The 113139-nt window shown below is 53.9% G+C and overlaps 5 protein-coding genes and 1 long non-coding RNA gene across 19 annotated transcripts; all 6 read right to left on the reverse strand.

Moving 5' to 3' along the window:
- Nucleotides 1-209: 209 nt before the first annotated feature.
- ST6GALNAC6 (ST6 N-acetylgalactosaminide alpha-2,6-sialyltransferase 6) lies at nt 210-11012 on the reverse strand. Of its 11 annotated transcripts, XM_090274778.1 has the most exons (10): nt 10896-11012; nt 10566-10788; nt 9608-9805; nt 8949-9015; nt 8603-8665; nt 7981-8068; nt 6044-6223; nt 4751-5157; nt 2293-2400; nt 210-1608 (listed from the first exon to the last, which is right to left on the reverse strand). In XM_090274778.1, the coding sequence occupies exons 6-10, from the start codon at nt 7993-7995 to the stop codon at nt 1233-1235; spliced, it is 1086 nt and encodes a 361-aa protein (XP_090130904.1). In that variant the 5' UTR covers nt 7996-8068; nt 8603-8665; nt 8949-9015; nt 9608-9805; nt 10566-10788; nt 10896-11012; the 3' UTR covers nt 210-1232. The 11 variants fall into 11 exon arrangements, with proteins under 11 accessions (XP_090130904.1, XP_090130903.1, XP_090130898.1 ...); XM_090274777.1 differs by lacking the exon at nt 8603-8665; XM_090274772.1 differs by lacking the exons at nt 8603-8665; nt 8949-9015.
- Nucleotides 11013-16562: 5550 nt separating this feature from the next.
- On the reverse strand, nt 16563-24991 carry ST6GALNAC4 (ST6 N-acetylgalactosaminide alpha-2,6-sialyltransferase 4). The gene is made up of 5 exons (XM_090275276.1): nt 24944-24991; nt 23490-23687; nt 20192-20604; nt 18406-18513; nt 16563-17256 (listed from the first exon to the last, which is right to left on the reverse strand). The coding sequence occupies exons 1-5, from the start codon at nt 24989-24991 to the stop codon at nt 17070-17072; spliced, it is 954 nt and encodes a 317-aa protein (XP_090131402.1). The 3' UTR covers nt 16563-17069.
- A 5001-nt stretch (nt 24992-29992) lies between these two features.
- Nucleotides 29993-36414, reverse strand: PIP5KL1 (phosphatidylinositol-4-phosphate 5-kinase like 1). 4 transcript variants are annotated; one of them, XM_090276025.1, is made up of 12 exons: nt 36333-36414; nt 35285-35488; nt 34089-34139; nt 33742-33896; nt 33363-33487; nt 32826-32860; nt 32680-32735; nt 31848-31960; nt 31417-31567; nt 31050-31292; nt 30533-30770; nt 29993-30188 (listed from the first exon to the last, which is right to left on the reverse strand). In XM_090276025.1, the coding sequence occupies exons 1-11, from the start codon at nt 36360-36362 to the stop codon at nt 30764-30766; spliced, it is 1170 nt and encodes a 389-aa protein (XP_090132151.1). In that variant the 5' UTR covers nt 36363-36414; the 3' UTR covers nt 29993-30188; nt 30533-30763. The 4 variants fall into 4 exon arrangements, with proteins under 4 accessions (XP_090132151.1, XP_090132150.1, XP_090132149.1 ...); XM_090276024.1 differs by having other exon boundaries at nt 30533-31292; XM_090276023.1 differs by lacking the exon at nt 36333-36414 and having other exon boundaries at nt 30988-31292; nt 35285-35521.
- A 2887-nt stretch (nt 36415-39301) lies between these two features.
- DPM2 (dolichyl-phosphate mannosyltransferase subunit 2, regulatory) lies at nt 39302-42278 on the reverse strand. The gene is made up of 5 exons (XM_090275277.1): nt 42226-42278; nt 42086-42089; nt 41917-42006; nt 41016-41118; nt 39302-39995 (listed from the first exon to the last, which is right to left on the reverse strand). Exons 1-5 carry the CDS (start codon nt 42261-42263, stop codon nt 39937-39939), a joined length of 294 nt encoding a protein of 97 aa, XP_090131403.1. The 5' UTR covers nt 42264-42278; the 3' UTR covers nt 39302-39936.
- A 4336-nt stretch (nt 42279-46614) lies between these two features.
- On the reverse strand, nt 46615-77708 carry EEIG1 (estrogen-induced osteoclastogenesis regulator 1). Its single transcript, XM_090274784.1, has 11 exons — nt 76670-77708; nt 55892-56012; nt 55624-55653; nt 53500-53616; nt 51722-51768; nt 51461-51615; nt 48964-49068; nt 48685-48880; nt 48128-48249; nt 47962-48031; nt 46615-46989 (listed from the first exon to the last, which is right to left on the reverse strand). The coding sequence occupies exons 1-11, from the start codon at nt 77107-77109 to the stop codon at nt 46944-46946; spliced, it is 1449 nt and encodes a 482-aa protein (XP_090130910.1). The 5' UTR covers nt 77110-77708; the 3' UTR covers nt 46615-46943.
- A 10421-nt stretch (nt 77709-88129) lies between these two features.
- On the reverse strand, nt 88130-89852 carry LOC150013763 (uncharacterized). Its single transcript, XR_016510827.1, has 3 exons — nt 89825-89852; nt 88842-89063; nt 88130-88395 (listed from the first exon to the last, which is right to left on the reverse strand). It is a non-coding gene; the product is annotated as an uncharacterized LOC150013763 (long non-coding RNA).
- Nucleotides 89853-113139: the final 23287 nt, after the last annotated feature.

Raw genomic sequence — 113139 nt, forward strand, 5'->3', positions numbered from 1 at the left:
AGCTGCTAAGCATGACTCACTGGTCAGCTGAAAAAGCGGGCCGTCCTGCTTGTGTGTGGGCTCCCAACCTGGAGGGTGTGGGCACTGTCCCGTGGAGGCCCAAAGCCCTGGGCTAGAGAGGGCCCAGCTTGATCGGGAGACAAAGAACCTGGAGCTGGAACTTAGGTACGTTTATTCCTGTACAAATCATTACAAAACCAAGTCTGGGGGAGTCACCAGACCCCACCCCCCAACCCCAATGTGCAATGGCTTGCTGCTGGCCTCTTCCTCCTCTACCTGGCCTCTCCCATTCTGGCCTCCTCCGGGAAGCCCTCTAGTCTTCTCTTCCAGGCTCCAGAAGAGCAGGGGGCAAGCCCACCCCACTGAGGCCCAGCCGTAAAGTGCCTAATGTAGAGTGTGGAGGGACAGGACCCATGCAACACAGCTGCTGGGCCCCCAGAGCTTTTCCAAGCCCAGCTGGAGGGAGACTCTTGGATGATTCCAGCAGCTGCAGGCACAGGGACTGCTTAGAACCTCAGTTTGGCTGGGGTCCCCCCTTTCTCCGCCCCAAAGGCTCCTCCAACAGGTAGAGAGCTTCATTGCTAGATGGCAGAAAAGGGGGCCTGGCTCTTTAAGAGCCAAGCTAATGGCAGCTGGGCCATTCTTATCAGAGTCCCCCAAACCTGGGGGAGTTTGCGCAAAAATACCCTCATCTCCAGAAGGAAGTGGGGAAGGGAACCCCAGACCCCTAAAGAGCTGAGACCCTCAGCAAGGGGTAGTGGCTGGAGGGGTCTAGTACTATGGAGTATAGACCCAAGGCAGTCAGTGGGGAGGGTGGGAGAGGGTCGAAGACTCCACCTTAGACCCTGACATGGACAGAAGGGTGCCAGAGAAGGGGACAAGGAATTTGTCCAAGGCCACTCAGGGCAGAGCCAAGACCCAGACGCTGCCCCACCCCTACCTTTGGGAATCCCCCAAGCACACAAATGCCCCAGCCTGGCCTCCAGAGAGCTCCCACCCCCTATGCAACCTCTCTGTCTGGCTCTGGTAAGTGAGGGGCAACACAGGGTTCCCAGGTCCTTGGAACAGAACTCCATGGTCCCAGACAATAGGAAATGATTTGGGAACCATCCTGGGGCTCTGAACCAAGGCCTCATGAGAAAGCACATGTCCTTGGCCTCTAATTACTCAGAAATACCCTGATTGACTATGCTCAGACCCTGACTGGACAAGAAATCCCCTGACACCCCTGATTAGCCACATAGAAGTCCAAATCCCTGATTGGCCAAGAGATATACCCAAGCCCTGAGTGGCTGGCGGATATACCTCTTCAAGGCCCTGATGGGCCAGAAGACACCCTGGCCAGCCTTGATTGGCCAGGAGCTGGCCGGCCAAGAGCCACTTTTCCTGTGTCCCTTGTGAGGGTCCCACAGGCAGGATGGCCTAGGTCCAGGAGGGATGGGAGAAGGTGATCCCGTACAGCTGGGCCCAGGACGAGAAGACCCTCTTCTCCGTGATGAAGCGGTGGTGGTTGCCCTTGCGGCTGTGTTCATTCTGGATGTAGGTAACGCACTCGTCCGGCCCCTTAGGCTCATAGTAGTGGTAGGGCATGCGCGGCAGGTGGGACCGCTGGCTGGGGCAGAGCAGATGGGGGCCGTAAGGGCAGGGTGGGCACCGGCGGGGCCCTGGCCTTTCCGGCCCCTGACCACCTGCTGTAGGACCTTAGTGGGAGAAATTCCTGCCCCTCCCTGGGGCTCAGTTTACCCACCTGTAAAATGGGTATAGGGTGGACTAGATTTGTGACCATTAAACTTTTTTTTCAATGCAGTAGATCTTTTCCTGTCCCCAAGGGGGTGGCAGAGTAGGGCAGAGGTAAGGACTGGGTCTCTGGAGCCTGGCCCCCACCCCTTACTGTTTGTGGGACCTTTGGCTACTCACAGAACAACTTCCTCAGCTTCTCTCATCTATGAAATGGGGAAAATAACATCCCTATCCCTTAGGATCACTGTGAGGAGTGAATGAGATAATCAATATAGTCATCCTTGGGACATGGTGAGCACTCAATAAAGAAAAAGTGTGCCTCTTGGGCTTTTCGTATAGTAATAATAATAATATATACTATTAATACACAGTCTCTGGACTCTGGCTGAGGGTGGGGTGGAGGCCCCTGAGGCAGCTCCAAGGAGTCTAGATCTCTGCAGAGCAGTCTGAATACCATCAAATAGAGACCCTAAAAGGCCACCCAGCCAAGGTTTCCAGGCCCCCAGCTCCATCCGAAGGCCAGGGACTGGGCATTGTCCTGGAGGGGCTCACCTGCAGTAGTCAGGGGGCACCATGCCATAGACGTGCACGTGGTCACACAACTCCACCGCAATCACCATGGTGAACCAGCCTGTGCTCAGCCACGAATGGGACTTTTCCCTGGGGGCAGAGAGGGAGCATGATGAGGGGGCATGCTGGCAGGGGTGGGGCAGGCAGGGAGGAACAGTCGACCCCAGTTTCACAGAATTCCCCCCACTTCCGTCACCACCATCCAGCCCACTGGGGGAACATGGGTTTGCTCGCAGAGGGCTCATCTGGACAGAGGTGTGGGGTGTGGAGAGAGCTCCTTTGAGAGAAAGAGTAGGAACAGAGCATGCTGGGAGTAAACTCCTGAGGACACGGGTCACACTTAGGCAGGTGGGGAGTGACCATGACCACAGAGCACGCTAGACAGCTGTGCCCATGTGAGGAGCAAACTCCTACAGGGAGACTAGTCAGACAGCCATGCTGGGAGTGACAAGTTCAGAGAAAGTCATGGAAAAAGCAGCTGCGAGCCTAGAGCTGCGCTGTCCACTACAGTGCCCACATGTAGCACATGTAGCACATGTGGGCACATGTGAGCACTCGACACAGGTTGAGATGTGCTGTCAGTGTAAAATACACACTGGACTTCTTAGAGAGTGTGAAAAAAAGAATGTAGAATATGTCACAGATGGCTTTTTTATATTGATTACATGTTGAACCAAAAATAGTTGGGATATGTTTGGATGAAGGTGGTTATTTGAAAAGTTTAAAAGAAAATAAATTCTCCCAAGACTGACAGAAAAAGAAAAAAGATACTACTTACCAATATCAAGAATAAAGAGAGTATTATCAAAGACCCTGTAAACATTAAAAGAATAAGAAAACCACACACAAAAACCTACATACATGAAATGACAACTTAGATGAAATGGACCAGTTTCTCGAAAACCACCAACTACCAAAACTCACCCAAGATGAAACAGATAACCTGAATATCCTGTAACTATTAAGGAAATTGAACTTATAGTTTAAAACTTTCTGAAAAACAACTCTCTAAGCCCAGAGAGTTTCAGGACCAAAGTCTATCAAACATTTAAAGAAGAAATAACACCAATTCTATACAATATCTTCTGGAAAAGAGAAGAGAAAACATTGCCCATTTGTGAGGCCAGCGTTACCCTGATACCAAAACCAGGCAAAGACAGTACAAAATAAACTACAGACCAATATCTCTTGTGAACACAGATACAAAAATCTCGAAGTATTAGCAAATCCTATCCAGCAATATATAAAAATAATAGACCACAGCCAACTGGAGTTTATTCCAGAAATACAAGGCTCACTCAACATTTAAAAATCAATCAAAATAATCCACCCTATTAATAGTCTTTAAAAAACCACATGGTATTAATTGACGTAGAAAAACATTTCATAAAGTTCAATATCCAGTACTGATGAAAACTCTTAGCAAACTACTAAGCAAAGGGAATTTCCTCAACCGGCCACAGGGCAGCTACAAAAACCTATAGCTACCCTCATATTCAGTGATGAAAGACTGAATGCCTTCCTCCTGAGACTGGGACCAAGGCAAGGGTGTCTTCTCTTGCCACTTCCCGTACAATTCAACATCGAATTGAAAGTTCCCAGCTGGCGCAATAAGGCAAGAAACAGAAATGAGGCATGCAAATATGAAAGGAAGAAATAAAACTGTCCTTATTTGCATGTCCTTACATCATCTGCACAGAAAATCCCAAAGAATCTACAAAAATCTCCTAGAACCAATAAGTAAATTTAGCAGGATTACAGGATATAAAGTCACCACACAAAAATCCTATTTCTAAGTACTAGCAATGAATAATTGGGAAGCAAAAAAAAAAAAAAAAAAATGTTAATGACATTTACAACAGCTCCAAAACTTTAAATATTTAAGTATATAGAAAACAAAATATGTATAGGATCTATATGTTGGACATATTGAGTTAATATATTAAAAGTAATTTCATCTGTTTCTTTCATTTTTTGAATGTGGCTACTACAAAAATGTAAAGTATGTCCGTGGTTTGCACTGTATTTCCACGGGACGGCACTGGCCTAGCTCTTCTAGAGCAGGGCTGGGAGCGACAGCGCGCTTAGGGAAGCGACAGCAGGGACGCTGGACGGGACGCTCCTAGAAAGATGCTGGGAGTGACGGCGTCACCTCAGAGCAGAGCATGCTGGGAGCCCGCCTTCCATCAGAGCAATGCATGCTGGGAGGAAGCCCTCCTGGGAAGATGAGGCCACGCAGAGCATGCTGGGATGACTCCTGCTAAAAGCTGGATGTGGAGAGAACCGCCCCCCCCCCCCCCCCCCGCCCCAGGAGACCTGACCTGAGGTGGGCAAGTGGCCACCCCCTCAGATGAGTGCACGTTGGGGGCGACAGGCCCACTGCGCAGAGCATGCTGAAGAGCAGAGGGCGGGCCAGAGGGGGCAGGCGGGAGGCTGGTACCTGTCCTTGCCTGTCTCACCCCGGAAGAGGTCGTCAAACTGGCGCATGCGGCCGGGAGAGACGGCGTAGGCCTCCATGTTGGGGAACACCAGGCCTGCCCTCTGGATGACACGCACAAGGCTGCCCTGGGGCTTCTGCATCTTGTTGGGGGGGCCCCAGAAGATGAAGACGGTTTCCGGGGTGCGGTTGACGAACTCCTGGGGCCTGCGCAGCACACGGAAGACGCTGGAATGGGCCACCACGCGGAAAGTGGTCTTGTTGCCCACGTCTGCCGAGTAGCCCGTGGTGGGCGCGTCATTCATGCGGATTGTGCACTCGGCCCGTTCGATCTCGGGACCCAGCTTGGTGCCCAGCAGGTGGCTGGAGCTGGTGACGACCACACACTGGTGGCACCGGGAGGGCAGCGTCTGGCGGGGAGTGGGGGACAAGGAAAGGCAACACTGTCACAGCTACTCCGCGCCAGGATTTGTGCTCTGTACATTCAGGCCTCCAGGAGGCCAAAATAATTATGCCCGTTTTCTTTCTTTCTTTTTAGAGAGAAGGGAAGGCAGGGAGAGAGGGTGAGAAACGTTGATCGGCTGCCTCTCCCACTCTCCCCAGGCGGAGACTGGTAGCAGTCAGACATGTGCCCTGACCAGGAATCAAACCGACCAGCTCTTGCTTTGCAGGGTGACACTCAACCAACTGAGCCACGCGAGTCGGGGCTCAGCGTGCCCATTTTAAAGCTAGAGAATCTGAATCCCATTCATTCAACGTTCAACAAATATTTGCAGCAAGTGGGCTCATGGGCAAGTACTCAGGACACAGCAGTGAGCAAAAGAGACCACACTCCTGCCTTCAAGGACTTGTGGTCTGGGAGACAGTGAACAAGTAAAATATGAAATAATGCCGCGTGGTAAGTCAAATGTACTAGGAAGAAAATCAAACAGGGGCTATTTTTGTGTTGTCAAGTACCCCCATGTCTTCCCAAATCCTGGGTGGTCTCCCCAGCAGAGACAGAGATCAGTCGAAACCAGAGATACCTTTCCAAAGGGTTTCTCACTGAGAAGATAGTAAGATTTTAATGCTAAGGGTGGAACCTTGGAAAGAACTGAGGCCCAGAGAAGGGTAGAGCACTTGTCCAAGGTCACACAGCAAAAAGGGGGCTGAAGGCACTGAGAGCCAGGGCCTACACTCCCGAGATCCACCCTTTCCTTTAGGAAGGATGGAGAGAGTGGAGAGGAAAGGAGGGGCAGTGGTGGAGGGCAATGGGGGGGATCAGCCCCAGGCAGCTCCCCAGAGTGGCTGCCCTACCTTGTTGCCAAGAATGGGGATGTAGCCATCAGTGATGCTCCACTTCTTGAGGTTGATAGGCCGGCGACTGCGACCCCGCAGGGAGCCGTAATGGAAGACCTCGTTGGCACTGTTGGAGCTGTAGAGGATGAGGATGGTGATGAGAGCAAAGAGGATCACGAACACTGCTGACCGCTGCTCCTGGAGAGGGGAGAGACGGGTGAGGCTCCAGCGACCATGTGGGCGTGGCGCCCTGCGTCGTTGCCGCCTACCACACCTGGCTGACTCCTGCTCCTCATTCCAAACAAGTTCAGATACTACCTCCTCCAGGAAGGCCTCCTCCAGCCTCGCTCCCCACCACTATCCCAGCTCTCAGGGTGGGGACTGGAGCACAAAAGGTTGTCAGAAGGAGTCCTGCTGGATTGGATTGTACGTGGGTGTCATAAGATCCCTCCTGCAGCTGGAAGGATGCTTGGAAACAGGTGGGATAATAAAATGAGAGGACCCGGGTTGGCCCCAGACAGCAACTCTCCATAAATGTTCATCATTTATTTAGATCTGGGGGGATGGATCTGTCCAGGAACTGGGCTGCATGGGAAGTCTTTGCACCGCCGTGTAACTGACAGGGCAGGAGAGTGATATTCAAATTGCCCACTGAGATGTAGCTGCGCAGGGTCTGCAAGGCTTCGAGACCTGGGGGTCCTGGCTCCTTGTGCTGAGCCCGCTGTACTGGTTATCCATGTATTGTTTCTCAGCTCCCAGATCACCCTTTTTGCCAGCTTTGGGAAAATGGATCTGGATCCTTTACTTGTTTTTCCTTGCCAGCTAACTGCATATTAAGCTTTGTCAGTAGAGAGCGCTGGAGAGACTGCAAAAGGAAAGGCCTTCGCTTCCTGATTCGGGTGGGCTTCGCACGTGGTTCTGGGGTACTTGCTCCCACAGCGCACATGGCTTCTTCAGCGCATGCTCAACTCCAGTACCCAATGGCCAACGGCCAGCTGCGCTCAGCAGATTCCTCCAGCACCCGCCCTTAGGCGGTTCTGGAGCACAGTGCCTCAGGCTCCTGCTGTGATCACAACTTCTGAGCTGAGCTCAACCAGGACACTCTACCACCTGCAACATCCAGAGACCATCAGCTTCCCTCCCTGGAGCAGTTTTGTGTGGAGGTTGGGTGCCTTCTGGGAGTGATCTGCTGTAAACAGCCTTCCCCGTAGCCTAGAGGGTGGGTTTCTGCCAGCTCCCACCAGTACAGCAACACGCTGAGTTCTCTGCCGTCCAGTGGATCATAGCTGCCCCCTCTCCAGAAAGGCCTGGATCTCTGTCCTGGGGCTGCCGGCTGCTCCTTAGACCTGCTATTCCTGCATTCCGTAGAGTACAATCCCTCCTTACTCCAGTGCCCGATTAGAGTTAACAGCTCTTTACATTAAACTTATCCTGTTCAAATTACTGTGTGGTTTCTCTCTGCCAACTGGACCCAGACTGGCACAACCACATCACCCTGCTCCCAACCCTCAGGCTCTGCCAAGGCTGTACTGCAGTGGATTCTAGGAAGGGGGTGTGCAGGATCAGGTATACAGTAGGTGCTCAGGAAAGCATGGATGGATGGATGATAGGGAATCCTCACACCCTCAGAGTGATGCTCACAACATCTGTCACCTTGCACTGACTTCTGCCCCCTCCTCCAGACTCCCACTCACCTCTACCTCCCCACCCCACCCTCCCTGGACAGCACTCCAAGCCACCTTTTTGGACCTGGACCCAGAGGAGCAGGAGCTTGCCCAGTGCCACACAGATCAGTGGCACAGCAGAGCTCCAACCAGGGCCTCCCAGGCATCAGCCACTTCTTGGCAAGGAAGCAAGACCTGAGGTGGTTTGGGTCTGAGGCAGGTCCATAAAAGGTCATCTCACTGATGGAAGTAAGAGGCTGAGATGGGGACCACAGATGAAGGAGAACTTACTTTGTTGCTACTCATCTCTTTCTAGCGTTTGAGGGGCAGCGGCCAGCGTCCTGCAGGTGGCCCAGAGGGCAGGGATATGGGCTCACACCTGCAAGTCACAGAAAGGGTTATAGCCTGGGTGCCCTCGCATAGAGCCAGCTTGTCAAAGGCTACACCCTCCCCACCCCTGCCAGCTCTCCTACCCACCCATGACTTCAAAGCTCAGGGGTATATCCATTTTGCAGATGGACACTGAGGCCCAGAAAGGGCAGAAAACTGCTTAAGGTCACAGGGCCAAGTGGTGGCAGAACCCTGCCTCTCTCCCTGCCCCTTGCTCTCTTCCATTCTGCTCCCTCAGCAGGGGCTGCCCCATAGCCTGGCTCTTGTAGGCAGCTGGTTCCCATGCTGAGGGGCCTGCCCCGAACCCAGCAGGAACCCCATTCACACCCCTACTCTAAACCCTGCTTTAGGTCCCTTTGGCCTTGGAATAAAGAAATATTCTTTGTAGGTCCCAAACTTGTCTGCAGCTGCACCCTTCCAGGTCTTGCATAAAATGTGTGCAACAGTCTGCCCTCCTGCACCCTGCTCACACCCACTCATCCTCCAAGCCTGCGGTGGGCCAGGGACTTCCGCAAAGTGTCACCTCCGCACAAGGCTGAGAGCTCTCACAGGTCCTCACCACATTCTCTGCTGTGCCTCTAGACCCCTGGAGATGCGTACAGGAAGGTGGGTGAATGATTTCATTAATTAACGAGTAAGATCTTAGGGGTTGAGGGCACAGACTCATCTATCAAACGGCTATAATCACAGCCTCACCCTCAGAGGGTGTGAGGGGTCCTTGGGGGAGATGGGGCTTAGACAGCCCTTCCCTCCTGCCCCAGCCCCTGTGGCCTCACAGTGAGCGGAAAGAGCTCAGATCCGTTCCTCTCTCCGCTACTCACGCCCCTCCTCCCGGGACCCAGCTCCTTTCTAGATCTCAGTTTGCCCACCTGTCAAAAGGAAACAAGCCCTCGTGTCCGGCCGCCTCCAGCAGATTCACGCCCAGAGGGCACTAGGCTGGGAGAATGCAAAGGGAGAAGCTGGGGCCCCGGGCCGCCCAGCTGGCCTCCCTTCCCGCGGCCTCCCAGCTCCCGCCACCATCTCCGCCCCTGACCTAGCTGCCGTTCACTCCTACACCCCCACGGGGAACAACCAGGCAATCTCAGGCCAAAGGAGGCTTCCCCCCCGGACGCCACTCTTGATTGGCTAGGCCCTGGCCCCGCCCACTGCCCGCACGGACCGCTCTCTGCCCCAGCCCCGCCCCCGGCCGGGTTTCGGATTCCTCGCTGGCCCGCAGGCACCGTGGCGAAGGGGGGCGGGGGTGGGGGCGGGGGGGCCGGGACTAGCACCGGGTGCAGATCAGGAAACGGAGGCTCATCAGGAATCAGGAGGGAAGAGTGGCCCGTCAGAGCCCATGACAGGCGTCCGGAATTCCAGGGTCGCCCCCGTCAGTGCCGACGCCTCTGGCATTCCAGGCCCCGACCTCTCCCGCCGGGCCAGGAGCCTCTCTGAGCCAAGCCTCCTCCCTCCCTCACAACTCTTTTCTTCAGGTGCCCCTCGCTCCACTCTAGAGTTCTCCAATTCCCAAGCCCACACCCCACTTCCCCACCTTTGCCTGAGCTGTGCTCTCAGCCGGGAGCAGGGTCCCCCTGGCCGGTCCCCCTGATCGGTCCCGTCACAATCCTGCTCTTGAGAAGGCCATGGTCAGTGCAGCATCTCAGGTTCAAGGGCGAATCCTGGTTCCACCACTTACTAGCTGAGGGGCCTTGGGCAAGCAGTGTACGTCTCTGAGCCTCAGTTTCCTCATCTGTGAAATGGGAGTAATAAGAGTAGGTCACTTAAGGGGATGTTGGAAGGATGCGAGCCCATGTGGCAAGGAAAGCACAGGGTTTGCAGGCTCCAGGTCAGTGCCAGAGCTGTTAGCCCTGCGGTTGTTCGCTCACTGTCCCAGGTCCGCCTCTCCGAGGTTGCCAGCGACACATTCCCTCCTCCTCTGACCCCCGGCCCAGCACCCTCACTCATATCAGAAAAGCGTGCGGGAGACAACGGAGCATCACCCACTCTCCCAGTCTTCCCGGCAACACGGCATAACAGGGGCTCTTACTCCCCACTTCACAGATGGGGAGACTGAGGTTCGGAGAGGCAAAGTGCCTGCGGGGGGCATTGTATCTAGGGAGCGGTCCATAGCTGAAGTTAATTGGATTTCCCTCAAGGATACCCCCAAGGGTGTGCCCACCCCCCTGGCCTGGAACACGGGAGGCAGGCCTGCTGAGGAGCGACTTGCTCAGGCTGGGGACACCACAGCCCAGAGCCCTGGGCCGGGAGTGTGGACTCGAACCCAAAGCGGGCCCTGCAGTTGGGCTGAGTCCAAGGGATCGGGATGGGGGCCACACCCTGACCTCTGTTTGGGGGCTTTGCCTCTCCCAGCCCGGGGAGTTCTCCCGCAGGGTCCCGACGCTCCTATGAGCCGCGCGGGAGAAGGCCTCCAGGGAGAAGGGGGAGGGGTACCTAAGTCCCAGATGGGGGGCGCCGAGCCTGTGGGTCCACTTGGAGTGAGAACGACTCACCCTCTGCACCCCCTTTGCGCTGACCCCAACTCCTCCCGCACTCCGGGGGTCTGGTGTTCTAGCCCCAGCTGCGAAGAGAAGGGAGGCAGGACAGCGGCCGAGTCCCCGAGCTCCAATGGTGTAGACAGAGGCAGGAGGCTCCCACGAACCCCGCGACAGCCCTTGGGCACGAGGACCTGGATCTCCAGTCGCGGTTGCCTAGGGAGTGGGTCTAGGGCAGCCCCTGGGGCACCCGCATCATCACTCCCCATCCCCAGAGGCTCCCGAGCTCCCCCCGGGGCTCAGGCAGCGCCCCCTCCAGCTGCCAGCCCCCGCGCGGCGCCCGCTCACCTCCCTAGGGGAGCGCCCGGCCCCCCGCGGCCCCCAAGCCCCCTCACATGGCGCCGGGAGCCGAGAGCCGGGTCCGTGATGCTCCGGCCGCCCAGGCCCCGCCGCAGCTCCGGCCCGCTGGGTCCTAGCGCCGGCTCGCCACTCCCACCCAGGCTTGGGAGGCGGAGCCTCGAGGGGCCGCGGCTGGCTCCGCCCCCGGGCTGTGGCAGGAAGGGGCAGGGGGTGAGGGGCCAGTGACCCTCCCTGGCCACGTGAGGGACTCACTTAATCCTCTGGGCCCTGTAGTAGCAACAAAAATTAACAGCCTTCCAGAGCCCTTTAGTGTGGATCATGCCCGCTTCTATCTCCTTTTATTGTCACCACAAACAGAATGGGGAAACTGAGACACAGAGCACACTGCGCTTGGAATCGGTTGAGTGTTTCCCTGGGCTCCCCTTCCCAGGGCCTCCAGAGCCCTGCACCCAGTCAGTAGTCAGTCACCAGGAGTCAACTCAGGGTCCACCTCAGATTCAGGTCCATCTCTGCCTTCTCTAGCTGCCTGTCTCTGGTATTAAAAATGTTGTCGACGTCTTAGGATTTTGGGGATATTCATTACATCATTTGATGTGATGGTGAAAAATAACCAGTAGCCATGATAGGGGCCTGGTGAAATAAAAAAAAAGTATAGCACTGCTAAAATGAATGATGCAGATCAATATGTATTGCCACAAGAGTTGGCCAGGATATTTACAGCATGTTTAAGTGAAAGAGGCAAGTTGAAGAACTACATCTCCATAATCCCTTTGGAAAACAAAGATATAAAAGTGTGCATTACCCTCATGGGTATATACCCTGGGGAAGTCTTTGAACATGTACACAACAAAGTTCAAAGCAGCACTGCTTGAAATAATACTTACTTGGAAGCAGCACATTTGTCAACAGGGGAGTGGAATTTTTTTACATGATACTTTGTTTACAGTGTGGAATATTAAATAGCAGGGGAAAATGAATGAATTACAATTACAAGAATGAAGCTTAAAGACATAGGGAGTGAACAAGACAAATCTGAGAAGACAAATGAACAACATAATATATATTGTCTGTGCATATAGCAGGCAGTAGGCCACCTCTCATAGCTGGGGACAAAAGATAGCTTTTGCCTATCAGAGGGATTAAAGTTTTAAAAGCAGAAGTCAAGAACACAGCTGTCTCTGTCGGGAGGCACGAATGTGGGAGAGGGGAGATAACACAGGGGTGTGACTTTCTAGTAGAGTCTGATCATTTGTGCTTACCACAATATTTAAAGACAGAAAAAAAAGGAACGATAAATGAAAATAAGAAAATACCTTTTGCCTATCATAATGATTAAAGTGTAAATAGTGGTTATTTCTGGAATAATAAGATTATGGATTGATTTTTTGTTCTCTTTTGGCTTAAATGTATTTTCCAAAAAGTTTTAACATAATGGTTTCATAATGTTTTTACATTAAAAAATTTATTTTTAGCTTATTAAAAAAAAAAAAACCTGCAGCCCTGGCAGGTGTGGCCTAGTGGATTGAGTGCTAATCTGCAAACCAAAGGGTCTCTGGTTCGATTCCCAGTCAGGGCACATGCCTGGGTTGCAGGCCAGGTCCCTAGTTGGGGGCGTGTGAGAGGCAACCACACATTGACTTTTCTTTTCCTCTCTTTCTCCCTCCCTTCCCCTCTCTCTAAAAATAAATAAATAAAATATTTTAAAAATATATCTATATAAAATAAAATAAACTGCATATATAGCATGATTCCTTTTTTAAAAAATACAACTACCGATGCATATATGTTTGTAAATGCACACAGAGGGTGTCTGGAAGAATCTACAGGGACTAGTGGCAGTAGTTTCCCCTGGGGAGTGGATGCGGGGTGGGATGGGTGGGCGTTACCTTCACTTTTCACTTTATAAACTTCTAGGTTGTTTGTATTGAACTAATTTAATAAATTGACACCAATTTGTTTTTAATTAAAACAAAAGGAGGAGGGGCAGTGTTCAGCTTCCAGGCAGTAGAGAAAAGGCCCGTTAGGTAGTGGGGGATAGTGGGGAGGGGCCAAGGGTCACTTCAAGGCTTCCTGCGCCTCTGGTGTCCACTTTCATCTGCTTCCCGGGCCCCAACCTCAGCCCCAGCCCCAAGCCCACCCTGGCCCTCCTTGGCTGCCTGCCAGCATGTTAAACCTCTGAGCAGGGGCTGTCAGGCAGGAAGCCTGAAGAACTTGACTGCTGGGGCCCAGAAAAGGGGAGGTCACTGGGCAAGTTGGAGGCTGCACGAGGGTGGGGCATCCTGTCCCCAGCCCTTCTCCCTGACCCAGGTCAATGCGCTCTGGAAATAAGGGTACAGCAGCCCAGTCCTGCACCAAATCCGGACTTGCAGCTCCCCACTCAGCCTGCAATGTCTCTGGGGCCCAGGCTTACTCCAGAAGGTTCCGCTATGGGGGCTGGCTTACTTTTCCTGGGCCCTGAGGAATCCAGTGAGAAATTAAATGGAGCCACTCCAGTCAAGCCCCTAAATTACTAAAATTGAGCAGGTTGAGGTATGAGGAAATGATTGTATTCTGGTTTTACTGGGAATTTAAACTTTCAAACCTTCCAGCATTGCATTAATGCATATATACAGATCAAACCTCCAGATAACCCCCCGATTACACCCTAAGGACTAAGGGAAGGCTGTCCACGGATCCAGGTCACATGACAACATGACACCCTGTATCCTGAGCACCACGATCTGGAGGCTAAGAATGCAGAAGTGATTCTTCTCAAGAATGTACTTTTTACTATAAGCACCCTTAGCTTTTCTTTCTTCTTTGCAACACCGTGGGTACAGCCTGTCTTTCCAGTTTGCGAGCTCTAAGACTCCTGAGTAAATGTTTAGCATTTATTTCCAGCCAAACCCTCCAAATTATTTTTGAGTTCACCCGGCAACCCCAAGGACAACAGCAAATACTGCAACAGCTCCACCCTGGCCGGTGTGGCTCGGTTGGTCGGAGCGGCGACCTGTAAACAGAAAGGTGAACATACCTAGTGTGGGTTTGGTCCCCATTGGGCATGTAGGAGAGGCAACCAATCAATGCTTCTCTCTCACATCGATATTTCTCTCCCTCTCGTTCTCCCTCCCTTCCCCTTTCTCTAAAATCAATTCTTTTTTTTAATTTTTAAAGAAAAACAACAGCTCCCATGTGTCGTGTGCTTCCTCCTTTGACAAGCACTTTATAAACACAGCTCACTGAAGCCTTAAAATAACCTGAGATGGGTACTGCTGTTACCCCCGTTCTCTAGAGGGAGAAGTGAGGCTCAGAGTGTACCCAGATGTCTGAGCTGAACACAAGCCGTTCTGCTCTGGAGTCCCAGGTCTGCCCACACCCAGCATGCCAGGACCTTCATGGATGGGCGGCTGTGGCCAGTCCTGGTGCTCCCCCCACCCCTGAGCTGCTCCCCTACGGTCTGGGGGATATGGCCTCTGCTGCAGCCCCTCCTGCCTCAGGGTGGGGATCCTGGGTATGACCTTCTTCTGGCCCCTTAGCAATCTTTGCAATGTTAGGACTTTCCCCTTCCACAGGGTCCTGGGAAGAGTCCTCAGAACCTCACCTGTCACCCCAGCTTCCAATTTATAGAGACTGAAACCAGGGCCAGGAGAGGGGACAGGATTTGCCCAAAACTCCCCATGGGTTCCAGGCAGAGCCAGGGTGAGAGCCAGGCCTGTGGACTCCGGCCTCTCTCCCTCTGGGCCGAGAAAGGAGCTGGAGGGACGGGCATCTTAAGAGAGGGCGATGGGAGCCGCAGGCAGGTGACAGCCTGCACGCAGTAGCTGCTCTTGAGCCCTTGTTCCCAAGACCTGGGCAGTGGGCCTGGAACCACAGGTGGGAGTGGTCAGACTGGCCGAGGTGTCCTGGACATGGGTGCTGGCCAGCAGCTACAAAAACCGTTCCTTTCCTCACCCAGCTAGAGGAGTGGTATGAGTCCCTGGCCTGGCCCCAAGTTCCTTCTCAGGGTAGAGGCCCCTTAAGGCACCTCCAGGCAGAGGCTCACCTGGCTTCCCCTCTGGCCTCAGGAGGAAGCAGGAACTGGGCTGTGGAGGGGACAAAGGAGCCAGGATGTGGACAAGAGGCCCCAAGAGGGGCTGCACACCAAGGTGCCCCCGATAAATAGGAGGATCCTGCCCCAACTCACCGTTTCCCTGTAGAAGCTGAAGGAACTACAGTGGCAGAGGGAGGCGTCCCCAGTGAGTCTTCAACAGGCCGGAACCACTCACTGGCCTGGCCCAGAGCCTTCTGGAGAAAGTCTTCCTGGAGGAAGTAACTGATGGATGGCTCGTCAGGTCACAAAGCCCGGAAACACACATCTGGGCACACCCAGCAGTAAACACCCTACCCGGGGCGGGGCGGTAGGGCAGAGCCAGGACAGATGTGCCTCTCACTGGGCCCCAGGTCAAAGCCAGCATATTCTTGGGGGATGGAGAGGAGGAGGGCGGGGCAGGCAGCCACCTGGGAGGGGCTGAGTTTGAGTCCCATCAGACTCAGTGGACCCTGGGCCCAGGAGTCCAAGGAGGAGGCTGTAAGCAGGGAGAGCTGATGGGGACGGGAAGTCTTTTGGCCCATTTGTCACCACCACCGACGATGGCTGGGTGAGCAAAGGGGACCCCACATATCAAGTGCCAGCCCTGGGGACAGGCACTTTACAGGTGCCATCTCCAAATGTGTATGATCCCGTGAGGTAGGGATGACTGTTTCAGATAAGGAAACCGAGGCCCAGAAAGAGGCGCTCATCTGCCAGGGTCCCACGGCAGGAAGTAGGGCCACAACGAGGCCAGGCCTGACTCCTGAGGCCCCCTTGGCCCCCAGTTCCCCCGCCAGCCCTCTGCCTGCCTGGTGACATCCCACGCTTCCTTCTGCCCAACACCCGCTCAGACACCACCACTGCCAGGCCAGCTGGCGGTTCAGCTGCCAGCCTGCTCCCTCCCACCACAGTGCTCCCTCTCCTCCGGCCCAAGGGCTCTCCTCCCTCCTCCCACGCTTGCAGAACCTTCTGGGCCTGCCCAGCACTGGGTAGGGGGAGGCAGGGCACAAAAGGCGGCGCTGTGGGCCACATGCCAAGTCTCTAGCCTCTCTTGAGAAGGTCACCGAGACTCCCTAGCACAGCCAGCTACATAATTTGTGCGGTCCAGTGCAAAGTGAAAATGTACAGCTCCTCGTTAAAACAAACAAACAAAACAAAACAAAAGACCTCCACGGACTGCGCTGGCTCAGTGGACTGAGTGCCGGCCTGTGAACGCAAAAGTCACCGGTTCGATTCCTAGTCAGGGCACATACCTAGGTTTCAGGTTTGGTCCCTGGTCAGGGGGAATAGAGGAGGCCAATGATCAATGTTTCCGCCTCTTTTCCTCTCTCTCTAAAATCAATACATGTATCCTCAGGCATAGGAAATTTAACTGGCAAGGAATTTGACCCTGGACAAAAGACAGGGGGCGGAGAAATTTCCTTCCTTCCAGGGCTAGACTCTCTGATCCGGTGGGGAAGGGAGCAGGCTCGTGGGGAAGAAACACACAGATTAAATGGGTGAAGGGAGGGGCCCCACGACTTGGCCTGCCTTCAAGTCAACAAGCCATGGGATTGTGGCAGAGAGCGCAGCCCCCGTTCTCACCCGACACATAACCACACTGGAGACAGGGTTCCAGGAAAATTTACCCGTACACTCAAGGTGGCCCTGAGAGTCACAGTTCAAAGGCTCCTCTGCCCAATGAAACTCAATCTCTGGGATGCCCCAACCAGGGCAACCAGCCAAGATGTGTGGCACCAAAAGCGAGTGGAGGAGTGTAGAGAGGAAGGGCCAGGGCTGGTGCCAGGTTGAAGGTTACGAGGCTGGTGAGTGGGGGGCCATCAGCCCTGGGGGCAAAGGCCACTAGACAGACCCCAAGTTGGGATGAACCCCAAAATTAAGATTCAGAGTACTCAGGGAGTGGTGATGGGAGGAGCGTCACCATAGCCCCCCTCTTCTCTCCTTTAAAGTCTGGGGACCCAAGATGGTTCCACGGGTGTCCAGGGTAGTGCAGGAAGGAACCCTAGGTCCACCCGGCATGTGGCAGAGGCAGGATCCATAAATTAAATGTTTCTGGTGGAGTGGGAATGGAACGGCGTCCTGATGAAGGCATTGTGGACAGCTGGGCAGTGGGGCTACAGGCCCCAAGATGGGTGGGCGAACACGATGGGCCTCTTCTTGGCCCAGCGGGAGAACACAGTCTTCTCAGTGATGAAGCGGTGGGCGCTGCGGGGCGCCCGCTCATGTGCCAGGTACATCTGACACTCATCCAGCCGACCCTTCTCGAAGTAGTGGTAAGGCACTGAGGGGTGGTTCTTCTCCCTATGGGGTACGGAACAGGGACAGGTGTGGGGCACCAGAACTCTCCCACCTCCTGCCAGATCCTGCACCTACCTCGGCCACCCTCACCAGGTACTACAGGCCCACAGAGTCCCATGCCTGATCCCAGGGGAGGCCAGGACAAACAGGGAAGGGTAGGGCAGCTTGTAGATCCCAAAGGCCAGTGTTCGAGTCCTAGCTCCGTCTTTTGCAAGCTGGTTGACTATATAGGCCAGAGACATACCCCGTAAACCTGAATAATCCATATGTAAAATAGGAATGGTGATATCCACCTTCCAAGCTGAGTTCAAAGGTCAAAAAGATGAAGACTGCCCTGGCCAGGTAATTCAGTTGGTAAGATCGTTGTCCTGTTATGCCAACATTTCAAGTTAAATTCCTGATCAAGGCACATGCAAGAAATCAACCAGTGACTGCATATGTAAGTAGAACAAATCGTCGTTTCTCTGTCTCCCTGCCTCTGCCCCCTCTGCCCCCTCCCCGTCTAAAATAATTTTTTTAAAAAAGGGCAAGATCACAAAGTGCTTTGCTGGTGCAGGGCTTGTGGTGAGGGACCCCTGATGCCCTGTGGCACCATGCACGCATGCACGCAGGTGGTCTGGCCAGGTGCCTCCGCAAAGGGCACCCAGGCTCCTGCCATCTCACCCATGTGCTCAACAAACGCGTTCCACAGAGAAGAGAGGGTGAAAACATGGGACCCTTTGTGAACTTGATAGTTACTATAGTATTGAAATATAATATCAAAAATAAAAACATCAGCATGATCTATCACTGACATATAATTGGCCCCAACGTTGCGGTAAGTGCTTCCCATAGATTATTCTCTCTGTAAATACTTCCACAACCTTCTGAATAAGGTGATTGTTTTCTCTTTCACAATAAGGAAAGGAAGGTTCTGGGAGGTGGCGTACCTGGCCCAAGGCTACGCTGGCAGAGTGGAGACTGGCATCGAGCCTGTCCCAGAGGCTGAGCCCCTTCCCCCTGGGCACCAGCTCGAGGGATGTCTGGGCTTCCGCCACCCACCAGGAAGCCAACACGCCCTATGCCTCACAGCTCCCAGGTCCTTGGGCATGAGGTCCACGGCCCTGCCAGCCTCCCCAGCTCCCCTCCCGCCCAGGGCCGGGCTGGCCTGACCTGCAGTAGCTGTCGCTGACCATTCCGTAGACCACGATCTCCTCGCATAGCTCCAGGGCAAGGATCATGGTGAACCACCCAGTGCTGAGAAAGGAGCCCGACTGCCTCCTAGCAGGGAGGGGAAACGCAGTCAGCCCGGCTGCCCACCGCCCCCACTCAGAGCAAGGGGCCTGTGGAGGCTCCAGCGTCAGCTCTCAAGGCACAGCACTGGTTACCCCCCGCCCCCGAGAGCCACTCACCTTGATCCCTACAGAGAGGGTCCTGGAGGAGGCTGGGGAGGGGACAGAGACAGCCCAAGGCCAGCTGCAGCCCAGAGGTGGGGCAGGACACAAAGCCAGGTCTGTTTGACCCCTCACCATCCATACAGGGCTTGAGCAAACCTGCGGACGATGGTAAAAGGGCCCCAGCCACATCCTCTCTGGATCTAAGGGGCCAAATTTGGGGAGGCAGGGGGAGGCTGCGGAGCAGTGGTTGAAACTGGGAAAGGGGGTTTCCTGGAGTCAAACGGTCTTCGATTCGATGCCTGCACCTGCTCAGGGGTGTCAGATTGCTCATGAACCTCTGAGCCTCAGTGACCCATCTGTGGCGTGGGGATAATTATAGGCGGTTATGGGGAGGGAACACTTGCAGCCCAGCAGCCCCCCATGCCTCTACGCCTAACTCGGAACAAGGGGCAGTGTGGCAACCCCATGCCTCCACTCTCTTCACGATACCAGCACTGGTTACTCTCCCAGCTGAGAGCCACACTCACCTCCACCTCTACAGAGGCATCATGAGGTGGTTCATTCACTCAAGTTGGGCACCTCCCAGGCCCTGTGCTGGCCAGGAACCTGCCACACCCAACACTAGCATTCTCAAAGGAGGAGGCAGCTGGGAGAGAACCACTGAGAAGACACGGAAACAAAGGAATAGAGTGTCAGCTGGGAGGAGATCATCGGATGGGGTGGTCAGGGAGGGCTTCACTGAGGAGGTGACATTCCACCCAGGCCTAAATGGCAAGAAGGGGTCAGTCATGGGGAGTTTTAGGGGTAGAACACTGTACGTAAAGGCATGCAGGTGAGAACCAGTGTGGATATGTGAGGAAGCCCAGACAGCCAGTAAGGCAGGGGCCAAATCATACAAGGCATGTAGGCCAGGGGAGAGGAGGAGGTGGGAGCCTGGACCTTATTCTCCATGTGAGTTGCCGTAGGGCTGAGGGCAGGTGACTGCTGGGGCGAATTCACTGGGGTGACTGGAGCTCAGCCTGCAGGGGCAGCAGGGACAGCAGTGAGGGGGTTGCTGCAAGGGCAGGGGAGGATGGTGGCACCTGTCAGAGATTCAAGCCCCACTGTATGTGGCAGGCGATGCAGCGAGGGGAGTTGGGTGGAAAACTGGAGGCTGGCAGCTGTTTCCTGAGCCGCGGGGCAGGGTAGGAGCCCACACGTGCAGGAGGGAGGCCAGACTACGATGAGACGTTGAACGTGTGGTGCTTAACCCAGTGCCTGGTGCATGAAGAGGGCCGCTAGCGCTGCAGCTGCTCCTTTTATTTTCTGGAAGGGACTTCAGAGACCGCTTCAGATCTCAGAGTAGCCCCTCCAGAGGGAAGAGCTCCCTGACACTGTCCCCACACTGGCCAGTGCTCACAAGGCTGAATACCCCTCACCACCACGTGGGATGCTTGATCTCTGTGACAATGTGATGAGTGACAGTCTCTGATTCCTGCTCCCTTTGAGAGGGCAGGACCGCTCTGCCTCCACCACTGCTGAGCCCCGGCCACCAGGGAGACCCCAGCAGGAGGCCAGCTCACCGGTTCTTGCCCGTCTCGTCCTGGAAGACCTGGTCGCAGTAGGCCATCATGCGCTCGGTGAAGGTGTACACCTGCAGGCCCGGGTACATCTTGGTGAGCTGCAGCAGCGTGCGGTAGGTGCGGCCACCCAGCGCGCGGTCCATGTTCTTCCCCTGGCCCCACACCACATAGAGCGTGTCGCGGGCCTGCTGGAAGTAGTGCGAGTAGTTGCGCAGCAGCAGCGGCACGGTCGTGTGCGAGATCACGCGCAGGGTGCTGCGCTGGCCCACGTCCGCCTCAAAGCCCACGGTGGGCGCCTGGTTCATGCGCAGCACGCACTCGGCCCCGTCGATCTGGGCGCCCAGGCCCGAGCCCAGCATCTGGCCAGAGCTGGACACCACGGCGCAGCTGCGGCACGGCCCTCGGACCAGCGGCTGCCGGGAGAGGGAGAGGGAGAGAGACAGAAAGGCGTGGGCACCTAGCTTCTGCCGCTGCTCCTCCCCGCAGGTACCCCTGCTGACCTCACTTGACCCCTGCATCGACGCGAAGTATTTTACCAACCCATTTCACAGACGAGAAAACGGAGTCCAGGCAGGTGGAGCTGGTAGCAGAGCTGAGATTCTACATTAGCCATATTCACAGCCCCTACCCCTTCTGCTGAGGCCCTAACGAGCCCTTTATCATGAAGTCTTTATTACGGTTACATGAGCAAATATTTACAAAGCACTTGGAGCGGCGCCTGGCACAGGCTGGGTGTCATATACGCATTTGTTAAGTAAACACAAACTTCAGCTCTTCAAATTCACTCTTAGGTTGTGCCTTCCTCTGTCTGAGCCTCGCTCACGTGTCCAGTTTAATACGTAAAAGCAGAGAGAGTCTTTAGTGCCCACGACAATGTTGGGAACCTCTGGTTCTGAGCCTGAATCTTGGCCCTGCCCCTTTCTAGCTTTGGTGAGTCACTCTGCCTCCTGAGTTTCACATCCCTTATATGTAAAATGGTAATAAAAATAGTATCTACTTGCTCAGGTTGTGAGGATTCAATTAAAAATGCCTGGCCCCGGCTGGTGTGGCTCAGTGCGTTGAGTGCCAGTCTATGAACCGAAGGGTTGCCAGTTCGATTCCCAGTCAGGGCACGTGCCTGGGTTGCAGGCCAGGTCCCCGGTCAGGGTGTGCGAGAGGCAACTGATTGACGCATCTCTTGCATATCAATGTTTCCCTCCCTCTCTTCCTCTATCCTTTCCCGTCTCTCTAAACATAAATAAATAAAAATATATTTTTTAAAAAATGCCTGGAGAGTTATGGCACAGAGCTAGGGCACAGTGAGGACCCAACCCTCATCTCATTATCCCTCAAGAGGCAGAACCTGAGCCAACCAGCCTGCAAATACTCACCCAGGGTCAGGGGTCAAGTCTTCCAGAAAACGACTTGTTCCCTGCCCCAGGCTTCTGTGCCCACCTGGGGGAAGGCAGGTTTACAAAGCCCTGTAAAGGCTACGGAACATTAATTCCAGTTAATAAAGACACACTGTCATCTCCCACTCAGGGACACTCCATATCTACCATGCTGACTGAAGAACTCATGGGAGCACTTTCCAAACCCCAGCAATAAAGAACAAGACCTCCTTCTGCCCTCAGTTTGAGCCTGTCCTGACGACTAGAGTCTGTTCAGATCCAAGGTCACCACCAGCCACAGGAGGCATTCTGCTTGTCCTACACACAGTCTTTAAAATACTTAATTAACCCCTAATTTATAAAAACCAGCCCTCTTGACATTCAAGACTTGGATTTCCTGCTTCTCTTAACAAACCCAGAGGCTCTGGCTACCGTGAGCCCACCTGCCCATAAGCTTTGAGTGTCTGAAATGAACAATGGCCGCCACCATGAAAGATGGAACAGGGTCCACCCAGCCCACGCGTGCTTTTGTCCCACCTGGACAAACCTGTGGGGCACTCAAGTTCATGTGCCCCCTCACTGCTGTTCCTGTATATCGATCAAATAGTGATATGGCACCTGTCCTGAACACTGTCCGGGAATCACACAGTGGAACCTTCACAGCAGCCCTCCAGAGAGAGGAGCTACAACGACCATCCTTTACAGATGAGGAGGCAACTGAGACTCAGAGGAATGAAGACCCAAAGCACATCTCCTCCAAGCCAGGGTCCCCGAGCACACCTCCCTCTGCCCAACACTCAGAGGGCCACCCCGCTCAGAACTCGAAGCTTCCTGCGCTGGATGTCAATGCCGGATGCCTTTGAGAAACCTACCGTGTAGGGCCACTGACATCAGGGAGGGCGTGTCAAGTGCTCTGCACCTCACCCAGCAGAGCTGGCATGGGGAGGCAGGTGCCGTGGGGCAGGGGCACAGCTACCTCATCACCCTGGGCTCCAGCATCCCCGTCTCCCATGAGAGGGAGAGCTCTGGGTGGACAACTTATCCGTGTCATGTCTATCCCCAGCAGCAACCAGCACAAGGCAAGACACATTCGAGGCACCAAATACACAGTGGAATGCATGGATTGGGAGTCAACACTTCAATCTAAAGATGCACACGATGTACCTATCACCGGGATGTCACGTCTGGCTCCCCCGCTGCAATGGGAGCTCCAGAGGGCCAGCCACCCCCAGCACTCAGCTGACAGCAGCCAGGCAGTATTTGTTGAATTAAAAAATCCATTTCCACCCTGACTGGTGTAGCTCAGTGGGCTGAGCATTGTCCCACAGACTGAAAGGTCACTGGTTCAATTCCAGAGAGGGCACATGCCTGAGTTGTGGGCCAGGTCCCTGATGGGGGGGCGCGGGAGAAGCAACTGATCAATGTTTCTCTCACACATCAACGTTCCTCTCCCCTTCTTTCTCCCTCCATTCTCCTTTCTCTAAAAATAAATAAACAGCCCTGGCTGGTGTGGTTCAGTGGATTGAGTGCCAGTCTGTGAACCCATGGGTCACCGGTTCGGTTCCTAGTCAGGGCATGTACCTGGGTTGTGGGCCGGGTCCCCATTAGGGGTGCACAAGAGGCAATGACTCATTAAGGTTTCTCTCCCTTTCTTTCTCCCTCCCTTCTCCTCTCTCTAAAACTAAATTTTAAAAAAATCTTTAAAAAAATAAAATAAAATCTTTTTTAAAAAACCCATTTCCTCTTAGAACGTGGGGCTTAGAGAGGTGAAGTGACTAGCCAACATCACACAGCTGGTAAGCAGAGGAGCCCAGCCTGGGTCCATCCAGGCTGACCTGGCATGAGCCCAGTTCTCACTACCTCCCAGAGAGTTGGGGGGGCACCCCAGCATCCTTGGCCTGCCCCCACATGCTGCCTGGCAGACTCACCTTCCCATCTGGCACTCTGCTGTATCCACTGAAGTGCAGGGACCCTGGCACAGTGGGTCTGGAGTTGGTGGAGAGGTAGGGGCCCAGGCAGGAGGCCAGGCAGGAGGCCAGGCAGAAGGGCAGGCAGGCCCAGCAGCAGAGCAGGACATAAGCAGCGAAGAAGCCCAGGGAGCACAGGATGATGAGCAGGAACCGACTCTGGGGAGAGAGCAGTTGTGAGGTGGGAGTGAGGGTCGCTGGGGCTCCTAGAAGCTTCTACAGGGCGCTGCACCCCTGCCTCATGGGTCCAAACTCCAGCTCAGTAGCTTGTAGAAAGAACATCAGCAGAATCTAAAGTCTCCTTTCTCTGGGCTGCCAGGCTCAGATTACAAGAGGCTCTGGAGGTGAGCCCTATCTTCTAGAGAAAACCAATTTGGGGTGAAGTGTGTAACTCGAAGCCATACGGCAGGAAAACGCAGAGTGAGACCTCAGATCCAGGCTACAGAGCCCATGCTCTTAACCAGAAGCCTGGGTGCACTGTGCAGCCTTGGGCATGATTCTCCACCGCTCTGGGCCTCTACGAAATAGGGGTGAATAACACCCGCGGTGTGAGCTTGCAGTGGTGAAAGTGCTCTGTATACTGTAAAGTACTGTGCACACGAGGACAGGAGAGTGCCCATCAGCAGGGCAACCAGCCCCCTTCAGACCCTGGACTGAGGCTGCCAGTGTGACCATCCCCCACCCCTGCCCCACCCCAGCTGACTCAGTGGCTGGTGATCATGATCCGGATCAAGAAGGGGATGTAAGGGAAATGTCATTCAAGAAATGGTTTCAATGATTGAAAGCTGCTGTCCAGGGGCTCTGCCGCCAGGAACCATGTACCAAAGGCCATGGTACCAAGAAGCCCTGCTGGAGCGCTGGTCTTGCTGGCAGACTCTGTGAAGCCCCTACCAAGCCTTCAAGGAGGGGCAGCCTGGTTTGGTTGGGGGTTACGACTCAGGGCTGCCATCCTGTGCTGGGCTACTCTGGTCACCAACTGTGTCTCTCTTGGCTCTCATTTTCTCCAAGCCTGTCAAGGCACAGGTCCCTCGGCCATGTTTCAGAAACCACCTCGCAGCTGGCTGGTGCTCTTTGAAAACCAGAGGCAGAAAAGCAGCCCTCACCATCCTCCACCCCCACCCCCAGGTATATCCCAATGAGGCGCAACCTTTTCTGCCCACAAACCCTGTCACTTCGAAAAAGAAATCTGTGTGGCCAGCTGTGGGGTGAAGTGGGGAACGTACAGCCCTTGAGGACTCAGGCTCTGCCTGGCACCTGGCGCCCTGTGCACAAGGGACCCAGAGATCTCAATTCAGGCGGTGGTGATTGACTCCCCCAACATCCAGGGATCTCTCTCACGAGGGGCTCCTGAATCAAGTCAGGAGCAGCTAAACTGAACCTTCACACCAGAGCCCACTCCCAGGCAGGTGGCTCACCTGGGCGACCTCCAGGATGCTCCCAGGAGGTAGTACTATTACCTCCATTTACAGGGGAGAGGTGCAAAGCACTGAAACCAGAGAGGGGACACCAGCTGTCTGGGGCCACACAGCCTGCCAGATCAGAGCTGGACCTTGATGCCAGTCCGCCCTTCTCTTCCGCTCAGGAATAGTGGGGGTCAGAAGTGACGGCCAGTCCTGAGTGGGTGAGGCTACTGAGGCTGTTATGCCAGAAGCCACCTCCAAGTCCCCTGTGACCTTTTATTTTTCCCACTTACCTGAGTCTTCATAATGTCGCTGCCGCTCAGCAGCAAGAGGGCTGCTGTCTCCAGGGCTGGGATGGGGTGGGAACCAGGCACCTGTCAAGACCCAGAAACTCAGAGCTAGGTCCCAGGCTTCAGAGGAAACTTCCCAGGGAAACTGAGGCAGGGGAAGGAGGGTACAGGCTGGAGCCAAGGCAATGGCTTCTGAATGTCAAAGTCCCCAACACCAGGAGGCACTGGCTGCGTCTTTAAGGAGCTGGAATCGGTGACCTTTGGGACCCTTCCGCCAACCCGAATCCCATTGTGCAGATGAGGAAGGAGAGGCAGAGAGGGGGGAACCCTGGGCTCAAGGTCACCCATTAAGTCTGGGTCAGACAGAAGCAGGAGCTAGGAACTCCGACTCCCACCCACCCTCCCACCTCCCTGCACGCGGGACTAGGAGAGGCCTGGGGTGAGAGCACGATTTCCGCCCCTCTTCCCGCTTCTACCGCCCCCTCCCCGAGCCGGGAGCTAACCGGGCTGGCAAGCTGGTACGCGCCGGCTGATCTCTATCTGCAGCTCGGAGCTCCATGGCCCGCGGGCCGGGCGAGCCGGGCTGGAAGCCGGAGCCCCGGGTCACAGGCGGCGCCGCTGCCGCGGCTCCAGACAGCTGGAAGCCGAATGCGAGGTGCCCGGGGCGGGGGCGGGGTTTGCGAACTCGGGGAAGAGACTGGTGTGGGCGGGGCCTGAGCGTCAGGGGCGGGGCCTAGGAGTGCGGATTGCGCGGCTAGTGAGGGACGTGCGCGGCCCACGGCGGGGGGCCCCCCCCCTCCGGGTGGGGGCGGGGCCTGCGGGGCCGGAGGCGGGCCTTAGCATCCAGGGGTGGAGTCTGAGCTCAGGGTCCAACCCCGTGTTTTCCGTCCTTCCCCATTTGTCTAAACTCATCCCCAAGATAAACTAGCAAACAAAATAGAAGCAGACTCATAGATACAGAGAACAGACTAACAGCTGTCAGAGGGGAGGGCGTTGGGGGACTGCATGGAAAATAGCATAAATTAAATTAAGACATAAAAATCTCCCTGGCTGGTGAGGTTCATTCAGTGAATTGAGTGCCGGCCTGCGAACCGAAGGGTCACCGGTTGATTCCCAGTCAGGACGCTTGCCTCAGTTGCCGGCCGGGTCCCCAGTTGGGGGCGCAGGAGAGACAGCGACGCATTGGTGTTTCCCTCTCTTTCTCTCTCTCTTCCCTCTCTCTAAAAATAAATAAATAAAATCTTTAAAAATTAAAAACATAAACACAAAAATAAATAAAATACACCCTTGCCCAGGCTAGAAGAGGGCGACCCGTAGTAGAAAGACTTAGAGGGTGCCAGAACCACTCAACCGTGGCTGCCTGGCCATCCAGACGAGTTTCTCCATTTCTGAAATCGCGAGATTGGTAGGAAAATTAAACACGGGCTTGGGGTTAGGCAGCCCTGGGTTTCAATTGGTAGGATTGTCAGTTTAACCAAGTAAAATACGAGACACCCAATTTCTTTGGAATTTCAGATAAACAACAAATAACTTAAAATCTGACATTCTAGTGGGACTGGGCCTCCTGCATTTTCGGTGGCAAACCTACCTGGGCTGTCTCTGGCCGTGTGAGGTCACTTGAGCCTCAGCTATTTTCTGTGAAGTGGGGACCATAACACCACTTACCTCCTGATGAGATATCGCAGCGGCAACGTGTGGCAGAGTCATGATTCAAACCCTGGGCAGCCTCACTCCAGAGCCAGGGCTCTGACCACTGGGCTTCACTTTCCGACAGCCCCCTTCCCAAAAGTGTCCTCCAACTCCAAGACAACTCAGTCCAGGGCCTCTGCAAACGTTGCAATGTGTCCCATTTGAAGGCTCAGATGGCGTCCCTTAGAGACTTCAAACTGAAGTGCCTTCAGGGGTCAGAAAGGGTTGAAGGGGCAGATGTGGGACAGTAGGGAGGGATAGACTTGTGATGAAGTGGAAAGCATAATTCCCATTTAAAGTGGTTTTTTTTAAAAGATTTTATTTTTTAAGAAATTTTATTTATTTTTAAAGAGAGGGAAAGGGAGGGAGAAAGAGAAGGAAACATCAATGTGCGAGAGATACATCAATTGGTTGCCCCTCACATGCCCCCAACAGCGGATCTGGCCCACAACTCGTGACCCATCAGTTTGCAGACTGGCACTCAATCCCCTGAACCACACCAGCCAGGGCTAAAGTGTTTTCTGTTGTTTGTTTGCTTGCTTGCTTGTTTTTACAAAATAATTAATAGGCCAGAAAGCTCATCTTACCACCCCTACCACGCCCACCACCCTCTGCAGGGCTCTGGCCTGGGAACCATCCTATGCTTCTGCTCAGGCCCCATTTCAAAGTCCAGGTTCTGTTTCTCAGAGGCTCTGGTGTGGGCACAACCTCAAGGTATTCATGTTGGATATTTTCACCCAGCTGGTGCTCTAGGCCTCTATGCCTCTCCCCATCCTGCTGAAATGGCCCTGCCCCTAGGTGTCCTTTGAGCACAAACCCTGCTTGTCTTCCCCACTCCACACTGGGCACACCTCAAGGGTAGTGGTCCAAGTTCAGTCTTTCTCTGTGGCCCCCTCATTCACACAAAGCAAGGCACACAGCGGGTGCCCAAATCCAGAGCCCTCATCTGTCAAATTTTGTTTTCATAGACCCAACCCCAGGGGGGAAATTGTGAGAACTTCCCTATGGATTCATTCATCACCCACTATCGCTGGTGAAGTGATAATTCCTCCCCCAGAGAGGCAACTTCCTCCTTGCTACGGCTGCACCAAGACAGGGGCATGCCCAAATGTCCCGGGCTCCCAGAGCAGATGAGGATCATACCTCTACAGACTGACACCAGGAAGTCCCACAATTTCAAATGAAGCTTTTCAGTTTGGTTTTGGCAGAAGTCCACTCTCCTCGCCCTGACCAAGGCCCTGCACAGTTTGAACTCCTGCCTCCCACTTAATCACCCTCCACCACCTTGGGCCACCCTTCCAACCCCTAATCACACTGAGCTGATTTCTACCTCAGGGCCTTTGCACTTGCTATATCCTCTACCTGGACTGCTCTAGTCACATGGCCAGCTCCTTCTTGTCATTTAGCTCAAATTTCACCTCCTTGTCAACCACTGTCCAACACTGCACTCGCACCCTTCCTGTCCCGCCTTGATCTATCTTTTTAACTACTGTTACACTCAGAAATTATCCTGTGTATTACAGTTTTCTTGCTTGTGGTCTACCCACCTATGAGACTCTAAGCTCCGTCTGGGCAGCAGGCCAACCATGTGTTCAGGTCGTTTCTAGAGCCTGCACAGTGCCTAGCACACACAATGTTGTTGAATGAGCAAGTTAGGAGAGCCAGGAGTCCTGGGCCCCATGAGATCTTGGACCAGTAATTTCCCTGTTCAGCCTCAGGCCATTGCCAGAGACCCAAAAGGAGTGAGGGGGCTGAGACACTCTTTTTCTTTATTTTATTTTTTTTTAAATATTTTATTTATTTATTTTTAGAGCGAGGGAAGGGAGGGCGGAAAGGAGGGAGAGAAACATTGATGTGTACGATTGCCTCTTGCATGCCCCCAACCAGGGGACCTGGCCCGCAACCCAGGAATGTGCCCTGACTGGGAATCAAACTGGTGACCTTATGGTTCACAGCCTTGGTGTCCAATCCACGGAGCCACACCAGCCAGGGCAGGCTGAGCCATTCTTACCTAGGAGTGCAGGAGTCTGGACCTCTGACTCAGCCCTGTAGATCCAAACCCCAGGGAAATGTGAGGTCAAACCCACTTCCTGCTGCAATGCCCTACCACCACTGAATTTCCACAACCCACCCATCTCCCAGATGGGCAATGAACTGAGCACAGCCAATGTCTCAACTTCCTGCTGAGTCAGAACAAGAAATTCCCCCTGGTTTGTGTTAGCTCAGAGAGGTGGTTACCCAGATATCTAGGGGTGATGTCAATTACATATCTATATTTATATCTATATCTACATCTGTCTGTATCTATATCTGTACTGCTAGGAACCCATACTCCAGGCCTGCAGCATAAGCTTTCCCTTTCCTCTCCCTTCCCCATCAGCCATTTTTCCTCCTATCTTTGAAGACCAATGGAATGGCAGTGTTTGGTGTAGCTGAGCGTCTTTCCCAGGGTCCAGAGTCATCTAGTCCTGGGGGTCAGCTCTTGGTCTGCATAGCCCCCCACCACACTGTCCCCATCCACTCTCAACCCGACCACAGGGACGTGTTTCTTTCTTTCTTTTTTTAAAAAAGATTTTATTTATTTTTAAAGAAAGGGGCAGGGAGGGAGAAAGAGAGGGAGAGAAATATCAATGTGTGGTTGCCTCTCACACACCCCCAACTGGGGACCTGGCCCACAACGCAGGCATATGCCTTAACTGGTAATCGAACCAGCAAACCTTTGGTTTGCAGGCTGGCGTTCAATCCACTGAGCCACACCAGTCTGGGCGGGTCATGTTTTTTTATTTCAAATGCCACACTCTCTCACCAAACCCTTTGCTGTGCCCTTAGCCTGGGACCCTTCCAGGGCTGTACCTAACTCTTCTGCTCTCAGTTTAGAGGTCAGAAGCCACCCCACCAATCTTATATTTAGGAGGGGGCCCCTTCCCTGAGCTTCATGGTCCCATGCTCCTTCATAAGGCTTTGTTACACCACGTTGCTTTCATCACCTCCCCTACACTCCAGACTGTGAATTCTGTGAAGGTGAAATCTGTGCATCTTGCTCCATCCCCAGGTCCCCAAAAACCAGCAGAGGACCTGTCATATAGCAGGTGCTCAATAAATATTTAATGAGTTCATGAGGTCCATTTTCATCCTTCCATCTTACAGATTAGTCCACTGAGGCACAGAGAGGGTTAGCACCTTGCCTTGGTCACACAGCGAGGCCCCAGAGCAGCACCAGAGGAAAGGCCTGCTTGGGCATGGTCAGCCTAGACTGATGTCAGAGGCCAGGCTGGAGTCTCCTGGAGAAGGGAGAAGAAATGATCAGGGGCTATGCAGGCACTTTGCTTCTCTGCTCCTGGTGATGTCTGTTTGGCAGAGCCCTTGGTCTACATACCAACCCCTGCCCCCTTTTTCAGATGAGAAACATGACTATCAGAGGAGGGCAGAACTTCCTGAAGACCAATAGTGGACCCCAACATAGTGTATCCCAGAGCTGCAGGTCTCTCAATACCCCACCTTTTCCCACCTGCATCCTTAGAGGAGCAGGAGTGAGAGCCCTCCTCCCCCAAGGCTAGCGGGCCCTCCTTAAGCCAGGGGGAAGGGGGAAGGGGGCCTGGGTTCTTGGGCTGGCCTTGCCACTTACCCGTGCATAAGCCCCCTTAAAGTGTCTGGGCCTCAGTTTCCCCATCTGGAAGACAAAGGCCCTGAGCTGGAGCCTTCAGCCTCCCCACTTTCCCAGAGCATGAGGACAGGGTCGTAGGAGCTGATGAGTAAGAATATGGGCTCCTGAATCCAAAAGGTATAGTCGAGTCCTTGTTCCAGCATTTGTTGCTGAGTAACCTTGTTCAGTCCCTTCACCCCATGAGCCGCCATTTCATGGCCTGTAAAAAGAGAATAATATCTTTTTTTTTTTTTAAAGATTAAAGGAGCTAATGTGGGGAGTCCCTGGCACAATGCCAGGCACAGCATCGCCCTCAAACGAGGCTGTCATATCAGTTAGGGCATTCTGCCCTCTGGAGGCCGACTGCAGGAACAGCAGGCGAGGGGAGCCCGACCCGCTGCCCTGACCCGGCTGGAACACGAATTCCAAACGTGCACCCATTGTCCAGACGGGAAGCCCGCGGCCCGGCGCTGGTCACTCGGTGTGTGCCTCCACCCACTGGCAGAGGCGACGGGCGTAGAGAGCCGGGCTGACAGTGGAGAAGGTCCGGTTGGGGTAGCGCAGCGTCTTCCACAGGTGCTCCAGCCGCTTGCGGAGCCCGTAGACGGTGGCAAGGTCCACGAGACCCAGAAAATAGCGTTGCTCCAGCCCGTCCAAGATGTGAAGGGCGTTGGGGATGTCGGGCAGCAGCCGGCGGTTCTGAGCTCCGGGTTCATCCAGGCTCTGTACCGCTTGCACAGACCTGGGGGCCGAGGGGGTTGGCGGTGAAGCTACCACCTTCTGCAGGGGCCCCAGGCAATTGACCCTGTAAGCGTGGCCAGGCTGCCCTTGGGCGGCACTCTGCCCTAACCCTGTGGTGGGCCCACCTGGCTGTGCGGAAGACGAGGCTGCCTGGGCCCTTCTCATCCTCCTGGAGACTCTGGAAGGCCAGCAGGAGGCTGTAATCCAGCACGTTGAGCTCCCGGAGGAAGGTGGTGTCCAGTTCCATCTGCCGGAGGAGCCAGCTCCGCTGGGGCCCTGGTGAAGTATCAGCACCCCTGCCTGAGTGCTCCTCGTGTGCCAGGCAAGGTGCGGGGGGCTCCACACGCATCTGCCCCATTTCACAGATGAGGAAACTCATCTGTAATTTGCCTCAATCACCTTAGCTAGTAAATTGTGGAGCCAGGATTTGAACCCTGCTCTGCCCGACTCCAGAATCTGGGTTCTTAATGACGTGGGCAGAGGGCAGTGCCACGGACACCCTCTTAACTTCACCCTGAATGGAGGAAGAGCAGGCAGTGACTGCTCCATGGCTCACCCAGGTTGATGGTCTTGCCCTGAAAGTTGAGGTCCTTTAGCACCAGGACAAGGGGGCTGCCCTCAGGGGTCGGCTCCACCCATCGGCTCACCTCACAGCCCTTGATGTCATACCTGGAGGCGAGGAGAGTCGGGGGGCACGACAGAATTCAGCTTTACACAGACAAGATACACAAGGACTCTCACAAGGTGATGATAAGAAGGGAGAGCTTCCACTGGGTAGGGATTCAAACTCAGCACAGCCCCATTCTACTATCGTCCCCGCTGTAAAGATGAAGAGAAGGCTCAGTTTCTCTGACTCACCCAAGACCACAGAGTAAGGAAAAGGCAGAACAGGGACTTGAACTCAGGCCTTGGGAAGCCTAGTCCAGGCTTTACCCCTGCCTATGCCTGAGTCTAGTCATCCCTGGGGTTGTCCCAGGCACAGGGTGCAACCCTAGGCAGTAGCACCAGGAGGCCCTGGGGGAACACTAATGGGGACCCTCAATGAGGACAGAGTCAGGACTGAGAGGCACTCAAAGGCTGGGCTTGAATCCCTGCTCCTCGCTGGCCCCCCTCCTCAGCTTATCATCTACAAAATGGGGGTGATAACAGCTCCTACCCCTCAGAGTTGTTACGGGAATAAAGATAATGAATGCAAATGTTTCAACACAGCGCCCAACTCATAGAGTGCTCAGGAGATGCTGACCGTGGGTATTGCTGTCACTGGCCCATCAGGAGATCATGGGAACGTCCTTGCTCCCTGGGCCTCAATTTCGCCATCTATCTAGTGAGTGTGATTCCTTCCGGTGGCACATGGCGAGTGGGACCGCGGCCCTGAGAGGCCGACTCACCTCTGGGAGATGCGGCCAGCTGGATAGAAGACGCTCTGCATGACGATGAAGTATTTCTGGGGACAGGGGTAGGGAGTGAGGAGGGACAGGATCTCACCCTGCAGTCGCCCCCTCCCGCCCGGTCCCCTCGTCTCGGCCTCACCCACCTTCTTGCCCCGGGGCACCCGCAGACTGTGCACTCCTGGAAAGGGAGAGAACGCCGGGTGAGGGAACTCACTCTGCAACCCGGGCTCCGAGCCGCCCCAGTTCCAGCTCCAGGCCCAGCCTCCTCGAGCTCCGCAGCATCCCGAGCCCGCCCCTCCAGCTGCAGAAACAGACCCCCTCCTCAGCTTGCGTGGGTCATCGACTCCACGCGTCTCTAGACACACCCCGAGGACGCCGGGTCTTCGGGCATGGCCCCGCCCACATGTCCTTCCCAAGGACTGTCCAATCCCAGCCCCTCCTCCTTTGGGCCCCGCCCACCGGCCCCAGGGTCCGCCTCCGCTGTCACCTAGGCCCCGTCGTGTACCGAACTCTGCCCGCAGTCGGATCCGCCTCCAGTCCAGTCCCCTCCACCCGTAGAGGTTCAGGTATCCGGCACCCCGCATCCCGGAACCGCCCCACTCCCTGGTCCCCTCCCCTCCTCCGTCTCTCCTTCTCTCCTTTCCCCCACACCCCAATCCTGGGTCCCTGGCCGGCCTTACCCAGCAACCGCGCCAGCAGCGAGTGTGGGTGCCGCTGCAGGTGCTGCACGTAGCGGGGCAGGTGGGCGAGCAGCGCCCTCACCTCCCTGCGCCGCAGGGTTTTCAGGAAGAAGCGCTGGTCGTGGCTGGGGGCGGCGGAGCGGGGAGGGAGAGGTCACTGCCTAGGCCAGGTTGGAGCGGCTCCCACCAGGCTCCCTGACCTCTCCTGTCCATGGGTGGCTCTGTCTCCCCAGGGCCAGGCCCTCACCCTCAGTCTCCTCTCTGACCTTTATCTGGCTGGGACCCTCCCTGACCTGGCCATTCTATTTCTCTCCCCAAATGTCACTCTTCACCCCAGGACACCACTCCCACCCCTCCCCCACCCATGCCGCCAGCTCACGACAGGAAGAAGCTGGCCTTGCTCTTGGAGGTGCTCAGGAACTGCAGGTAGGGGCCGCCGGGCCCCAGTGCGGCCTGATAGTCCTCCTCAGCCAGGCCCAGGGAGTGGCGCAGCCAGGCGAACGCCGGACCAGCCAGGGTGCCCAGCTCGAAGCCCTGCAGGGGAGGAAGAGCAGCCCCCAAGAGTGTCCTCTGGAGCCCAGGTGTGTGCAGTTGGCCCTAGTTCGGGAGGGTCAAGGGAACCACACCCTTCCTGAAGGCCCTAAGGCCCTGCACCCATGGGGAAACTGAGGAGAGAGAGCTAAGATGGTACCCGCCTACTCCATGCAGTAGTCTGAGTTTTCCTACCTCATGAGCCTGGGTCAGGACCTCGGAGAAATCCTCCTCCGTGGGCAGCCCCTGCAACGTGGGAGCAAGTCTCATCTCCTCATCGCTGAACTCAGGGTCTCCAAGTCTCCCAAACCTGGCCTCACCCCTTCCCCCAATTTGATTCCTCCACCAAACAGAGACTGCCCTGGGCGTGCCTGAGTTGGGCAGATGGAGGGAGGATGAGAGAGTGTCCTGAGGCAGGGTCTGGGTATGTCTCTTCCAGAGCTGGGTCCCTAGTCCCTGGCACATTCGCCCAGACACACACACTGGCCAAGTGAAGCTGGATGCCATTTCAGTAAAAGGTGAAGGCCTTGCAGCCAAGGGACCTGCCTGACTCAGCCTAGGAGGGGCAGGATCAGAGACTTCCTCGGGGAGGAGACCTGTAGCTGAAAGCTGAAGCGTAGTGGAGAGGAGGAGGGTGCTCATAGTAATGACAATGGCATTGGCGGCCACCAGGATGGGAAGGAGGGCCCAAGCGCCTGAAGTGAGTAAGGGAGGGACGGAATGTGAATTAGGCTGGACAGTTGGCCCTTGGGCTTGAACCAGCAGGACCCTGAGGCCATGATGGGTACTGGGGACCCATGGGAGATGATTTTCAGCAGGTGATGAGATTTAGAGGACTCCCCGCCCTGGCTCCTACACTCTCCCTGTACCTGTGGACATGATGGCACTGTGCACACCAACAATACACATGCTCACCCGGCCCGTCCAGCTGCTGAGCTTGCAGTTGGGTGGCGCTTTCTGCTGAGCTAGCCTGGCCCCAGCATGAGCTCCGGAGCAGATGGGCCATGCTGGCGGGGTGGAGATAGGGTCCCTTCTCAACCATATACCCTGGCAGGGCTGAGAGGGCCTCAGAGACCAAGGAGTATAATAATCTCCCTCCACCAAGACATTGTACATTACACAGATGGGGACACTGAGGCCCAAAGAGAGGCAGAGGCCCATCTAGTCACACATCAACCACCTGGGGCAGGGGGTTCCTCACACCCCCTTCACATCCTGGGCTTTCTGGCTCTCTGGCCTCAGCCCCAACCCCAGAATGTCTGTCCCTCCCTGCACCAAGCCCCTGATTTCCTCCCCTTATAGCCCTTTCTGACCCCCAATTCTACAGTATTAGGAAGACAGGGCATCGGCCTGGTCTTGCCATTGGTGCATAGGACAGATTGGCCACTCACCCTGGGCGGGTGGTCCAGAGAAACCTGGGTGGCCGCCCACAGCCCTGCCTGTATCATACATGTCAGCCGGTGCAGCTCATGCCCTGGGCTGATCTCAAACAGGCCTAGGCGCAGCTGCTTGTCTCGTAGACGCCAGAGAAGGCCGCGGGGGCCGGAATTTGAGGTAGTTGCTTTGCGTCCAGCCTCTGGGGAGAGAGCCAGGACCTGGTGGCAGAAGGCACAGGAAGCAATGAGCATGTGGCAGCATCGCAGAGGGGAAAGGCATGGGTGTGAGTCCCACCTCCACTACTTTGAGCTCTCCTTTGCCTCAGTTTCCTCAGTTGTAAAATACAGATAATTCTGGTACCCACCTCACTGGTTGTTGTGAGGGGCCACACAGTCCCTGGCATGCAGTCAGCACCCCAAAATAGAGTGATGGTTATTATTAGCGTTAGGCAGAGAATACAGCTCTGCAGCCAAACCTGGCCCAAGAGTGACGTCCCTCCCCAGCCGTGTGACCTTAGGTAAGTCATTTAACCTCCTAGGCCTTATTTCCTCATCTGTGAAATGAGAACTCTAACAACGTCATGGCAGATATTAACCACTATGACAGTTGAGTTTGAGCTCCGTGAACAGGAACTCTTGACAGGAGCTGTGTGTGATGCCAGTGATTCGGTCGTACATTCCACTCATCAGTCCTGAGTTCCTCCAGGCCAGCTCGGAAGATCAGCACAAAGCTGAGGTCATAGCCGCTGACCCATTAGGAGTGGGCACCCACCATGTGACCAGCACTGGCTGAGAGCTTGACCTCTTAACAGTCCTATGAAGGAGGAGCTTTTATTATCACCTCCATTTTCCCCATGAAAAAAACTGAAGTTCTCGAGGGATACCCGCCAGAACCTTCCCCTTCGTACCTGCGGTTTCCACGTGGGGCGTGTCCTGGTCCCCGCCTAGTGCAGGACCCCTCCAGAGCTTGGATGGGGGTGTGTCCGCCCCGCACCGGGAGGGGGGGCCCGGCTTCTGCTTCCAAACCCTTCCCTCTCCTGTCCTCTCTCGGGTTCGCACCTACCTCGCGGGGCCCCGGGCTCGGCGATGCCATGGCCCCCGCAGCAGCTTCCCGGGCTCTGGCCGCATCCGCACGCCGCCTGGCAGCCCAGCTGCAGGAGCCAGGCCCCGCCCCTGCTTCTGGGCCGACCAATAGCGCGCTGCCGGTCACGGCTGCACCCAATCCACGCGGGAGTCGCCAGCAGGAGCCTGCGGGTCCCGCCCCCGGAGCTGCAGCATCCTTCGGACCAAGGTCCAGGGCAGGGTGGGGCCGCGGCGCGCAGGCTGTGGTCCCTGGGAGGGGAGACCCCGCCGCCCCCATTCCTCCCCTGGAGTGGAGGGCTCGAGTCTCGGCGTTGCTTGGGGAGGCGGGTAAGCTCAATACCGTCCCGCCTACACTCTCCGGCGTGAAATTCGCATCCACGGTGTTTCAGGTGAGGAAACCAAGGTTCAGAGAGAAGTGACCACCTCCAGGTCACACAGGATGCCTGGGGCCCGCACTCATTCAATACATGTGTTTTAACACATACTAGGGGCCGGGAGCAGTGCTATGCTTGGAGGATCTAGTGGTGAATTAGAGGAACAGAGTTGCTAGCGAGATCTTTTAAAAGCATAAATCGGATGATGTCACTCTCTTGCTTAAAGCCTTCGGTGTGGGTATTCCCGTGGTACTGAAATAAATCCTAAACCCCCCACCGTGGTCCCAGACCCTTCTGCCCACTCTCCAGCCCCATCCCAAACTACTCTCCCTGCACCCACTACACAGCCACAGGGATTCCCTGCTAGTCCTTAGCCACCAAAAACTTTCACGCCTCGGGGCTGTTACAAGTGCTGTTTCCTCTGCTCAAAACCTTTTCCCTCAGACTTCCGTTTCCTTATTCCTTCTTGTCACCTTGGTTGACTCTAAGTGTTCCTTCTCCTCATCGTCAATCACATCATTCTGTTTTCTCTGCATCATGCTTAACACTGTTGGAGATTGTCTTGTTCATTTGTTTTTAAGATTTTATTAATTTATTTCTAGAGAGAGGGGAAGGTAAATAGACAGGGAGAGAAACATTGATAGGTTGCCTCTCATGCAGTCCCAACTGGGGACCTGGACTGCAACCCAGGCATGTGCCCTGACCAGGAATTGAACCTGTGACCTTCACAGGAAGGTGCTCAATCCACTGAGCCACATCAGCTAGGGCTCATTTGTTTATTAAACCTCCTCCTAGAATGGAGGGTGCAAGGAAGGCAGAAACAACGCAAGGCTTGTTTCCTGGCTTGGCACCTGGCACAAACCAGTGTTTGATAAGTATATGTTGAACCAATGGGAGTAGGATGTGCCAATGGCCCTGGTGAGTCCCAGGAAATAAAAGGCCAGCATGGTAGTGGGTAGGTGAGTAGGAAAGAACAAGTAAGCAAGCAAGCATGCAGGTTCTTGTACGCAGCCCACGGTAGGGAGAGGGGTGGAGGCCCGGAGAAACATTGTGGGTTAGACAGCATAAGAAAGATGCTCAGACGGTTTTTAAAAGGTCACTGGTTGTCATTCAACCAATCTGGAGGGGACCAGAGTGGGCAGAGGGAAAGCATGAGAAAGACTTTGGTGACTTAAAGCAGAATGGCTGGGGAGAGGGGTAGAATTGACAGGACTTGGGTCTTGTGGCCAGGGGTGGGGTGCAGGAGAGGAAAGCCAAGGTCAGTGATGTCTGACAGGCTTCTGGCTGGGGTCAGGGACACAGGAGAATGCCAGTCATGAGAGGGAGCAGAGCATGAGGGGAGGGCCAGGTTTGGGAGGGAGGGTCCTGAGAATTCAGATCATGACAGGAGGAATTTGAGGTGCCATTATGACATTTGATGGAGACACTAGGTGGGTGGCTGCTGAATGTGCAATGCGTCAGGGCTCAGGAGATATAGCCAGGCTAGAGGCAAGCCTAGGCAAGGACCAGGTTACCTGGGAGGAGGGTGAGGTGGGCAGAGGAGCACGAGACATAAAAAAGGAGTCATCAGACACAGAGAACATCTGAGGGTGCACCCAAGGAGGCTGTCACAGGCCACACGTGGTGGGAGTTCAGGAAAGATGCCTTGGATTTAAATACCAGACATCACTATTGTCTGCGTGGGTGCAGCCCTCCCGGGGTGATGCCACGCACAGTGGAGGTGAGCAAACACGGGCAGCAGGCGTGAACAACCTTTGGGAAGTTCGGCTGTGAAGGGGAGTGAGGGCAGAGACCTGGAGGGAATTACTGGCCTGATGGAGGGTCCCCTAAGTGGGAGCCTGGAAGTGTTAGGGAATGCTGGGAAGACCTTGTTGAGAGACAGAAGCTCTTCCCAGGAGAGCAGGATCATCAGACAGGAAGCTCCAGTTACAGCAGTGGGAAAGGACAGGACCCAAAACCCAGGCACTGGGGACTGGGAGAGGGCAGGACAAGCGTGCCTGCAGCTGGGCTCTGAGAATGACACCTCTGCCAGCTGGAGGGAGTGAACGTCCACAGCGTGATGGGAGGCTACGTTGGCACTGTGGATGGGAGAGCTGGCTGCCCAGAAGGGCGCAGAGGGATTGCTACAGGGCTGGGCGCAGGCCTGTGCCAGGTCAGGCCACCTGAACAGTGGAACCAGCCCTGCTCCGGCTCAGTAGCAGCCCTCCGGCTCAGGGATACACTAAGAGATGGACAACAGGCTTGGGTTCTTAGGGGACTGCCCTGAGGGTCCCTAACATACTATTGCATGCTGGCTGGGGCGGGCACAGGGGAGGCGTGGTGAAGGCTGATGTGGGCCTGGCAGATTGCCATGCCTCCACTGACTCCCCAGCTGTGAGCTGCTCTGGGTGGGAGCCACAGCTGTCCCAGTTCCCGCTTTATCTTGTGTCCGGCACAGGGATGATTCAGGAGACACCTGAGGCACTTCACTGCCCAAACCAGAGTCTCCTGACCTGAGAGCAATGCAGTGGCCAGCTGCCAGCCCCTCCCCATCCCCCAAAGCCCAGCTCCCCTGGTCAGGGATGGCACAGAGACAAACACACCATCAACATTTATTGTTTACCTCTCAAGAGGCCAGTGCTCGGGCTGAGGGGCTGGGTCTCCATGAGAAGCAGGCCTGGGGGCCCGCTGTAACCATCTTAACATGCCCCGAGCCCCAGCACTGGTCCCGAGGCCTATCAGGCCTCCCCCTTAGCTTTTCAGGCCCAGAAGTCCTGTGGGGTCCGAGGCTATGTCAGACCTGGGAAAGCTGCCTTCGTAGAAGAAAAGGACTTGTGGGGAGAGGCTGCGTGATGTCTCAGAACCTGCCCCAACATCAGCAATTGACAGGAGGGAAACTGAGGCAAGAGGGCAGAACCAAGAGAAAAAAGTGACAGTGGGTTTGAAGGTGACGTAGGGAGGACCAGCGTCCTTCAGACCCTGAACCAGAAGGGGAAGATGGGGAAACTTCCAGGTACTCCCTCCTGGCTCTAGAAGAGTAAGCAGGGGAGGAGTAGGAGGTTCTGGTCAGTCAGGGGTGAGTCCTGAACGGCTCCATCCCCCAGGGGTGTCTGCAGGGCAGTCATGTCTGAGGAGGCTACAGTGTGTGGACAGTTCCCGTGGGCCCCTCCCCTTGGTATGCCCTGGAGGGGAGGCAGAGAAGGGGTCGGCATCCTCATCCCCGCGGAGCCCTCACTGAGCCTTCTTCGTCACCTTCTGGTTTTTCAGCATCACATAGGTGATGAACACTCCTGGAATATACAGATCAGAGAGGCCAGGTAAGATATGGGCTCGCGGCTGCTGGAAGGCCAGAGCAGGGCACACGGCATGGCAGAGCAACCCATACATGTGGCCAAGCACCTCCCCAACGACCTCCAGGCCTCCTGGTCACCCCCCTAGTCATCCCTCGATCCATACATCCACCCACATTCATTCAGCGAGCAACTTGCTGCATTTAGTGTTTCAGATTCTATGGGATATAGGATCCATCCGACCATCAAACTCAGTAGCAACCCCCTATCCACCTACCTACCCACCCACCCACCTGCCCACCCAACATCTGGCACCCACCCACCCCACCACCTGATTGTTGACTCATTCGAACCATTTTATTTATTTTCAATCCTCACCAGAAGACTTTTTTTTTTTTTTTTTTCATTGCTTTTAGGGAGAGAGGAAGGGAAAGAGAAACACTGATGTGCGAGAGATGCACTGAGAACTTGCCTCCCATACGCCCAGAATGGTGACTGAACCCACCACCTAGGCATGTGCCCTGACCGGAAACCGAACCCACAACCCTTTGGTTATGGGACGATGCTCCAACCGACTGAGCCACACTAGCCAGGGCCCAAACCTCTTTGGTGAGCACCGACGTAGTGCCATGGCCTGTGTAGGAGCCGAGAACACAGTAATAATGATGGAGACACAGTCCTAGGACACCCACACACTAAATCATGAGAGACAAGAAAGGTGCAGGAACTGTAAGCCAGAGTGACAAGGGGGTGAGAGGGAACTTGAGGTGTGAGTAGAGCAATGACGGTGGCAGAGGAGGGAGCAAGACAAAGGGAGACATCCCATTACAGTCCGGCAACCGGAAGACTGATTGGAGCCCCGAAGGATGAACAGGAAATACCCCAGGGTGAGTTCAAGGCAAGGAGCCTCAAGCGCAAGTCCAGCAAGTGCCAAAATGCCAGCACATGTTCAGGGATGGGAGAGGGTCATGGGCCCCCCCCCCCCCCCCCGGACACCCTGCCCAGGGTGCGATGACTTACCCACAAACAGGAGCAGCAGGAGGCCAGCAGCTACTGGGATGGCGACGGCGTAGGCTCGGGGCAGGAAATACTTGTGGATAACATGCTGGCTGTCGATGAACGGCTGGCATCGAGGGCAGAGCTCCGGTGAGTACTCCCCGCCTTGCTCAGCTCCCCCAAACCCTACCTTCACCTCCTCCATCTCAGGGGCTGACCGCATTCAAACCACCGGGACAGCATTTGCTTTTTCTTTAAAATGACGGTATTTTGTGTGCCTTGGTTTGTTTCCTTCCTTCATTTAAGTTGTTTACAGGGCCCTTGCCCTTAGCTGAGGACCTGGCAGGGCACTGAACGTAAAGGACTTGCCATAAGGCCCTCACAGCCTAACGGGGGAAAAGGGTCCATGAGGAAGCCTGGAGTGATTCCCAACCTGGGCTCCAAATTTCTTCTTTACTAACATTTTTCTCCAAAGGTTACCAAGTTCTCCAAGACTTTGCCTCCCAAACACACTGCATATCTTAAGCAGTAACCAACAACGCCCCCACACTCCAAATCCTAAAGGCCTTCACAAAACCGGCCTGCACCCATCATGCCCAGGAGCCGGCGGGATAACCAGAAGGACTAGACCTCCCCTCAGAGGCAGAGAAAATCAGGAACAAGGTTTTACAGTGTAGCAGTTAAGGATATGACCTGGGGTCCAACCTTTCTCCCTGAACCTCTGCTTCATCATCTATAACATGGGTACAGCATTAGCGTCTTTGTCATAGTGCTGTTCTGGGGATTTCATGAGATATTCTGATATGGAACCTAGCACAGTTCCTGTCATAGAGTAGCTGCTTAAGAAACGCAGTGTTTGGAAGACGTTAGGGGTCAGCTGCTAGATCCATGAACGGAAATGAGAAGGCGGGCTAAGTACACATACCAAGAGAATCACCCAGGTGGTGTAGTAGGCGAAGATGATCAGGCTAACGGCGACGAGGCCGAGTCCCACCACCTGGTCTGTCCCCGTGGCCTGGAGAAAAGGGAGGGCTCAATTAACGAAGTGATTCTCCATTCAGGTGCACTAATGGAGGGGGGCGTCGCAGCCTGACTATGCTGGCAGAGTGCCGGGCTTCAGCCTTTACATCCGTACAATGGGCCGGCAAGAGACCAATCCCGGTTCCGAGCGCCCAAGCCCCGGTACCTAAACAGACTCGGGACCCCCAACCAAACCATTCGGCCCTACGCTCACCATTTCCCCACGCTCCGCCCTGGAGCACCAAGCCACATCCGGTTCCGGTTCCAGGCCCTTCCGGCCTTCGGCCGCGTGGCACGCCGGGCGTCGTAGTCCTCACGCCAGCTCAGGCCCACGACAGGGAGGCACCGCCTCCCCCCTTTGCATGTCGGGAAATGTAGTTTCTCGAGACCATTGTGGGACAAGCTGTTCCCTATTGAGGGCAGGGTGCAAAGAACGTTCACCGCCCGGTTGGAAGTGGGAAGAGGAGGGGCTGGTCCAAGTCTCCAGGATGAGGAGGGTTTCGAATGGCTGTCAGGGGGGCGGCCCCTTACCATCGCCTGTACCCTCTTCACTGTAGTGATGAGGCCAGGATGACTCCCCCGTGCCCTCACCAGCAGCAGCAGCGCAGGCAGCAATCCAGACAGGCCTTCCGACTGGCCGCGTCTGCAGGCCCCTTCCTTTGAGAGCAAGGGGAGGTTGGAACTCAGTTCTGGAGTTTGGAGCTTGGGCTCTGGCTGCTCCTCATTCGTCAGGTTTCACTGGGATGCCCCACAGCCCAGGGAAGTCACCTTCGCAGCTGGACAGTGGTTCGTTCCCTCTGTGCTCCACAGCCCCAAGTGTCTCCCTGATGACGCCTGTCACCGCGTTTTAATGAACTGATTGACTTGACTTGGCCCACGTGACTGTGAGCTCCCTGACGACAGGGCCAGTGGTCACTGCTGTGTATCCCCAGTGAGGAGAACGGAGCTTTGCACAAAGCAGGAGCTTTGAGTAAACCCACCGGCTTTACGATTCGGTGGCTTTTTGGATCTTGGAATGCTACAGTGTACAGCAGTTGAGGGGGGAGGGTAGGTGGAGATCGGGTCTGAACCTGGTATACTCCTTAGGGCAGCATCTGCCTCCTTGGGTTGTCTGGGCCCATCTCTGACTTAACGGGGACTGCCCTCCCAAAGCTGACAGGAGCAACCTTTTTTCTTTCCTAACATTTGTATACTGATTTTTCACTTAGCATTACCGTGTTCCAAAGGAGCAACCCTTTTTGCTCTGTAGCCCAATTCCTTCCCTGTCCCCTGTCTCAGGACAGACTTTGGGTTCAGCTGAGAGCCAACTTTTTTGTTGTTGTTTGTTTAAAGATTTGGTTGCTTTTAGAGAGAGGGGAAGGGAGAGAGTGAGAAAAAACATCAATGTGCAAGAGATACATCAATTGGTTTGCCTCTTGCAAGCCCCCAACTGGGAACCTGGCCCACAACCCAGGCGTGTGTCCTGACTGGGAATTGAACCCCAGCCTTTTGGTTTGCAGGCCAGTGCACAATCCACTGAGCCACACCAGCCAGGGTCAGAGAGCCAACTTTTCCCTCTCCAGGTGGGCCCTGAAAAAAAAGAGGACTGAGAATCCACCCCCAGGGTTTACAGGGGCTGTGCCTAGGCATCAGCCCTGAAAAGGGGAGGATAAGGCAGCACTGTGGCAGGGAAGAGGCCTGGTAGTCTGGTCCCTCCTGGCCTGTCCAAAGCCACCGAGGCTTCCTGCCACGACGGAGCTCATGAAAGGTCTAGGGTGACTTGCATTTCTCAGAGCTCGGTGCAGACTCCTCTGTAACTTTAGACGGGCAGGGAGCAGGAGGGCCACGCCTGGAGCTTTAGATTGGGAACATGCCTAGCACCTCCCTAGGTCAAGCTGTACACCCACTTTCTCATCTGATCTACAACCTCATTTGCAGCTGAGAAAACCGAGGCACAGAAAGCTGTCTCTCTTCGGGCCACCTGGCTGCTGGGGAGGTCTGGAGAGCAGTGTTAGAACCTGGGCTCCGAGGTCAGAGCTGCCACCTACGAGGTCTGAGGCTGGCACGAAACCACACTTCTGGGCTTCAGTTTCCTTCTAGGACTCCGGTGTAATAAAGGTGGTAATGACTGTGACTTCAGCAGGACTTGGAGAATCCTGGCCACCTACATCTTCCCCACCCCCAGAGCACCTCCTGACACATTTGGCTTCCATTTGATGCAGTCTCTGACCCCAAAGTCAAGTCAATAAAACAAACAAGAACCAACATGCCATTAACAAACAAAAACTGCAACATTTAATTTTTTCCCCCCAAATCAAGACACTGACACTAGGCTGATTTCCCTTTACAATGTTATTTTCTACAGTAGAAGCTGGGACAGAGATACAAACACAGCCCACTGAATCAGGGTGTGGTGGTGGCAACATTCTGTTAGAAAAGAGGGTAATTAAAAAAACAACAACAAAAAAAGACCTCCCCACCCTCCCATCTCCCTGCTCACCCCCCTGGAGAGGAGACTGTGGACATTCTCCATCCTGGCAGATCATGCCATGTGGTCAGTTTGTGGGGTGACCAGAAGAAAAAATAACCTAAAAATATTGTAGAGCTTTATTTATTTTCTTTAAATCTCCTAGTAAAAACGTTAAACTGTCTTCCAAGATTCTGAACTGACATTGCATAGACCGATTCCTTTCCAAAAATATCTCTAATATATTCCTCTCTATGTCTCTCTATATAGAATTTGTAAGTCCAGGAGCAGTGGGCACCTCATGGGGATTCACTGAGCTTGAGTGGACCGGAGGGCCCCCACAAGGGGACGAGGCCAGGGCGCCAGGCCTCCAGCCCCAGCCAGCATTAATTTGGTTATGGCCAAATCCTCAGTTCGTCCAATGACCTGGCATAGGAGGATGTGGCAGGCTGTCTCCAGGGGTGACTAAGTTCAGACCTCATCTAGAGTGGGGCTGGGGTTCCTACTTTGGGGGAATCTCCCCAACAGCACCAAAGCCAGCTGTTTTATGCCTAATGCCCCAGAATTTTTAATCAGACACCAAATATACCTTGAATGCACCTTCCCACTGAGCTGAGGTCATGCAGACACAGGGGGGAGGGTGGTTACCCCCCACCCCTATCTTCTAGGAGTCGATTCACCTGGAGACAGTGCAGCCAGTCCCCTTTTAAAGTGCCAGGTGTCTACAGGACAGGAGGGGACCCACAGAGCTGACCAGAGCAAAGCAAATGCTCCATCCTGCCTCGGAAGGCACCTCCTAACATTCATTTTCTAAAGGAGTTAGGTGATTAAAAACAACAAAATCCTAGCAATGCTCTGGTCCCGATGCTGGGAGGTTCTAAGACCAAGACTCCAACTCTTGCCAGCTGGGGCAGAAGGGCAAGGGGCCCTCCCAGCCTGGGGAGGACACTCTCACCCCCACCCCTAGCAGAGAGAGAACTAGTATGCTGGCCCTCCATCCAGATCCCCAGCCCTGCTGGGGACCCAGTCAGAAGGTAGGGCAGAGAACAGAACTACCTCCCCTCACCTGGGGGAGGAACAAATGTCAAACTGTGAACCCTACAAAAAAGAAAAGAAAAAGAAAAAAGGAGGAAGAAAAGAAAAGAAAAAAGAAGAAAAACGTATAGGGCTAAGTAAACACCAGCCTGCTGGGTTTATACAAAAATGAATGAAATTGAGAGCGGCAGGGGAGACTGTCCAGAGACTGGCCGGCAGCCAGCACCTACCTTCAAGCAAGTGGTGAGGACGTGGAGGAAAGTGCTCAGAGTGGGGGCTCTAGTGAGGGGCAGGCGCAGGGCCACACTGCTCCCTGCTGGAACCCCCCCCCCTTAAGGGACCCCACCCAGCCCTTGCCCAGAGAGGGGGATGCTTTCTGAGGAGGGCTGAGGCTTCTCTGGCCAGGAAGCCAGATCCAGCTGGTCCACTCACAGCCCCCCTGCCCCTGCAGAGGTGGCAGGGAAAGGGGGCGGCGCTGGCCCCGCCCAGCCAGCCAGGCCCCTGACCCCCAAGGGCTTGCGAGGCACCTTTCTGGCTTCCTATAAGAAACCAGCTGCTCAGGTCCCGGCCCTGGGCAGAGGGGAGCAACCATCAAAGCTCAGACCTTTCTCAGCATGGGTCTCGGGCCTGAGCTGCAGCTCACTGCAGGGAGGAGCGGGAGTGCCCCGTGCCAGCCGGGCGGCTAAAGCTGGGCCGCTGACCGCACAGCAGGCGGCGCCCAGAATCCTGCGGGAGGGATCAGAGCAAGGGCAGGCAAGGGCCAGTGCGGCTGTGCTGGACACAAGCGTGTGCAAAGTGCAGGCTGCCGGGGCAGCGGGAGAACATTCTTTGGGGGAGGGAGTCTCAATCTGGAGTGTGGGTGGGGTCTGAGGTCTTGGCTCCCAGGAGAAGGCCGCCAGCAGGTCCCCCAGGGCGCAGGGAAGGGACAGCTGAAGCACTAAGCAGTCAGAGGGCCACAGTGGCAGGATTCTGGGGGTGAACAGGCCGCTGAGGGCAAGGGGGCAATGGAACACAGCCCTGCCAGGGCATGGTTGAACCGGTGCTCCTGGAGTGAGCAGGGGACAGGACAAGAGGCCCTCGGCCGTGAGCAGCTCCGCGCGTGTGGGATCTGCTGCCTGTTCTCATCGAGGGACCAGGGCAGTCACCAGCAGGGCATCCTGGCGATCTTTGTCTTGCCCACCTACTTCACGGGCCCATGTGTCCTGCCCTCTAGTGGTTCAGACAAGAATATTCACAGTGGTGCCCAGGCCCCGGCAGGCCAGGAGGGTCCCAGCATGGACGGGAGGACAGTGGAATGATGCTTTGGGGCAGGATTGCGGCTGGAGCGCACGGAGGAGGCACAGATGAGATGCGGCGTGGATGGTGATCCGAAGGGGAAGGTCCCTCGTGGAATGACACGGGTCTGGACACCCGCAGAGGCAGGGCCTTTCTCCAGCCTGGACACCCGCTCCTCAGTGGCTTTCAATGACGACTGGCTCGTAGACTCCAGAGGAGACCCTGCGGGGAGACACAGGTCAGCTCCTCTTCCTCAACGCTGCTCTGGGCCAGGCTCTTGGAAGTGCCATACTTCACAAGCAGGCACTTACAATTGGCCCCATTTTGCAAAGGGGGCTCAGAGAAGTCAAGTCACTTGTTTCGGAGAGAAGCATACAGTATTCACAAACCTTCGCAGAGGTCCCTGTTTTCGCTCTGTCCACCTCATGGGGGCAGCCCAGGAGGCCACGAGGAGATGGCAGGTGCAATTCCATGCCTTGCCAGCAGGGGTCAGAAGAGCGGCACCAAAGGGCAGGCCTGGGGCCAGCTCGCCCTGCATGTTAAACCGGGCACTTTCCTGCCCTGCCCACAGGAACATGGGGGAAAGCCTTCTGCACAACCGCACACGTGGGAAGCTCCTTCACCCACTCATACATTCGGTGAGCCAGGCACATGGTGAAACACGAAATAAATGATTGAGAGGGCACTGGCGTTTTATAAACTAGAGCTCAAGCCCAAGTGTGATCCTACCAGCCCCTCATCTGTGACATGTCATGAGGGCAGAAAACTGTGTTGCTTACTGTTTTATGCCCAGCACCTCAACCACTGCTCAATAAATACCTGTCCAATAAACAGGTCATCATCATCATTTGTAAGGGGTTCCCAGATCTAGGAGGAAGGGAAAGTCGGGTCCGAAAGAAAGCTTATTAAGCCCCTGCTCTGTGCCATGCCCTGTGCTAGGCACTTTCTAAGGTTACCTCTGGAACCCTCAAAACAAACCTGGGAGCACTGTCCCAGGTTTCTAGATGAGATGTGATCCACATCGTTTGAGAGAAGGGGAAACTGAGGCTCAGAGAAAAGTGACTGGCCCCAGGTCACCCTGTGGTGACAAGAGGGGGCATTCCAAGCCACGTCAGCAGGCTTCAGACACCTTGCTCTCAGCACCACGCCTCCCATGGCCTCCCTAACCACCCACCGCTGACCCTTCACCCCTACCTGTTGGCCAGCTGGATGCCACTCAGCGTGGTGGAGCCATCGCGGCTCACGAACAGCCGGAGGTTGCTGTCTGTGGGGACACGGGGGAGGGTGCAGGCTGAGCAGGGCGGGAGCCCCGGGAGCTGGCGGCACCGTCCCCCCAGCCCGCCCGGCGTGGGCAGCTCACCCTCAGTGTTGCTGCCGTCTGTGAAGTCCTGGCTCTGCATGATCTTCTCCACGATGTCGTCTGCGTCAATCCGCGTGTCATCCACCCACGTCGGGTGGCTCTCCACCGAGTCCTTCTTCCGCCTGGAGTAGAGCGGGCAGAACACAACAGTCCAGGTTGTGACGGGCACAGTGACGGCAACAGCGAGCCCCTGCTGGCGCAGGAGGCTAAGTGCCCGCGAGAGCTGCTCAGGCTGTATTCGCTTAACCCGCACGGAGCCCTACTCTGCAGGTGCCATTGTCACCTGTCTTAGGGACGAGGACACGGAGGCTCTGAAAGGCCACACGGCGCATAGGCAGGGGACCCCAGGTCCCTACATCATACACAGCAACCACTAACTGAGCACGTGCCCTCCAGTTAGGCTGGGGCTACGCCCCTCAGAAACACCAACTGGCTGAATCATCACCATCCAACTGGGAGGCAGGGACCCTACCGTCTCCTGTTACAGGTACAGCAGCAAAGGTTTAAGAGCCACTGGGAGGGGTCTGTTCTCCACAGCGCTGAGCAGTGATACTCACCGAAATGAGCGGTCAGACAGAAGCGGGGGCCGGGGTGGCCGAGGTGGCTTCTCAGGAGGCCGGTGCTCACGCTCGCCGGACTCGGGGCCCTCCACCGTCATGCTGAGGCCCCCGGAGGCACTGCTGCTGGTGGATGTGTTGCGGCGGTGCGTCAGGTCCGAGAGGCTGGAGGAGCGTGAGTGCTCCGTGCTGTAGCCTGGTGGGCGGGTGGGCACGGCCCATTAGGAGGCCGCTGGGGACTATGGAAGGCCAAGGGCACTGGGCCAGGTGGGCACTCACCGGAGATCTTGGACTGCTGGCTGGCGTAGCTGGAGTTGCGGGAGTGGCCAGAGTGGAACACCTCCTCGGGGCTGGACAGGTTCTGGTCTGTCTCCTCCGGCAGCCCTGGAAGGCAGGGGGAGGGCACGGGTTACCAGTGAGGCCGTCTTCTCACTCAAGTCTGACAGGGAGTGAGATGGGAGGACACTATGTATTTCCATTTTTAAAAAAAAGATTTTATTTTTTAGAGAGAGGGGAAGGGAGGGAGAAAGAGAGGGAGAGAAACATCAATGTGTGGTTGCCCCACACGTGCCCCCAGCTGGAGACCTGGCCCACAGCCCAGGCACGTGCCTTGACAGGGAATAGCACCGGTGCTCAATCCACTGAGCCACACCAACCAGGGCTGTATGTCCATTTCACAGACTGAAAAACTGAGGTTCGTAGGAGCAGCAATGTGCTCTAAGCCACAGCTTACCATCTGAACCCAAGGCATTCATTCTACAAATATCTATCAGGGACCTCCTCCTTGCAGGGCGCTCTACTGGGCGCTATGAACAGCAGACAAGGTGTCACAGGCCCCTGGGGAGGATGAATGTTGAACAAATCGTGACCCACGGTGAACCCCAACTGCAGTGAGTGGTGCAGAGCAGGGAGCAGTGAGGGTGGGGGTCTGACCCAGTCTGAGATCAGGGGAGGCTTCTCTGAGGCAGGGGCCTTAATGCAAGACCTCCAGGAAGCATGGGGCGTGGGGAGCAAGCCAGGTAAGGCATCAGGAAAAGGGCCTTCTGAGGGCCCAGCCAAGGCAAAGGCCCTGAGGCCTGAATGAGCTTGAGTCAGTGCAGCTGGAATACAGCAAAGGAAGGGTGAGGGACACTGGCCAACAGCCCTGCCCCACGTCACCCGAAAGCTCAGCTTCTAAACTAACATCCCAGCACTCCCCAACAGGAGGTGCGGGGGAGCCAGGCAGGTCACCCAGGGCTCCCTGGGTACCCACCCATTAGGCCTCCCGTGGTCAACACAGGAAGCAGGGGCTCACCCATCCCCTTTGTAGAGATTAGTATCCAGGCCTACCTGTGTCCCCACCCAAAGTCAGGTGGCTTTTTAAGTCCCAAACAGGCTGTCTGCAGAGGCAGGTAGTGGGTGCAGAAAACCAGCTACAGGGGCATTTGGGGCTCGCCACCCACACTGCCTGGGAGAGGTACCTCTGCTACTTTACACAAAGGCATCATCTGTGCTGGGATCTCCTGGCCCCCAGGTCTCTCTTCTGGAGGCTCCCACCCTGAGGCTGGAGAAAGTAATGGTGCTGAGCAGTCCCTTCCCGAGCGCAGCCGCCCGGCTGAGGCAGGCAAGAATCCTAGCTCTCTGCTTTGGGTCTCACCTGGCTGGGTCTCCAGGAAAAACAGGAGTGGAGGAAAGTTCCCAGCCCTCGGGGGCAGAATCACCCAGCAAACATCTGCTGAGCCATCGGCCCTGTGCCTTAATTGCTCTTGTGACACAAATTAGAGCCACCTCGTGCCACCTTGCTCACTAATCATCTGGGGGGGCAGGGGCTGAGGCCCTCCTTCACCCTGCACAGCACCGGATATGGGGTTCAGGGCGAGCCAGAGCCTCCTCTCCTGGTGGCACCCCCCCTTCCTCAGTGCCATGCCATCTCCTCTGGGGATGCGGGCTTGTCTGAAATTTTTAAAATATTTTATTTATTTTTAGGGAGAGGGGAAGGGAGGAAGAGAAACATTAATGCATGAGAGAAATCAAACAGTTGCCTCTGGCACAACCCCAATAGGCACCTGGCCCGCTACCCAGGCATGTGTCCTGACTGGGAATCGAACCAGTAACCCTTGCTTTGTGGGACGATGCCCAACTCACTGAACCCCACCACTCAGGGTTCATCTGAATTTTTTAATAACATTTGTAATAATGACAGTTTAATAGAAACATACATAGAATACATACTCTGCACAGGTGAGGCCTGCATGTTTGCCCAGTTTACCCCCAAAGCAACCCAGGACGTGGTTACTACTGCTGATCCCATTTTACAGGAGGCTACTGAGGCCCAAGAGGTGAAATGGCCAGTCAAGGTCATGTCGCAAGTGGCAGAGCAAGAGCTCACAGCACACATCCCTCTGCCAGGAATACAGTGCCCCGCACCCCAGATTCAGCTCAAATGCTACCACTTCAGGGAGACGTGCCTGGCCCCAGACAGACACCTCTGTGTCTCTCTCACAGCTCTTGTCACTCCTTAGGAGGACATGCGTTTGACTTATTCATTGCCTCATTGACGCCTGCCCGTCACCTGCTAGACCGGGAGGGCCATGAGGCCAGGGGCACCACATCGGCCTCAGTCCGGGCACCGCGCCGTGCCTGGCACTTGGGAGCAGCGTGGACAATGTCACCTAATGGAAGGACGGACAGTGCAAGCAGCATCCTACCACCTCGCTCTTCTCAGCTAGCGTTTCCCCTGAGACACCTTGGAGGTAAAAGGGGAGAGCCAGGGGGTGGGATGCGCAGGGAACGGTACCTGAGCTGAGAATGGTGGGCCGGGCCTTGGGGGGCCGGGACCCCGTCAGGGAGTTGGTGCTGCTGCTACTGCTGCTGGTCCCACCACCCTTACAGGTCAGCTGCAGGGAGGAATCCTGGCCTGGGATGGAGATGGACTTGGCAGTGGACGGCGGCCTTGGGAGGACAGAGAGGTGTGATGGCAGGGCCCCAGCATCGGGGTAAACAGCTGAAGGAAGACAAAGAAGCCCCCACCCCTCTGGCAGCCTGCACCCACACTCACGTCTTGAAGCAGGGGTCTCCAGAGAGCAGGAACATCCCAATGGTGACCTGCGGGACAAGGTGAAGTCAGCCACACCACGTCCACTCCCTCAGCCCAGGTGCCTGGACTCCCGCAGCCGCCCTGCTCGGGCTTCGGACGGGGCTTGGAATCCGACCCTCCACCTCTGCGCCCTGACGGCCCTGCAGAAGCTGCCAAACCTCACTGAGCCGCAGTTTCCTCGTGCAGAAGACAGGACGGATCCTGACACCCGCCTCGCGGGAGAGCGGAGAGAATGCGGCGAGCCAAGGCTTTGCTTGGCTTAGCACCTGGCTCGGCGCGACGGAGCGGCAGAAGCCAGCTGTGATTATCTTAAAACTACAGCGAGCCTGTGAGCCCTCGCCGTAGGGCCCACGCAGTCTCTCCATTTGCAGGGCCTGGGGCTCCGAGCAGGCATGGGGGCGCGAACTCGCCATGGCAGAGGGAAGGAGGCTCCGGGAGTCTGTCTGGTGAGGAGGGGGTTCACCGAGCCTAACGCTGGGGGAGGGGGGCGCTCACACAGTACAACGCAGAGGACAGCGGCTTAGCGAAATTTTCTTGAATCCAGTAAAGCAAAAACCCACTAGAAACTTAACAACTGAACATCCACCTGGGCAAAGACTGTGGCGATGGCCCAAATGAGGCAATGTCTGCGTCCCCAAATCTAGGCTGAGATGGCACGACAGGTGGAGAAGAGGTGCTCAGACTCCAGCCACCACCAACAAAAAGGAGACCACTGTGTTGAGGCTTTCTTTTCTACGGATTACTATTCTTTTGGCCATGAGAGCAGCCTACAAAGGAGGTCATGGTCCCAGGCTGTAGAGGGAACTGAGACCCAGAATCGGAGGAAGTGACTGCCCAAGGCCCTGTAGACAGGATGTGGCCTTGAAGCTGAGGCCACCTGCCCCTCAGGTTGAGGAGCCTTGATCTGGCCTGAGGTGTATGGGGCCACTGGGGCAGGGGTGACGGGTCCCAGCTCCTACCACAACTAGCCTATACCTTTTCAGGTACGACCGATTCGCCCTGCAAAGGGTCTGGGAGACCCCAGAGCCTCTGCCCCAGCACAACCTGCTGCCACTGGGTCAGCTGGCAGAGGTGCCGTTAGGACAAGACTGTTTTCTCAGCCAGGTGGAAGGGAAGACAAGGAAGAGAGGTGTGCAGGTGGCAGATGCCCAGATCTCTCTGTCCCAAGAGGCCAAGGAGGCAGCTGCCTTGGGGGGGCGGGAGCTGCCCCAGACACCAGAACCGTGACTGGGTTTTGGGAGCAGCCGCCCTCAGACTGCCCAGGGGAGGGGCGGCAGGTTCTTCTGGTCCCTGATGCTTTGCTGGAACCTCAGGCTGCCTCATATTCCACCGGGCCACGGTGCGGACCCGGACTGCAGTCTCAGGTGCCAGCTCTGCTGTGACCCCAGGCAGATGAGCTAACCTCTGTGCCGCAACTCTCTCCTGTGCAAAACTGGGACTAATAATAGACACCACACCCCATGGGGCTGCTGTCAGGCATCACGAGACAAGAGGTGGCAGCACTCAGCGAGGCTGATCTCACCAAACCCCTGATTATGGACGGGGAAACTGAGGCCAGGGGTGGGGCCAGGCCTGTGATGGTGCTTTCCTGACCCAGGGCCCACATCCTCCCAGGATCCCTCACTGCCTGTCTAGGGGGAAAACCTGTATTTTTAACAACCCTCCAGGGACTCTGATGAGGAGCAGGTCTGCCCCCGCCCCACGAGGAAAGGGGTAAAAGAGGCAGCAGGCCCCGGTACCTTGAGGATGGAGTTGTCCTGGCGGGTGTTCTTCGTGTCATAGCCCTCCAGCAGGCAGCAGCGCACGGTGGAGCCCGAGCCTGCAAACTCGGCCAGGTTCAAGTCGGCAAAGCCCAGCTGCGAGGGAGAGAGGAGGCTGTGGGAGGTTGCAGGGAGTGTGGGGGCAGGGCTGGCAGCACAAGAGTTAACGTGGCAGAGGCGGAGGGACAGCCCAGGCTGACTGTTGCATAACCGGCACTCAAGGACAGAGGCCCAGGCTGCCGGCTTGGGTTGGAGGCTCTAATGTGGCAGAGCCAGGAGCTCACATCCCTGAGGCGCACAAAGCGCCCTTTGTGCTGTGTCCCAGAGTGCACCGGGGCAGTGCCTGAGATGAAAGGACATTGTTGTCTGTGACACAGACATATTGTTCCCTGGGAAACAAGGCTGTGCTGTGGGAGCCGCCAGGACAGCGGGCAGGGGGGAGAAAAAGCCCGTGGGAACTTGGCGTTGGGATGGGTGGGTGGGGTGCACAAGAACCCCACACGGAACCCCACACGGAAGCTGGAGTGAGGGGCTGTTGGGCGGCCGGTGGTAATGCTCCTCAAATACAGAGAGAGACGGGATGGGGAAGGAAGTGGAGGAAGTGGGAGAACAGGGTCTACGAGCTAAGAAGGCATCTTAGATGGAAGCCATTGTGGCAGACTTGGACAGGCAACAGAGGTTAAGGTGAGCGGATGCTGGGGTTAGAGGCTTGGGCGACAACCAAACCAACCAGTGACGTTTACCGAGCACCTGCTGGGTGCAAGTCTCTATTGCAGACTTTGGCACATGGATGCCAGAACCAGGAATGCAGGTTCAAATCCCAGCCCTGCCATCAACTCAGTGACCCTCATTTTACAGACAAAGAAACTAAGGTTCAGAGAGAGGAAGTAACATGTGCAGGGCCCAGACAGTGTAATTGGCAGAACTAGGCCCAAAACTAGGCCTGAGCGGGGCAGATCTTGCCACCTCCTTGGGCCTCAGTTTCTTCTTCAACACTGCTGGGCCAGAGTGGATGTTTGATTGAAAGGAAGGAAAAAGCCTGGCAGGTCTGAAACATGCTAGGTGTTTGCCGGATGGAGGGAGGATGCTCCAGCTGTTTGCTGGTAGTTTCTTTCCTGGCTGGGCAGCTGTCCTCACCCACGTGAAGCAATGGGAGGGGAAATTTCCACTCCGATGGCACCCACCACAGGCCGGTTTTGGCCACCCTGACCTCTGCTCCAGACGAGGGACATGAGCGACTAGCCAGGGCAGAGCGCGAGGCCCAGAACACCGAGCTTCCTGAGCCCCGGCCGGTGGGAGGGAACACGCCCTGCACACGGGGCGAGGTGAGGCGAGGCATTTCCCCTGTAACCGACTAAGCCCACCCTTGCCACTGTGCCACCTCCCTGGGGGAGGCCCCACAGAGAAGGGGGTTCAAGGGCAGAACAGCCTTCTTCAAAGCCAGCAGTAACCCATCTTCTCCCACTCTTCCTGGTGGGAAAGGTTTGCGGTGAGGGGCTCAACTGTCCGTGGGTACAGGGAGACCCTGGCGATGACACAGACATGCAACAGCGGGGACAGGCTGAGTCACCCGTCCTCCAGCCGCTGTGAAAGGACATTTGTGATGACGTGAAAACCTGCCGTGATGTCCTGGTAAGAACGTGCCAAGCTGCTTTTGCGTCTCTCACGGTCGCCTTGTCTGTGTGACACAGGGGCTCATATAAGGTGCTCACTTTGCATTTCTCTAAGCCACCTGCGAACACTTTATTCACTGCTCAGCGTGTATGATATATTTCATACTTTTTTCTTAAAAGGTCTGGAAAGATCCTAACGAATCCCAAGGCTGGGGTTAGGGGAGGAGACCTGGGGAGCAAGGGGGTGGAAACTAACCTTTCTGCTCTATGAACGTCTGTACCATCTGTGACGCAGCAAGCGTGCTGTCTTTATGTGAAGTGCAAAGACGATCAATAAAGATAGTTCCAAAAAATAAATAATGTATCTCCTAGAGGGCCGAGTGTCTCTTGTTTGGGGCAGAGAGGGGGCTGGAAGGTCTGGGAGCTTCTCTGAGGCCAGTCCCGTTCCGCCCCAACCCACCCCACGGCACCTTTACACAGTTCCACTCACCTTGGAATAAGTCTTCCCACCTTTCAGCTCCTGCACAGGGAGACAGAGGCAAACAACAGGGTGACTAGGGAACCCAAGGGACCTCGTGTCTCCCTAATCCCCAGTCGCCCCCAAAATGTGACCGCCAGCGGAGGAGGACAAGAAAAGGGGCAGAGTAACTCCTCCATTTTCGCTGAGGGGGACAAGCCCGGGGATGGGCCTAAAGCCACCAGAGCAGAGGCCCCACACCCGTCCTTGGCCTTGGCCCTGGCCCTGAGCCCAGCCTCACCTTGCGAACCGACACCCGGAAGACGCAGGGCTCCAGCAGGCCGGTGGCCGGGCTGGCACTCATCTTACACACGAAGGTGAACCGCTTCCTCCACCGCACGCAGTTCTCCTGCACCTCCTCCCTGCAGGCCAGAGGGGACGGAGAGCACAAGCACGCAGGTCAAGGCCAAGGGAACAGATAAAGGTCAGGTTCACCCCTAGGGATGCAATGGTGGGGTGGGGGGTGGTGCGGGGAGGAAGGGGAGCTCTCGCTTTGTGTCCCAAAGGGACTGTACTGTCATAACGAGAATGTGCTTGTGTGTTGTAAAAACAAAAAATACGTAATAAAAAATGAAAAAACACAAGGCGGGTGAGGTCAGGCTGGGGCCTGCTGCCCCCACCTTCTGCTCCCAGCACTGTCTTCCCCGTCCCCTTGTTCTGTGACCTTGGGCAGCTCCTTCTGCGCCCATTACCTCCCACCAGCCAGGGGACCGCTGGCCATGTCAAGTGACCTTCACAGCGGTCTCCCCCGGCTGGACTGCCAGCCCATGTTACAGATGAAGAGATCAAGGCTAGGCAGGCTGCCTGGTACCAGCCGCCCAGGGAGCCGCTGGCCCTGAGCCCGGAGCTGCCTGGCTGCAGCGCCCTCCTCGCCCACTAGTAACAGCAGTAACAGCTAATGCCCCCACAGCGCTTCCCGTGCGCCTGGCCCCACTCAAAGCCTTTTGCAAACCCAGGCACCCCTGAAGCCTGCTCCCCGTGCCAGCAACCCAATGTCACACCAACCCTTCCAGTGGGGCAGTCACTACCATTAATCCAACCCCATGTCCGAAGAAACCGAACGCTGGGGCTCAGACCCTGGCCCCGAGGCCTACCGATGGCAGAACAGACCAGGGTCTTGAACCCAAGCAGCCTGGCTTCAGGTGCCACAGGCCTAACCCTCACCGCTCCAGGGCAAAACACTACTCAAGGCCCTCAGCGCTCCTAAAACTAACTGGGGGGCTGTCCTCCCAGCCCTCCGGGTTCCTCCTGAGCCTAGGGAGCGAGACCAGCACCCCCTTAAGAGGGAAGCGCTTTTGCACCCTGAGAGTGAGTGGGAGCTGGTGGGAGCAGCTCATCGGAGCCTCTCCCAGCTGCTGCGCAGGCCCTGGCAGGAGCTGGGGGTGGCGGCAGCATGTGTCAGGAGATGAGCTCTGCACCCCTGTGCGGCTCCCCGTCCCCCACAGCCCATCTGGCAGAACCGGTGCTCAGGAAGGGAGCGGCTGGCAGGAGAGACATTATCTCCAGCCTCATCCCACCTAACAGGAATGGCCGAGCGGTCAGCTGAGGAAGTGACCGCTCCGCGCCCCAGGCGGGGGTGCCGAGAGTGCAGGGTAATTGCCAGCCTGGGGCCCGGGGGTGGAGGATCGGCATAGGATGAGCGTCCCCTGCACCTGACTTGTTTGCTTCCCACTGTAACCTTGGAAGGTGGGCTCTATGCCACCTGCCTCTACAGCTGAGGGCACTGAGGCTACAAGAGACCGCCCCCGGTCACATCCCCAGTGACTGACAAAGCAGGACTCAAACCCAGGACCGCCCGACTGCAGAGGCAGAGCCATGAGCCATTGCCTTGGCTCACAGGCCATAGAGCCCGGAAAGCCTGGCAGGTGGAATGCACTGGGGTTGTGGGGCCAGCAGTGCCCTGCTATGCGCCTGGGGCACCACCCATGTCTCTGAGTGCCGAGCACGTGACAGGCACTGGGCACTGCAGGGGACTTACAGACCAACATTTGACAGTCACCCAGTGATGACTCAGTGTCACCAGGAGAGGGTGTGGGGAGGGGTGAGCTAGGGAAGGTGACTGGCTGCAGGAAGGTGACGTTCAAGCTCAGACCCAAATGAAGACTGGGGCGCAGCCAGTAGGGGAGACGGTTCCAGGCCGAGGGAACCGAGTGACTCCAGGCCTCCTTGGCTGCTGCAAGCCGCTGAGCAGAGCCTGTGTGGAGTTCCCTGCTGGCTCCCCAAGGCTTTGAGAACGTGACCAAGGCTTGTCCCGCGTCCTGCCAGGTCTGCGACAAGGGAGGACAGGAGTCAGGCCAGGCAGACCTGGGCTCACTGCCCTCGCTCTCTGCAGCTGGGGCTGGGGCTCAGCCACTCCAACCGCGTTAGTGAAACAGGTGCACCAGCCACACTCCTGGGCACCTGGGAGTACCCAGTGAGGGGAACCTCGCAAGGGCCTGGCCCGGGGAGGCCCATGAGATGTCTCACCTGATGAGGACACTAGGGATCTAGAGAGACTTAGTCACCAGAATGCTCCGATCTTGTAAGGAGGGTGAGCTCTAGCAACCTCCCCCAGCCACAAAACTGGGACAAACAGAAAAGGGCAGGGCTAGAGATGAAGGGAGGAAGGGAGAGTCCCCAGCCCCTGACCAACATGGGCAGGGGACATCAGGAAGCAGATGCCACAGGGGAAGCAGAAGCCCTGGGCTGGGGCATCAGCATGGCAGCTCCACTAATTCACGCATGCGTTCTTTCAAATAACTGAGCTCCAGCTGCGGGCCCGATCCTGTTCTGTGCATGGCGCTGCAGCAGTGCCCTGCGGGAGCAGAAAGAGGAGGGTCCGACAAATGAGAAAAATACGTGGCAGTAGAAAGGAAGAACTAAAACCATCTCTACTGGCAGATGACTTGGTCTGTACATGGAAAAGGCTAAGGAGTTCACTAGAAAACGGTTAGAACACAGAAGTTCAGCAAGGTTTCAGGATACAAGCTCAATAAACAAAAATTAACTATTTCTGCCTTCTAGCAAATTTCCACAGTGAAATGAAGACTAAAGACAATAAAATATGTAGGTATAAATTTAACAATAGAAGTATAAAACGTATACTCTGGAAAACTACAAACCATTGTTGAAAAAAGTCAAGATCTAAATAAATGGAAAGACATTTTGCAATCGTGGATCAAAAGATTTAATATTGTTTAGGTGACAATACTCCCAAACTGATTTAAAAATTCAGCACAATCACTATCAAAATCTCAGCTGGTTCCTTTGCAGAATTTTGACAAGTCAAACCCAAACTTTGGAACCTCAAAGGACCAGAATAGATAAAACAATCTAGAAAAAGTAGAACATAATTAAAGAATTCACGTCTTGATTGGAAAACTTTTACCAAGCAATGATAATCAAGACAGTATGGTTGTGGCATAAGGACAGACACATACATGAATCAATGGGATAGAATTGAAAGTTCAAAAATAAGCCTCCACATTTATGGTCAACCGATTTTCCAACAAGAGTGCCGGTAGGGAAAAGAACAGTCTTCTTCACAAAAGTTGCGGGGACAACTGGATATTCATATGCAAAAGGACAAACTGGGACCCATTTGTCGTACCACAGAAAATAATTAACTCAAAATGAATCAAAAATCTAAGTTTAAAAGCTAAAACTATAAAATCCTTAGAAGAAAACACAGGGGTAACCTCTTCGTGATATGGGATTAGGCAGCAGGTTCTTAGCTATGACATCAGAAGTACAAGTGACAAGATAAAAAAAACAGATATGTTGAACTTCATCAAAATTAAACGTGTTTGTGATTCAAAGAACATCATCAAGAAAGTGAAAAGACGCCCTAACCAGTGTGGCTCAGTGGGCTGGGCATCTTGCTGCAAACCGAAGAGTCGCCAGTTTGATTCCTGACCAAGCACACGCTGTGTATATGGACCAGGTCCCTGGTCGGGGCCGTGCGAGAGGCAACTGACCCATGTTCCTCTCCCACATCGATGTTTCTCTCCCTCTCTTTCTCCTTCCCTTTCCCTCTCTCTCAGAGTAAATAAATAAATAAATATAAACAAACAAATAAATAAAAAGGTGAAATGACAACCCACAGTATGAAGGAAAATATTTGCAAATCACATATATGATAAAAGACTTGTAGCTAGAATACATAAATAGCACAACTCAAGAAGAAGAAGACAAAAACCCAATTTAAACAATGGGCAAATGATCGGAACAGACATTTCTCCAAGGAAGATATACAAAGGGCCAATAAGCATGAAAAGACATTCAACATCGTTAGCTACCAGGGAAACACAAATCAAAACTATAATGAGCTACCACTTCCCACCCATTAGGATGGCTATAATCAAGACAGATAATAACAAGGGAAGTGTTAGTAAGAGTAAGGAATTGGAGCCCTCATACACTGCTGGTAGGAATGTAAAGTGGCGAAGCCACTTTGAAAAACAGTCTGGCAGTTCCTCAAAAGGTTAAATATAGAGTTACCAGATGATCCAGCTATTCCACTCCCAGGTGTCTCTCCAAGAGAAATGAAAACACCCGTCTACACAGAAACTCGCACACAAGTGTACACGGCAGTATTCTTCACAACAGCCAAAAAGGGAAAGCGGCCCAAACATTCCTCACCTGAAGAATGGATATATAAAACGTGGTATATACATACAATGGCGTCTTAGTCCATAACCAAAAGAAGCAAAGCGCTTACACCCGCCACAGCGTGGCTGAGCCCTGAAAACACTATGCCAAGTGGAAAAGGCCAGTCACAAAGAACTCCATACTGTGTGATTCCATGGATGTGAAATCTCCAAAACAAGCAAATCCATAGACAGAGAGTAGACTGGTGATTGCCAGGGGAGGGGGCAGTGGGGAGAAAACGGGGAATGACTGCTAATGGGTACAGGGCTTCTTTTGGGGGGGATGAAATGTTCTAAAATCGACTGTAGTGACTGATGGGCACACACCTCTGAATATACTAAAAACCACTAAATTATACACTTTCAATGGGTGAACTGTGTGACGTGAGTTACATCTTAAAAACTGATCTCCCAAAGAAAACCTCACATGGTAAGCAGATAAAGAGAAAAATGGAGAAGCCAGAGCAGCGAAGGGAAGATGTAGGGAGTGCTGGGTAGAGCTGAGAAGGTGGGGGCTGCTACCCCAGGCGGGGAGTTAGGGAAAGCCCCAATGGCAGTGACATCTAAGCAAGGCCTAGAGTGAAGTGAGGTGAGGGCTGAGCAAAGACTGGGGAAGAGCTGTCTAGAAACGTGAATGTCAAGTGCAAACGCCCTGAGGTAGAGACGTGCTAGGCAAATGGAAACGCAGCACAGAGGCCAGTAGCTGAAGGGACTGGGGAGACCAGAGGGGGTGTGGCTGGCAGCGGAGCAGGGGTCAGGTCATGCTGGACCTTGAGGGCCATAGTGAGAACCTGGAATCTTATTCTGACAGGGCTCTGTTTTGCCACTGTGAATTCTGGCTTTAGGGCTGACAACCCCGGTCGGGGTGCGTGGAAGGACGAAGAGTGGCAACCCCTCCCAAGCAACCAGAGGCCTGAGCTGATAGAGGAAAAGCTGGGGACTACAGCTCCCACGTGGACCCTCAGGTCTCCTTCTGCCTGCCTCTGCTGGACCCAGCCCGGAGCTGAAGCAGCTGCTGGAGACCGGAGGAGGAAGCTCAGTGCTGGGCGTGTTGAAACACCCAGAGGAATTAGGATTAGTGTCTGGGAACAAACACCGAGATCAAATGTGGGCTCTCCCCCTTCCCCTTTGTGAGTCTGCGTGGGAACACCCAGGGTGTCTGTCCTCTTGGACTCAGGTAGCAGGCGGCGTCAGGGCAGGGCGTGCGGATCAGTGCTGAGCCTCCCTCTTATTTCCACAGGGCTCTAAACGCACACTATCAAGTGCCACCACTCCCGAGGGAAGGAGCTCACAGCCTCGCCCTGGCCCAGCCCAGCAGGTCACAGCAAGGGTAAAGTACGCACCGGGACGGAGGCCACTTCCCAAAGGCCTACTGTGTGCTACCTGGACTTCTTCAACACTGGAAGTTGGGCATTAACCTGGCTCACTTTGCAGATGGGGACAGGGAGGCTCAGCACGGCTGTGGAGCTCACCCCCAGTCACAGAGCTTGACCCCAGGCCCATCTGGATCCAGAGCCCATGTCACAGAGCCAGAGATGGCACAGCCAGGACTCAGGCCGACAGCTGCCTCCAGGTCCCCTCTGGGGCATGGGAACGGAGCACCCACAGTCAGGGGGCATGGGGTCCCCCGCACAGAACAGGGACAGTTGGGGAGAGTGAAAAGGGGCGGGGGGGTGCTGTTCAGAAAAAACGGCAGGCATGAGGATGCCAAGCACCGGGCCAGGAGCCCTGGGCGCTGGCCAGGCCAGGTCTGAGGTTCACTCCGAAACCTTTTATTAAGCACTTACTAAGTGCCAGGTACTGCTGAAGGTGCTAGGAACAGACACAATGAACAAAACGGACAGAAGCTCCCGCCTCCAAGGGGCTTATAGTCTGGCAGTGGGTAGGAGACGGACAGAGGGAGGTGCACACAGCAGATGGCGGTTACGTCGGTGCTGTGGAGGGAAAGGAACCAGGGAAGGAGCAGGCAGTGCCCGGGTGCAGGCTGAGTGAGGAACAGAGGACCAGGGCAGGCACTCACGGGAAGGTGACATCTGAGCAAAGAGCTGAAGGAGGTGAGAGAGCAACCTACGCAGGTCACTGAGCGAGGAGCAGCCCAGGCCTGAGGAACAGCAAGTGCAAAGGCCCTGGGGTGGGAATGCGCCTGCCTTGCTTAAGAAAGCCCATGAAGGCTGGTGTCGCTGGAGCAGAGCAAGTGAGGCGGGGGTGGGGGTGGGGGGGGTGCGAGACTGGAAAGGGAACCTTGGCCCCACACTGACAAGGGGGCCGTGTGGAGGCGCTCGCAAGCCCGGGTGTCCCCATGTGCAGGAGCAGGAGGGGAAGACCAGAGAAGTGAGGATACAGCGGGGGAGGGGCAGTGGGCCCTTTTCCTTTCTTTCTGACCTGGAAGTATGAGAGCTGTGACATGTTGTTAAAGTATGCCTAGGGCGCGGGCTGGGGAATCAGCTCCTTTGGGGGGCCTCTGACTGCAACGAGGTCAGAGGCCAAAAAGCCGCTGTGGGGACCGACTGCCGCACAGCAGACAGCCCACTGAAGCAGCGCAGGGCTAAGCTGGGGTGAGGGGACTGCAGGGCCACTGTCCTCACTTCTGCCCAAGAATTGTTTCTGTAAGTGAAATTTAAATTAAAAAATGAAAACAGGTTGTGAGGGTAGAGGGGCCGGTCAGAAGCACAAGGAATTTGACCTCAATCTCCCTGATTCAAGGCCTGGGCCCACCCTCACCCTCGCGCAGGACCAACCCCCACCCCTCCGTTAGAGAGGAAGAGGGCCTGGGGCCTCCGGGCCTGAGCCTCCGCCCCACACGGCCAGCCAGGGACAGGTAATTACAGAGCTTGGGTTTGTTTTCAGGGCAGCTTCAGGGGAGTCTCATTTTTAGCTTTAAGATATACAATTAGACGTCCAAATCGCAGAGGCAGGGCAAGCCCTCCACCCACCACCAGCCACAGCCCTCTGTGGCCAGCACAATGGCAGAATTTAGCTATTTCTGGGTTGTCCTGAAATAGAGGACTCCCACCAGGCCGGAGTCCTCAGGCCAGACCTCCCTCGGAGCTCCCATGGCCCCAGACCAGGGCCTCTATTCCACAACCACAGACACTGTGGGCACTGGCTCCAGCATGGGGATGACAAGGGGTCGGTGCAGTGGGAGTCGCCTCCTGGCCACAGGGTGCCACGCCCCCAGGGTCCTTGCAGACAGAAATCATTCAGGGCCCCTCCCCTGGGAGCAAAGGCTAAAAGCAAGGCAAGCAGTGGTCACAGGAGCAGTCAGGGGAAGGAATCCCAGGGCATGAGGAGGGCAGGCCAGGGAACAGGCTCCAGGGAGACCCCACACCCACACTCAGCGCCCCTCTTTCCCAGCTGTCGGGCTACAAGGACTCATCTGCATGTCTGTCTAGCCACCAGTGCCCGCCCAGCGCAGAGCCCTGGCCTGGCAGGAAGCACCATAGCAGGACAGGGCTAATCAGGCTAAAGCCAACAGTGAAAAGTCCTTGGCTTGTCACGGATGAAGATTCCCAGGCCCTGCCAGACTGCAGACTCTGTAGGGCAGGGTTTCTCAACCTCTGCACCAGTGATTCTTTGAACCGGGGAACTGGGGTGTCCTGCGCATTACAGGATGTTTAGCAGCATCCTGCTAGTAGCACAACTCCAGCTGTGACAACCAAAAGTGTCAAATGTCCCCTGGGAAGAGGGTGGGGACAAAATCACCCCCGTTGAGAACCAGTGCTGCAGGAGTTGTACTGAACTTTTTAAACAAGCTCCCAGGTGATTCTGAGGCAGGAGCTGGGCACCCCACTAGAACTGAGTGGGACCCCAGGGACCTCCCGGCCCCAGCTGTACTCCTGGGTCCCTGAGAGGGCTGGTCCCCCAATTCTTCCCATTCAGCCCCTGTGATGAGAGGTAACCAGAGAAAACCTCCATCACAAGTCCCTCCCTGCCGCTGGCAGACGCTGCGGGGGCTGCCACAGCATCCAGCCTGCGCTCCCCGAGCCATGCTCACTCTGTGATCTCCCACTCCTTGGCCAGGTTCCTGGAGGAGGGAGGGGTCCTAGTGATGCAACCAAGGTTCTCGGATGATGAAACCCAGCCAGAGAAAGGCAAGAGTCTAATAAGGAAACAATTTAAATTGACAACATCTGCCTGTGCTTCCCTGGAAGAGAGCACAGCCGCCTGGAGAGGGGGGGAGGGGAGGAGAGGCCCCCACGGGGGACCAGCCTAGGTGTCCACCCAGGGGCTGCTGGACAGGGGACCCTCATCCCAGCAATAAGGAGAACGCCGGGCCAGCATGGCAGCCCAGCAGTGTCCGGCTCCTGCCAGGCATCCCGGGCCGCGTGCGGGGGAAGCAGCTTGCGGCAGTTCTGGCACAGCCCCCCCCCCCCGCCCCCCAATGCCATGAGGCAGCAAGAAGTTCCTAGAAGCCAAAGCACTCTGTGCTCGAGGCTGGAGCCCTCAGAGGAGCCACCTGGCACCCCAAGATCCTCTGCTCTCCTGCCAAATATGTGAGCCCTGAGGGTGGCCCAGGGGTTGGCAAGGGGGCTGGGAGTAAAAGGCTGGGGCAGCAAGTGACCCGCGGAAGCAGCGGGCGACCCACTGGGAGCTTCAGAAGCTCCAAACGAGAGAAGGGGTCAGTCGGGGTCAGCCAGGTCTCTCAGGCTTGGTGGGGAAGCACCCAGGGAAGCAGGAAGAATGCTTGGAGTCATGTGCATGTGGGTTCGAGCCCTGCCACTCCCCAGCCCAGTAACCTGGAGGCAGATCAGAAACTCTCGGTGGGCAGGTGCTGGCCTCCTGCTTTATAGACACAGGCACACAGGCTCCCCGCGCCGCCTTCCGCAGCCAGAGCCCAGCCACGAGGCCGCTTCCCCACCACCCAGGAGAACGCGTGGATGCTCTGCTCTTCTCACGCGAGGCCAACGGGCACTCCCTCTTGCTCTCACAGCCTAGAGGACAGCAGGCCCCTGAAGGGATCCAAAGTAAACCCCTATGCACCCGGGCAAAGGCCCTCACCACAGTGTGGCCCAGCCTGGCTCCTGCTTCCCGGCACCCTCCCGTGAGCCAGGTGCTGCTGAAGCCTGAACTCTCTGCAGGCTCAATCACCAAGCAAACTGACACTCAGGGAGTCCGCGGGGCACCCAGGCGGCGAGCGGTGATGGGCACCCCCACTCCCTCAGCCTGCAGGAGGGCTGGGCAAATGCGCCAAGATTTCAGAGTCGTTCCCAGAGGACCGTGACATCAGCGTTCCTGCGCTCTGTGAGCTGACCCTTCACCACCAGCCTCAATAGCAGGGAAGAGGCAGCCCTGAGACCAGGTTTACGCCAAAGGAAGGGTGGTGATTGGGTCAGAGTGCACGGTCATGGGTGTGGCACTGGGCCAAACCTGTCAAGACCTGCTGGTGTCAGGAACCAAGCCAGGTCAATCCCGGATCGGAGGGAGAAACGGGAAAATGTCCCCATAGGAGTTCGTAATATCAGCTCCCCGCCTCTCGGGCACTTCCTACGCACGAGGCACTTCACTAAGGGCTCTCCCTGCCTGACCTCCCAGAATCCCAGAACCCCAGCCAGCCCTGGGAGACAGGTACCATCAGCCCCATGTCACAGGCAGGGAAACTGAGGCCCAGGGCACGGAAGCCGCCTGCCCTGGGTCTGGCTGGGAGAGGGCTGTAATCTGAACCCACCAGTGTCTGGCCCCAGAATCTCAAACTGGACCCCCATGGCAGAGCTGGGAGGGCCGGAGGCCCGAGAAATGCACAACGAGAGCCCCGGCTGAGCTGTAGCAGCACTTGCCCCTCCCCCAGGACACATGCCTGCAGAACACGCAGCCTCAGGGTTGGCTGTGCTCGGGGAATTTCCTTCCTGAGCCCCTGAGCCCCTGAGCCTCCTAGCAGGCCTCCTCACAAATCACGCGTGCAGAGGACAGAAAGGCCGGGGTTCCAGGCCAGTCGCGGCCACCCAGGGGACACTTGAGCTCTCTGGGCCTCAGTCACTATGCTGCTCCTGTCCCGTGGGGTTGCTGAGAGTCCTAATGAAAGAACAGGGTGCGGCACATATCCAGAGGGGACTCATGCTGAGTGAGGGACAGGGCCACCACCATCAGAAGTGACTCTGAGACAGATGCACTGGCAGGAAGCCAGGCATGCAAGGCCCTGACAGAGCCTCCACTCCCTACCCCAGGACCCTGGGTCAGGACTTCCCCAGGCCTCGAACCTGTCCGGGGCATCCTGGGAGGTAGACTGACAGATGGCCTAGGCGAGCCTAGGCCATTCCTGGCTGACTCACACTTAGGTGGTATCTGAATCACCCCAGGAAGGGAAGAGACTGAAGGAAGGGATCCATATTCCCAGAGCCTGCTTCCTCAAATGGCTAGACTCAAGCAAGTCACGGGGATGTCCCTGTCCTCTGAGCCCCTTCGCAACCCCATACATAGCCTTTCCTGAAAGCACACTCCCCCCAACTACTGCGGCTGGACAAGTTACTTCCTCTTCTGGGCCTGGTTCTTAGGTGTGGGGAAAAGGGAATGAGGCTCCTGTGTCCCGGAGCATGAAGGTCCTAAAGGCCTTTGTTTCACTCACTGCCGGATGGCGCTAGCACATAGTAGGCGCTCAGTAAGTATCTGATGACTCATTTAGTGACCTTCCCAGCCCTGCTTCCAACAAGGGCTGCCCTAGACCTCCTTGCACTGATATTTCCACCTCCAGGAAAGGAGCCTCCCAGCTGAGGTCAGGTCATGACCTCTGGCTCTTTGCAGAGTCTGAGCATCAGGGATCACTGCTAGCACTGGATCTACCCCAGGTGTTCCCACCACTCCCCATGGCTCTCTGGACTTCTGAGGTGACCAGGGAATAATCAGGGACCATTCAACCAGAGCCACATCTCACAGAGCCAGCAAAGACTCAGACCTGTTTTTCCAGCCATCTTCCGAGATTCCAACCACAGGCTGGAAGACTCGGGGTCGGGTGGGACCGTGAGGCCCTGACTTACTGATCTCTGCCTCCTCCCTGGCCACCTGATTCTCCTGCAGATTTACAGACCGACGCCGGCCGCTCACTGCTTCTGTCACTCACTCCACACTCATTCATGGAGCACTCACTGCAAGCCAGGCCTGAGCGAGACCCTGGGAATACATCCAGAAGGGGCCAGGGCCTCCATCCTGCCTGCATCCAAAATGGGCATGGCCCTCTCACCAGGTCTATGTGATCCCTCTTTCGCCAACATGAAACCCTTGAGAGGAACTAGAGGCCAGGGTCGGGCCTTTCTCCAGGCACACAGGGAGACTACCCAGCCTTCAAAGGCCCACCGCCAAAGTCAGGGGCCAGGGCCAGGGCAGGGCAGGCAGGACAGGGTGATGCCTCCCCTCCCCACTGTGCTCAGCACTTCTCTGAGAGCTGATGTGCCTAATGGTCTCCTGGCTCACAGGCCCCAAGTCCAGCGCACAGCGCAGGGACAGGGCAGCAGCCCGGCTCAAATCACAAATGGGTGCTCAATGGGTGAACCGCAGGAAGAGAGAAGAGAAACAATTAAAGGAAGAGAGGGAGGAACGTGGACCTTTCCTTTCTGCCCCCAACTCTGGGTCCCCTTAAGTGACTGCCCTAGGTCAAGGCCCACCGCTGCCTTTACTAAGCATCTGCTCTGGGCCGTGCTGGGTACACGGGGGTAACTCATTTAATCCAAGCACCCAGAAGGGGCTTACTGCCCCATTTCACAGACGAGGAACGCAAGGCTCAGAGAGATCCCATGGTTTGGCGGCCTGAGGAGTCCGCCCTGCCTGTGACCTGCCCACAGCCCAGCAGCCCCAAGGAGGGCGTGCCGGAGTCAGAGGAAAAGCCCCAGCCAGAGAGGACCGCTGGCAGCTGCCAAGATGGCTTACGGCCTCCTAAACCGGTCGGGATGGTTCAGGCCGCCCTGCCAGGAAGACCCTGGAAAGACCCAAGGACTTCCTCGTGGGCTCTAGGCACCCAAGAAGGAGCCTCCCTGTCGCCCGGAGGCCTCTGGCTGGCTCCAGCACAGACATGTGCAAACGGCGTCAGGGCACAGCTTGCTGGTCCTCACAACAGTCCCGTGGAGCCAGCCCCCCTAAAGCAGGACCTTACAGGCCCCAGAGGCCCCTTCCAGACATGACTGCCACCCCGACAAAGATGACATCATCCTGACTTGTCCCAGGACGGGTGGTTTTTATCAGAATGCTTCTGAACTTGATATAAAGGGCATCACACAGCACGTCCTCACCTCCAGCTTCCCTCCCTCAACGCTGCTGGTGACACTCGGCCGCTGTGAGTAGCAGCAGCTTATTCATTCTCACTGTGCACAGTAGGCTCGGGTTTTGCTTTTAACGGTCCCATGATGACAGAGATGGGGAGCCACCCTTCTCAGCTGACAGCCACCTCCCCTCCTGCCACCTGGAGCCCCAAGCCGTTGCCGGCCCTGGCTGCCCTCGGTGGTTCTAAAATAAAAATCTGACTCACACCCTTCCGTGCAGATAAGGCCCCAGCCCCTCCCCATGGCCTTCCCCACTCAAGGCCCCAGGCTGCTGGCTCTTCCCTGCTCTGCACTCTTGCCTTTGCTCTCCTCCCACGACCTGGTAACCTACTCATCCCTGAGACCAAGCCCAGAATTGCTTCCTGGGCTGGGGATCTTCGGGACCAGTGCTGTGTCCCCAGGCAATTGCCCCTGAGGGAGTAGGGGGTGGGGGAGCCACAGGTGTGCTGCCCCTGCGCCGGCAGAGAAGTCTGATGGCAGCAGGGCAGCGGTGGTGGCAGGGCAGCGCTCTCAGAGAGGAAGTGGTGGGAGGTAAGGGCGCCTTGCGTGACAACAGGACCCAGACTTCCACCCTCCCCAGCACCGAGCTAAACCTCTTAGCAGGTTTAGTCTGTTTTCAGCTGCCAGGTACCTGGCCCTGTCTGAGCAGGTGCCCTGATCTCAAGTAGCTTTCCTGCCCCTGTCTGAGCACCTGCACCCCGATTTGGCGGAGGAGGAAGCCAAGGCTGAGAGGACAAGGCACTTGGCCATGGTCACAGAGTAAGACAGAGGGCAGTTGCCAAGGTCCAACTGCAGAGCGTGGGGCAGCCCCAGCCCCCGCCTCCTCCCCCTCCTCCACAGAGGGTCCACCCAACACAACCCAGCGGTGTCCCCAGCTGCCCGGGACTCAGGCGAGGGCTGCTCCTGACACGGACTGATATCTCTGGCACCAGTGGGGAGGGGCTGGACCCCAGCAGCTGGCAGTAGCCGGCACACAGTCCAGCACCATCAGCGCCCGTGCTGGTTAAACGCCAAGGAAAAAATGTCCCAGCCCTGTGCCAGTGCTAACCCGCGGCAGGGAGCAGCAGGACTAAGACGCGAGAGAGGCCACTCCTGCCTACAGTCTGAGGAAGGAACTAAGAGGTGTGCACAGCGATTGTAGTGTCCTGACATGAGGGCCCATAGTGGGATGCAGGGCCAAAAGAAGCCAGAGAAGACTTCCTGGAGGAGGTAGCCCTTATGCTGAGCAGTTCAGTGAGGTGAAGAAGTGGGAGGCAGGAAGCTTGAGGAGGAGGCAGCTGCAGAAGCCAAAAACAAGAAGAGGATAAGGTGTGGTGAAAGCAAGGGGAGGGCCAGAACCCATCTTTCTCACCCGCTCCCCTGCCCTCCACCTCAAGTGGGGAGCTGTCTTCTGCCAGACATAGTAGGTCCCAGAGCTGAATGTACAGAGGACCCCTTCCATGGGCAGAAGCCTCCTCCGGGCCCAGCCCGACTCCACCCAGGGGGAGCATTGTGGCTCAGAGCCATGTACCCCAAGGCGGGGCAGGTTCACGCCAGCAGACTGCACTGGGGACCCTGAGCTCCAGCAGGGGGCCCTGTCCCTTAGACACTAGGTGTGCTCCTCACCCGCCCCTACCCCTCCAGAGTGCAGAGAGAGAGCCCCATTTGGGAAGTTCCCTCTGCCCACAGCACCCCAGTCAGTCATGGCCCACCGGGAACTGTCCGCTACCCCAGTGGGGCCATGGCTCAGCCCAGGGACGAGAGGACGCGCTGCAGCGGTGCCATGCTCCTACCACGTGCCAGGAGCCAAGCTGGACGTCTGACAGGCATTACCTCAGTGTGTCCTCCCAAGAACACTGCAAGGCAGGCACCAGCGGCCCCGCTGGGGAGGGAGGGCCACAGAGGCTTAGGGACTAAGTCCCTCACCCAAGGTCACATAGGCAGCAAAGGCAGAAGCAGGACAGGAATGTCCTCCCCAGGCCCACGTGTGGGACAAGGCACCAGCCTGTCCGGAGAGGTAAACATCCTCCACCATAGCTCCTTACTCCTAGCACTGAACAGTTTGGCAGGGGCTATTACAGGTTGACATCTAGGCAGGGGTGGCGGGCAGGTGGTCCCAGGCCTGCATGGGACAGCTGTTCCAAGCCCAGGATGACAAACTAGGCTCCGAGCAGAGAGGAGGGGTTTGCAACCACAGCCCAAGCAGACAGGCACCCAGGCCCAGCACAGGCTGGGCAGCTTCAGGCCTCGCTCACCAAGGCCACCAACAGCACAGTGTGACCTCGTGGAGAGCCAGAAGGCCCAGGGGTGACAGACCTCAGGCCACAGAGCACATTGGGGCCCTGGGGACAGGTCTGGTGTCCCCACAACCCAAAGCACTTGCCAGGCAAGGTGGATAATGAAGAGAGACAGCCCTCCCCCACCCCACCTTAGTTCCAGGTCTCTTTCTAAGCAAATCTGATGTCTCCTCGGCTCGAGCCTTCCTGTGGCTGCTTGGGTGAGATAAGGATAAATCTATACTGGTTACCATGGGTGTTAATACTGCCCGTCCCCAGCGGCAGGCAAGTGACTGTTGGTTTCACCACATGGCAGTCACCATATACCATACACCGAGTCTCCACTCTTGAGGCCTGAGAAGAGACACACTAGCAGCGATCACAAGGCCCAGGCAGAGCTTCCTGAATGCATCTCGGGACTTCCAGGTACTGAACAAGTGGAGTTCAAAGGCACTCGGGGCCCTGGCCACCCCCGGCAAGCAGGGCCCACAGACACAGTGCGGTTGCTGATAAGAACCCCTGTCCAGAGCAACTCCCAGGACAGAGCTCAAAGCGAGGAACAGACCTCAGGGAGCCAGATCACCTCAGGTCAGGGATCTGCCAGTGCCAGGCTGGCGGGCACATTACAAGGGCTGTCAGGTTGGCACCTGCCAATGGTGTGGCCAGTGGCTGCAAAGGCCAAGTCCAAGGAGCAGACACTAAGGCCAGGCACAGGCTGGGTAGCTTCAGCCTTTACCAAGGGCACCAGCATGATGGCCTGACCCCAAGGGAGCTAGCATCTGGCCTGATGCCACCAACTGGCTGCCAGGGTGGCCTCTGTGGCCTGCCAGCATGACTTCTCTCCACAGGCGTCCGCCTCCTCGTGCCCCTGACTGCACATGGAAGGCCTTTCACAAGGGCTCCAAGGACCAGGCTGGCCCGAGTAAAAAGGAAGGCAGACCACGGTCAGGGATCCAAGGGTGGGCAGTGAGGTCGGGAGAAGCCTGCGGCAGGCAGGCCACGGAGGAGGCAGCTGCAAAGCCCCTTGGGCCAAAAGCTGCCACGCAGCACTGCTGCCAGACCCTCCAATTTGTAAGACACCAAAAGGTCCTGGCCAGTGTGCCCCCATCCCAGGGGAGTTCCATGGAGGCAGGTCTGACTGGTCCCACTCACCTCTGAAAGCCCAGGACCAAGGGGGTGCTCAATAAATGTGGCCCCTCCTGCCTCCCCACACACTAAGTCTCCAGAGCTCCTGCGGAAAGTGGATGCCCTGCCCGCCTCGGGGTCCCACGGCTGTGGGACCTCTACATCCTCACCCGCTCGGGCCCAAAGGACAAACTGGGTGTCATCCCCACAGCACCCTCCCCCACACCAAGGTGTGTGTGAGAGCGGGCCTCCAGGGCAGCGGATTCCAGTGGCACCCAGCAGCCTTTTTCAAGGAGGGAGGGCGCAAGAGGGCCTCGGGGAAGTGGAGGCCCAGCCAAGCCAGTGGTGTGTGTGCAAAGACCTGGTGCAGCCAGGCCTGGGCGCAGGGCCTCCGGCTGCAGAGTCTCCAACATCCCTCTGAGGACTGCCATCCCAGCTGGTTCAAGGCCTGGCCCACGGAGGAAAGGCAGTGCCTGGACTGGGAGCAGGTGTGTCCTCTTTCAACAGGTTGCCCAAATAAAAATCCCACTGAAGAGACAACCAAGCCCTGGCCGCCATAGCTCAGTGGAGTGAGTGCTGGCCTCCGAACTAAGAGATCGCCGGTTCGATTCTCTGCCAGGGCACATACCTGGGTTAGGGCCAGGTCCCCAGTTGGGGGTGCGCAAAAGGCAACGGATTCAATGTATCTCTCACACATCAATGTTTCTCTCCCTCTCGTTCTCCATCCCTTCCCCTCTCTCTAAAAATAAATAAATAAATCTTAAAAAAGAAAGACAACAGAAAGTTCAAAGTTGACAAAGAAGAAGGGAAGGGGGAGGTGTCGCCCCAAGTCACAGTCTGCTTCTTGGACAGCCTGGCACCCCAGTCCAGAGCAGAAGGAGCCCCTGAAGGGGCCCGTCCTCTCTTTCTGGCCCTGCCTGCCCCCTTCATGCAAAAAGGGGTACTGAGGCACACAGGACAGAGGCCAGGGCCAGACCAGGAACTGCCCAGCTATGCCCTTAGCTCATCCCATGAAATGACCTGAACAAGTGACTTCTTTTCTCCAGGCCTCAGTTTTCTCATCTAGTGGCTGAGGAGGCACACTCTGCCTGTCTCCTCCAGAGAGGACTTGTAAGGTAAATCAAAACCTCCCTCTCACTCCCTCTCCTGGCACTGCCAGCCACGTGCATGGGGCAGGCCACAGGATCAGTGCCAGCTGGACGCAGAGACCTTTCAGGATGTTTGAGATTGTGCCTGCTTGAAAGACAGACCAGCTTGAGGCTGGAAACCTGCTCCCAGCCCACCCTGGGGAGACCACAGCCCGGCCCACTGCTTCTAGGTTTACCAGACTTGGCTGGGACCTCCGCATCCCCGCTGGGACCCTGGGAAAGTCTCCCAGCTGCCATTTGGATGTATCTGCTTAAAAGGCCTCTGGGTAGGGTCCTTGGCACATGCCCACTGTACCACAGTGCCAGTCCGTGCCTGGCCCCAAAACCATGGCACTGACTTCAGCCCCACCCCCATCTCTGTCCCCGGGGCCCCTTATCCTCAGATCTCACAGGATCTAGCTCAGTGCCTCGAAACTATCGCTACCTGGAGCTTTCTGTACTTCCCCAACCCACTGAAAAGAACCTACTTCCAAGGTCTGGGGACATCACATGAGGCTGTAGCTGCTTCCAGCCCTTGCCTCCAAGGGAAGGCAGGACTTTGGAGCTGGACCAGCCCAAATTTAAATCACATTTACGTGACTCCCTAGCTGAATGACATGGACCCATCACTTTAGGTCTTCTGACCTCAGTTTCCTCATCAGCTCATGGGGTGGTTTGAGGATCATGCATTCAACATGCCTGGCATACAGTAAGTGCACAATCAAAGGCAGTTTCAACCCTAAGATAAAAGGGTCATTTTCCCAATCAAATCATCAGCCAGGTGACCTGTGGCATGTGGCGTCACCTTTCTGGCCTCGGCGCTTCTCCGATGGCCAAGAGGATTAACGGACACACGATTTGCAAAACCTCTCAGCACGGCGCCTGGCACGCAGCACAGGGACGCAGAGCACGGTAGCTGTGAGGACTGTGATTTGTAAGGAGGCCTCAGAAAGATGACGCTGCGAACAGGGCAACAAACCACCACCTGTTCTACCTGCTCAAAATGGGTCAGGCTGGAGCTGTGTACCCTGCTGTTGCCATGACACCCAACACAGAGGGAAACACTCCAACTAGGAAGGAGGGTGCTGCATGGGTGGAGCCTCGAGCCTGCTTCCCTCAGACACCACCCGTGCCACCACCGCCACCAGTCTCTTGGGGCTATCTCAGGGGTCCCTGGCTTTGGGGCGAGTACCCTATTGGCTCTGGGTCCAAGACCTAAGCAAGTCTCGTCACCTCTAACCCTATCCCAACTCCAAAACACTGGGGCCTGTCTGCCTGGAGAGGACGGTTGAGGGGTTGAGGTGGGGCTCCCAGGCTGCAGAGCAGGGTGGGTGGGATCAGAGCAGGGTGGGTGGGATCGAAGTGGAGGAGATTAAAAAACAAAGAACAGCAACTCCTGTCTTCCGAGCAAAATCCAAAGCAGCTCTAAAGCAGCCTCAGATCCCGTTGCTAATGTCTGCTCCTTCCAGCCACACCTGCTCAGCAGCAGACAGGCACCCAGAGCCCACGAAGTGCCCAGCTTTGGGGTGCTCAATGTCAGCTCCTCCCTCCTCAGCCCACTCAGGTTTCATCCAGGATAAGGGCTGGGCAAAGCTGTTTGGGCTCCCTGGGTTCAGGGAATCCATGGCCCCTTGCCAGGAGGGAAGAAGGAGAGGCAAAGGTGAAATCCAGCACCTGTGGGCTGAGACCTGGAACTTTCCAGACTTTCCCGGATGAGGGGGCAGGTTTAGGGCAATGGAAAGGCTGACAGGTAGGGTAGGGAGGCCAGTAGACCTCAGCCTGAGGCTGACAAACCAATTTCTCATTGAGATCCAAGACCCGGGCCCCACCCCAACTCGCATGTAGGCCCCCTGCCGATTATAGGTGGTCCCCCCCCCTAGACCTAGGAGGGGTTAGGGGCTGGGCCCCTCTGCCATAGAAATCACAATTGCTGCAACAATCTGCTGAGCCATGGTTATACCCATTCTCCATCCCCCTCACAGCTCTAGGGGTGGGTATGTGTGACCGGTCCCATTTCACAGAATACGACAGTGGTTAAAGCCTGTGCTGAGTTTGAATCTGGGCTCTGCTGTATTAACACAGGCAAATCACTCCCTCTCTGAGCCTTAGTTTCCACCTCTATAAAATGGGGATAATGATCTTAGAGGCCCCCCCCCCCCGTTCCATGGCATGCATAGTCAAAGGGCTAAGTGAAAGGTGCTAGTAAAATGGGGAGCAGAGCACCAATAATTGCTGGTTGTAGGAATCCCAGAGGTTAGGTAACGTGCCCAAAGTCCCCCAGCCCGTGCGTGAGTGATCAACCCCAGGCCCTAGCTACGAGCACAGCCCTTTCCCCGAAACCCTGGGCTACTGTGTGCGGTGGCCCCAGAATCACAGGCTCCCTAAGCAACTGTATATATCCCAGTCCATCCCCACTACCTACCCCTCAGCCAAGGGCAGCCCTTGTCTGAATCCCTCAGATAAGCAGCTCCCAGTAGATTGGAGAACCTCCAGGCCTCCATGGGCCCCAATGCACCCCACCTTGTCCACACCAGACATTCCTAAATCTGGGTTAGGCTGTATGGCTCTCCTCCCCTCCTCCCAACAGAACACTCGACCACCAGCTTTATCCAACAAGTCTCCAAACAAGCCAAGTTGACAACTGCTTCCTAAGAGGTCCCTGGCAAGCCCCTTCCGTCCTCTTTCTGGGCCTCAGTTTCTCCCTCTGTTAACAGGCACCCCACAAGGAGGCCTATGAAGCAGAGGGACAGACCAGGGAAGGGAACCAGCCTGTCGTAGGCACGCGGCCAGGCCCTGCACCGCCTTCTATCTGCTGAAACATCTCCACAACTTTCTGACAGAGACCTGTATTGGGCCCAGAAAGTGACAGAACTGGGACTCAAACCCCCATCTGTCAAACTCCAAGGCGCTCTCCCAGGCAGGCCAGGACCACGTGACCCCAGGTGGACCCAGTCGGTGGGTGCAGCCTGGGAACTCAGTTGCCCTTATGGATGAGCTGGGCAGCTGGACCTGCAGGATGGGGAACACAAAACTAAAGTTGATCAAGCCTCTTTCAGAGGGGGCTGCAGCCTCCTTGACAAGGGCATTTGCAATGCAAACCAGCCCAGCTCTAGCTAGAAGAGGACAGTCACTCAGAGGGGGCTGGGCAGGCCAAAATCCAGCCACTGCCCTCCAGGCAGACCAGGAGCACCTGGGTTTGGGCCTCGCCAGAGCTGGGGGTACCTGGGAACCTGTGGCAGGCCTGGGCTCTAAATCATATGACAGCCCAAATGGCCAGCTGGGTGCAGCACAGCCTGGAACTCTCCTCCCCATTTCAGCCCTCGCAAGGCACAAATCTGCTGGGCTCTTTGTGCAAGTGTGCAGAATGGACCTTCAGCAGGTTGCACGCAGGACCCAAAGAGGGGGCTGAAAGAAGAGACCCCCCCGGTATCTGCCAGGTCACCTGCAGACGGGTGTGGACACTCTGTGGGATTCCTCAGGCCCAGACCTCCCAGATCCCTCAGCCCTGCCTTGTGCAAACCTGACCCAGACACACACAACCCACGGGATCTCGGCCCCACGGGGCGCTTCCACACTCGCCAATTGGCTAGATCTCGTTCATCACCTCCCTCCCCTGCAGGCAAGGCTGTCCCAGCTCCTACCTTGACGACAAGCTGACAAAATCCCCGCCATCCAGCAGTCGGACTTTGCAGAAGAGGACCCCGTTTACAAAGGGGACAGCCGTCAACTCCTCCAGGGTGAAAGTGGTTTGAAATTTGAATTTCTTCTTCTTCATCAAGAAAGCCATGAGCGAATTCCCTGAGTCTAAAGCCTCGAAGGCCAAAAAAGGGGGAGAGCCAGAAATCCCCAGGATTCCTTTCCCTACACCACACCCCCTCCTCAAAACACCAGAGCCCGATCCCGCCCAGATGGTGGCGGAGGTGGCGGAGGCGGCGGAGGCGGCGGAGGCGGCGGAGCGGGCGGGGATCTGAGTCAGAGGGCCAAGGTCTGAACGACCAGTCCAGTTCGCGGGCCGGCTGGCTTCACCCTCGGGGAGCTGGGGCTCGGAGGGGCTCCGAGTGGCCAGGGGCTTCACCGGCATGTAAACAGCGGGACATGGCCCAAGAGGCGAGGACAGGAGTGGCGGGAGGCGCGCGAGCGGCCGCGCTGGCAGGCAGCATCCCGACCCGCGGTCCCCGAGTAGCTCACGCCGCGCGGCCGAGCGCGGCGGACGGACCGGTGAGACTGAGGGCGGCTGGCGGGCCCGTGAGACAGAGGGCGGCGGGCGGCCCCGCCCCCGCCCCGCTGGCGGCCGGGGGAGGTGCCCTCGCCACGCAGACGCCCCCGCACCTGGGTGCCAGGAGGCCTGCGCAGGTGAATCCGGGGGGGCTTGAGGGCACCCCCAGGGGGCGGCGAGGAACTCTGGGGGCCTCTCCGGGAGGCGCGTCGGGGATACTGCGGGCCGACACTGGGCCCAGCTCCGGACAGCGAGGGTGCCGCCTCCTTCTCAGTCCTGGGTCCCGCACCGCGGGCTCCGGGGTAGCCGAAGCGCCCTTCCGGCCGGCCGGTGGCGCCCGCCTCGCCCGCTGCCTCTGTCCAGCACCTCGCGAGCAGCAGCACCGCCGCCTGCGCTCCCGATGCCGCGACCCAAGCCTAAGGCTGCGCGGCGCCGCTGCGAGAATGCCGAGGCCCAGCACCGCGACCGGTGGAGCCGCGGCCGCTCGCGGGAGGGGCGGGGCGCCGGCGGCGGAGCCCGCCAGCGATTGGGCGGCCCGGCGGAGCGGGCGCGGAGCGTGATTGGTGGATGGCGGCGTGAGGCGGGACTTGGAGAGGCAGAGGCGGCTCGGGACACTTGCATTGGTGTGCCGCGTGGCTGGGCTCGCCTCCCCGGTGCGGTGGAGCGGAGGGAAAGGGAGAGGGGCCCCGCGAAAGCAGTGGGAGGTCGGGGCGGGAAGCCCGGGCTGGCGGAGCAAGGAGGAGGGCGCGAGCAGAAGAAAAGAAGAAACAATGAAGAAACAATGTGAAGACTATGGCTAGAATGGCCCTGCAAGTGTCGCCCCCCACAACCCCGACCTGAGTGCGCTGACCGCTTAATTAGGCCTGGGAGGTAGCAAGTCCTTTTTTTTTTCTTTCAGAAAACACTCCCAAAGAAGTGGCAGGGACTAGACCAAACAGGTCTTACCGCTCCTGAATCTATAGTTCTCAGATCAGAAAAGAGAAGTGCAAATGCTTTGCGGAGGGGGTGATTTAGAGCAGTTCACCGCCGACCTGTGACAGACCCAGCTTCTCCCATCCCAAGCTGCCATCTAAGCCTTTTGTTGTCGGTTAGTTTCTTACCTAGTTATAGCTGGTCTCCCTGACTAGATTAACTGCCCTGGGTGCACAGGCCTCTCCCAGAGCCTCGTACCTTTCAGACCGTATACGTATTGTAGTTCATTCATTTAAGTCCCCAAATGTTTTAGGGTCAGTGGGCTCTGAGCCAGGCTCAGACCTAGCAGTGAGCTTGGTGGGCCTGTGCTCGCCACGATCAAGAACAGGTGAAACAGAGACAAATCTGGGGATGAGAACTGTAACAGGGGACTTAATAGGGGACTAGGGGAGCTCAGTGGAGTGAGGATGGTGGCGATGAGGACTCAGAAGCCTTGTGACACAAAAATATTCCAAGCCACCCACAGGATGCAGGCCCTGGCTTAGAGTCCAGGCAGAGGGAGCCTCCAGAGGCCTAGGGGCCAAGGAGAGCAGTGCCCACAGAAAGCTATGAGTACCTCCATGTGGCTGCATTTTGGCAATTTGGGGGGGGGGGCAGTTTGGCAGGAGATGGGGCTGGAATCCTGCAGAGTCTTGTAGACCAGAGTAAGGAAAGGAGCCACTTATACATTTCAAGCAGGAGAGAGTGACTCAGGCAGATTTGCTTTCTGTTGTAAGAAGCTTGCTCTGGCTGCAGGTGGAATGGAGGTGGGAAGATGGAAAACAGGTGAAGGGCCTCTTGTGGCGATCCAGGCAAGAGACAATGATGGTGGAATCTGAGCACTGGGGGAAAATGAGAGGATGGGTCTGAGAGGCATTCAAGAATCAACTAGATTTGGATCCAGACATGTAACCTGAGAACTGAGATTTCTGATTTCTTCCTGGTTCCCAACCATAAAGTGGGTGGCTACCTGCACAGGGTTGAGCAAAAGTAGGTTTACAGTTGTTTGTATAAAAAATAATACAAATAATACAAGAATAAACTGTGTTTCACATATTCACAACTGTAAACTTACTTTTGCCCCACCCTATATTTATCTCCAGTTTATCCCATAGTTTAGGAAGCACAGTTAGCCAGATAGAAAACTAATGATAGCAACAGTTCCCATTTATGTACCCCCATTTACAGATTTACAGCCAAGGAAGTTGAGGCCTGGAGAGTTTACATCGCTTGACGAATATCTTGACCCTGGAGTGCAAACTCAAGTGTGTTGCTGGGCTGCCCCCACTGGGGGGTATGTTCTCCTTATGAATCGTATCTGGGCCTGCTCCACAGGGTGGGAGCCTGTGTCTACCTGACCCCAGGAGGGGGTTTCAGAGGAAGGAGCCAGCCGACTGTGTCCCAAGGTTTGGCTGGCTCCTCAACTGTGACTATGAGTCACCCCAGGCCACTCTCACAGGAATCATGGTGGGGGCCTGGCTGCCAGACTGAGCTCCGTGAGGTATTCATCTCTCTGCAATCTCAGGGCAGGGGACCTAGGGAGTTTCCCTTCCTTCACTTCCCAGATGGTGCCTGGGGAAAGGAGAGAGTGTGGTGCCAGAACAGATGCTCCATTTGGGGTGACACAACCCTGGGTTAGAATCCTGGTTCTGCTGCACATGGGCAGTGTGACCTCGGATTGGGACACTGAGCTTGGGGACTCCAAAAAGAGTCCGGTATGGAATGGCTAGGAACACTCGCCCTGGAGCCAACAGAGTTGGGTTCGAAATCTGGCTGATACAGCACTGACCACCTGTGTCGCACAAACTCTGTGTGTAATGTGCATGGCATGGGAAGGAATCGTGAAGGACGCGCCCTAAACTCTTCCGTCTCTGAGCCACGGTTTCTTCACCCATAAAATGGGAATGAGAATACCACCCTTTCCAGGATGTTCAAGAGGCTGTGCCTGGGAAAGGCTTAGGCCTGGAGGGACGTGGGGGATATGAAAGAGTGGCCAGCAGGGATGCCAGGCCAGCACTTCCATACTTCTCCAGCCTCCCCCCAACCAAATTCCCAAGGATAGCCTGTCCTACCTCCCTGAGACCCTGATCAGACATATAAGGAAACCAGTACTTCACAAGATAATTCAGACAAGTGGTCTAGAGAAGGAACCCCAGGGAACTGTTAGAGAGGGTGGTTGGATTGGGGGTCCTGACTTAGGTGGGGTAGTCTAGGAAGGTCTCTGGGGAGTGTTGTCTCAACCCAGACCTAACTAATAAAGGAGACTCAAGCACAGGAAGCTCTGGGGGCAGAGGCAGGAGCCGGCACTTTGGGGGGACTCAGTGTGACTGGGGGGGGGGCAGTGAGCAGAGGGAGGAGAGAGAGGCGTGGGGTCTGGCAGGAGCCTGCTCACATGGGCTCATGGTCCTACGAGTTTTGATTTTATTCTGAGCCCAAAGGGACAGCATTGGAGGGTGTAAGCAAGCTAGTGACAAGATCCAAAATATCTTTTTAGAAGTTCCTTCTGGCTGCTGTTTGGCGAATGGGTTGTCAGGGGCACTAACACAAACAGGCGGCCAGATGAGGAGGCTATTACAGGCGTCCCAAGGGGAGATGGGAGGCTCAGACCAGAGTGGAGCCAGGGTGACAGGAGGAGAAAGGGGACACATTTCAGAGGAAGAGCTCAGCACATGCTGTGCAATGATAATACTTGCTCAATGAGATCTTTTGAATATTCCCAAGGCTTTGAACTTGACAAAATGTCACCAGGCTCTTGAAGTCAGGAGGTACGTGTGCATAGCACAGCAACAGGTGTGAGGCAGGAGTAGAGGGGAGCAGGAGTTGAGTGGGAATGCAGCCTGTCGCAGCGGAAGAAAGTGGGATGGCCTTGGAGAACCCTTACCCGGACCTGGACCAGCTCTTGTGGGGCTGTTTACTTATCCCAGACACCACCCCCGTGATATCCCCATGCTCAGTTCAGGGCCAGCCACATGATAGATACTCCATAAATGGTTGTCAGATGAGTACCTGGATGAATAGATGCATAGATGGATGGGTAAATGGATGGACAGATGTAGGGATGGGTGGGTGTCTGTACATTTAACTATATCACCCCCTACTTTAACACCCCAGTGTTGCCAGTAACTATCAAAATTCAATGTGCAGGCCCTGACCAGGTTCAGTTGGTTAGAGCATCATCCTAACATGCCGAGGTTGCAGGCTCAATCCCAGGTCAGGATACATACAAGAATCAACCAATGGCCCTGGCTGGTGTGGCTCAGTGGATTGAGTGCTGGCCTACAAACCAAAGGGTCGGTCACCAGTTCATTTCCCAGTCAGGGCACATGACTAGGTTGTGGGCCAGGTCCACAGTTGGGGGTGCATGAGAGGCAACCACACATTGATGTTTCTCTCCCTCTCCTTCTCCCTCCCTTTCCCTCCCTCTAAAAATAAATAAATAAAATCTTTTTAAAAAATCAACCAATAAATGCATTAATAAGTGGAACAACAAATATCAATGTTTCTCTCTCTCTCTTTCAAATCAATAAAAAAGAAAATTTGTTTAAATTTCAATGTGCACAATTCCTTTTAAAGTAAATTACCTAACAGCAATACTCACATATGCATAAAAAACATAGATGTGCAAGATGGTCCCTGCACTGTTGAATATTCTTGGGTATTGTTTGATCTTTGTAGTATGATTGAATTATTTTTATAATGTAAAACAAAATCTGACCGGAAAAAATCCATCCATTGTTAATATAACGAGAACGGTTTGTGCTTCATTGATGAAACCTGGCAGCCAAGGAGAGTGGACTGGAATGTGCATGTGTGAACAATGATGACTTCACTGTAGTAGTCAACGGGGGCAGTAGATGCCGTTGTGTGAGCATGTGTACTGTGTGGCTGTTGCATTCAAAATGACTGAGCCAGTAGAGCAACAAATCTGCATCAGATTTTGCATTAAGCTTGAATATTCCTCCACGGAAATTATTCAGATGATTCAGAAGGCCGCAGCTATGGGCAGCTGGTGATTGGCAGCTTCATCACAACAATGTGCCTGCTCATGCATCAGGTCTTGTGCAGTTTTGGCAAAACATCAAATCACCCAGATGACTCAGCCCAGATTTGGCGCCCTGCAACTTATGGCTTTTCCCAAAACTAAAATCACCTTTGAAAAGGAAGAGATTTCTGATTGTCAATCAGATTAAAAAAAATAACAACAGGCAGCTGATGGTGACTGGGAGAACTGTGTGAGGTTCCAAGGTGCCTACTTTGAAGGGGACTGAGGCGTCATTGTCCCATGTACAATGTTTCTTGTATCTTGTATCTTCTTCGGTAAAGGTCTCTATTTTCCATGTTACATGGCTGGATACCTTCTGGACAGACTATACACATATGATCAACAGAAGCCCGTGCTTCTCTGTCGCCCTCTGGATAAAATCCAAGCTCTTTAGTCCAGCACTCAGGCCCCTCTGGAAGAAGCAGCTGAGCCTCTCCCTGTCTGCCTCTCTCAGGCTCCTGCAGCCCTGCCCAAAGGTCCTGACCTTGTCTCCCTGCCTACCTAGTAACATCTACTAAGTGTCAAGCTTCAGCTCAAGCACCCTCTCACACCCCATCCCCCCCTACACCAGGCACAATGCTCACTCCCTTCTCTGTGCCCTAAAGTTACCAACGATTTGTGTGCAGAAAAAAAAATGAGGGCTCCTGGCCTTCTGTTTTCTGTCAAAATACCTGGTGCATATTTGGCACTTACTGGGAGAGAGGGAGGGAGGGCAGGAAGAGAGCAGGAGGAAAAAAGAAAAGGTTAGAGGGAAAGGGGAAGAAACAGAAAGAGGGGAAACTGAGGTAGGGGTGGAGAATGCCATTTGCCAAATCATCCTGAGGACAGCTACCCAGCTGTACTGCTCCCTCGGTCACCTGACACCCAGCACAGAGTGCCACGCCACACTGCCTTCCCAGCCCGGCTTGTCAAGGGCGGTCAGTGCTGATTCACAAGTGACTGGGCTCCAATTATTTGCAGAACTGGAATAGCAGCCGAGCCACCCCCTGCAGCTGACCAAGGGTGTATTGATTTTTTGCTGGGCTCCTCACGAATATCTAAGCCAGTCACCCAAGAAGATAAAGTCTCCAAAGAACTTGCCTGTGGTGATCTGTCCTGCTTAAACCTCCCACGGCCAAGTCCACAAGTCTCCCCATTGATCAGCAGCTCTGCCCTTTCCCACCCCAGCCTGACCGTCACTCACAGAGAGTAGTCATGGTTCAGAACACGGGATCTGGAGTCAGGTGGCCCTGGGTTTCTGCCCAGGGATTACTGAGTCAAAGGGTATTTGCATATTTACAGTTGAGAGATGCTGCCAAACGGCCTTCTAAAGAGGTTGGACCCATTTATACTCCCACCGACAGTATAAGACAGTGCCCGTTCCCACGCCTGTTCTCCACCTTTTTCAATCAGTTTGACGAAAAAGAAAACAAGAAAAGGCTCTACTGCCATCTTTGCATTTCTTTCACTAGTAACTTCCCATAACTTTTAGCATTTTGAATTTATTTTGTAAACTGCCTGGCCCTCTCCTTTGTCCACATTTTAAATTGGAGTAGTCATCTCTTTGTTATTTATTTGTAGTAGCTTATTACATACATATTGTGGATATCAACCTCTGTTATCTCCATTAAAGTGTTTATTTCATTTAATTGTCTTTGGACTTCGTTTCGGGTGTCTTTTTGCCTCACAGAGGCCTTTCACCAAGCCCCAGCTAAGAGATAGGCGCCCACCTACTTCACTGAAGTGAGGACTGGATTGGGAGTCAGGAGCCCAGGTTTTGAGTTCCACCCCTGTCACTGACTCACTGTGTGACTTTGACCCAGTTCCTGACTTCTTTTTCTCTACCTGTTAAAGAAGAGCTTTGAATTAAGTAGTCTCTGAGGATCTGTCCACCTGCATGGTCTAGACAAGCACTATTCAACAGAACTTTCTGCAGTGATGGAAATGTCCTGGATCTGCACAATAGGGTAGCCGCTGGCCACAGGTGACGATTGAGCACTTAAAATATGGCTAGTGTGACTGAGCAACGGAGTTTTTAATTCCTCTTAATTTGAATTTAAAATTTAAATAACCACTCATGGCTAATGACTACGCTATTGTATAGAGTAGATCCAGATTTTAGCCACCCCCACCCCCCACCCCGCTTCTGGGTGAGCTACAATACCAAGTTCTGTTAGGGCAGGGCTGGAGAGTCCCTTTGTGACTTGGGACAGAGCACTCCACCTCTCTGACCTCCGTTTTCCCAGCAGTCCCTGCCTCCTAGGGCTGTTGAGCAGATTTGATTAGTGAGCCCGCGAAGGCCAAGGCTTGATGCCTGACATGACGCTACACAGAACCAGAGGTGAGAGTGTGTTACCCCATTTCCATTGTGTCCAGACACCCCCAGGTGGCTTTCCCCAGAGCAGCCTGTCTCCTGCTACAGCTCAGAGGCCAGCTTTCGCCTCTGAAACCAGGGCTTCGGCTCTGACATGTCTTCGGCCCAGGACTCCAAACTGCTGACAGGATGAAGTCCAAACTTCAACCCTTGCTCCAGCTCTGAGAACTGTCATCAGCACGACCTGCAGGTCAGCCCAGCAGCCTCGCCGCGCTTGCCCTGTATCTGCCTCGTACCCCGGCCTTCCAAGGTCTGCCAAGCACTCCATCGTTCACAGCATTCATTCCTGTTTCACTTACAGGTGTTTTTCACGCCATCTGCTCTGGGCCTGGGGCTGTGGCGGTGAGCCTGAAGCTGTGGCCCACGTGATGAGAGCTGTCACACACGTGGAGGCCGGGACGGTTTGGAGGGCCGAGGAATTACAGACGGGGCCTGACCTGGTGTGTGTGGCCAGGGCAGGCTTACCTGGGGCAGAGGCCTGTGAGCCCAAGCCTGATGAGCGGATGGGTAGAAGGCAGCCAGGAGACGGGGGAGTTGGTGGAGGGGAAAGTCTGAGCTGGGAGAATGTAGGAGCTGGGGCTTTTTGTAAGAGGCCAGCGCAAGGCTAGAGGCAGGCAGGCAGGCCCCATTGGACAGGAGGGCCTTTGAGGCCACGTTAATGATGTGCTTTATCCTAAAGGTAACGGAGAGCCACAGAGGGATGGTGTGATTATTCCAGGCCAGCTCCCTCCTTGGCCTTTGCCTCCTGGTGAGATTCAGGAATTTACCTGCTTCCACTTTCCCTTCTCTGCTTCCACAATACCACACCCCACCCCCACCCCTGGCCTCAAGACACTTCATGAGCACACAGTTCTCAGGGTCTTCCTTCTGCCTAAAATGACCTGGGTTCAAAGCCCAGCCCTGCTGCTCCCTGGCCCTATCCCTTCAAGCAGGTTACTCTTTGGCCCTCAGTGACCTCAGTCATAAAATGGCGATAATGACCACAGTTGCACAAATTAGGAGGGAAAAGAACATGGCACAGAGCCACTCAGGAAATGGAGTCCCGTTGAATTCCTTCTATGCACAGCCATGGAGGGGGCTTGCTGAAGGACGCCTTCCTGGGGCAGGGGGCGTCCCATTTCCCGGAAGTGTCCCTTTGTGGACCGGGGTAGAGGAAAGGTTGGGCTGAGGCCCTTCTCAGGCAGCCTGACCAGGTGCTAGGAGGCTTTCTGAGCTAGACTCGGTCTTCTGGACCTTCTCAGACCCTCCCACACCGCCCCCCCACCCCAAAGGGCCAGGAGTCGGCGGGTGGACAGAGCTTACACAACTGGGCAGGAGTCCGATACCTTTCCCCCAGTGATCAGGGCCATGTTTACTAAGGTGTTCCCAGGTGACCTCCCTGTCCTCTCAGGTACTGGCGCACACACAGCCCTTTAACCTTGCTGAGCTCTGCTTATTTTCTGAATTCTTAGTCACAGTCCCTCGTGTCACCATCAGCAACAGCTATTATTTTCAAATGTGAAAATCATCAGTGGTGCCATTTAGTGGTGAGGCAGCTGGGGGACAACGGGGGACAGGGAGAGCCGCTGTGACAGGGCAATCGGACCAGGGGGTGAGCCTCAGCCTCCGTCACCTACCTGTTAGCTCTCTGACCTGGAACCAGTTCCTTGGAGTCTCTGAGCCTCAGTTTTGACAGCTGTAAAATGGGTTTGGTGGCCATACCGTTCCTGAGGATTTGACAAGGTAGTAACGCGTGTTAAGTGCTCTGTACATTACCTGGCCCACAGGAAGTGCTTATCGGATATTGACTATCAACGTCACTCTGTGGGTTGTCAACTGTCCTTTCTGCTCAACTCATAATAAACCTTTTCAGTGACAGTAGGGAATTTAACACTTGGGGCTTTCTGACACATTCCACATTCTTGCTACCTGGGATTATGGGGCTGTGAGCTGGGAACCCTAAATTTTAATGTTATTTGGCCTTGGGGTCCCACTCTCCCAGTCCCCAGTCCTCACTTTTTACTTATGGAACCATGGGGGAGTGCAGGTGGGATTGCTAAGGACCCTGCTCTCTGACTCTGCATTTCAGACCTGGACACACCAGATCCTGCACCTCACCTTTTCCTTCCTTCCTTCCTTCAACAAACATCACCCAAGGTTCAAATTCTAACTCTGCCTCTTCTTGACTGGGTGACCTGTTTCCTGATCTCTAAAATGTGACTATATTACTTATTTCCCAGTGATGTTATACATAGTGAATGAGTAGATATTTATGAAGTGCTTAGAATAGTGCCCGTTGGACTAAAACAAAAACTGAGCACCTACTATATGTCAGGCAGTGTTGTAAGCACTGGGGATACAAGTGCACACATTCACAACGGTCCTGACCTCAGTGAGGTCCTGTTGGCAGGGGGGAGGGGTTGGGGCTAGAAATCGACACCAGTGATGCAGCCTAAGGCAGGGTGGGGTTGACCATTCTCCTGCAGGGCGGTTGGAAGGCCTTGATGCTCCACTTCTCTTTCTCTAAACAACAATAGCACCCTGGCTGGTGTGGCTCACTGGATTGAGCACTGGCCTGTGAACCGAAGGGTCACTGGAAAGGTCGCTGGTTTGATACCCAGTCAGGGCATGTGCCTGGGTTTCGGGCCAGGTTCCCAGTTGGCGGCGTGTGAGAGGCAGCTGATTCCATGTATCCCTCACACATCAATGTTTCTCTCCCTTCCTTCCCTTATCTCTAAAACTAACTAAATAAAATCTTTTAAAAAATTACAACAGCTTCTCTGTTGATCTCGCCCTGGGGGGCCCATGCCCAAGGCTAAGCAATGTGCTCCAGGGAGTTCCTCAAATGCCAACCTCCTGCAGTGATCCCATCAGTGCTATAGACTGAAGGTTTGTGTCCCCTCAAAATTCATGTTGAAATCCCAACCCCCAATATGATGTAGGGCCTTTGGGGAAGGTCATTAGGTCATGAGGGCTTCACCCTCATGAATGGGATTAGTGCCCTTTTGCAGGAGACCTCAGAGAGCTCTTTCCCTGCTTCCACCATGTGAGGACACAGCAAGAAGACAACCCTCTATGAACCAGGAAGCCAGCTGTCACCAGATACCAAATCTGCTAGCTCCTTGATCTCGGACTTCCCCGCCTCAAGAACTCTGAGAAATAAATTTCTGTTGTTTATACACCACCCAGTCTGTGGTATTTTGTTATAGCAGCCGGAACACACTAAGAATCATTATCCCCACTTCATAGAAGAGTTTATGTCTGTCCCCACCCCCCCCCAGCCCCACCCAGGGCCTCACACATCACAGGGATCCAGTGAGTGAGTATTGAAGAAAGGACAGAAGGAAGAAATGAACAGCAGGACACTGCTGACACTAAACCTCCCACAGGGTCAAGGGTCACACGGGGACTCAGGGTCCCTTTTACTCATGGAGGACAGGGAACTCAATCACACAGAGAGGGACATCACATCCACAGTCACATGGGATCAATGATGGGGCTGACTCCCAATCTTATGTCTGGATCCCCCAGCCAGGGCTCTTAACCATTGTGCTATTTATTTCTATTTTTATTTTTTAGAGAGAAGGCCAGGGAGGTAGAAAGGGAGGGAGAGAAACATCGCTTTGAGAGAGAAACATAGATTGATTGCCTCTTGTACGCACCCCAACCGGGGACCAAACCCACAACCAGGTGGTGCCCTGACCGGGAGTCGAACTGGCGACCCTTGGCTTTGCAGGACAATGCCCACCAACGGAGCCACGCCAGTCAGGGCTCTCCTTCGGCTTTTCCCACTGCTTCTCTGGTGTCAAACACAGCACACCCTCCTCTGTGGAATGAAACAAGAAGCCAATAGCAGAAGGGAAGCTGGAAAATTCACAAATATGTGAAAACTAAACAACACACTCTCAAACAACCAATGTGTCAAAGAAGAAATCACAAGGGAAATTAGAAAATATCTGGAGAACAGATGAAAACAAAGACAAAACTGACGGGCTGCACGAAAGCAGGACAGGGGCGAGGTTTATAGCGGCCAGTGCTTACGCTGAGGGAGAGGACAGTTCTCCAAGCAAAAGGAACACATGCTCATCGTTTAGAAATGCAAGCGTTGCACAATTTTATACTATAACAACCAACAGTTCAAAAAATGAGAGTCCCCCATGACGCCCCTCCCCAGATATAACCTCTGTTAACAGTGGGATTGAGATGCTTCAGACAAGTTTTTCAAAGCTTGTGGTATTAGTATATATTTTTAAAAGAATTAATACAACGCACATTATTTTGTCACTTTTGTGTTGTTTTGTTTTAGCCAACAGTGACTGTTAGAGGCTGTTCCTTGCTGGGACATTCTCTTCCAGGGCTGTGCAGTGAGTTGTCTGTCTGTGGTGAGGACATCCACGCTGGATTTAGCCAGTTCCATCAGGTTACTTTTTAATTAGTTCAAGGCACTTCGCAGTGACCGCCCTTGTGAATGTGCCCCGTGCACTTGTGGAGCGTCTGTGGGGGGTAATTTGCAGAAGTTGAACCTCTGGGCCACAGGGCAAGAACATTTGTAAGGTTCCCTCTAGAAAGGCGAAATCAGCTTTGCCTGGGGAGTGGAAGAGGGTCAGCTCCCCCATCAGCACCGTCCTAGCCACCATGGTGGCCCAGCTCGCTGGCATGCGCCCCAGCTGTTGTCTTGCCCTGCTGCGTGGTGCCTGGCCCTCAAGAGTGACCCAGCCTCTTGTGACAGCCCCCACTGCTGCCATTGGGATCCAGAAATTGACCGCTCTTGTCAAGAATATTTATCAGATGGCTGAGGCCCAAGCACTTCTCAAAACCTCAGTGTTTGCTTTTTAACTCAGTGTCCAAATAAGCCCTCGGAGAGAGGTCAGGGCTGGTGTGCGGAAACCACCAGGCCCCACATTCAAGGTGAGCAGTGCCCCGGCTGGCCTCTGATTAGCATCTCCATGCATGGGTGGCTGGGCCGGCTGAACTCCCTTCCAGAATCCAGCAAGTGGCTTTTTCCCTGAATCATCATGACGGCAGCAAACCCAGCACTAAAGTGATGAGTGTCCTTCTGGGTCACTGGGTGGCAAACATCTCCCGCGACCACAGGTTTGTCCTGCTGCTACCTCAGAGAGCTGCGGGCATTCAACTGTCATTGCAGGTGGGAAGTGAGGGCAGGGTCACAGGGAGCCACTGGTCACCTGGAGGCCACGGCAGGGTCCTTATCATGCATGCCCTGTCACCTTTGCCTGGGGCGACTTACAGCTTACCTTATCTGGGGCACGTTGTCCGTTGTCCGTGCTGTTCCCTCTCACCTGGACGTCTCCCCTCACGCTCTTACCTCGGCTCTTTGCCTGGCCCATCCCTTGTCGCTCGGTAGACCTTGGCACCTGTGTCCCTTCTGCAGGGAAGTCCTCCCTGACCCCTTCAGGCAGGATGAGCCCTTCCTACATCATCTTAGAGCACCAAGCTTGCAGCAGTTGAAACAACAGTGACAGCTGAAGATGCGGGTTATTGCTATTTATAGCCATTCCCCACCCCCACCCCCAAGGCGGTGAGGCCTGCGAAGCGGGATGTGAGTCTTGGTCTGTATCCCAGAGCCTGAAATAAATGTCAGTGCCCGGGAGCGCTGGTCATGAGCAGGACAGCAGAGCCAGGCTGCCCAGCTTTGAATCCTGCCTCTGTGCCCTAGGGCGCATTCCTGACCCTCTTTGTGCCTCAGTTTTCCCATCTGTAAAATGGAGAGAACAGTACCTGCCTCGTGGAGTTGTTAGGAGTTACATGCGTGAATTTATGTGAGGTGCTCGGATGGGTGCCGGGTCTGTAGGAGGTGCTGGGTCAGCATTTACGTTAGCACTCAATGCTAGTGGTCAGACAAGGTTTTCCAACATTCCGCCCAGAGCAGGCACCGGTGTCTGCTTACTCAGCATCCACCTGCATGGAAATTGCTCAGCATGTCTTTTTGCGGTGACTTGTGGCGGTTCTGTCAGTGTTTTAGCTATGGGACTGGAGCTCTCGTGAGGGTGATGAGAAGTCTTTCGGAATCTCCTTTATTCTGAGGCCCCTGCTCACTCTGTGTGTGTATTCGCACCCCGCGCCTACCGGCAAAGGCCGACCTTCCCCCACGTAACCTAGTTCAGATACCTCAGAGGGCTTCTGCCATCCTTGTCAGGGCAGAGCTTTGCTGCCCCGGGGCAGGTGTCTGAGCAGCTGTGGCACAAACCTGGGTGGGGAACTACTTACTCCCTGGGAGGGGGCCTGGGCCTGGCTGGTTTGCTAATTCTTGGGCCCCTCAGGACAGCTGCCACATAGGGAGACACCATGCTGTCTGTCGTCTAAACCTCTGCAGAGGGTGGTGGCCAGCCTTTAGGGAGAGGGCCAGCCCACGCCAGTCCCTTCTCTGAGGACCCCTTGAGAATTCCATAGAAGGTGTCCTTGTATACAAGGTCTGTCCAGAAGGTGTCCAGCCATGTAATATGAAAAATAGTGATATTTACCGAAGAAGATACAAGATACATTGTACATAGGACAATGATACCTCAGTCCCCTTCAATGTAGTAGGCACCTTGGGACCTCACATGGTTCTCCCAGTCACCATCAGCTGCCCTGTCGTATTTTCCTGAATCTCATTGACAGTCTGAAATCTCTTCCCTTTCAAAGGTGATTTTAGTTTTGGGAAAATTCAGAAGTCATAGGGCGCCAGATCTGGGCTATAGAGGGGCTGAGTCATCTGGGTGATTTGATGTTTCACAAAAAAACTGCACGAGACAGGACACATGAACGGGCGCATTGTCGTGATGAAGCTACCAGTCACCAGTTGCCCAGAGCTGCGGCCTCCTGGATCATCCGAACAGTTTCTGAGGAGCAATGTTCAAGCTTCATGCAAAATCTGATGCAGAATTGTTGCTTTACTCACTCGGTCACTTTGAATGTGACGGCACACAGCACACATGCTCACTGAATGTCGTCTACTGCCCCCACCGACTAGTACAGTGAAGTCGTCATTGTTCACGCATGCACATCCCCGTCCACCCTCCTTGGCTGCCAGGTCACATCCACGTGGCGTATACCATTCTCCTTATATTAACAGTGGCTGGACTGTTTCTGGACAGGCCTAGTAACCCATTGGCTGACTAGGTACCACATGACCCAAGATGGACCAATCAGATTCTACCTTGGGACTCTGGCTCAGAACTCATCTTCATTGGCACGAAAACTACCTGCCAGGAACAGCTATAGGCCCCCAAAGCAGTGAATGAAGCAGGTAGCCCTAGGCACTAAGAACTCAGGAGGATCCTGTTTTTCCAGGCTCTTGTTTCGATCCCTTGGGAGCTGGGCTGCATTGCCTCCTCCTTCTAAATTTCCCACCCCCATGATTGGGTGCCCCTTACTCACTCAAACCCTGCGCACATTTCCCCTCCTCACCGGCCCTGCTTCTGCAGAGGAAACGCTTGGGCCCCTTCCGTGGGTTATTTACTGGTCTAGCCCAGGCTGACCTCCCCTTCTTCCCTGGGCCTTCCGGGAAGCATCTGCAGGACTGCTCCCGTCACTGCCCTGGGGGCCGCTGTGCTTGGGGACCAGCTCACAGGAAGCCCTAGAGTCTGGGCCACTTTCCGCTTCCAGCTGGAGAGGATGGGCAGGGAGGAGGGTTGCGTAGGCCCTTTTAGGGGGCTTGTTTGGTTTTCCTCTTGCAAATGAAAATTACTTTATTTATTATAAATATAAATGCAGACATGTGGGTGTTAAACAAGCATTACGCAAATGCAGGACATTTTAAAGGAAAAAAGTCTACTCCGCCTCTGATCCCATTCCAGAAAATACACATGTGCAAATGATCTTTTTTTTCCCAGAAAGAAAATCCAATTGTATATACCACTGGAACCGGCCTTTTTAAAAATTTAGCAATGTATCAAGAAGACATCTTTTCTTTAAAAAAATAGCTTTAATAAGTTATAATTGACATCTATAAACTGCACATATTTAAAGTGTAGAGTATGTTTCAACATATGTATACATCCATGAATCCATCACCACATTTAAGATGGCAAACATATCAGTATCCCTGAAATTTTCCTTGTGCCGCTTTGTAATCCTTCCTGCCCCACCCCACCAACACACACACACACACACACACACACACACACACACACACACACACTCTCCAGGAACCACTGATCCTACTTCTTGTCCCTATAGATTAGCTTGCATTTCCTTCCATTTTATATAAATGGAACTATAGAGTATACATCCTTTTTGTCTGGCTTCTCTTAATTAGCATAATTATTTTGAGATTCATTAATCATCCATGTAATGTGGATTGATAGTTCATTTCTTTTTATTACTGAGTAGATTCCATTGGGTCAATATACCACAGTTGTTTATCCATTTACTTGTTTGTTTATTTGTTTTTAATTTTTTTAAATTTCTTTATTTTTAGAGGGAAAGGGAGGGAGAAAGAGAGGGAAAGAAACATCAATTGCCTCTCATGCACCCCCATCTGGGGACCTGGCCCACAACCAAAGCATGTGCCCTGACTGGGAATCGAATCAGTGACCCTTTGCTTCATAGGCCAGCACTCAATCCACTGAACCACACCAGCCAGGGCTATCCATTCACCTGTTGATGGACATCTGAGTCATTTCCGGTTTGGGGCTGTTACAAATAAAGCTGCTATAAACATTTATGTATTATTGCCATTATCTCTCTTGCGTAAATCCCTCAGAGTGAAATGGCTGAATCATATGGTACGTATATGTTTAATTTTTCAAGAAACTACCATACTCCTTTCTAAGATGGTTACACCATCTCACGCCCCCACCAGCAAGCAGTATGTGCAATTTCCAGTGACTCTTCATCTTTGCCAATATTTGATATGGTGTCTTTTTAAAAAAGATTTTACTTATTTATTTTAGAGAGAGGGGCCGGGAGGGAGAAAGAGAGGGAGAGAAACATCGATGTGTGATGTGCAAGACAAACATCAATTAGTTGCCTCTCACATGCCCCCAACCAGGGACCTGGCCCAGGACCCAGGCATGTGCCCTGACCGGGAATCCAACTGGCAACCTTTTGGTTTGCAGGACAATGCCCAATCCACGGAGCCACACCAGTCAGGGTGATATAGTCAGTCTTTTTAATTTTAGCTATTCTAACAAATGTGTAGTGCTACTTCATTGTGGCTTTTATGTTTCCCTGGTGACTATGGAGTGGAGCATCTTTTCACATGCTCATTCAAGGCCTATGTATAATACATCACTACATGACTCTACATCATTTTTAATGGCTGTGCAGTACTGCAACATTGGACCCATCCTTTTACTTCATCAAGACTCTATTGATGGGTGTCTTGGTTGGCTTTTATATTTGCTATTGTACAGAATGCTGTGATATGCAACCTCGTATGTGCATTTCTGCATATTAATCGATCTTCTTCATGTAGCATAAATGAGTAAAAGCAATGCACATTTTAAAGTCTTTTGAAATACATTGCCAAGAAACTCCCCTGGAAGCCTGATCCCATGAAAGCCCCATTGGTAGTATGTTGGAAACAGTCTGTGCTTCTGATTCAGGCAGAAATCGCCAGAGTGGTGACTTGCAGGGTTTGAGGAAGTCTTTCAAGTATGACCCTATGACTTCTGGCCAGAAGCCAGAAAGAAGGGCAAATTGGCCACAGGACTCCCTCAGAGTGGCCTTGAAAAATCATCAAGATGTTCAGGGACTGTGGGGAAGGGGGAGGAGCTGGGGTCAGGCCTAGGGGTAAACCCAGCAATATTCCCTCCTGCTGCTGTGACCTTGGGCCAGCCGCTTGACCTTTCTCACCAGTTCCTCAGATGTGGAGTGGAACAAATAATACTAATCCTCCAGAATGTGAAAGCCCTTTTCAAACTCGAAAACATTCCACAAAGGTGTGTTGTGAGGAGCCTTTGTTTCCTCTAGAAACGTGGGTGGCACACGCTTCCTCCTGGGCTCACACCTGTCTGGTGAGGTTGGTAAGGAAGGGCAGGCCTGGGCAGAAAAGGAGAATAATGACACCCTCCCCCCCACTCACCCACCAAAGGTGTCCACATCCTAACACTGGAATTAGTGTGAATATGGTAGGTTACCTTGCAGTGAGAGTTAAAGTTGTAGGTGGAATTAAGGGTGCTAATCCCTTGACCTTAAAATAGGGAGATGAGCCTGGATTATCTGAGTGGCCCCAAGTAATCACAGGGGCCCTAACCATGGGTTGAGATCTTTATAGGATGTTATCTCATTTAATCTCACCATCCTGTCAATGGCTTCCCAGTGCTCTTAGTTTAAAAGTTAATGCTGAGGCCCTGACTGGTGTGGCTCAGCGATTGGAGCATCATCCATACAACGAAAGGTCACAGGTTCGATTCCCAGTCAGGGCGCATGCCTAGGTGGCAGGTTCGATCCCCTGTCAGGGTACATACAGAAGGCACAGGATGGATGTTTCTCTCTGACATTGATGTTTCTGTCTCTCTTTCTCCCTTCATCTCTCTTTACAATCAATGAATAATATATCCTCAGGTGAGGATTTAAAAACAGGTCAACACTGTGGCCTACAAAGCCCTGAGGGGTGTAGGCCTGCTGATGCCTCAGGCCTCATCTCAGACTTCTTTCCCATTCACTATCTGTACTCAGTTTCTTTCAGTCCCAGAAAAGAATGTGACCTGCTGCTCCCACCTCGGGGCCTTGGCACAAGCCATTCCACCCACCGCAATGCACTTACCCTGCGCTCTGCCCGCACAGCTCCTCCACACTCGGGTGCCAATTCGATGGCCAGCTAACCCTCCCCCTAAATCAGGGTCCCGTGCAGTTATATGGGATTTCAGATGGCATGTTCCCATGCACAAGTACGTAAAAATACATATCTCTGTGGTTACCTGATGGTCTCTGCCTCCCGCTAGACCATGGGGGCTCAGAGGCCAGAATGCCTCTTCAGGATGTTTGCTGAGGAGATAGAGAGATAGAGGAATGGAGATAAAACTGTTTGCTGAGCCCTGGCAGGTGTAGCTCAGGGTGCTGAGCACCAGCCTACAGACTGAAAGGTTGCCAAGTTCAATTCCCAGTCCCCAAGTTGAGGGCATGCAAGAGGCAATTGACCGATGTGTCTCTCACACATCGATGGTTCTCACCCTCTCTTTCTCCCTCCTTTCTCCTCTCCCTAAAAATAAATAAAATCTTTTTTAAAAAGGAATTAAATTTTTTAAAAAAAACTGTTTGTTGAAAGAATTAACAACAGAACCCAAAGGTTAATATTGTTATCACCTGCATTTTTCTCAAAAGAAGATATAGGCCTAGAGAAGATCCAACGTCTGTGCAAGGCCACGCTGTGAACCCAGGAGGCTCCCTCTCTTGGCCAGAGTCAGGGCCTGGGGCTGGAGCGCATCTGAGCCAGAGGGTCACTGTGAATGGGGGTCACGGCTGGAGAAACTTGAGCCTGTCCATGAGGCAGGTCTGCTTGGGAAGCGGCTTCAAGGGCAACATTGAAAGAGGATGTGCTGAGCACAGCTGCCCAGGCAGAAGAGGAAGGAACCGAGGCCAGGCGGGGGTGCGGGGAGAACTGGGGCCCCAGACCCTGCGCCCTGCAGCCACAGCAGATCTTCCCTGCAGTCCGGGCCCTCACCCCACCCGGCCACTTCTGGAACATTTTCACATGCTCTGTCTGGCTGATGCTGCTGTTCAAGTGGCCGTTCAAACTGGGTCACATCGGATATGAGCAAGGGTTGGGAGCCTGCCTCCTTTAGCCGCTGCAGCAGGAGGGCAAATGGGTTGGGCCATTTTGCAGGGTGATCTGGCGATACCGGTGAAAACTCTGGGAGTGTGAACCCTTTGACTCTGAAATTGTGCTTCTGAGAATTTACCCTAAAGATGCTCTGATGTCAGTTGGCAATGATCCACACAAGGAAGCAGCACTGTCATGGCAAAGAATCAGGGACCGCCTAATGTCCGTTGGTAGAAGACAGATAAGTAAATTACGCTTCATTGGAGCTGCAGAAAACTGTGCAGTCATTAAAACGAACGAACCGATCAATATGAACTGACATGGGAGGATGTTCATGATACATGTATGTATTGATATCAAGATTTTTTAAAAGTTGCAGGACAATCTATGTTTCTATTCCCTATTGCTAAGTAACAAACCACGCCAAAACTGGTTGGTTCTTTGGCTCTAAGAGGCATCAGCTGGGCTCGTTCATGTGGTTACATTCAACTAGGAGCTTGGCTGGGCTGGAACTTTCCAGGTGGCCTCTCGACCCTTCAAGGCTCCCTCCGCGTAGCCTCTAAGTGTTATGCTGTCTAGCCTGGGCTTCCTTACATCATGGCTGCTGGAGCCCAAGAGTGGGTATTTTGCCCTGGCTGGGTAGCTCAGTAGTTTGGAGCGTTGTCCTAATGAGCCAGGGTTGCAAGTTCAATCCTGTGTTGGGGCACATGCAGGAATCAACCAATGAGTGCATGAATGAGTAGAACAACAAATTGATGGTTTTGTCTCTCTCTCTCTCTCTTCCTCTCTCTCTCTCTCAAATCAATTAAAAAAAAAAGCTATGCATGTCCTCTACCTCATAAGTGTTGTGAGCCTTAAATAAGTCAATAAATAAAAAATACTTGGCACTTAGTAAAAACAAAACAAAAAAGAAACCACGCATGTTCTTAATAAAAATATCATTTTACGTATATGTTGTGTAATATCTATATGTATGTGTATATGTGTATGTGTTTCTGTTGCATTGCTGTAAGTCTGCAAGGTGATTTAATGAACTGCCAACCAGTTAATTTTCAGAAGTAGAAATGGGTAGGCAGAGGGGGACCTTTCAGTTTTTACTTTACATTTTTATTCAGGGCTTAAATATTTTAAAAGTGAGATATATTATTTTTATAATAAAAAATTTTAATGTACTATGAAAACCTTTGCGTGTCGTTAGATAAAACTTTTCAGCCCGGCTTTTAGCAGCGCGACTTCACCCCTCCAATGCTGGGCACAGGTGTGTCCCACTGTTCTGCCCTTGCAGGCCACGCCCTCATGAAATCCACCGAGCCAAATCTTTTCACAAATGTTAAATTATTATCTCAGGATATGTTCTAGGGAAAAAAACTGCTGAGTTGAACGTTGGGAACATTTTAAGAACGTAACACATCATGCCAGACTATCCTGCCAGCCAGCACACAGATGCTCCCAGCCCACCAGCATACTATAGGAGCGCACACTGTGGTCCGGTTTGGTGTCCGTCCTCATAAGGACCTGGTGCCCATTTCACAGATGAAAGGACTGAGACCCAGAAAGAAAAGGCAAGTTGGCCAAAGCCAACACAGCAATATGCAGCCCAAGGGGCGCCAGCTCAGCCTGGGGGTTCCTCCATGCCCATCTGCCTCAGATGCCCCATCCCAGGCTATCTTCCCTCCTGCTCAGGCCAAAGCCCACCCTCCTGATGGTAAGTAGTCTGGGCTCTGCTCCCCTGCCCCCCACCTCTGCCCGCACCCTCTGACTTCCACCCAGATTGACCTGCTTTCAGATCCCCAAAGAAATAGAATGCTGCCTGGTCTCCAAATCTTTGTACACACTGTCCCCTCCACCTAGAACATCTCCCTTGCCACAACCACCACCCCACTTCCTCCTGGAAGCCTTCCGTGATCACCAGAGGGGAGGATCAGCAACATGGTCACATGTACACACTGCTGGGTTTTCCATTTATTCTTGCCTGCCTGCATTCATTCATTTAATCACCACATGTTTAGTGGACGCTTGTTTGTGCCAGGTACCCGGCTGGGCAGCAGGGATGCCATAACAAACAACCCTCTGCCCTGCAGAGCTTGCATCTCAGTCTGCGTTGGGGAAGGTGAGGAGGATGGCGAGAGGGCAGACAATGCCAGTTCATGTGTGAATAGCTGGGCCACGCATGGGCCGTATGCACGTGAGAGCCCAAGATCCCTTCAGCTGGAGTATCACAAGCACCCGTTCAAAAGGGGAGAATCTCACAGAGCTCCAGAGGTGACACAGATTATTTCACGTATTCTGTTCCCTAAACATGTATGAACTTGACAACCATACTAACTTTTGTTCATTGACCCCCTGCTCTGTGCACCTGACATGCATTAACTCACCAAATACTTCGCACCACCTACGAGGCAAGGACTATCATTGCCTCCATTACACAAAAGGGGAAACTGAGGCTTGGTGAGGTGAGTCATTTGCCCATGGTCACCCAGCTGGGAAGGGACAGAGCCAGGATTTGGACACACGGTCAGGCTTCTGAGTCCTGTATTCCTGGCCACTACACCACACAACTACAAATTAAACCCCAACCAGACGACAAGAACAACAGCATTCAAGCTACCACGCAAACTGAATGTGACAGATGACGATGTTTTGAGGGAATGAGGTTGCCCTTCATGATGAGTTCAGCCTGGGTGTTCCCCAGGGGGCCTGGCCTGCCCACTGCATTTCTCTTTCCAAACCACAGGGAAATCATCAGATTTTGTCCCTTGCTTGCCATAACAGGACCTTTTTAACATGTTTTAAATTTAATGTTTGGAACAGATAATATTTTCACATTGTTCCAAACATTTTTTAAGTCTATAAAAATAGATAGATAAATATAGATATACAGTTCCCGCCCCTCTCCCTGATAATTCAGTGCTATGAGCTTCTTGTGTGTCTTTCCATGGACAGTTTACGCAAACAAATGTATATTCTGTTTTTTTCTCTCGTTAGAAAAAGAAAAGTCTGATACCACATCAGTGGCTCCACTCCAGAGAATCTTGCCAATCATTGTCTATGAGTGAAGGAAGGACTGCCTCATTCCTGCCCCCAGTGACATCGTGTTCCTGCCTGTCCCCTGCCGATGCACATGAGCAGTGATCCTCACCTTCGCAGTCGCCCATCTTGGTTTAAGCCACTGTGGTAGGCAGCCTTTAAGATGGCTCCCAGTGGTCACCCCTCCTGGTAGTCATGCCTCTGTGTGCTCTCTGCCCCGTGACAGTGGGCTGGATCTCAGGACCAGCTCTGAATGAATAGATACAGCAAAAGTCATTGGCCCTGACTGGTGTAGCTCAGTAGGTTGGGCATCGTCCTGCAAACCAAAAGGTTGCTGGTTCGATTCCCAGTCAGGACACAGGCCTGGGTTGCAGGGCAGGTCCCCAGTTGGGGGCGTGCGAGAGGCAACCAATCGATGTATCTCTGGCACATCGATGTTTTTCTCCCTCTCTTTCTCCCTCCCTTCCTCTCTCTCTAAAAATAAATAAATTTTTTTAAAAAGAAAGAAAAACAACGGAAGTTGTGGGATGGCCAAGAAGGTCTATGTGACACCCTAGTAGCTACAGATAACAAAACCCCAGCACCCAGATCCTGGTTTCTAAATACCCTTCTCCAGTAAACGTGATCAAAGCTCTGAGCAGCAGCTGATTCTAAGACTCAGACAGAGAAAATATAAGACGAACCCGGAGCATCCTGCAGGGCCAGAAAGCAAGAAAAAGCTCACAAAACAGCCAGTCAGGGGCCTGTCAAAGGGACACCAGAGCCCGCCTGAAAGAGTGCCCAATGGCCAAAGCCAGGACCGTTTGAACATCAAAATTAATAACATAGTATTGAATTACAATTCAAAGTATAAAAAATATAAATGGGAGATTAGTGACAAATTGTCCTTACAGAAGAATTTCAAATAATTACAATACTCCTCCCAGGAGCTGAAGTTTAATTGCACCCATTCAGCATGAGCTGGACTTAGTAATCTGCTTCCAGAGGATAGAGTATGGAAAAGAAAAAAATCACAAACTTACAGTTCTGGCCGGGTAGCTCAGTTGATTAGAATACTGTCCTTCAACACCAAGGTTGCAGGTTCGATCCCTGGTCAGAGGCCATACAAGAATCAACTAATGAATGCATGGATGAATGGAACAACAAATCAGTATTTCTCTTTAAATCAATCAATAACTTTTTTTTTCTTTTTTTTTTTTATTAAAAGAAAAGATTTTAGCTGTGGGTGGTGTGACTCGGTTGGAGCATTGTCCTGTAAACCAAAAGGTCACATATCTGATTCCCGGTCAGGGCACAAGCCTAGGTTGTGGGTTCAGTCCTGGTTGGGGCACCTACAAGAGGCAACCAATTGATGTTTCTCTCTCACATTGAAGTTTCTCTCCTTTTCTCTCTTTCTCCCTTCCTGAACTCTCTCTAAAATCAACAAGCATGTCCTTGAGTGAGGATAAAAAATAATAATAAAGTAAAATAAGAAAAGATTTAAAAAAAATAATCATAACTTACAGTGAAGAAATCTTTCAGAGACCATCTTAACCAAGAGAAAGTTAATTTCACAGAGAAGGTGATGCCCCATGGGTGTCAAGCACCTGCTAATACGATGTAATGAGGAGGGCACTTCACCCACTTCTGTCGTACCCTACCCCCAAATCCTTAACCCCAACATCATTGCGAGAAGACACGCCCAAAATGAGGGGCACTTTACAGAATACTCAGCCAGTCCTCCTCAAAACTCAAGGCTATGAAAAGCAAGGAAAGACTGAGAAACTGTCACAGGCCAAAGAAAAATCAAGGAGGCATGACAAAATGTCATGTGGTATCCTGGCTTGGGTCCTGGAACAGAAAAAGGACATTAGTGTAGTAATGAGTGAACTCTGAATAAATGTTGGAGTTTAGTTAATAACAACGTGTCAAAATTTGTTTCTCTTGACAAATGTCCAAGGTAAATTAAGATGATAATATTAGGGAAGACTGGGTGAGGGATATACAGACACTCTGTATTATCTCTGTAACTTTTTTGTAAATCTAACATTATTCCAAAATAAAAAAGTTCATTAAGAAAAAAGTGATGGAACATTCACTATTGGTGCAATTGTAAACTGGTGCGGCCACTATGGAAAACAGTATGAAGGGTCCTCAAAAAATTAAAACTAAAACTACCATATGATCCAGCAATCCCACTTCTGGGTACTTATCTGAAGAAATGGAAAACATTAATTTGAAATGATATATGCACTCCTATGTTCATTGCAGAATTCATTGCAATAGCCAAGATATGGAAACAGCCTTGGTGTCTGTTAATAGGCAAATGACTAAAGAGGTGGGACATATATCCAATGGAATATAACTCAGCCATAAAAAAAGAACAAAATCTTGCCATTTGCAAAAATATGTATGAACCTAGAGGGCATGATGCTAAGTGAAATAAGTCAGACGAAGACAAATACCATATGATCTCACTTCCATGTGGAATCTAAAATAACACTAACAAACAAGACAGAACAGAAACAAACTCATAGATACAGATGGTTGCCAGATGAGAGGGATGGGGGGGTGGGCAAAAAAGTTAAAGGGGATTAAGAAGTACAAACTGCCAGTTATACAATAAAAACAGTCACCCAGGATGTAAAGTACAGCGTAGGAACTACAATCCGATAATATTGTAATAACTCTGTATGGTGCCAGATGGGTACTAGACTTATCATAGTGATCACTTCGTAAGGTATATAAATGTCTAATCGCTATGCTCTACACCTGAAACGAACATAATATTGTATGTCAACTATAAGTAAAAAAATAAAATTAAAAAATTAAAAAGCGATGGGATGTTACTTCTGAGATTAGGTCACAAAAGACGCTGGCATCTGTCTTGCATGTCCTCCTGTGCTTTCTTACTTGCTAGCTCTCATGTTGTGAGCCATGTTGTGAGCATTCCAATGGAGAGGCCCACGGGGCAGGGGACTGAGGGAGGCCTCCGGCCACCAGCCATGGAGGAACTGAGATCTCTGGTCCAATGGGCCATGAGGAGCTGAATGCTGCCGAGAAGTAAGTGTGTGAGCTTGGAAGCAAATCCTCCCCCCCGTGTAAGCCTTGAGATGGGACCCCAGCCCCTGCCAATACCTTGACTGCAGTTTTGGGACAGGCCCTGAGCTGAAGATTCCTGACCCACAGAAATTGTGGGATAGTGTCTATTGTTTCAAGCTGCTGAGTTTGGGGGGTAATCTGTTACTATGTAACAGATAAATCATACAGTTCCCTCTCTTCTCCTTCAGTTCCTCTTTGGAACCAGGGAAACTGACATAGCCCTTCTGGCCTGGGACACAAGCAGAAATGCTAACACAGGCCAGGCTCCAGGCTCCACATGGCCCCATACAGAGGCTTGTAATTTCACCAGATTATTGAAATAAAAATTCTAAACTGGAAACACCTCAGGACACGTAGTTTGAAAACAATCCCTGCCATGCATCAAACTTCCAACAGCGTCCCCCTGTTCTTCAAGTAGGATTCTTGCTATGGCTTGCGAGACCCTCAGGGTGCCTCCCCTCCACCCACTGTCTGGGCTCACTGTCCATGTTTCCCCCTCCCCCTGTTTCCTAGACCCCTGATCACACTGGTCTCTCTGTCCCAGCCTCAGGGCATTGGCACATGCCATGTTCTCTGCCTGGTACGTCTTTCCCCACATTTCCCCATGGCTGCTGGCTCCTTATCATTCAGGCCTTAGGTCAAATGTCATCAACTGGGATAGACCAATCCTGAACACCCAGTCCCCCACCTCCATGTCCCCAGCTCTCTCAACCACATTTTTCTACTTTAGTTTCTCCCTAGCAATGACCACTAGCTAAAATTATCTTTTTTATTTATTATGTGATTTTCATTTCGTTTTGTTGTTAGTCAGACAGTCGGTTGAATGTAATGATTAAGAACCTTGGACTCTGGTTTGAATCCAGCCTATGCCACACATTAGCTCTGCCCTTGAACAAGTTAGCCAGTCTTTCTAGGCCTCAGCCTCCTCACCTGTGAGGAATAATAATAGTGCACGGAATCATAGGATTGTTGGGAGAACTTAAAGAACATATAACGCATCTGGCCTGTGCCTGGCACAGATACCCTGCATATATAAGGTCTGTCTGGGAAAGTCCAGCCGTTGTTAATATAACGAGAACAGTTTGCATGACATTGAGGTAACCTGGCAGCCAAGGAGGGGTGGACTGGAATGCGTGTGTGTGAACAATGACGACTTCACTGTACTAGTCAGTGGGGGTGGTGGACACCATTGAGCGAGCATGTGTACAGTGTGGCCGTCACATTCAAAATGACTGAGCAAGTACAGCAACCAATCTGCATCAAAGTTTGCATTAAGCTTGACCATTCCTCTGTGGAAACTACTCAGATGACTCAGAAGGCTTTCGGGGATAATGCAGTGAGTGCAGCGCAAATAAAAGTGTGGCACAGATGCTTCAAAGATGGTCGAGAGCCTGTTGAAAGTGACCCACGTCTGGAAGTCCTGCAGCAAGCAGACACCTGAGGATGCTGAACGAGTACGGGCCGCACTCAACACAGATCAGCGACTGGCAGTGTGAGAACTGGAAGCTGAGCTGGCGGTTCCCACAACTACAGTGTCCGAGATTTTGACACAAGATCTTGGCATGAAACATGTCATGGCAAAATTTGTTCCATGGCTTCTGCTACCAGAGCAGAAGGAACATCATACTTCAGTTGTTAATGACTTGATTCAAACCGCTACCAAGGAACCAGATTTCCTGAAGAAGGTCATAACTTTGAAGGGGACTGAGGTGTCATTGTCCTATGTACAGTGTTTCTTGTATCTTGTATCTTCTTCATTAAATGTCTCTATTTTTCCTAGTACATGGCTGGATAGTTTCTGGACAGACCTCATATGTTTGCTGTTGTTGTTATTGTTATTATCTGCTGTCTCCCACCCCCACTAAGCATAAGCTCTCTGAGGGAAAGGACTTGGTCAGTTTGGGACTTTTCTCACTACCGTATCCTCAGCACAGAGCCTGGCACACAGTAGGTGGTCAGCAAACACTTGCCAGATGAAGGAAGGAAGGGAGGGAGGAATGACGTGGGGTAGGATTAGGAACACTGGCTTTGGAGTCAGGCAGACAAGCCTGCATGCACTCCCCTCTCAGCCTTACTCCTTAGGAGCTAGGTGGCCTTGGCTACATGATGTCACCCCTCTGAGCCTCAGTTTCTCCACTTGGAGCCTCCTCAGAGAGCGGCTGGGAGGGCCCACACGCCTGCAGGGCAGGCCCGCAGGCCAGCGCCTGGTGTGCGTGCAGGGCACAGGGCACGGCTGGCACCACGCTTCTTGCTTGACCTTGGCGCTGCTGGCTTGCAGACACTCGCGGATGCACATGGCAGTTTGCAAACAATTCCTGGGGCTCCGTGACCCCCGGTTCATCCTCAAACAGCCCCACCCAAGGTGATGGGCCCTGCCCCTGGGAGGGGGAGGCAGCAGAGGGCACGAGGTCAGAAGGCTGTGTTCCTGAATGACAGACCACACCGGACAGGCTGGGCCTTTTCAGCAGAGAGTTAACCCTTCTAGAATGTGCTGCATCAGCATTTCCTTTCTCTGGGTGGGTGGCAGTATCGTCTGGGGGCAGCAGGAGGGCCTTGTCCTAATATTCCTGTGGCTGAGGCTCTCAGATAGGAAAGCACAATGAAAGTGGACAGGCAGCCTTGGTGCTGAGGGGTAAATGGTCCCAAGGTCAGCAAATAGGAGCCACTGGCCAGAGAGGGTCACTGAGTTCTAGCCAAATGGACTATGCAGGGAAGTGGCCAAGCACCGTTTCCAGACTTGACCCATGAAAAATCTCTCACTTAATTCTCATCCTTCTCACATCCCCAACCTGCCAGCTGGTATCTAGGCCCAGGGCCACTGGGAAGCCACATGTGACAAGATCCCCATGAGTCCATGGAGCATAATCCGGCCTACCATTCTCCCCCTCTGCTGATGGAACTTGACAAGACTGAGAAATTAACATCTGATCTGTGAAACTCTGAGGTTTTAAGATTCATCAGTTTTTGAAGCCAATTTATTGGTTGGTTGGTTGGTCTCTAGCAGGCTCATCTTAGGAAAATTTTTAAAAAATTGTTGTATTTTTCCACCGGTTTACCAAACTAAGACGGTAACATCTATAAAAAAGTTCACGCATCTCAGAAATGCGTGCAAGCCCACTGTGCTCCCCCTCCTGCTTCTGCAACGAGAGATAACTGGTATTTTAGTTCAGATGGATTCTTCCAGACTTTTTGCTCTGCAATGACAACATATTTTTTATAGAAAAAGCCCATCGCACGATACATATTGTTCTGCTGCTTCCTCTGACTCAGCAGCAAACCTCGGCGATCTTTCCAAGCTTGGACACGTGCCCTGTAGTGCTGAGCTGGCATTTCATAACACAGGTACACTATGCGGACTTCATGGGGGCTTGTGTTAGTTATTTTCTGCTTTATAACAAATTACCCCGATGCTCAGTTTAGAACAACAAAAGTTTATCATCTCAGGGATTCAGAGGGTCTGGAATCCGGGAGTGGCCCAGCTGGGTGGTTCTGGCTCCGGATTGCTCAGGAGGAGGCTGTAAGGCTCTCAGCTGGGGCTGCTGTCTCTGAAGGGGCGGGAGAATTGGCTCCCAGGCTCAGTCCTGTGCTTGTTACAGGCCTCAGTTCCTTGCTGGTTGTGGCTGGAGGCTGCGTTTCCATGGGCCTCCCTATAGACCATCTCAGTGTCCCCATGATCTGACAGCTGCTTCCCCCTGAGCGAGTAATGAGAGAGCCCGTCTCTTGTAACCTCATCTCAGAAGTGACATTCGATGCCAGGCCAAGCCACTCAGCCACAGTTGGATCAACTCTGGGACATGTGGGAGGGGCTTGCTTCCCCGGGGCCCTGGGGCTATTTTGAAGGCTGCCACCAGCAGTTGCCTACTGAGGGAACAGGGAGATTTCCCCTGTCATCATTCCAAACCTCCTTGCTCGCTTCCCTTTGCAGACCTGCGGGAGGGAGGTTTTCTGTTGAATAAATCTCCCCGAGGGAAATTTACATGCAACAACTCACTGAGTTCTCATCACGCTGCAGTGAGGCAGAGATGGCCCTTGTGCCCACTTTGCAGAGGAAGTAGTCAGGGGCCTCTTGGCTCGAGGATTCTTAGCACTTTCAGGAACAGAGGAGACTTGGTATGAGCTTTCTAGATGGCTTCTTTCAATGGGAGAAGAGGTCAATGAAGCTGAGCAGTGATGATAACCATCGACCACAGTAACGTCCGTCTCAATCCTGGACTTGCTTTAGGTAAATGGAAGGTGGGGCAGGCCCACCACCCCCATTAAACAGATGAGGAAACCGAGGCGCAGAGGGGCAGAGAGTCACACCCACATCCCCTGACTCCTCCAGACTCCCAGCAGCGCAGTGCTGCATACGGAACACACAGCAGCTCGTCCAGTCTCCAAAGAACCTGATATGGTCAGCGCTGCCTCCCTCCCCATCTCCAGAGAGGAAGGTGAGGCTCAAAGACGCTGAGGTGTGAAAACGCTGCAAAAGCCATAGGTAGGCCGTGGCCCTGCGCAGGCCGGGGGGCTGCGGGGGCTCTCCCGCAGGCCAGAGGACAGAGAAAGGAAAGAGGAGGCGGGTCCCCATGTCAGAGATGAGCTCCTGATGCTTCATTATCGAGATTTCATTTCTGTGAAGCAGAATGAGAAACAGGATGTGGGTTTCCCTTTATGGGGCTGTGCCCAAAGGGAACAAGTACCATCAGAGATACATGTAAACACCATCCGAGAGGCCGTGCTTCTAAGTGCTAGAGCACCAGCTCTGGAATCAGACAGGCTCCCCGCCGTGTGACTGCAGATATGTGGCTTGATCTCTCTGGGCCTGTTAGGAGGGCTGGTAAGATGGCGGCTTGGTAAACGGTGACAAGGGCTCTTTACAACATGGGGAGGCGGGAGCAATTCTTTGCCAAGAGAGGAGGCAAAGCCAATGGACTGGCTTGGCCCCCATCATGATAACCACCAGCAGTGCCGTGCCTCGGGCACCCCAAACAAACACACCATTACATAAACAGAGTGAGCTTGCTGTGGAAGTGCAGCTTCAAGACAAGCCCCTGGTCCCTGCTCCCAATTTGCCTCCACATTGGTGTCCCCAGGCTTCTCCTGTGGGGCTGCCTTGTGCGGGGCCAGGCCTGGGGGAGAGAAACATCCGTCAGTTGCCTCTCACACACCTCCAACCGGGGACCTGGTCCGCAACCCAGCCCTGTGCCCTGACTGGGAATAGACCCTTCCGTTCGCAGGCCGGCACTCAGCCCACTGAGCCACACCAGCCAGGGCCCGGCTGCTGATCTTGACACTCACAGCTCTGTTCACGGGACATAGGTCTGCTGAGTCCCCAGGTACCGGGCCCTGCCCTCCCACAGTCCACCTCGCAGGGCGCTGCCCGGGCCTCCTAAGTGTCGCTTGCATTTGGAGCTGCAAGCTCCCTGTGGTGTCCCGAGAGTGGGGTGACAGTAAGGAAGGGAGAAACCAGGTTCAAGAGAAAGGCACTGGGCACAAGTCTAGGCCCAACTCCGCCTCAGTCTTACTGTGTGATTCTGAGCAAACCCGTGTCTCTCTCTGGGCCTTACAACCAAAAGGACAGTGGGAGAAGCTCTTTCAAACTAGTCAACACAGACGTAACATACCCTGGAGTCAGGCAGCCCCCAGTTTCTGACTCGTGATCATCCCTTACTGTCTGGGTGACAATAAGGAAGTCACTTCACCTCCCTGAGCCTGATTTTCTGGTCTCAAAAATTTGAATAATAATCCACGGTTGTGTAGAATATTAAATAAAAACATGGGCAGGAAGCACAGGGTTTGACCTACGGTAGGAATTCAATAAACAGCAGCTGTTCCAATGAGCTCATTTTTTCCTTTGAAATAATGATGTTGTCCAAACGACGCCATGCTTCAGTGAATCTATCACCAATTGTGATGTGCACCATGAAAAGCACCGCCCATTATTGTATAGCTGTCAGGTGCACCATGGGTGGTAAGTAGAGACATCTTGATTTTAAAGATGTTAAAATGGGAGCAAACGGGGATGTCTGAATTGGTAAAATGTGTTATGTGCACAGAGAGCAAAGTCAACCTGTGTTGAAAGGAAGGTAATGACATGGGGCGGTTTCCTGTCTGCCCCTCCCTGGTCTCCCCGTTCCACTGTCCCATGGGCAACCGCTTTGAACACTTAGAACTGTTTTTTTTTTTCCAGCACTTACACATCTCATATTGCTAAGTAAGATGCACACACACTGTCTCTTGATACATTTGTTTATCGGTTATCTCCTACCTGCCCTATCTACCTGTCTCCACTATCCACCTGTTGTGCTAAAAGAGGATTTAGCATCCCTGCCCCATCCCCCATGTCCTCTCCTCCCTCACCCACTGTGAAGGTAATGCTGTAAAGTCATACAAATCAAGTCACACTTCAGATTCGTACACTTCTTTATGCAACTCACTGAATATATTCAATACTTTAATTTAAAAAGCCACTCGCCTGCATTTATGTTTTTCTATGTAAACATTATTCTTAGCTGAGCACACAATTCCTTTCTCACTTTCTTATAATAATTAGGTGTTTTAAAAGACTTTATTTATTTATTTTTAGAGAGAGGGAAAGCGAGGCAGAGAGAAAGGGAGAGAAACATCAGTCGGTTGCCTCTCGCACACCCCCAACTGGGGTCCTGGCCTGCAACCCAGGCAGGTGCCCTGACTGGGAATAGAACTGGTGACCTTTCAGACACACAAGCCAGGGCTAGTTTTTGTTTTTTGTTTTTTCTAATCTTCGCCCAAGGACACACTTAGAGAGAAAGGGAAAGGGAGGGAGAGAGAAACATCGGTATGAGAGAGAAATATTGACCCATTGCCTCCTGTATGCCCCCGACCAGGGATCGAAACCACAACCCCGGTCTGTGCCCTGACCGGGAATCAAAACCACAACCTTTTTGGTGTAAGGGATGTAGCTTCAACCAACTGAGCAACCGGGCCAGGGCAATAATTAATTTTTAGCTCAGCTCTGTTGAGATAGAATTGATAAAGAATGAACTGCACGGATTTGAAACGTACAATTCGGTAAGTGTGGATATACGTGACCACCGTGAGTCCACCGCCTCAGTCCAGACAGTGACTAGATCCGTAACCCCCAGGAGTTCCTCCTGCCCCTTTGTAAATCCTGTCCTTCCCACCCAACCCCTGGCCCACTTTCTGTCACTGGAGATTAGTTTGCATTTTCTGGGGTTTTATATAAATGGAACCACACAGCATAAACTTGTTTTTGTCAGGCTTCCCTCGTTCAGCATCGTTATTTTGAGATTCATGCACGTGGTTCACACGTCAATAACTCACTGCTTTTTATTACTAAGCATTGTGGTATGGACACACCACAGTTTGTCAACCATTCACCACGCATCACAGACATTTGAGCGTTTTCTTGCCTCTTATGAATAATGCTGCTCCGAACATTCCTGAACAAGTCTTCAGGTGAACTTGTTCTCATTCCTTTAGGGTAAATGCTTAAGAGCAGATTTCCTGGGTGTGTAGGAAGTGTAAGTTTAACTTTATAAGAACTACGAAATTGTTTACTAAAGCGGCTGTTCCATTTCACATTCCTATCAGCAGAATACAAGAGTTGCAGCTGCCCCAGACCCCCCTCTTCGCCAACACCTGAGGTCAAAGTTCAGCCGCCACAGTTGGCCACAGTGGTAGGAGTCTCCTTGTGGTTTTCCTCTGTGCTTCCCTGTGTCTACTGAGGTTGAGCCTCTTTTTATAAAGTGCCTATTGTCTATTCATATATCTCCTTTTGTGAAGTAACTGCTTAAATATTTTGCCCATTTTTAAAGGAAGTGGTTTGTCTTATTACTGAATGTAGAATTGTCTGTGTATTCTGGAGACAAGTCCTTTGTCAGAGAGATCTATGGTAAATACTTCTCTCCCGGTCTGGGGCTTGCCTGTTCATTCTCTTAATCATGACTTTTGAAGAGCAAAAGTTTTACATTTTGATATAGAGTCCAGTGTATCAAGTTTTCCTTTTACAGTTTGTGCTTCTTTATGTCCTTTCTAAGAAAGCAATAGCTTTTTTAAAATCTCATTACTGCAGTTTCAGTAGGGAGATGAATTAGGCATGTATGATTAATCCGTCATCTTACCAGGGAACTTTTCTCAGCTCATTTTCTTCCGTGAGAAATTCTCTCCCACCTTGTTTTGCATCTGCTTCCATCACAGGAGCATATGGACATAGTAGAAAGAACAGGCAGATCCAGCTTTCACGCCTGGCTCCAACCACTCAGTTTTATAGCCTTAGGAAAGTCATTTAGTCTTTTGGGGCCTCAGTTTCCCAATCCAGGGAGTAAGGGGAATGTCATGACCTCAAGGGGCAGCGGCAAGGTCAGACAAAGGGCTGTCCCAGGGCTTTGGGCTCTGCAGGTAAGCCAGTGGCCTTGTGGGCAGCTGGTGGGGGCCTTTTGGCCACGTCAGACCTTTGCTGTTGGGCTCAGAGTTTTTTTTTGTCTGTTTGATTTTAATGTTATTGATTTACTTTTAGAGAGGGGAGAAAGGAAGGAGAAAGAAAGGGAGAGAAGCATTGAGAAACATAGTTTGTTTGTTTCTCAGACATGCCTGGAGCTGGGACCGAACCAGCAACCCAGGCATGTGCCCTGACCTCGGGATGGAACGGGTGCCCTTCCGCTGTGTGGGACTGTGCCCAAGCACCTGAGCCGTACTGGCCACGCCAGGGCTCAAGTTTGAGGGCTCTCGTGTCCTCACTGTTTGGGAGGGAGACTGAGGCCAGAGAGAGAAGGGGAATGAGAGTCACACAACAGGGCAGGGCTTGACTTCTGTCCCCAAGGACTTTCCACACCCAGAGCTGGTAGAACTGGCCACGTCTTCTCCCTGGGGTGGCGAAAGAGCTGCTCCACGCCAGGGCAGGACACTCCCGGGGTTCCCTGCAACCTCACCCATCCCCGCCCGCAAGCCTGGAACACTCTCAGTTGTGCCCAGAGCTGCGCCTGACAGTGGTCGTCTAGCGCCACCTACAAGACACAGGGAGAACGACACGCCGCACCGCTGCTCTGAGCCTGAGCCTGAAACTCGGGGCTGGAGAGGCCCCGCCGTGGACAGAGCGCCCCTCGCGGCCGCCCAGAGCTCTGCGCCCTCCGCGGCGCTCTCCCTGGGGCCTCCCCGCAATCCTAACAAGGCAGGAATTACAGTAATGAATCAAATCTAAGACGCTTTCGCTTGAAAGATGCACCGTTTATTTTTGTGTCGCTAAAAAAGAAAAAAGCACTACCCAGTTAAATATGATACAGCACTTCTGTATCACTTAGGAAGTTTTAAAATACTGAAAGCCTTCTTTTAAACTTAGACATTTTTAAAACCATATATCACTATGATTACATAAAAATAAAACTATGATCAAAATAATTCAGTGAGGATATTCCTGCAAGTGTTGTACACGCAGCCTGACTTCACTGTGTTACTCTTTCATTTGGTGTCACTGAGGTCTGTATCTTCCACACAGTATTGTCCTGTGTCATCAAGAGTTTTTCTTCAAAGCATGCACTCGTGCCTCGGGGATGTCCTCCCAAGCTGCAAGGTCTGATGTGCATGGGCAGGAGTTGATGAATATAAGTCATGGTTGCTACCTGGTCTCTGCAGTTGTAAACTGATTTCAGATGTATAATATGCTGTTAGCACTGCTTGTTTAACAAAATTACTGGGGTGGCCCTGACTGCTGTAATTCAGTGGGCTGGGCATCATCCCACAAACCAAAAGGTTGCTGGTTTGATTCCCAGTCAGGGCACATGCCTGAGTTGCGGGCCAGGTCCCTGGTTGGGGGCGTGTGAGAGGCAACCAATCGATGTTTCTCTTGCACATCAATATTTCTCTCCCTCTCGCTGTCCCCTGCTTCCCCTCTTTCTAAAAATAAATTTTTTTAAAAAGTTTTTTTTTTAAATTACTGGGTCACCTACTCTATGCCAGGCCCCTGCAAAGGACAGGAGACACTGCCCCAAACAAGACTTTCATCCCTGCTCTCACGGAGCTCACAGTGCCACATGGAGACAGTCATCAGACAAATAATCACACGGACATAGTTGTTTATGACCCCAGCTGTGCTATGAGAGGGCTCAGCAGAAGGCTTCCCTGAGGGCGTGGCATCCAAGCTCTGATGAATGAATAGGACCCAGCTAGGGACAGAGGCGGAAGGCATGCAAGGCGGAGGGAAGAGCACCGTTAAAGGCCCTGGGGTCTGGGAGAGGGGTTTGGGGGCTCCTGTACAGCTGGCGTGGGATGAGTGAGGGGACAGTGGCAGGAATTGGAGCTGGAGGGGTGGGAAGGGGCAGATCTGGGAGACCTTTTTCTAAAGCACAATGGGAAGCCATTGCAGGGCTTTAAGTTGAAGCAGGAACTGAGGTATCGAGAGGCTAAATAACATGCAAGTCACAGAAAGTGGTGGAGACAGAAATGGAACTCAGAACTGGCTGGTTCCACTACCCATGCTTTCAGTCCTCACTGGAGGGGCCAGAGGGGACTGATGATCTGATTCACCTTTTCAGTGGCCTGCTGAGGAAGGGGAACAGGCTGTCCCCGAGTCACACGGCTGGACAGGGGCTCATCTAGAGCCCAGATCTCCAGGTTTCCAGCTCCCTTTCTCACCCGGCCTCAGCAGCCCTGGCCTGACCTTAGCTGCAGCCCCACCTCCCTGCGTCCCAGGGAAACTACTGGGGCTTGGAGGGCAAAGGGCTGTCCCTTCTTAGGTCCCAGGTAGCGGTGTCAGCCAAGTGTCCCAGGTTCCCAATT

This window comes from Furipterus horrens, unplaced genomic scaffold, assembly GCF_987537825.1.
Source record: "Furipterus horrens unplaced genomic scaffold, mFurHor1.1.pri manual_scaffold_4, whole genome shotgun sequence".
NCBI classification, from domain to species: domain Eukaryota; kingdom Metazoa; phylum Chordata; class Mammalia; order Chiroptera; family Furipteridae; genus Furipterus; species Furipterus horrens.

Bases quoted from the DNA above. Each gene is read 5' to 3' on its own strand.
- ST6GALNAC6 (XM_090274775.1), bottom strand. The intron at 2,401-4,750 runs GTACCAGCCTCC...CTCTGCCCCCAG, and splicing joins GGTGAGACAGGCAAGGACAG to GGAAAAGTCCCATTCGTGGC. The intron at 1,609-2,292 runs GTGAGCCCCTCC...TGCCCCAGCCAG, and splicing joins GTGCCCCCTGACTACTGCAG to CGGTCCCACCTGCCGCGCAT.
- ST6GALNAC4 (XM_090275276.1), bottom strand. From the start codon at position 24,991: ATGGAGGTAATAGTACTACCTCCTGGGAGCATCCTGGAGGTCGCCCAG. The intron at 20,605-23,489 runs GTGAGTCTGCCA...CTCTCCCGGCAG, and splicing joins GCAGAGTGCCAGATGGGAAG to CCGCTGGTCCGAGGGCCGTG. The intron at 17,257-18,405 runs GTCAGGCCAGCC...CGTACCCCATAG, and splicing joins GTCAGCGACAGCTACTGCAG to GGAGAAGAACCACCCCTCAG.
- PIP5KL1 (XM_090276023.1), bottom strand. From the start codon at position 35,521: ATGCTCATTGCTTCCTGTGCCTTCTGCCACCAGGTCCTGGCTCTCTCC. The intron at 32,861-33,362 runs GTAAGGCCGGCC...CTCCCTTTCCAG, and splicing joins GCTGCTGGCGCGGTTGCTGG to GAGTGCACAGTCTGCGGGTG. The intron at 31,961-32,679 runs GTGAGTCGGCCT...CCTCGCCTCCAG, and splicing joins GCTGGCCGCATCTCCCAGAG to GTATGACATCAAGGGCTGTG.
- DPM2 (XM_090275277.1), bottom strand. From the start codon at position 42,263: ATGTGGCTTGGTGCTCCAGGGCGGAGCGTGGGGAAATG. The intron at 41,119-41,916 runs GTATGTGTACTT...CCTCGATGCCAG, and splicing joins CCACCTGGGTGATTCTCTTG to CCGTTCATCGACAGCCAGCA. The intron at 39,996-41,015 runs GTAAGTCATCGC...TGTATATTCCAG, and splicing joins CCTGCTGCTCCTGTTTGTGG to GAGTGTTCATCACCTATGTG.
- EEIG1 (XM_090274784.1), bottom strand. From the start codon at position 77,109: ATGCCGGTGAAGCCCCTGGCCACTCGGAGCCCCTCCGAGCCCCAGCTC. The intron at 48,250-48,684 runs GTGAGTATCACT...GCTCTACTCCAG, and splicing joins CTGTCTGACCGCTCATTTCG to GCGGAAGAAGGACTCGGTGG. The intron at 46,990-47,961 runs GTAGGGGTGAAG...GTCTCCCCGCAG, and splicing joins GGCATCCAGCTGGCCAACAG to GGTCTCCTCTGGAGTCTACG.